We start from the raw sequence: 140,701 nt of genomic DNA on the forward strand, positions 1-140,701 counted from the left end.
GCAGGGGGCACCGGGTGAAACCTGAGAATTAAACTAGGAGGGGAATCGAGCAGGTATGCGATGAAACAGGACCCCCAAGATTTTATAAGGGTCAGATATGATAGATATCTAAAGAGGGAAACACTAGGAGATGTTTGCTCGGTCATAGATCTGCGGCCAGCTTCATGAAACATGCACACAAAGCTATTTTATTCTTTTTTAAGCATCGTGCATTATATTACAATATTCACTTTCCTGAATAGGATCACATTTAGCAGCCACTGAAATGCAATGAAAACTTTAGTTACATCGAAGATAAAATATTCTCTATATTATGAGTCGAATCGAAATATCAATTTTATATGTTATGTTGCAAGAAAATCCGAAATACAATTTCGACATGCTGAAGAAATATTAAGGTACAAATCATTGTAATAATTTTGTGTAAAAAAAAAAAAAAAAACAGTAGTTTTCAGATACTGCATCCACATTTTCCTCGACATTAATATAAATGCATTCATTTAAACGTTCGTTCTGCCTTTTCTGTGTTCACGATCGACAAATATAACGCGATCTTTACATTTATTCTGCTAAAACAGTATTAGATGTGCGATATTGTGCAAAACCTGTACTGTTCTAATAAAAGAATGGATAAAACGCAGTGGTTGTGTATTTGCAGCTGGTAAGAAGTGGTCGGGATGGGATGGATAGTTCCAGCCCCGAGGCGACCTCGTTCCATTTGGCGCCGGGGAGCCGAGGCGCTTCTGCGGGACCGCGGCGGCCGGGAATCTCGCCACCAGGTAAAGCGAAAACGTGCCGGAGCGCGGCGGTCCGGCGCCCGGGTACCGTCGCGCCGGAGGCTCGCTCGCCGGACGCGGCGTGAGAGCGCGGCGGTGGAATGACCCTTCTCCCCCCCGCGCCCCTGCGCTCCGTCATGGAGCTAGCCGACATGGAGGCGGGGATCCCGCAATAGCCGAGCGGCTCGCCCCGAGACGCCCGCGTTCGGGTCGCCGGTCCGGAGTGGTGGTACAGCGGGGACGAGAAGCGCGGCGGGCCGGATAATAACCGCGCGTCGCCGTGAAAAAGCAGCGCCGCGCCGCGTAATATCGCCGCGCTGGTCATCCGGGGCGCTGGCTAGCGCGCTAGCCGTCGGGATTTAGCCCGCAAATGATCGACGTTAGCCGGCTAGTTCACTCGGACGAGCGCAGCCGCCGGGAACCAGCGTTTATCGGGCAGGCTGCAGGCTGCAGGCTGCTCTTTAGAAGCGAAAAGCCGTCGTTTTCGGCGCCTTGGGAGCGTTCGTCGCTGCTGGGACCGGATTCGCGGGCGGCGCGGTTGTGTTTGTGCTAACTAGCCTCCGGCCCCGTCATTGTAGCGCCGATACGTGCAGCTCCGAGTCGCGGACGAGTCCGCCGCTCCGTGTTCCCGACAGGGGCGTTTTAAACGGGAACGTTCGTGTAGAATCTGACGATAAACCTCGGGCACCCGACCTCTCGGTAGCGACGGGGGTGAAGCCGGGGGACGTCGCGCCTCGGGGTGAAATGTACTGTCTAGTCTGGTGTCGATTCATTCACGAACCGCGGGATGGGTTCACTTTTTAAATCGCTTCGTTGGTGCGCGATCGACGACATTTAGCTTTTACTACAGCGTCTTACAGCCAGTAGTGACGGGGACAGTCCCCCTGGAGACGCTCGGGGTTAGGTGTCCTGCTCAGGGACACAATGGGGGTTTGAACCTGTGTCTTCTGGTCCGTAGGCGAGTGTCTCACCCGCTAGGCCACCGTCTGCATTAAGACATCGGGCCATCATTGTCCGTAATCGAACACGAGAACAAATCCACTGGATGCTGGTGTGCACGTTGCATTTTTATTTACTTTTTAATTTTTTGGGAGGATAATTTTACATTTATCCTCATCTGTTGCGTCTGTGATTGGCAGGTAGGTCTTCCATGGACCTTGTTGTGGTGGTCTTCTGGCCGCGTTTAACGTACCGACACACTCTTACTGTACATGATGAGAGACGCATGCATAAAATATAAAGACATTTGGAACATCACATTATTCATCATTCGTGCTGCGTTACGTTGTTTGTTTCTATTAATCTTATTAAAGGGAAAATTAATACTGTTCAAATCGATTATGTGACCGTGTCTGTTTTGAAGCGAGGAATGACACTGGGTTCGTATTTCTTTACAGGATTGTGTCTAATGCCTCGGCATGGGGGACATGAAAACCCCCGATTTTGATGACTTGCTGGCTGCATTTGACATTCCTGACATCGATGCCAAAGAGGCAATTCAGTCTGCCCGTGATGACGTGGAGGGACATCATGGGGCAGGCAGTGGGACCCTGGGGAAACCAGGGGAGAGTGAGACTGATGGTGGTGCTAATATGAGACCCCCAAGTCCAGTCACGGATCCTCATGTTGATCCTTCAATTGTCAGCGTAATTGTGAAAAACCGGGTTCGCCTTGAAGGAGGCGATGGGCCGGCTTCAGAACGAGAGACTCCAGATGGGGCCAGCGTTGGAATTGGGTCCCGGCTTAGCTCAAGGAGCCCGGGTCTGGCCCCAGGTGAACCCCTTAATCACAATGGATTTGGCTCCACGAGCGGACCGCCATCTCTGAATCAAGGCCAGTCCAACGGGGAACCGTGGGCACTGTGCGCTCCCAAGGCAGTCCCTGACGCCGGGGGGTTCGTCCCCGGCTCAGCCGGCCCTTCCAAACACACCACTGTTCTGTTCAACAAGCTGAAACCACTGATGTCTCAGGGAGCTGGAGATCCTGTGGGAAGAGCTCGGAAGATGCAGCTGTTGCAGCAGCAACACATGCAACAAGAAGCAGGAGCGGAGGAACCGGAGAAGCAGAAAGGACCCACCATTCCTGGAAGGTCAAGCGGGATGGTGTCTCCTTTTTTACCCCCTCCAAAGGCTTTGTTTCCCGCTCCAAGCTCGTCTTCCACTTTATCCCACAACCCCCATCATTCAGTGGGGTCTGTGTCGCCTCAGTCGTTTAACGGTAGTTTAAGGCTGGGGGCTTCCGGGTACAGACGTTTGGATTCAGAAGAGGAGGACTCGGATGCAGAACTCGGAGGTCCGTTAGTGATCCAAGAAAGCCCGGACTCTCCAACTTGCATGCCACCCAAACTCGCCCATCGCGTGAGATCTCCGGCGGGGGGGTTCGAATCCACTTCCCTCCCAGCGTCCGCCTCTGCCTCATCCTACCCAAAACCAGGCGACGTACCCCTGACTTCGCCCGCTTCCCCACAGGCTCAGCAGAATTGGCCTCAACTACCTGCTCAGATGGGAACAAGCAAAGGATCTCCAGAAGAGGACCTCAAACAGGAGCACGTCATTGACGAGAGGGATTCCCCTGAAAGCCCTGAGCCAGAGATCCCCAAATCCAGCGCAACATCATCAGCTACCAAGAGGAGCTCCAGTCCCGTAGTGGCCTCGACCTTACCAAGCTTATGTCTCAGGGAACCTAAGGAAGAGGAGGAGGAGATGGAAGTGGACAAGTCTGATAGCAAGGCACAGGAAAACAGAGGGACCGACAATAAGAAGGGAGACGTCCCGGAGGACCGTGAGAAAGACGCCGTGGATGGTGGTGGTGCGACATCTGTAACAGGTGACGGCACTGCTCCTGTCGGTCCTGCATCATCAAGACCCCTCAAAGTTCGGATAAAGACCATCAAAACTCCCACCGGAAGCATTACCAGAACCGTGGTGGCATCGAAAGGAGCTGGATTGGCTGCGGGCAAAAATCTAGACCCGTCCAAGTCCCAGCCGGGTGCCAGAACGGTTGCCGTCAACAGAGTCCGAAAGACCAACGCCGCCGGAAGGAAGAGCTCCGTACCGCTGCCCGTGTCAACGTTGGAAGCGAGCAGTGCCATGATTGCTGCCGCAACCAAGGTGCAGAGCAAGATGGCGGTTTCGTCCAAGACCAAGGTTTCCACGACAGCGGTCAGCATTACCAAGACCGCAACCTTGCCCGTAACCTCAGTCGTCAGCGGGATCAGCGTACGCCCGGTGGCCTCGAAAACCGCCAACGGGGGGGCGGCGGTCGTCCAGCAGCCATGCAAGCCGGCTTCGATCGTCAACAGCACGGGCGCGGTGATCTCCCGCAGCCAGTCCAGCCTCGTCGAGGCCTTCAACAAGATCCTCAACAGCAAGAACCTGCTGCCCAGCTACCGGCCCGACCTCTCCACGCCGCCGCCCCCGGAGTGGGGTCTTCCCATGCCGGCCTCGGGATACCGCTGCCTGGAGTGCGGGGACACGTTCGCTCTGGAGCGCAGCCTGGTGCGCCACTACGACCGCCGGTCGCTCCGCATCGAGGTGACGTGCAACCACTGCGCCAAGCGGCTGGCCTTCTTCAACAAGTGCAGCCTGCTGCTGCACGCCCGGGAGCACAAGGAGCGAGGCCTGGTCATGCAGTGCTCCCACCTCGTCATGAGGCCGGTGACCGTGGAGCAGATGATCGGCCAGCTGGACGCCACTCCCATCGGTAACCCCGGCAGCGTTTACCTGTTCTTAAAACATTTACTTTTATGGCATTTACCAGACGCCCTTATCCAGAGCGACTTACAATCAGTAGTTACAGGGACAGTCCCCCCTGGAGCAACTTAGGGACACAATGGTAGTAGGTGGGATTCGAACCTGGGTCTTCTGGTTCGTAGTCGAGTGTGTTACCCACTAGGCTACTACCAGCAGACAGCGCTGACGTACTAGAAGGTACTAGAACGCTCTCCTCGCTTTCTGTTTCAGGCGTCGTCTCCCCGTCCCTGTCGGCCTCTACCGCGCCCTCGCAGCCCCCGCAGCCATCTGCCTCGTCCTCCTCCAGTCCCCTGAAAGGGTCCCCGTCCCCGGTCACGAGCCCGTCGCAGCCCGGCTCGACCCGGCGAGGGCCCAACAGCCCTCAGCCGGTGTTGCCGCTGGCCTGCAAGAAGGGCGAGGCATTGCAGTACAACAACTTCAAGTGCCCCGAGTGCCAGGCGCAATTTGCCAGCAAGGCTGAGCTCGTGGGCCATTTCCAGCAGCTCCGAGCCACGCCCAATTCAGTGAGTGTAAAGACCATGAAGCTCGGCCAGGCTGTCTCTAGCCAGGAACCTGACGGTTTTTTTTTTGTTCTCTTCCTGTTCCTCAGACCTGTATGCTGTGCACTCCTCCCATGATGCTGCCTAACTGGTGTAGCGTGTCTGCCCACCAACGCGTACACAAGCACCGCGCGCCCCACGTGTGCCCGGAGTGTGGGGGCACGGCCAAGCAGACCAGTTTTCAGACGCATCTGGAGGAGTCTTGTCTTCACTTCGCCCGACGCATCGGCTACAGGTGGGAATACACAACCTCTGCTCTGCCCTGGCCCGTTCCCCCCGTAAATCTCAAGCTTTCCAAGCCGTGGTCACTTATATATATTGCTTTGCCTTGCATGTTTGCAAGTTGTGTCCGTTTGTTAGTTTTCATAAAAATGCTTTTTGTTGTTGTTATTATTACATTTCTTGGGCGGTACTTGTATTCCTATCAGTGCTTGTCCAATGACAACTTATTAGCACTGCAGGAGGAGGAGAGCCATTTTTCACCCTTCTGTAATACTCACGACCCCCGTAGGTGCTCCAGCTGCCAGGTGGTCTTCGGAGGCCTGAACTCGATCAAGTCACACATCCAGACGGCCCACTGTGAGGTGTTCCACAAGTGCCCCAACTGCCCCATGGCCTTTAAATCTGCCCCAAGTGTGCAGGCCCACATCAGTACCCAACACCCCACCCTTACCGGAGCGCAGGCCAAGTATGTTCAAGTGTGAATTTAGGCCATTTTACATCAACATCAGAGCTGCCTGTATACAAATATGAATGGTCCAATGTCTAATCTCATCTATTCTAGTATTATAATTCTATCTCTATTATAATTTTTATGATTACTTTTATTAAATAACCATATTACCTTTTAACCTTATTTCAGGATGATCTACAAATGCGTCATGTGTGACACGGTGTTTACCCAGAAAGCCCTGCTGTACATGCATTTTGATACTCACCTGGCCAAGCAGAAGGTGCATGTGTTCAAGTGTCCTGACTGCACCAAACTCTACGTGCAGAAAGGTTCTATGATGGAACACATCAAGGTTGGTCTCTTTAACGGCACGACCCTAGCGATACGTGCACTGCGCGCAGAACTATATCTTGCCTTTACGTGTTGCCCGTTCATCGCTCTTCCCCTGGATGAATGCGGTGTCAGATAAGGCATACAGTAAATGTCTGGGCTGGCCTTCACGAGGTGTCTCTGGTGTCATCTGGTACCAAGCTCCGCCCTAGCACATTGTAACCAGCATGTTCTGATGCTCATCCAGCTCACCATTTTAACCGTCTTACGTTCGCGGTCCTTCACCAAGTCTGATGCCTCTTTATCCCCCTCGACTCACAGACTGTGCACAGGAGCCTGTCCGTCAAGCAAGAAGCATCTGTTCCTGGCTCCGCCTCCAGCCCCACCCCTACCTCTACCTCCACCTCCAGTCACCCTCCGCCCAAAACCAAGGCACCCGGGAAAACAGACCCTCCGGAAGGAGAGGAGTGGAGCGAGGGGCAGGAGGAGGAAGAGCAGCAAGAGGAAGAAGGGGAGGAGAAGGAGGAAGAGGAGGAGAACGAAGGAGACGACCCGCCGAGCTCACCGGAGCCGGGGGTGATGGAGTGGAGGTGCCGGGAGTGTCGCACACATTACAGCGAGCGAGAGGACTACATATCTCACATGAGGAAAGAGCATGGCAAGGTGGGTAGCTGTTTTGTGGATTTTTATGATTCATTCATCAATAATAATACATTTTTTTCAAAGTTCAACCCCGTCCTCCGTTGTCTGGTGTTCTTGTAGCCCATGAAGAAGTTCCCGTGCCGGATGTGCGAGCGTTCCTTCAGCTCAGCCAACAGCCTTCGCCGCCATGTTCGCGTCATCCACGAGGGCAATAAGAGAGTCTTCCACTGCCAGTGAGCTCCGCACAGCCACTCGTGTCACTTCTGTCCCTCGTGTTTACAGGTCCCCTGGTAGGGGTGCACGGCCTCATGTGACACACACATTCATAGAAATGTCACATGAGGGGACCCTGGAGGAAATGTTTGGGAATCACTATGCTAGATAGGAAACATTTATCAGACGCCCTTATCCAGAGCGCCTTACATTCAGTAGTTACAGGGACAGTCCCCCCCAGAGACACTCAGGGTTAAGTGTCCTGCTCAGGGACAAAATGGTAATAAGTGGGGTTGTCCCCAATAAGTGGACCGTTGAAGGCTGTCTGTCTCTCTGCGTGCAGGTACTGCTCTGAGGGCAAGCGCACCTTCAGCAGCCGGCTCATCCTGGAGAAACACATCCGGGTCAGACACGGGATCCGGGGAAGACAGCCGGCCGATCGGCAGGTCCGATTCACACGTGTTCCTTTTTTTTGTTCTTTCTCGTCTTTTTGAAACCAAGCCGATCATTTCTGACCCCCTCCCCACACCCACAGGGTCCTCCTAACACCAGGAAGCGTTCCGCTGCGGCTGAAGGCGTGGGCAGCTCTTCTGAGCAGGACATGGAGGCACCGGGTGAAGAGAGCCCGGCGAAGAGGACGCGCGCAGCCGCGGCGGCGGCCGCCGGGGACCCCCAGCACGGCCCCGAACCCCAGAGCAGCGGCGCGTCCCACCAGCAGGACGAGGACGAGGGCGCGTTCCGCTGCGCGCCGTGCGGCTTCACCACCGAGGACTGGGAGGAGTTCCAGCGCCACATCCCCCAGCACCTGGCCTCGCTGCCCCCCGGCTCGCTGACCTCCCTGCAGTGCCAGCAGTGCGGCGCGTGCTTCGCCTCCGCCGGCTCGCTGGCGCGCCACCGCTTCATCACGCACCGCGTGCGGGACGAGCGCCGCCCCTCCGGCGGAGCCTCGGCGGCCGCGTCCCCTCCGGGCTCCGCGCCGCAGGCTTCCTCGCCCCGGAGCTCGCCCTCATCGCCGCGGCCGGGGGACGACGGCGGGGTGAGCTGCCGCGTGTGCGGCCTGAGCTTTGACAAGCTATCGAACCTCAACACGCACTTCCGCACCCACGGCATGGCCTTCATCGCGGCACACAAGACCGACAAACCTGCGTAAGAGTGAAAATGAACCGAAAAAGGAGAGGTCATGCATTTTACTGTCGAAGAATTATTATTCTTTTCCTCGAAATATCGTCCCGGTGTGTCTCGGTTGCCCTAATCAAATATAGTCCATGGTCAGACAAACTGAACACCGCACCGGATAATGTACCCCCCCTCCCCTAAAGATGGTCACATCCGTCCTGTTCTGAAGCACTGTGTGAATATTTAGTGGGGAGCTGTTCCTTTTAGTCCCTTGCCTAGATCTAGAGGAAAAGCACTTTTTCCTGCAGTCGGTTTTTATGTCTCTACTACAGGAGCCTCCATCTGTAATTACAAGTCTAAACGCTTAAAAAAAAAAAAAAAAAAAAAGCCAAGATATCTGTAGGAGGCTGTAAATGGTTAGGCCAGGATACTGGTTGCAGTTTTAATAGCGATGGAGGCAAAAAGGGTGCTAAGTGAAGGGTTTTTAAATTAATTATTTAAAAGAATGTTTCTAAGTAATAGTGAAACTGTATCATCATTGTATTTGTATTTATTTATATTGCTCACCTGTATTTGTGTTTTTTTTTTTTATATATATATTTAGGCAAATGGGAGAGTTGATCATATGAGTATGTCTACTGTACGAACTCTTAATATGTTGCATGACAAACTCTGTGATCCTTGAGTGTTCCATACGTCAACTTTAATGTGAATGAGAGGGGAAAAGGGACATGCGCTTCCTGCAGGAGCGCGTTTCCGTGTCTGACAACCTGAATATTGCAGTAATTTAACAATGGGAAGGTTACGGTTTGTTCCTTTTTGAATGTTGAATTTGGTCATGGATTTCAGGGTTTTTTCTTCCAGTTTTGGGGTTTTAAACAATAACTAGAAAAGATGGAGAAAAGAACATAGGTGTGATGTGTTTTTCATAATTGTGCTTTTATCAAACCACCCTTTCCTCTTTAATATATTTTCTATCCTTGAAGGATCACAGCCTGTTTAAAAAAAAAAAAAAAAAAAGTCTAATAACATTTGTGATCCCATCCAGAAACTCTCATGTACGTCTCATCATTTCCTGTGATTTCTGCTTGCATCACTGCCACACTTTTATCATGTACTCAGATAATAAATGTAAGTATCGTACAGTACTGCGAGTAAATTTGACTTCAATGGCAGTTCTAGCAACTTTTGGCTATAACCAAACACTAAAAAATTAAAAACATTAGCCAAAATAATAAGTTCTGAACTGAAATCAGAAAATATTAATTTAGGGACCTTTTTTAGAAAAGCTTTTCCGTTCAATTTCCACTGGGGGGCAGTGGTGACCTAGCAGGTAAAGAAACGGACCCAAAACCAGAAGGTTATTGGTTCAATTCCGGAGATGATTAAAAGCAGAGGACACATTTTTTTTGTCACCATGTGCTGTACTGCAGTGTTTCACGATCACTTCACTTTCACTTGAAATGGTTTACTAATTTTTTTAATTATAGATTTAAAGGGTGAAATACCTGTTATAACCTCACTTTCAGACAGCAGGAGGCATCTTGTGTGAAAGGAGGAAAGAAAACCCTTATATTATATAAATCAATAATACGAAACATTTTTTAAGGTTTATTCACACAAATCATAGCCCAGCTTAATTTACAAAAATATATGTTGCATATTGAATCTACACGTTAACGCAAAACCTTTCCTGTTGGTGCCCTTCATGCCAAATTTATTTCTAATATATTTCCATAATATATATATATACACATCCTTTCAAATACACATTGTCTGTGTAGAAGTTAATAAAATATTAAATAATTATGTTAACACTCAAACTGGCAACAGCATTCCTCTTAACTACCACTAACGTTAGTCAGTGTCAACCTCAGCCTCTGAAGCCTCCAAAAAAACGGTGGAACAAGGAGAAACCGTCCTGTAGGTCTGTCCTGGGCCCAGATGCGTCTAGAGCAGAGAAAAGGCAAATTGCAGTTATAACAAAAAGATTTAGAGCATCTCTGTATTGTGGACAGATTCACACTAACCAGGTATAAAAGGCCCAGTGGAGTCCTGTGGGCCAGACCGGGTCACGGTGCTCTCCTCTTTCCCTTGCCCGTCCCTTACTGTACGCCGCTCCTCTATAGTCTGCGAGAGCAGACATTTATTGAAGAATTGTTTCATTTCTTAAGCCAAATAAAAAAGTAGTTTTATCCCCAGACCCATCCCGAGCCCCCCTGAAACGGTCACTAACGAGAAAGATTGAAATATTTCATAATTTTGCTACCTTTAGCAAGTTAGCGTGACTTTTCCCTGAACATGTCCGGCCGGTTATTTAAAAAAACAAAAACAGTAAAAAACCATAAACAGCGTAGAAAACGCATTTCTGTCAGCGTTCACCCCCTCGACACAAACACTCCACACACATGCAATTTTCCAAATAAACAAAAAAAAAACACGCACTAGCCTAGGTTTTTTTTTTTTTTTAATCCAACATATGCAGGGTCCTCTTCATTTTACACGTAGAAAGAAATGTGCGGCTCCCGCTTGCTTTTCTCTTTTGGGAAGGCCGGCTAGAGCGGCGCCGAGTGTTAAAGGTTGCCGACTCCTGATCTAGAAACATCTACATTCTCCCGCCAACAACGCAATGGCACTCACCCCATCTGGCTTCACCACTTTAGTGACTGTGACAGACTGAAAGAACGAACGAGTCCGTGGCTGAGAGGAGGGTGGGGTAAAAATTTTGTCAAGTCCACCAGAGGAGACCTGTGAATCCAGATCTGGATGAAAGATGAAAAATAATTAATATAAATCATAATAATCTCAATGTACATTGCTCAAAAAATTTCAGGGAACACTAACAACACAATGTAACTCCAATTCGGTTGCACTTTTGTGAAATCAAACTGTCCACTTAGGAAGCAACACTGATTAAAAATCTATTTCATATGCTGTTGTGCAAATGGAATAGACACCAGGTGGAAATTATATGCGATTAGCAGGATGTCCCCAATAAAGGCGTGGTCCTGCAGGTGGTGACCACAGTATAGAACGTTCTGCTGCCTGCAGCATCCTCCAGCATGAGCAGTGGATCAGTAATGGTGTGGGGGTGACATTTATTTGGGGGGCCACACAGCTCTCCATGTGCTCGCCAGAGGTAGCCTGCCTGTCCTTAGGAACTGAGATGAGATCCTCAGACCCCTTGTGAGACCATATGCTGGTGCGGTTGGCCCTGGTTCCTCCTAATGCAAGACGACGCTAGACCATGTGGCTGGAGTGTGTCGTCAGTTCCTGCAAGACAAAGGCCTTGATGCTATGGACTGGCCCACCCGCTCCTTCGACCTGAATCCAACTGAGCACATCTGGGACATCATGTCTCGCTCCATCCATGGATGCTTTAGTCTGTGTCTGGGACCTCACCAGGAGCACGCCCAGGCGTTGTAGGGAGGTCATACAGGCACATGGAGGCCACACACACTACTGAGCCTCATTTTGACTTGTTTTAAGGACATTACATCAAAGTTGGATCAGCCTGTAGTGTGTTTTTCCACTTTAATTTTGAGTGTGACTAAATCCAGACCTACATTTACATTTACATTTACGGCATTTGGCAGACGCCCTTATCCAGAGCGACTTACAACGTGCTTTCAAGTTACCATCGATGAAGAGATCAATTCCGGTTCACTAGGACCCCAACTATGAATACATCTATTTTATTCACTCTGTTGTAGATTCTGTACACAAAGTTCGACAACAAGAAAATTACAATTTAATCTAAATATTCTCTAAAGAGGAAGGTCTTGAGCTGTTGTTTGAAGGTGCTCAGTGACTGAGCTGTTCTGACCTCGAGGGGAAGTTCATTCCACCACCGAGGGGCCAAGACGGAGAAGAGTCTAGATGAATATCTTCCTTTTACCTTCAGAGATGGAGGGACCAGGCGAGCAGTACTGGAGGCTCGGAGTATACGAGGTGCAGTGTGAGGTGTAATAAGGGCTGTGAGGTAGGATGGTGCTACTCCATGTTTGGCTTTGTAGGCCAGCATCAGTATTTTGAACCTGATGCGTGCAGCTACTGGGAGCCAGTGGAGGGAGCGTAGCAGAGGGGCGGTGTGGAGAACTTGGGAAGGTTGAAGATCAGTTGTGCTGCTGCATTTTGTGTTAGTTGTAGAGGTCGGATGGTACATAGTGGTAGATCAACTATGGTCGATATATTTGATTTCCATTGATAACTTGTCAACTATATAAAGAACAAAGTATTTAATAACAATATTTCATTCATTCAGATCTAAGATATCTTATTTTTTGTTCCCTTTATTTTTTGAGCAGTGTATTTAAACAGACACTCAACCCCTCCTCCATGATGTGACCGCACACAGTGATGGGTTAAATGCAGAGAACACAAGAAAGGCTTTGAAATTACAGAATTTACAGAAATTATAGAACTAATGCCAAAATGAACAAGTCATGAAATGAGACATGAGTTATTAATACAAACCTCCATCTTCCCTGCACTGCTGCTGTTCCTTTAACCTTTCTTCTTTCCAAAGGTCATGAAACTTGTAAAAAACAAAAGAAACATGATAAGTAGATGAAATCAGCAGCATACAAATGGTCAGAGCTTCACCATGGTACCTTGGAAAATGGTCTCCAGTGATGGAAAGGGGAATTAGGGACATGAGGACCTGTGTCATCACCTCTGGGAACCCCTGAAGGTGCTGATGATGGAGGAGGTATGGAAGGCAAGCTATCTGGAGACTTGAGCATGAAGTCTCGTAGGGAATTTCCGCCCCACCCTCCTGCTCTAGACTCTGGACTCTCTGGGACGGTGGGTAGTCCAATGCTAGGGATTCCTGAAGTGAAAAGGAGGGGAGGGGGACAGGGTTCTCTACCTGAATCCTCAGAGAGAGAGAGAGACACTCATACAGCATACACGGATCAACAGGCTGTGTTGGTAGAGTAGAAATACCAAAACGTCCATGCTGTTCCTCCCAGTGGCCCAGCCCAGAGAAGATCTCCTCCATTTCCCTGAAAATCTCTCCAAACACGCGAGGCTCATGGAAGCGCGTTCCGCCGGGGCCAAAGCTGAAGCCAAACCTTAAACGATCATCGAAAGGGTCCTGTTCCCGGAATCCATCACTCATCCCAAACTGAAAACCCTCCACTTCGTCATCATCATCTTCCTCTTCATCATGAGTCAGGCCACTGAAGAGAGGGTCCCTGATTGGAACAGTTTGTTATTTACTCACTGACAGTGATGCTTCAGAATTTTGGGCCAAAAATATATTATACTTCATCTATTTTGCAAACGAAAGAGAGTTAAATTGAGTAAACGTCAAATAGTCACAATTTAGTACGTCTTCACACATTAGAACAAAGAACACTTCAGATAAGTGACCGAGATCACACCGAGAACCAGAAGACCACAAAGTCCCAGGTTCAAACCCCACTTAGTAGGGCAGTGGGTGCCTGGCGGATAGGGATGCGAACCCGTAATTGGAAGGTTGCTGGTTCGAATTCTGAGCCTCTGAGCAAAGTACCGTCCTCACACACTGCTCCCCGGACATGGTTAAAAGCAGAGGACACGTGTGTGTGTGTGTGTGTGTGCGTGCTGCTGCGTCACATGTGACAACTGATCACTTTCACTATTTCACTACTACCATCAATGTCCCTGAGCAAGACACTTAACCCCAGACGGTCCCTGTAAATATGGTTTCAATCAGTCTGATAAATGCCCACCTGGGAGGCCAAAAAAATAATTTAAATATGGAAACTATGATACTACCAACCACATTTAAAAGGAAGGTTTAGTTTTAAAACACTAGATATTTAGGAAAACGCATATAATTGAAATTGTTTTAATTTTGATGAACAGCAGCATTATTTAAGGAGCAACAGCAAATCAAAGTTATAACCCCCCCCCACACACACCAAATCTCCCATAATATTGATGTGTTTTAATGTTGGAATCTCAGTTCCACTGTTTACGCACATCACAAAAATAAATAAAAAGTGCGGTGACGTCACACAGACAGAGCAGATTAACTATAAACACCAGTTTTCTTTAAACGACATCTTTATTTCATTTCCACATGAACAGCAGCTCCATAGACGACATCATATGTTGTAAAAACTGGCTTTTACCGACTGGCTTTATACTTCATCTCAGTGTGGGTCCAGCAAGTAAAAACCTCGATCCGTCCCCACGACAAGGACCTCAGCTAAACTGCGTCACTCGCAGTCCTCGCTCATTTCCCTTTATGAAACGTAAGACTTTATATTTTTATCGAACCAACTCGCTATATGTGAAACACGACAGGACGGTTACAAAAAAAAATTAGCAGACTAGCTAAACCGTCCGGATACACACTGGACAGATTCATTTCGGCCGGCTGTAGTGACATACCTCGGACCATCTCCTCTGTAGTAGCCACCTGGGAGGCCAAAAAAGCCACGAAAAAGGTCAAATACGCTCATTTAACATTAATTGCTGCGCTAAAAACACTCAAGGCAGCCAACGAAGCCAGCAACCCACGACAGAACACCACTGCGCGTGCAGTCGTACATTTACGGTACATCATTATGGACGTATAAACGGCCTAAAAATTACCGTACAGCTAAAACAAAACGCGCATTTAGAATGTGTTCTTCGTGTATTACGTATGGAACCTGCACAGACGACCGTGTTCGTCTCCTCTTCAAAATAGACTGCGCCCACTAGGGACATTTTTAGACCTCTGAATTTGGTTAGTTTTCGGTTAATCCTACTCAATAAGAAAAACGAGGTAAGAGAATATATATATTTCAGTGATACACATTTTCTGTGCGTGTGCGCATGTCTTGATATAATATGGATGTTATTTACTTTAATACTTGTTAATGAAGCACCACCCTCAATTACTGTTACATCATATTATTTAAAGGCCGCTTTCGTTGACCGAGCATATAGGACAAATAGTTCTGTTTGAAATCACCTTTCGATGTCAACGAAACATCCACTTTTGCCAGACAGCGACCCCTAAAGGAAGCAGCTGCTACTGGATGCGGTACAATTTATCCACTTCTCCAAAAAATACATGGCCTGCATGTTATGACCCAGTGAGTAAGAAAAAAATCACACTGAAATGTAACATACCTTCCCAGGTTTCATCTTCTGAATTAAGGACTGTTCTAATGGGGGCATTTGAATAGTTTTAATAGAATTTATCAAAAGATGAAGTTTACAACGCACAAGGACTACATCAAACCTTTCAAAACTGCCGTGGAATGATTCAAGTTTGTGTCTTCACATCTTGCACACCAAAACAGCAAAATCACACATGATCGCAAAAAAGGCTCATATTTGTAATAAATGCACTGCATTTCAAAAGGAAAATGTTTGCTCCAATCATAAATTATATATGATTGGCTAGATATTGCAAAACAGGGAGTAATTAAGAAAGCAATTCTATTTGGCAGCAGAAAATAGTTTTCAAACCATATACAAGTCATAGAGGTTTACGCCCCAGCTTTGCTTGGTCCACTGTGCATTAAAACAAGATATATTACTTTGTAAAGTTAAGGGGAGCTAGCAGAGTACTTGATTTGATAACATACAGTTAAAAAAAAGAAATTGTATTCTGTGCCTCAGGTTGTTTAAAAAAAAAAAAAAAAAAAAAAAAAAAAAAACCCACAAAATTTAAGGCAGAAAACTGGAACAGTTGAAAACGCGAGCTTTATTGGATTCTTCTAATCCTTTAGCCAATCATTGATCAGTAGACGAACCCAAACCCATTTTATCAAACACCCCCCTCCCCCCACGTCAGCCTTCAAAACTTCAGTATGACTACCAGACATGAGTGACAGGTGGGCCATCCTAGTGGTGCCCCTGGCACAACACAGAATCAGTCCATATTCGGGCACTGCCATGGTAGTTACAACCCTGTTAAGGGCATTACAATAAAGGTATACTGGGAAACAGCTTTCTGCTATGATGCCGCATCATGGCACTCAAATCAATTAGGCACGAGACACCAGTCATAGTGCTCAAGTGCTGACACCCTGTGGAATTCTATTAATAGGACACTGAGCTGGAGAGGGGGAGGGGGAGGGGAAAAAAAAAAAAATCATGCGGGGCTGCAGCACCCAAGTCATGAATGGAGACAAAATGTAGGCTAACCTAGCAGTTCTTTAAAACATCTTCAATCAAATACTGTTCATCTCAAACATGGGGTTTTAAAAAAAAAAAAAAAAAAAAAAAAAAAAAAAAAAATCAAATTGGACAAACCATAAAACCTCAAATAAGAGAATAATTCAGAATTCACAAGCTATAAAAAAAAAAATAAGAGTTCTTTTTTTTTTTTAAATAATAATAATAATAAAAAAAAAAAAGATGAAAATGTCTTTCCAGTTTATTTACTTTTATATATGTTTGTGTGCACATATATATGCGCTTTACAAAAAATGAAACATAGGAAACAAACTGCTCACAAGAATTTTGAGCGGCAGAGGGGGGCATTGAGCGAACAGGGACTACAGTACTTGTGTTTATATACACGCACACAAAAAACTATCCAATTAGATTTTCTTAAACTTCAAAAGGGAAAAAAAAAAGTTATAAAAAAAAAAAAAAAAATTCTGTACACCATTTACAGCTGCACTGTTCCCAATAACAATAATAACAATGATTATTAATTATTATCAGGAGCAGCTGGTGATTGAAAAAAATTTAATGTTTTGGAGAACCGAAATTGATGTGGTGGTGAGAGGGGAGAGGGGGAAAAAAAAAAAAGGCCAGGGCCAACCTTCAATCTTTCCAGTTTATCAGTATGTCTAGGCATGAAGGGGGTAGGTAAGAAATTCATTTTGTATATATTTGAAAAAGGTGCTCTCCAGAACGGCCCTCTGTGTGGCTCACAAACTTTGTTTATTCCCTACCACAGGCAGTCCTCCACAAAGCAGACGCACTTGCGCACACACAAAGAAAAAAAAAAATTATTAAAAAAAAAAAAAAAAAAAAAAAAAAAAAATTACATACACTCAGCTCGCTTATATAACTTTTTATACATCTATATATTTATATTTGGTAAAAAATAAACTCCACAACTGCTTTGCCGATTTAGAGAGAAATCTTTCCCAAAATAAAATTTGGTAAAAATTCAACTGCAACAACAAAAAATAATAATAATAAACTAAGTACACAAAAGGTGAAAAACAGAGACAAAGAACATGTGTGGCTGGGAAAAGGAAGGTTTAAGAACAAAACAAGGTAGGAGGTAGAAAGGGACTGAAGAAATAAACCAGAAACAAAAACTCTACCTACCCCGCCCCACTGTCAGCACCCCCCCTCTTCATTCACCCCCACAGTTTATATATTAAAAAAAAAAAAAAAAAAAAAAAAAAAAGGAAGAAACATACAGGAGAAAGAGGGTTTGTTTTCTGTTTTGATACATGAGACAACTCCAAAACACTCAATATTCAACTTAAGTGGCCATGTCTACTAAGCCAAAAAACCCTCCAGACCCCTACCCATTTAAGACCACCCCTATTTCCAGCCCCCCCATTGTCTTACAGTGCTAGCTCTCCCGATACAGCTCCCCTGGTAGAGGTGGTGGGTACTTCAGGAGTGCTGTACAGAGAGATGGGAGGGGGGGCTCTGCGGGACATGGGACCTTGGGTGGGTGGTGGGTATGGGTCACCATTCGTCAGCCTGTGGGACACAGGGGAAGGTTTGTGGCCCTGATGTGGTTCAGTTGCCTCCCCAGTTGTAGCTGTTGTAAGCAGACTTGTTGATCTGAGACTTCTGTTGGATGGAGGCACTCTGACTGCGCTGCCCAGAGCCACTCTGCAGGAGAGGGTGGAGATGCAAACGGTCAATCCAAAGCTACTTGGTCCATGCACCCAATACAATCAAAACTGAAAAGATGCCACTCCCTTCTGACACACCCACCTGCCCGTCCTGCTGCATGTGGTGGTGCAGGATCTGAGAATGAGGCTGCTGGTGTGGAGTCAGGATGTGCATGAACTGAGCGGGAGCGTAACCAGCAGCGGCAGGGGGGTTGATGGGACCTGCACTTCCCAGAGCTGAAGGCAGGCTGAAGGGGGCTGCTGGCGTGCCCGCATGGAAAGCTTGCTTCTCAAATGACTACACAAACAAAAAGAAAAGAAAAAGTTCACCTCATTCATTTTTTATATTGAACATCTTGACAGACAAATTCTCACCTGTGTCTTTGTGTAAACAGAGCCAGAGATGTCAGGAACCCCGGTGTTACTGGATGTCACTGAAACTCCTGACAAAGAAGATGGTCATAAGTCAGAACGCCCTGTGCACACAACACATGGGCAAGGGGCAAACATGACCGCAAACAAAGAACTTCAAAGAAAAACCTTCGGCTACGTTCATAATGGTGTTGATGCACGAAAACATCACTGCAACACAGCCAGGAGGACTGGGATGGAGGCGGAAACCCGGAAAATAAAGCTGGGCAACGTACATGTATGTTGTTTCTGCTGTTCGGCAGAACCAACATGTGCTGTATTTAACAGGATTTACTCAATGACTAGTATTAAAAAGCCATGAAACTCAAAATGGACAACTGGTCAGCAAAACCTTCTCCCTCCTACAAAACACAACAGCTTATTTTCCTGACGTGACCAAAATATCTTCTGCCTGTAATGAGCCTCAGAATGTGTGTGATACAAGAGTTGCACTGAATGAGTAATTATCTCTTTGAATAAATTAAAATATATACCAGTAGTACTCAAAAAGAACCAACACAGTGAGACCACAGTTAATTAAGATAATGTCCTACAATCTTCATCAGGTTGGATGCTTCAGACCGCTTGTGCAAAATTGACATGCAGATGGAAAAGGGGAAGGGGGGGTGTCAATAATAAAAACAAAAAACAAAAAAAACAAATACCCTACAACACAAGAAAATGCAGTGAAACATGTTCCAGCCCATGACTAAGGTTAAACAAGTTTAACCTTATTATTCCATTCAGCACAGTCAACTGCTGTCTGCAACAAAAAACACGGTGGCCTTGTCCTTTATAAAATACATATATTTTAGAGCCCAGATGTGGGTTGAAGCGCAGGTAAGTTGGACTAATCGTGGATGGTACAGTGAGCCTGATCATATTTATTAAACTGCTCAATAAGCTAACAAATGTATAATAAAATGGACAAAACAAATTTGCAGGGGTGCAAATTGGTCTATCATATTTCATCATTCATATTTATAAAAAAATAAAAAAAACTGAAAATTTGTGTAAGTCTTCTGGTAAATTAAGAGTGCCTGATTAAAATCAGGCTTTTTTTTTTTTTTTTTTTAAATCCATTGACTCAGGACTTCCATTATTAGTCTCATGATTCATAATGCACGGTTGAGCGTGTAAGCCGTATTTTTTTTTTTTTTTTTCCCCCTCCCAGAAACTAAGGGCACGAATGCACCACCAGAACCGAGAGAAAGTGAGAGACACACTCCACAAGCAGAAGAGACAGTATCAGGAGGAAAGAGGGGAGATGTACTGATGAGCTGGTGGCAGCATAGTGCCAAGTGTTCAGGCCCCTGGTGAAGGTCAAGCAGAGCAGTGATGAAAGAGGGAATGGCAAAGAAGAAATACAAAAGAAGAAAAGTGGGGCGTGTGGCGGCACTCACCGACTCCCGGCCCGGTGACTGAGCTGGCCGGCTTGTTTTGCACGCCAGAAGCAGCGGCGGCGGCTGCAGCCACAGCGGTGCCATAACCGCCCTTACAGAAATCCCCGCTGCCCGCAGAAGCCTGGCCCATATCCTCATAGCCTGCAACGGTCACACACAACACAGCCGCAGCCCGACAGCGTTAGACACACAGAGGGGAGGAGGCAGGCAGAGGTGGAGGGGATGGGAAAAGGTGGAGGCTGGAAAAGCAGCAGGGCCAAGCTTGGTGAAAGTGGTGAGACAATAAAAGAGTGAAGTACAAAAGGCATCTGAGAAGTGGAAAATCAAAACGAGGGGAGGAAAATTAAAAATAAAAGATTTCAAAAAGTATTCCCACCCAAAAAAAAAAAAAAAAAAAAAAAAAAAGGTGAATAAAGAACATGTACAGACAACTGGGGTTTGCGGATGTGTCAGAAAAGTTGGATGGAAAGGAAATGAAGTCAGGACAGGAATGGGAGGGCGGGAACAAGGACAACACATGAAATGACAACACTTGACGTGCCTGGATGGGCCAAAGCAAGCGGCGCATGGAGCAGCGAGTGAAGAACCCCTCCCCGCCCAAAAATAAATAAATCAATAAAAAATACCCCACTCCGATCCATACATGCACCGATGCAGCCTATGTGGAGAGCACCATTGGGCACGTGAATATGAAGAGCCACGTCACCGTGCTGTTCACTGGGTCTGAAAAACTGACCGCCTGACTTGGCGAAGAAACTACAAACTACAGAGTCAAGCTGCCATAACAACTCAAAGTACTCTAATATGAAATGAAGTGGAATTTGGCATTTCCAAAATGAGCCAAAAAGGAATTTGCCAAGAAAATGAGTGATTAATGAAGGGTCTGAAGTAGGTTTTTCTTGATATAACTTAACACTTGAGGCTTTGCCTAACAATACGAAGCATAAAAAGGTCCCTCATCCTGCTCAGGCTGTACTAGATACAGATACTAGATATAAGGTTAAAATAAATAAAAGAAAAAAAAAAAGACTTTCACGAAATTCAAGGGATTTGGACTCTCTTACCCGTGCCATATCCGTGGGAACCATAGCTACTAGCCTGCTGGAACGGCGTGGCTGAAGCGTTGACACCAACGTTTACGCCATGCTGTTTCGATGAGGTAGGAGCCACCTAACAAGCACACAAAAACTATTTGTTTAGTCTGGAAGCCTAAGCAGAGTTTACTTAAAAACACGTTCCTCCAGGAATTTGCTGACCTAAAATGCCTGGTTTGGTGATTTTTAAAAAGATTAGATATAGAATTGAAATAGATGCTATGATATTTTATAGATAGTATTAGGAAATGTTGAGTTAAACTCCTGAGACAGCACTTATTGCACAACTTTTTGGTGACCTCAAAATTGCAAGTATTCACAAGTTTATCCAATTTGACTGGATTTTCATTGCAACATCACAAAATCCTGAAGGGACTGATCTCCAGCTTTTCTCAGAAATACAGTATAAAGTAGTGCTGCACGATTAATCTAATCGCAATTGTAATCGTGATTTACATTTACATTTACAGCATTTATCAGACGCCCTTATCCAGAGCGACTTACAATCAGTAGTTACAGGGACAGTCCCCCTGGAGCAACTTAGGGTTAAGTGTCTTGCTCAGGGACACAATGGTAGTAAGTGGGGTTTGAACCCGGGTCTTCTGGTTCATAGGCGAGTGTGTTACCCACTAGGCTACTACCACCCACCCACGTGATGTCAGTCTGTGCGATTACATGATCACTTCATTCGGATGTGATGTTTGGCCACATGACTTTTGATTCGGTTCAATGGAGACCTCAGATTCGTGACTGGGTCGCATGACGAGCTGCATCGTACGTCAATGTCGCCGCCATATTGCGATAGACTCTGCTGTGGCGTGAAGCATATACATGTCTATGGAGAGAAGTGCATAAAAATGCCTCACTCTTGTGCTGTACAAACCGCTGTACGCTCCAAACCAGATCCTGGGGGATTCCATTTCATAGGTAAGGCTGGACAATTGTTTTGAATATATTTGGCCATTATAAAATCCTGTTTTATAAGTCTTAACCTTAGCTAAGCTAGGCTAAGCTAACAAAGCTATGCATTCCTGTGTTCAAGTCAGCCTCCAAACAACGTTTTGGTTAAATGTAAGAACTATAATACGGGATTTTATAATGGCCAAATATAATCAAAGCAGTTGTTTAGCCTTACCAGGGTTTGTCGTTCGACAGTAAAGAGTTTTTTGTGATTATTTTTGTAGAATATTCTATTTTGAAAGCACTGGGCATTTCAGGTTGTTATAAGTAGTTTGTATGTTTCACATTGAAATGAAACATTTCACTATTAGTAATTTGTATGCGACTTTTCATTGATATACAAGCAAGTGTCCTTTATCATATCGCAATCGCAATATTGATCCCAATAATTGCAATATGTTTTTCCCCAAATCGTGCAGCCCTAGTATAAAGGCTGGATTATATCCACTCATGCAAATTAAGAGTTTATTGGTACAAACTATGTGAGATTAGCAATGTTACAAATCAGAAGCGAAGCTCACCGGGAACATCGCAGGGCCATACTGGAACGTGTTGGCCAGGCCGGGTACGCCTGGGTAGTACGGTAAGCTTGTGTAACTGTAGCCAGGCGGCAGGGCCGGATTGAGGAAAGGCTGCTGGGTCGTGTGGTGCGTCTGCGTCTGACTCTGCTGTGGCTGTGCCATTGTAGTCGCCGGGGCGGGAGACGAGGCGTCGCCGCGGCCAAACTTGGACAGTTCACTGGCTGGAAAGAACAATAAAAAAATAATAATAATAAAAACAATGACTCGACTGGAAACAGAATAATCACAGCCAGCCAGAACACACTAATCCCCACTGATCCACAGCATTGCAGGACCGGGCCGACGCATTCAAGCGCACCGGCCTTATCCCTTGAGCTGCGTTATCGGTGTTATTGGAGAGGTGCTTACCAGAGTACGGGTTGCTGGTGAGGCTGCCTTCCCTGCCAGTCAGTGCTGTGGTTGGTGTTGCAAATGGGATGCTGTAGTAGTCCTAACACAAGAGAGATAGGTCAGTAACTGATTTGATGAACAGTTTACATTTTAGTGAAAATCCATATGAAGGGGTCCGAGGCTCACCAGTGGTATCCTGGTTTGGAGCATCTGCAGGTCATCATAGCCATACACCTGAGGCTGGAACGCAGCAAGATCACACAGAATCAGACAGTTTTGAAAGCAAAAGTGTGGCCAACACAGCCTCACACAACCTGTATGGCTTTCAGCCACCCCACAGAAGATTCTGCAGCATTAGAACTCGTACTCCGTGCCTCTCGTACTACTAGCTTCTTCCCCCAAGCAATCACACTACACCTAAAAGCATACACTCATAAAATCGCCTGCCCATTCATTGTACAACGGAAAAAACTACACAATTATTATTATTATTATTATTAACAATAATAATAAAAGGAAAAATATATAACAGCACTACCAAACAGAATTGCACTTTACAAACCGTGGCCAAAAATCTTTAGTAATGCCTCAAGGCAACTTACAGGGTAAGCATGGAGTAGTCCAGGGGCCATGATGTAAGGGTTGGGAAGCAAAGGAGGCACTCCAGGTGGCAGATTAGGAGGTGCTTTACCTGTAGAACAGAAAAACAGCTATTTTAACCTGGGGGAAGATATTTTTGATCTTAGGACAAGAGATTGAAGGGTAGCAGATAACTACGGCTGGTTACCTGGTGGCTCATTAGGTATGATTTATTTAGGTGAGTTTTTAGGTATATACTGATTTTTTTATTTTTTTTCCCCCCAGGAAAATTTCTTTATATATTGAACCTTAATATTATACAGTTGGCATATTGTCTATCGTATTTTTGCTGCTCTTTTAATTGTAGAAAACTGAATGTCTGGTCAAAAAACATGGAACAATTCAGGGCATCTGTGTCTGGATTGGATATATAAATATCCATTATTATAATAATAATAAATAATAATAAGAGAACCTTGTTTTAATTATGAAATGGGTTTGACCAAAAGAAAATGCAGTTTGTCTGTTCTAATAGGTACAAATAATTGCAATAATTTTTTTTTTTTTTAAAAAGTAACCTGCAGCTACCAAATCACCGCGTACCTGGGGCAGCCGTTGTGCGCGAGGATGAGGGGTTCGCGGCCACAGAAGAGGAAGTTGCTATTGCAGCTGGGGGGATTATGGAAGTAGCGGTGGTGGCGCCAGCACTGTTGAGCCCCATCGACAGGCTGCTGACCGGACCCATGGGTGTCTGTGCCGCCACTGAGCCCACTGAAGATGAGGGAGGGACTGCTGGGCTCAGGGACACCGCAGCAGCAGGCACAGCAGAGGAAGAGGTCGAAGATGAAGGAGGAACCGAGGAAGGAGCCACTGCTGTAACGGACGTGAAGGAGGAGTGCAAGGTGGAGTCACCGTCCACACTCGGGTGCTAGAGAACAGTAAACAGCAAAAAAAAAAAAAAAAAAAAAAAAAAAAAAATTTTAAAACATTATTGTGACTCAAATAAATAAATAAATTTACACACAGCGATGCTCTTAACACTCACCATTAGACTTGTATTAGAGTTACGGACTGTGGAAGAGGGGGTCATACTGTTTTGCTGAGGAGGAAGTGAACTGAAGAAAAGGGAGAAAAAGAATAATTTTTAAAACATGCCTTAAAATATCACAGCCACAACCCCAAAAGAAACTTTTCAATAACACAGCCATTACTTATGTTGGTGAGGCGCCATCGAATTTGGGGATGGATCTTCACTGTGGCCCAAGGAACTGAGAGACGTCTGATTGGTTGTGGAGAGCAAAGAGGCGTGGCCTGTTGCAGCATCAGTCAACGAAGCCATGCTGGACACGGAGGGCGGGGCAGTTGATTCTGAGGGAGGTTTCGCTGGGGCTGCAGAGCCTGCTGCGGCTGCAAAGAGGAGACATGCATTTACTTAAAAACACCAGTATGGGTCAAAGTAATTTTTACAGAAAATATGTGTTTGCACTTTATGTCTCAGCCCACACACACAACTTACCTTCCAGAGATTGTGTGGTTTGTATAGAAGTGAATCCATTCTACGTAAACAAAGGCAAAATGAAGAGAAGTGAATAACGGCGACTGCTAAATGGCATCAAATGAAAATGCAATGTAAAAGGGCAAATTACGTCAAGATTGTAGGAGCACCAGCTGCTCGAGGAAGACAAAATGGAGGGCTAACCTTAGGCTGGACATCCTTCTGGGGAGAGGAGGAGACGGAGGGAGGGTAACGTCGTGTTTGAACAGCTCTCTGTTGCTCATATAGCTCCATCTGGCTGGGGTTCGACAGGACTGAAGTTGACTCACTAGAGAGAGAGTGGAAAGCACATCAAAAAAAATTATTCTGTAATGTTCCTAAATCATTATTTATTTATTTTATGTTCTGTGCTTACAGAATAAACAGGTTGAGGCAAATCAGAGCAAGAAATATTTTGATCATTGAAATTAAATTGTGAAGAAAAATCTATACGTTTCAGCTGCGGCCAGTGAAAGTCTTTACCTGCTGGCACTTGTGTAGAGGCTGTTCTGCGATTGGCTGCCAGGGGTGGTTGTAGCGGCCGACGGCATGGAGTCATACTCCGGCAGCACAGGTTCTGAGCCAAACTGAAGTGCTCCAAACTGAAGGTTGAGTCCAGAAATGTCTGCTGAACCAGGCATTTCCACTGCTAGAGATGGAATCTGTTGAAATCGGATTGCTTAAACTTAATGTAGGGATAGAAACAACAGTGCTTTACAGCCACGCTAGTTTAAAGCTTAAAACAAGGTCCCAATCTAATACTTGCTCAACGATGAAGGTCAAGAAGGCATAGGCCAACACTGGGATGATAATTTCCGGGTTGACATGACATTGAAAATTAGACAATACCAAGCCAAAGACGCAAAAGTAAATTATTAGCAGGACTGAGAATCAACATTATTGCTCAATAATGCAATGGACAATTTCCCACAAAATCATTGAGGGGCAGGGGGACTCAGTTTACCAACTTACATGGACAAATGAATTGATGTTGGTAGTGTAGTTAATCCTTTAAGGCCTTTGGAAAGTTCTAGTGTCTGGAGAATATACCTTGGTGGTGATGGAGGCCCTCTTTTTCTGCTGCTTTAGCTTGTGCTGCTGCAGTGGCAGTGGACTGGATCCTTGGGCCTCCATGGGGCCAGGGGACATCTGCTGACCTGGAGCCACACCTACATCTTTCTGGAGGGGAGATGATGAAGAAGGGGCCAGGGGATGGGTAGAGGACAATGCAGTCGATGCTGGAGGAGCAACCCCCTGCGAAGGGAGAGAGGTGGACGAAGGAGGTTGAGAGCCGGCAGGTTTGTCCTGCATGAAGACCTCAATCATGGAAGTGGTGCTAGAAGGGGGCTGGTAAGGTTGTCGTTTGGTAAAAGCAGAGTGGACAGACTGCTCTGCACCTGACTTCATGTCTACAAGACAAAAGCAAAAAAAAAACAGATGTTTAGGAGAATGTGTTCCATTTACCTTACAGGACACGCATATATGTATGTAGATGGATGGATGATTTTCCCACCATACTGGCCCAGTGCGCTGGGGTTCGTGTTCCAAGAGGGCCCAGTGTTGGGAGGACCCGTCTGAGAACGTTGAGCCAGCTGGGCTAGAGCCTGCGCAGTCTTAAACTGCTCCAAGAACTGAGAGCCGCTTGTGGGTCCACCACCACTGGCCTTCGTGTCCCCTGCTTCACCAAAGCCCTTTGTCAACATGCTAACCTGGATGGGGGGCACCAACCAAGAGATGAGAAGCCAAACATATATAGAAAGACTGTCCAAAGGTTCTGTGTCCTATTAAAGAGCCACGTTAACATCTCAAAAGTAACAAAACAAAAAAAAAAAAAAAATTTTTATGGCAGTGGACCTGTGATGAGTAGGCTTCTCTCAACCACCTTAAGTTAAAAAAAAAACAGGAGCTCTTTCAGGACTATCCCCATGTTAAATAAATAAATAAAATCACTCAATGATCTCACAAAGTAGATGTTTGAAGAACATGTGCAAAGCAGTCATGAAGGTAAAGAGGTGACAATCACATTTGTGAAACATCCTTCTTAAAGAAAACCTTCAAAGAGTAGATATATAGGGGACACTCCCATGTGTGTAAAAACAGGACCCTCACCATGTTGTGTTGGCTGTACTGGGTGGTAGGTGGTGGTTGTGAGACAGACCCAGCTTGCTTGGAGTTGCTGAAGACCAGGGACTGGGAGAGAGAGGGTGGCTGCTGCACCTCCAGTGTCGTGGGCTCAGTTTCAGAGGATGACGAGGGAGGTGTCTTACCCAACAGCACTGCCAAGTCAATCCTGAGACAGTGAAAGAGAGGGGGGGTTGCTACGTGTGATCAGGGGGAAGAAATAAAAACGTGTTCTACCGACAAACTCAAAACGCTGAACACACACAGTACAGGCTGATGGCCGCTTCTATACTCAACCATCAGAAGAATTCCTTGTGTGTATTTTAAGCATTTCTTCCTTGATGCATGCATTCGCATAGTAACTCAAGTGTCATGGCCTTACCTCTGTCCAGCAGTGATGAGCATGTTCTCTTGAGGCACTGGCACTGAAGCCACACTAGAGGCAGTGAATATCTTGGTCTCTGAAAGCTGCAGAGAGAACAAATGGAGACCTTGAGTTAGAGCTGTGTGATATGGCATAAACTTCATATTGCAATATAAAAATTGGATCATAGACTGTATACATTGCAGTATAAAATTTGATCTGTAAATTTAAAATGTAACAGACCATAGCAAAGGCACTGCACCAAAGTTGCATAATAAACTTTTTACACATTTCAAAGTAGCTGTGAACATAGAATATTTATTGTGCAAATCTGCGATTATAGAAAAAATACAAAAATATTTGAACATCTCATATAAAGGTCTTGACCTGAATAAATTTAGCAGTTGGTACTGTTCAACTTGGATGGATTTTCTCTTACTCATTGAACAATCTCCATTAAGAAAGTCATGCATGTCTGAACTTACACACGCATAGGTTTTTCAATTGCTTCAGCAGGTAAATTGTGAAAATGCTAAAAATACAGCCACTCATCCTATTGCTACGCTTTAGACCGTATGCAACGTTTAAAAATAAAACCCCATACCCTAACACAATTACCCACATTAATTTACATGGATTGGGTCATTTGACTTCAAGCTGAAAGTCACTATATTTATGTATATTAAATCATTCCTTCTTTCCATTTGAAATTTACAGTCACATACAAAAGCACAGTGAGTGCCTTAAATCATAATAGTGACTGTAAAAAATATTTTGAAAAATGGGATGACTATAGCAACTAAGAAGAGTAACAACCCTTTTTCACTGCTCTGGTTGCAGCCACATGCTGCGCTCCCACTGAAAAAAATAAACTTTGTGCTGATGCCCAAAAAACGAGCCCCTAAACTTTGCGGGTCTCGTAGTGAGAACCTGTGACATTGAGTGGTGGGCAGAGTGATCAGTAGCTTTAGGAGGGAAAAAAACGAAAGTCCGGTAATGTGGAGTGCTGAAAAAAAACTAAAGCTCTTCAAGTTATATCCATGTCCATAAAAAAAAAAAAAAAAAAAAAAAACAACAACAACAAAAATGTAAAAGTGCACTAGAGGAATGTGTATAAAGAAATAAGGGATGAACTTAAAGTAACAGGTTTGATGGGACCAAATTGCCAATTGGGCCGTTGTAAAAGTGGTGCCGATCCAAAATTCAATTACAACCTAAGGTATTCAGTGCTGGGATTTCTGTTTAGTGGGCGTGACCGGTGATATTATCATGCAGCTCCTGTCTAGTGTAAATGCAGACCGGTTCTCGGTTAGTTCCCAGTTCAGCACTGGCCGAACACCACCAGTGTAGTGGAAATGATGTATGAGTGAATACAAGAGAACAACTTACATCTTCGTTCCAGTCTTCTGTACCCCACTCCTCTGTAGCAGTTCTCCAAGCCCCTACGAGGAGGGGCAAACAAAGGTTATTCATGCTGCCAAACATTCATTTAAATCTGCTACAAACAAAACGGCTCAACCTCACCTGCCGCAGAATCAAACTTTCGGGGATAACTGTTGCCTTCGCCGCCACTGAACTCCACTCCTGCAGGAATTTTAAAAGTTGGCTCAAGGGATAAATGGCAACATGGCTCGCTGATAGTGGATGAATGGAACTCACGGGCTGGGTCCTCTGGCTCCAGGCTGCCCGTATTGCACCAGGTGTTCCCACCAGAGTAGTTCTCCTCCGTCTGGGCTGGCTCAGTGTAATCAGCTGGGTTAAATGTGCTACAAGAGAAATAAGTTGCACCATACCCATTCCATTATTAATAACTGATTATTACTACCATTATTTACTACCTTGCCTATATTGCACAGATATTTCTAAGTTTTGTATAGTTTCTGAACTCGTACGCTCACAAAATTATCTCACAACCACTAATGAGTCGACGATAGGAACCAGTGACTGGGAAAGGTAGAGATGCAGAGTCTGAATGTTCCAAAGCATTACGAACAAAATGGGGAGAAATCTGCTACACAAGACTGTCAAAAGAAAACAAATGAACTGCAATTACATGAGAAAGAGCAACTGAGCTTGAAGTCTCCGAGGAAGGAGTCTTAGGCCCGTTGTGATGGGGTGTCAAACTCACTGCCCGGGCCACATCCCGCAAGATCACTTTATATAAATCTATTAATACGGCCCGGCGATATGACAACACATGCACTGATAAGACACAAACTACAGATCCCATAATGCTTCAGTTGCATTGCCAAACACAATCTTTACACTGCAGTTGAGCAGTTTCCAATTTGTGCTTCAAAGTCACCAAAGAGCTGTGCAATGGGCGCTAAGATTGTCAGCAATCTATATAAAGTGATCTAGGGGAAGGCCAATGGGTAGTCAGTACAGGGAAACTGTACACCAGCAAAAACAAAAAGCTTTAAAAGCATTGACTACATTTGGCAAGCAAAAATAAAACAAAAGCACTAGTCTGTCGGGAAACATGCTCAAAAACTTACCCCATGCCCTGAGCCGAAAATCTGCCTCCTCGTCTTCCAGCTCCTGTAAACAATGAAAAAAAATAAAATTACCTCAAAAGATAAACAATAAATACAAAAAAAAAAAAAAAAAATATAGAGCAAAGAACAAACCTCGTCCTCTGCCTCGACCTCGGCGGCCTCTCTCTGTCCCCCGGCCTGCAACACCACTGATCTTAGTCCCATCCAGTCCGTTCTCCTGTCCCCGGACTAACACAGGAACACAGAGGCTTAGTGTAAATTCCAGAACCAAACCATAAGCTTTTAACTACAATATATTACGGTCATAATCTTGTTCATAAGATCACTGGGACGAGACACACACACTCACACTCTCGCCCGCGGCTGGCCCCTCTTCCCCGGCGTGGCACCCCTCCTCGGCGACGTGCCACATCCCGCTCTCCCCCCTTCTCTCGGTTCTCCTTGCCCTCCTCTCCGGTCTCATTCTGTATGCTCTCCTTCTGACCTGAAACACTCTTCTTCTTGCCCACCATCTCCCATGAGTCCTGCAGGGGGCCAAGATCAGAAAAAAAGGTCCATAACCCCCTCGCTCAGCAAACAGGTCTGGATTCAAAGATGCGGTAAAAAATTTTATCCTGAGAGAGCAGATCAAATTTCATAATGAAATTTGTTCGTACTATAGTTACATAGATTTGCAATTTTTTTTATACATATGAGAGTGTAAAGAATTTGAGTTCAAATCCCTTTTTCAAACTCACAGTGTCAGGGCTGCCCTCCAGGAGGACATTGATTGCTCTGTTCACGTCGCCGTTGCAGTCATGCAGGGCAATCATGGACTCATCCTGGTCCTTGCCTGTGATGTCAATGAGCTAGAGAAAGGCGGTGAAGGGAAATGGCTGTCAGTTCCAGCTGGGATGCAGAACACTAATACTGTGATACTGTGCTGGAGCTGCTTCAATTAAGAGGAGAAAACTTGTACTAGAACCAGACTAATAAAAAAATATATATATATTTTTTTCTTTTTGGTAAAGATCACTGGATGTTCATACTGGCATTTACTCTGACTTAATTGAGTGACATTGTACATGCTGAGTTTTCATAACGTACCTGCTTGACCTTCTCCTCAAAATCAGCATCGTTGTGGTCCGAGATCATCTGTGCGAGTCGGATCTGCTCAGCAGTGGCCTGCATTGGGAACAAAGAGTCCAGTCAGCGTCCGTTTACAAAAAGAACAGGCCGCAACTGATAAGGCCGCTGGCGGGAGTCCACAGGCAAACGGCGGACTTACCTCAGAGCCTTAAAGAGCACACTGACCACAGGACAAATGCTAAAGCAGTATAGCAATAAGTGAAAAAGAAAACACTAATGTTACCCTACTGCCCTCCTACAAAATAAAAAATATGTACACGTTCTGTAAACTTTTTTTTTTTTAATATGGCTATAAATTCAATAAAATCGGGGTCAACAAGCAACAACATTTTTACAAGTGACTTACAGCACATCCGATTAAGGGACATTAAAGGGAAGACAGGGTTTTACCTGGGGTCTCTGCTTGTGCTGTGCATGGCTCTGTGTCTGGCCCTGTGTCTGCTCCCAGCTGCCCCGGGCTCGGCTGCCGCCCACCGACGTCATCATTTACAGTATATACAAATAACAGTATTTACAAAGGAAAAAAATCACACCTGCGCAGAGAGGAGAAGCGAGTTTTAGACGTACAATATGATATACACACATATAACACCACCAAGAAATTAAGTGGACAACGTCGCCACATCGATGGCCGTGGCGCCATACTAGAGAAATAAGGTCACCGGGAAGCACGACGCCCCACGTGTTTTATTACGCTCGGCATTCGTAACACAATGTGCACGTTAAACGAACACGCCTTTTTTTTACCCCCTTTTCGCGGGTGAAACCGCGGGAAGGACCGGTCCGAAAATGGATGCTGCGGTGACCAGGTGCAGCCTGGATACAGGGGACAACGACACTTTTACCATGAACGATGACCGTACTAGCCGAGAGCACTTTCTCTTCCGAGTGGTTACTCACAAACGCTCAGCGACGCGGTTTATATATACACACACACATACATATATATGAGATTTTGTAACCTAATAGAACCGGAACCATGAAACGCGCTTCGGAGAACGTAAAATCGGTAAATAGTTCCGACACAGACACGACAATCTCTCCCCGCATTCTCCCGATCGCGTTTTACTCTTCCAAACACCGCGGTGTGTGTGTGTGTGTTTCCACGCTTTTCTTCAGCTCGACAGTTTCTCTCGACGGTGTTAAATTGCACATTCTTTAGGCGCCGGGGCGCCGCGGAAATCGCAGTCGCGTCTTGACGACGCCGAAACAGGCCAGAGACGCCGTAGCCTAGCATGCTAACGCGTCAAAAAGAATGGGAATAAGAAGAAAAACACACACCAGCAGCACCACACTCTTTGCCCGGGAGGCTCGGACCTTTGGGGGATGTGGAAGGGGCAAGAGAGGAGGTTTTATTACGGACAAAAAGATCAACATTCCGCCTGTAAACAGCAGCGACCAATAATGGCTAAAAGAAAGAAAAAAAGTAGTTAGCGAGCCCGACCGAAAACCCACAGGTCGCATAACAACTATAACTAATTCCCTGTTAAACATGCCAGGACCGGCGACGTTTTAATACATTTTATTTGTATATATAAATATAAACACGCTGCTTTTTCTGGGACCCGAACGAAACGCGGTTCTCGTCCCGCGGACATCGTCGCACCGGCGACGCGTAAATTCGCCGGCAGCCTTCGGGCTGGGATTAAACACGACGCGTAATGGCCACCGGCGTTTAAAAGCGAAACTTCGCAGTACAAAAATCACGTCTCCGCAGACGCCCGGCGGCAGGCGGGCTGCAATGTACATTAATAAAGCGCACGGTCGGTGCGGGAGCCTCGTTATATAGAATACTAAAAAAGAACGAGGCAGAAACGTGTTGTGTTGTGAATGCCCCGAAATATACAGTAAATGCGCGGCGAGCTACGTTTCAAATGCAGCCGTCAAGCGCCCACGTTGTTTAAAATAAATAAAAAAAAACAAAAAAAAAAGAGGAGCGTTCGTACGAATAAAGTACACCGTTCCACAAGAAACCCGAGTGAAGTGTTCGTTCCGGTCCCCAGGCAGCCTCGCCGTGGCGTTAGCCGCCAGGCTACTGCCGGAACGTCTTCCGTTCCCTCGTCACGTCAACCTCATGGCCGAAACGCGAACGCTGGCGCTCCCACGCCGGACGCAACTCGATCATGCAACAGCCCACCGTGGGTACACACGAAAACGAGCCGTCCCGGAGACGCGGGCCGACGGTTCTCCGTGCCGCAGCGCACACCCTCCCTCACGCCGAGGCGACGGGCGCCGTGCCCCGTGTGCTCGCCAACTCGACGCCGAGGCCTACCCACAAGGCCCCGCGCCACGAAAATAAATAACGAGCGATACACTGACCAGAAACTCGGCTGGATGGAAGCAACTCTGCCGCTACACCGAGCGGGCGGGCGAAAGGTCGGGCCTCCCAGCAGGATGCGACCGAACGGGAAACTTTCGACACAAAACGCACACAGACGAGGCCGAGCCGACCCGCGCAGACAATAAGCGCGACGCTCGGAATTTACCTGTTTCTCTTCCACACTGACACCCCGAGTCGCCGCGTCACGTGGTCAACGCAGCGCAGCGCAGCGCCGCTTCAAGGAAGGGAAGCCGGACCACGTGGTCCCCCCCTCCGTCCCACCGATTTCTGTCTGGGTGCGTGATCGGCCTGGCCTACAAACTTCGCCGTGTGCTGCATTTTAGGAGTGATCGAACACTTTCCCACCATTTATTTAATTCCCTCCAATTAAAATAACTAATGAAAGAGTTTTAAATAAAAAATGAAACATCGAACATCTCCTTAATCACTTAAAATATCATAATTAATGCATTCATATTAAAATAATACACACTGTCTTCTGTTGCCAGAAGGAAGGAAACAATCTTGTGTTGGCTGAATACCGAATACGTTGGGGCAGATGTATTCAGGAATGTATTCTGTTACAGTAGATAACAAGTAATGTTTTTAGAATAGAAATGAATATTTATTCATTTACTGCATTTATCAGACGCCCTTATCAAGAGCAACTTACAATCAGTAGTTACAGGGACAGTCCTCCCCTGGAGACACTTAGGGTTAAGTGTCTTGCTCAGGGACACAATGGTAGTAAGTGGGATTTGAACCAGGGTCTTCTGGTTCATACTACCACCCTACTATTGCCCTTATTCATTTTAATTTTGCTAGGTGGTGAATTTTTTGCATATAAGTATCAACATGAACAGCATATTAACTGTACTGCATACTGGCCAATAAGAAAATGGAAGACCAAACCTGGTTTATATTAAATTTCAATGACCCAGTGTCTAAAATTGGCACAAAGGCTCTAAAAGTGAATTAATTGTAGTTTTAAATTCACAAACAAATTATCTGCCTTTCAGATACCAGAGTGTGCTGAAAAATGGAAACTGACAGGCAACCTGGTTCCTTTCAGTCTGCAATAGAATGTTGATTATTAAGCAATATGTGTTACTGACTAGCCAAATAAAGAAACCTAGTTCTGTAAATTCCAAGGATGCAATTGAAAGGTGAAGGTATAGTTAAATAGCAAACTATCTAATGTAATATAAATTTATACTTACAATATAAATCCACAATTCAGTACCAGAGTATTTCACACACATTATTACACATTTTCTGTACTAGGTGTTTAGAAACAAATATCTAAATCTCCTTTAGAGACTTTTTCTGATACGTTTATATATTTGAAAACCACTAGAGGGAGCCCCATGCTTCCATTTACAAATACTTCTAATGGATGGAATAGTGGACACTCCCCTGTAAAAATGCCAGGTTTTTGTAAGCTAAAAATTAGACCACAATAAGTGTTTTCAAAAATCTTGCCACCTTTAATGTGAGTCATAAACAGTACAATTTATTTGAAAAACAAATCTATTACACACACACACAAAAAACATTGCATAAGCATGCACTTTCTTTAACTAATGGTTTGTTGGCTTAATTTCAGGATTCAGCATTTCGCAGCAGATGCATACGAATGAAAAAATGTTTTTTAAATATCCATATTCTTAATACTCCCTTATAAAATGTAACTAAAATGTAAGAGACACTATATTTCTGTATTGTGAATACTCTTATTTGTATTCTGTATTTCAAAAAGGATGCCAGTGTGAATGGATAATTAAAAATCATTTTTATATATAAAAATGTTCAGTCATCATTATTCTTTTGAAGTGATTGTTATTGGCTGGACATTGACAGCTCAGAAGGTCAACCTAAACAATCAGCACCACAAAACAATGGCAAAGCGCTGGATGATTCCTGTATTTTTTTAGAGGCTGCAGTAACTTATTTTTTTATGCATGTTATTTTTTTTAATTTTTTTTAAATAGAAATCTTCCAATCACAAATACTATACAATGTTATTTTTCCATCCTGGTGAAGCAAATTTAAGCTTTCAATAATATATATTTTAAAGCACTTATATATCACTCTGGATACGAGCATCTGCTAAATGTATAAATGTAAATGTGTGTAATATGCAGTAAAATCCAAATTCATTTGAATGATTTACTTCCAGAAACATTACTAAAACAAATAAATAAATATGAATAGTATTTTTATATGACCTAATACTACCAAAATATTACCAAAACAATGCTGCCTGCATATCACTATATCCCCATTGGGGGGCAGTGTGGTCCTGGGTGAAAACAGCTGTACAACAATACACATTACACAAGTCACTGCAGCTAGTCACAAATTCTGGTTCTGTGACTGCGCTGAAACCTCTTTTTAGAAGACAGGCTCGAAACCCCTCTCCAAAAACGGCCACCGACCCACCACTCAAACGTAGGAAATGATGTCACCGTCATGCTACACTTTTCCAAGTAATCCACGTTGTTGTGTGTATGTAGTTTAATAGAAAAAGCAATACACTGAATATACTGAGGTTTGCACACCATGTTTTTGGTGTGGTCCGTCTCAGAACCCTCCTTTCTGTCTGTGGGAGGATGCAAAACTACCAGCCCAATTTTCATGCATATTTCCATACGGATTACCCCGGGTCACGCAATACTTCAGTAAGTTACTGGGTGGATACCACTTCTCCTGGAAAAACTCCGTTGTCCTTTTTTGTCCTGCTTCTGTAGATAGTGGTTTAATATTAAATGTGAATATCCGTTGGTACCTTAAATCAAACGTGTTTTATCCAGACATATGTAGTGTTTTTTTTTCATAAATGTGCATATCATACATTTGTCGACTGTTAGCCTCAGGTCCCAAAACTTTATTCATATTTTTTGTCAAAAGACAAAACTTTCACATAACATAGTATTAAATAATCCTGCAGTTGGATGTAACAATGAGAAATAAATAGTCTTCACAGCATGGGACAATTTTTTTTTTATATATATATAAGAATGTACTTCAAATTTCCTGAACATCTACCCCCTACCCACACCTTCACAACGTCTGATTTACAAACTATGCCATGTTGCATTGATTCGATTATACTTTTGTCTTTGATCAGACCTGTCTTGGGATTCTCTAAACTTGGACCTGTGTGTGGTGTGTGACACATTAAATAAAGGTTGCACTATGACCGTTATATATGTTTTATGACGTGTTTTATGATCCTGTCTGACTCATAGCCTTGAGATTTTCAGGCTTAGAGGTTCTGCTACGCGTGTTCATACATCTACACAACATCAGCAACAAAGCACCACACTCCTCTCCTGAAGGCTGAATCGGCAAGATCCCTGCAGATCTTGGCACAGTACTTCATCGAAAGTCGAGTTTATTCATCACCAGCCGCGATGATATGCGATATCGTTTCAGACATGGGTGCCGCTCAGGTCTTGGTCTCGATGATCTTGATGAAGGGTAGGTTCTTGTTCCCATTGGTGGGAGTGAGGGGCTTGCTGCAAGAATTGGAGAGAAAACCGACATGTCCGTGGGAAGGGCTCGGCGGGAGACGTTGCAAAGCGCAGAGATGGAGGCTCACCTGTAGACGACCTTGTCATTGTGCTCCAAGCCTTGCTGGGAGGTGGGCGTCTGGCCACCCAGGAAGTGTTGCATCTGATCACGCATCTCCCGGTTCTGTCAGGGGACACACGTTATTCATCACGATAAACTTTTTTTTTTTTTTCCCTCTGGATGGAACTGTTTGGCAATATATTGCATGGCACTAGAAGAATCCAGCTACACTGAAAAAAAAAAAAACAACTTAACTTAAACTTAAAAATTAGTTAAATTAATGTTATTGAGTAAAACATTTGGTAAATCAATGACGAAAATTTTGTTTGTTCAACAAGCAATCATACTTTTTTTTACTAAATACTTCTGTGCAAATCTACAGGGAGCCATTTTGTCTATATGATTTGTTGTCCATATGCTGTGTTTATTGTGTTTGGTCAACTTATTGCAAACTCAACAATCCAACAGTTCAGAAATTAGTATGCATAATGTTGACGTAATTGCAGATTTTTCACAGTGAAGACTCCAACTACCTCTGCCTCCAGGAAAGCCACCTTCTCCTCCATGTCCTGGATCAGGCGATCCCTTGCCTGGATCTCGGTCCTGGAATTCTGCAGCTGGACCCAGAGGGAGGGACAGGATATGAATGCGGCCATGTTTTTATACTTACAGACAAAATGATATTTAGCTGACACTCTCATTCAGATTATTTTATAATCATTATATTACATCTTCATGGTGGACTATGAATGGTTTGTTACACACTAGGCTTACACCACCCTAGACTAAATACTAAAACAAGAGGGGGCGGTATGGCTGTGTGAGAGGATGTTTTTACGTTCTGCTGGGGCGTTCTCAACCTATACAATCGATATTAATCAATCTACTGCAATCTACTGTTACATCCTGGCATATTTGTGTATTTGTGTTGTGCTGCAGGATCCTCCTGATCTCTAATTAAGGGCATGCCAGTGGTAAAGGGGGCTCTGTTCCCTTTTTCAGGGATTATGCTTTGCCATCCAACCCGCCATACTCCCCCATCCCATCCGCTTTCCCTTCATATCACCTACTGCTGTTAATTTTTTTGGGGGTGAGAGGCCAACTTGCTGCTAGACTTTGTTTTATGTTTTGTTTCCATTTATTTGAAGTGAAAAGTGAAGTGATTGTCATTGTAAAGCACTGCAGCACAGCACACTGCTTTTAACCATCACCCTTGGTGAGCAGTGGGCAGCCATGACAGGCGCCCGGGGAACAGTGTGTGGGGACGGTGCTTTGCTCAGTGGCACATTTACATTTACATTTACGGCATTTGGCAGACGCCCTTATCCAGAGCGACTTACAACGTGCTTTCAAGTTACCATCGATGAAGAGATCAATTCCGGTTCACTAGGACCCCAACTATGAATACATCTATTTAATTCACTCTGTTGTAGATTCTGTACACAAAGTTCGACAACAAGAAAATTACAATTTAATCTAAATATTCTTTAAAGAGGAAGGTCTTGAGCTGTCGTTTGAAGGTGCTCAGTGACTGAGCTGTTCTGACCTCGAGGGGAAGTTCATTCCACCACCGAGGGGCCAAGACGGAGAAGAGTCTAGATGAGCGTCTTCCTTTTACCTTCAGAGATGGAGGGACCAGGCGAGCAGTACTGGAGGTTCGGAGTATACGAGGTGCAGTGCGAGGTGTAATAAGGGCTGTGAGGTAGGATGGTGCTGCTCCATGTTTGGCTTTGTAGGCCAGCATCAGTATTTTGAACCTGATGCAGGGGGGGCAGCTACTGGGAGCCAGTGGAGGGAACGTAGCAGAGGGGTGGTATGGGAGAATTTGGGAAGGTTGAAGATCAGTCGTGCTGCTGCATTTTGTATGAGTTGAAGAGGTCAGATGGTACATAGTGGTAGACCAGCTAGAAGGGAGTTGCAGTAGTCCAGTCGTGAGATTACTAAGGACTGAACCAGTAGTTGGGTGGCCTGGGTTGACAGATAAGGGCGGATTCGTCTGATATTGTAGAGAAGGAATCTACATGAGCGGGAAAGTTTGCTGATGTGAGTTGAGAAGGAGAGTTGGTTGTCTATTGTTACGCCAAGGTTGCGGGCTGTTGCAGAAGGAGAGAGCTGCGAGTTGTCTAGGTAAATAGCAAGATCCTGATGTGGTGAAGAATCTGCTGGAATGAATATTAGTTCAGTTTTGGTTGGAGGTGATGGGCTGCCATCCAAGACGAGATGTCTGTTAGACATGCAGAGATTTTGGAAGCAGCATGAAGATCAGAGGGGGGAAAGGAGAAGAGGAGTTGTGTGTCGTCAGCATAGCAGTGGTAGGATAATCCTTGTGAGGAAATGACCTCACCAAGTGATCTCGTGTAGAGGGAGAAAAGGAGAGGACCTAGCACCGAGCCTTGAGGGACACCAGTGGAGAGTCTACGTGAGGTAGAGGTGGATCCTTTCCAAGTCACTTGGTAAGATCGCTCATCAAGGTAGGAAGCAAACCACTGCCATGCTGAGCCCCGAATTCCAAGCCTCTTCAGGATTGACAAGAGAGTCTTGTGGTTAACGGTGTCAAATGCAGCAGATAGGTCGAGGAGAATAAGAACTGATGACAGTTTTGCCAATCTGGCTGCATGTAGCTGCTCGGTAACCGCCAAAAGGGCAGTCTCGGTGGAATGAGCTGTTCTGAAGCCAGACTGGTTAGGATTCGGGATTCGAACCGGCAACCTGCTTATTACGGGGCCTCTTCCTTAATCGCTAGGCCACCACTGCCCCATTATTGTCGTTATTCATTTTGTGTGTTTTTTAATATAGCGATTTTTCTTTTTTTTTACTTTTTTCGTTAACAAAATGTTTTAAATCGCTTCACTTAAATTGTGTTAGCGAGTTCTTTCCCTTCTTTGCTGACAGTGCGGTACATGCCTGCGACTCCTTACCTGCTCAATCATGTGTCGGACTTTTCTATGCTGGCTGTTCAGCATGTCGTTCAGATGATGGAACTTCTCCCTGAGCACGCCCACTTCCTGCTCCAGCTCTTCTGACCTGTGATGTGCACGTTGCACGGGTTACCATGGCAACACCACATTCAATCCCATTGTCACTGCAGCCATCCCATTAGCCTTGATTTAATACTCTGTTTTCAGGAAAGCCGCGGTCAGTTTTAATTACTGTAAATGGACTTTGCTGCGCTGAGACAGCTGTACTTTGGTGAAACAGAGTGCTGACCTCTGCGCCTGTTCCTGCTTTTCTTCCTTCAGAGCCCTGAGTTGCCGCAGCTCGTCCTCATTATCGGCCATCCCATTTCGCAGGGCGCGGTTCTCCTCCTCCATGCATCCCATCAGCTTTCGGAGCTCCTGCACTTTGCAGGCTTGAGCCTCGGCCTCACGCTCCGCCTTACGCGAGCGCTCTGCCTGCCTGTCCAGGCACAGCAGCAGGTCTTCTCTCTGGTCCTGAGGATTCATCAGAGGGTTATACATGGTTCATATGTTCATGTAGAGCACTCGCCTTCTGTGTATTTAATAATTGGACTGCGTCAACACAACTATTATTACATAGATATACCATGATGGACCCATCATCCGCTTCAGATACAAATACTATACAAATACTTTTCATGCAGAGAATAATCAATAATTAAATACATATTTAGCCTTTTATCTCAATCTTTGTAATTTAATTATTTTAAATAGTATTTTTTGCAACTCTGTAAGTCATACAAAAAATGTATTATTGTAACATAAAGCATGGGGATGGTAGTAGCCTAACCAGTAGCCAAACCAGAAGACCCCAAATTCACAGGTTCAATTCCCACTTAATACCATTGTGTCCCTGAGCAAGACACTTAAGCCTAAAATGCTCCAGGGGGACTGTCCCTGTAACTACTGAGTGTAAGGTGCTCTAGATAAGGGCATCTGATAAATGCTATAGATGTAAATAAAGCATGAACATGAAGAAGGTGGTTAATGGATGTTAATGTAGAAACAAAAGCATTTAAATAGTAGTACAATAAAAACTTGATATTGTTTTGTGGACAAAATATAGATATTATATTTTGTACTTGTAATAAACAACATATAATGTCATTTATAAAGCAAAGGACACCCATTTTATGCCCCACTGAAACCTTTAATGGCAGAAAACCCTTTGTAAATCATTATGAACATATATTTAATGAATATGTGTATATAGAAAAAAATCTGAAATTGGTGACTCTTTGATGATGGAGCTGACATATCACCCACTGTGGTAAACTGGAACCAACAAACATGACTGCCAGAAAAATATGTGAAGTAATTAATATTTAACACCATTATCCCCTAAAAGATGTTAATGTGAACTAAATCCATCAGCGTGTTTAAAAAAAATTAAGGACTTGACAAGACCCTTAGACACAACATTACAAAATATATAATTATAATTTTTTACACCTTTACCATCAGAAGGAATTAGTTTCTTTTAGATTTTGTTGGCTTTTAATATACTTCTTAAATGTTTCACACAAGAATTATAAATGGCACCTCCTGTATTCCTACATTTGCATTCATTTTCATATGAGGATATCATAAAAGGCATTATAGTGACTGATGGGGAAAGAAACTGTCTGGTGTCCAGGATGGAAGTATTTATGTCTGAGGATGTTTACCAGACAGAGGGGTGGGACAGATGATTCATTTTGTACTCAGATCAAACATTATTGTACAGTGAAGGGGCACCGACCTCCAGTAGATGTTTGTCCTCCTGGTGCCTGCTCTCCATTTCCTGCAGGTGGGACGTCTCACCAACCCCTGTCAGCCCAGCACGCTTCTCTCCATTCTCCACCTTGTCTTCCTACACAAGAAAGAGGTTTTGCATTAAATTATATTCATGGCATTTATCAGATGCCCTTATGCAGAAAAACAATCAGTAGTTCAAGGGTCATGAGCCTCTGGAGTGTCTTGCTCTTAACCTGTGACTTTGTGGTCTTCTGGGTCACAGGCTACATAGGTGTACACATTTATAACAACAGACAGAATACTATCCTGGTATCAGGATCCAAAGAAAGCAAGAGAATCAAGTTCACATTTTATATGGACCAGTGAGTGAGTGTGTGTGTGTGTGTGTGATGTATCTTTGTTTCTGAGTGCACTTAGGGGATCAGAAGAGCATGCTGGTGATCATGTATCTGTTGGCCTTCCACGCCACTGGCATTTGAAATGGAGGTTTCTGAACACTGCAGTTAATGGCTGCACTGTCTCCTGTTACCATACTGCTATTCACTGCACTCAACTGACCATTACACAGGGAGTGTGGGGAAAAACGTATAAAAATAGAGAATACATGGAGGAGGTATGAAAATTGTATATTGCAACACTGAAGACCATGTGGATTTTAAACTTTTAAAAAATTTTAAATCTAGAATAGTGTTCACTTGAAAGCCAGTTATCTGTTCATCAGCGGAGTGGACCCGTATTCCATGCTGACATCCATGTTGCAAGAACAAATGAATCTGCACTGCATTCCTTAAATATATGCAGAAATGTCATCTTCCTCTCTTTTCAGCAGATCAATATGGAATTAGACTCAGCAGGAACATGTCCTGAGATCAGGAATACCTTGTTATTGTTGTTGTTATTGTTGTGTCTTGCAGCCATCTGCTCCTGAAGCGTCCTCAGACAATATCTCACCTGAGGAAAGGTGTTCCAAACTCAAATAAATAAAGTTTTTTACACCTAGACTAAGACATATGCATCATATGTATTATAATGAAGCTTAGCTGCCACTATGTGATATGTTCCTCTACCAAAAGCAAACTCTAATTATAATCTCATTATGAAAAGGAAATATTTTTACATGTTCTGTTATGCTATACAAAAGGTACAAGATATCAGCAAATTCAGTTTTCTACACAGAGCAGACATAAAATTACAAAAATGGGGGTTTTCTGTATGTGTTGATAGAAACTTTACTGGGTGAAATATAAAGTTCTTACTTCTTGCACCTGAAGGGGCTCATCTGTCCACATTTTGCGTCGTTTGTTGAGTCTCCAGGTAATGTCAGTAATACTCTATAAACAAGTGAACACGATATGTATCACGATGCAGATACAATGCAGATTACAATACAATACACTACACATTACCTTCTGCAAACCACCAATGTACGCATGTATTTCAGAATCAACAGTATTGTGACGTCATCACTATCATGAGCAAAGTAAAACTGAATCTAGAAATATAAACAATTTGAGATGAATAATAACATGTGCTGAAATAGCTGTGCATGAGCACGAATTTATGAGAAAAAGTAAGGGTACATTTTAATGGTGTCATGTCAGTGTTGGGGTTAAGATTTCAAAAATGCCAAGACTGCTGGGATTTTGAAGTATGCATGTGCAATGATGCGCCACCCTAAAGAGAGGTCAGCAATTGAGAGTCACACTAAAGAGGTGAAAGGAGGTTGCTGGACAGGTTTGTGGTTTGTCACCTGAGAGTCCAGCACAAAAAATCTCCACGGTTTATACATTAAACATGTTCGGTCACATGGGGTGGTAGTAGCCTAGTGGGTAACACACTCACCTATGAACCAGAAGACCCAAGTTAAAATCCCACTTACTACCATTGTGTCTCCGAGCAAGACACTTAAGCCTAAATTGCTCCAGGGGGGACTGTCCCCTGTAACTACTGGTTGTAAGTTGCTCTGGATAAGGGTGTCTGATAAATGCTATAAATGTAAATGTAAATGTCTTCTGAAAGAACTTAGAGTGTAAATTTAAGAAAATGTTGTGGCCTGACATTGTGGGGTGCTCCGGTTCTGTGTTCCGCTCTGGAGGTTTGTGTGTGTGTGTTCCTGATGCCCTGACGTTGTGCCCCTGATGTTAAGTAGATAAATGTAGCCTCGTTGTGTCTAGTTCTTGTCAGGTCATTATGTTTTGTCTTATCCTGTCTGTATGTGCATTGTTTTAATCCTGCCCTGTCCGGCTGTTGTGACATAAAACAAGAACAACAACTAAAGGACACAATTTATGTGTTTTACAACCTTGGTTTACAAGTTATAGTGGTCTAAAGAGAGTTCCTTGAGTAAAGGCAACGGAAGGAAATAGTTGATGGGCAAGTGATGTTTCCTGTATAAAAGAGATCCTGATAGGTGGACTATGATCTAGTTCATTTAAGCAATGGATGTGCAGATCAGTCAGACATGTTTAAATGTCCCCGGGTATGCCTGATACCTTTACTAATGCACCATTACAAGGCTCTTTTTTTAACCTGCCCAGGCCCTGTAAACTGAACTCAGCTAGATAATTAAACATAGTATACATTAATATTAACATGTTTATAGGATTACCAGACGTTTGGCCACCCCAACAGAGAATTTAGTTGAGCCTCCTTTTAAATAGAACAGCCTGTAGACACCTCCATGTGCCTGGACTCAGTTCTGTTAAATCTGATGGCTAATGAGCATGTGATGGCCATTCCAGAACATTGTACTTCTCCCTCTGCAATGTCTTTGTAGAACTGGGTTTTGGGTCATTGCATTCAACTTTGTGACTGATTCTTGGACAATGTACTGGAAGGATTTATTGATATTGGGCTGAAATAACAAGGTCCCCAAACCAGCAACACCCCCCAGGAGGATGGAAGTGCCACCAAATGTGACAGCTGGTAGCAGGTTTTTCTTGTTGGAATGCAACAAGAAAATCAGTATTGAGCACTTATATGTATTCAAATCAGTAAAATTACCAAATTGGCAGTTTTTTTACACATTTGATTTAATTTCATACAAATAAATAGTGCTTTACTAAAATTCTTTGTTTGATGTAGTTGCTGCAATAATGAATAATGCTGCAATTTTTTTTAGATGTACTAGTTTTCTAATAATCACTGAAGCATTTAAAGAGACTCTACATTAATGCAGATAGTCCATTCATTAATGGACCAGAGTCATTTACAAAATGAACAATGTTCTTGATCCAAAACTTTCTAAATGGCTGTAAACTTTTGAACTGTGGCACAATTGAGGGCTTTTCACCAAACATCCTGCAATAATCTTTGCACTGGTTCTTGTAAAGACTCGGATCTTCCACTCCTTCAACGTCCCAGAATTAATCGTTAGGTATACAACAAGTGAATGAGTGAATGATCCTGGAGAACAAGAGATTAACTTTCAAGAGAGGCACATGGAGGTGGTTGTGTAACTCATACTTTATATGCAAGTCACCAACATGGTTCTGTGTACTTGTACGAGCCTGCCGTCAGCTTTTAAAATGGTTACATTTCCATTTCATTCATTGTCATGCGCTTTTATGCAAACAGACATATTGGCTCTCAATAAGCATAAGAAATACTGAACAGTCATGTTGTAATATAATCTATTTATTGTATGTGATTTGTTTGTAAAATCAGTATCATTATATCTTTATTTAATGACTGACGAGACATGTTGTTTGGTTTCACTCTCCCATCTGTAGAATTCAAAATTAAATGCCAATTTTTAATTCAACAGAAACACATCAAAAAGCAAGTGAAGGCATATCAGAATGATGAGTGACGTTCTTAGACTACGGCCATGCCAACAGTCATAAGGTTTTATATGCTTCCATTGGCGGGATCATACTGTCCCACCAAAGCCTGGATTTTGTTCAACATTCTCACCAATCTTACAACTTCCACAGAAAAACCCTCACACATCTTGCTCAGTTTTGTGGACCTACACTAAACTATTACTCTATTCACCAGGTATAATCTATCAAGTAAGAACATTCATCCATCACCCTGTTGCTGGCTAACACAGATTCAGATTATGATTTGTGGTGAAATTTCTTACTAGACGGTAGGCAAAGGACTCCAAGATGATTTTATTTGTAGAAGGATAAAAGCAATATCATATCACCCAAGCCCAAGCCCCAATCCGTTCTCTGTTCCATTTGCTACTGGGGCAGTGGTGGCATAGCGGCTAAGGAAGTTGACCCGCAATCGCAAGGTTGCCGGTTTGATTCCTTATCCACCAAGATGCCACTGAGCAGAGCACCGTCCCCACACACTGCTCCCCGGGCACCTGTCATGGCTGCCCACTGCTCACCAAGGGTGATGTTTAAATACAGAGGACACATTTTGTTTCATCAAATGAACTTTATAGTAATTTCAGCTGCATACATGTTAGACAGTACATAGTGAAATGAAACCAAATGAAACCACAAAGTTACGTTCTGACATAAAGTGCACACGTGCGACAAACCGGCTACATAAAATGCAAAAACATGGGACACAGGCAGTGCAAGAACAACATTTGAGACAAGAAGAAGACAACACAGACAGACAGACAGACAGACACACAGCGCTAAACTAGAGAAATGAAAGTGTGTTCAGGTTCAGTGGAAAGTCCCTGAGTGTTCAAGCATCCGATGGCCTGCGGAGAGAAGCTGTCACGCAGCCTGGCACTGAGGGCCCGAATGTTTTTGGTCCCTTTATTTCCCGGACTGTGAGGAGAGAGTTCCTGCATGGAACGTTCAAGACTGCCGAGTCTGAGTTTTACACAGGCATTTCCCAGTAGACAGACTGTAGTGGCGGATCTTCTCCCACACCACCTCCAGTCCAGCCCCGAGAACTCCCAGACGGAATTCTCAGGTTTCTCCCTGCTCCTCATCTCTTTGTTTACTTGGTCACGTCTCTTTTGTTCTGTCGATGCCCATTAGTGGGATTCGGGTTTTCTCAGGGTGAGCTGAAAATATGTTCTCACACAAGTCGTTGTAAGAGGAATTCGTTCTTTGTTCCTGGTGTTGTGGGTAAATATTCGTGTATTTATTTTAGAAGAGTTGGACTCTTCCTCCTCTCCAGAATACAGAATGGAACTCCTTTTCTTGCTTCTGTCTATTTACTTCTTTGCTCATAACAGCCTTTACGTTCTTTCCAGGCCATCGAGCAATGTAAATATCAGCACTTTTAAATGGTATTAATGACACCAGTAACTATTACGGCTAAATGCTCCAGTTATGTAATGAAGTGAGTGCAGAATATAATAGAATAAACAGAAATAAAAATGGACAGAAGTTTTTGGAGGTAGAACGTTCAACATAGGATTAACATAGGATCATGCACTTAAGCCTTATGGGATTGGGCATGCATTTAGAGGGCACACCCCTTTCCAACATCACTTTATCCCCATTTTCTCTCCTCCTTATCTGTCTGGTTTCATTGTTTTCTATTAACCTCTGTCAATCCTCTTTTATCACGCGGTTTACATCATTTCTGCATTACGATGCGACCTGTTGCGACATCATTTCTGCATTACGAGCGACTGCATCATTTCAGTGTATGTAGCTCATTAGCATATTTTGGTAAGAAATAACACAAAATGATGTGAAACTAGACCATTTGTCCGAATGACTAAAATGCCTAAAATAGTTTGACCTAAATTAGTGGAACTTCTTTTATTTATCTAGTCACGTTTGCACACTTTGCACTAGCAAGCATTATGACTGTTGTCTCAACACTATCACAATCTCAGTTTGCACACTGCTGCTGATACCAGGGTTTTTTCAAGTCCTCCCTGCGGCAGGTTAGCAACCTCCCCCACCCTCCTTCCACGCCATGACCCTGAACTGGGTGAAGCGAGTATGAACAACGCCTGGATAGCAGTTTTAAACATGTCTTTTGGGATGTTAAGGTTAAGGTTAATGCTAGGTGTGTGTGTGTGTGTGTGTGTGTGTGTGTGTGTGAGAGAGATAGTGAGGACATTAAGATGCCCAAGGAAGGAGCTGTGATGTCCTCTTGACAAGGGGAGTGGCAGAAAAAAAAAGCATTAGCCTGAAGCAAAGCTGTCTCCTTCAGACACACACACACACAAACCCATTTACATTTTTTACATTTACGGCATTTCGCAGACGCCCTTATCCAGAGCGATGTTACAATCAGTAGTGACAGGAACAGTCCCCCCTGGAGACAATCAGGGTTAAGTGTCCTGCTCAGGGACACAATGGTAGTAAGTGGGGTTTGAACCTGGGACTTTGTGGTCTTACTCCTGTGGGCTACTACCTCCCCTATCCAGACACCACACAGATTCAGATTCACACACGTGCCTGAATAAATACACACACACACACACACACACACACACACACACACACACACACACACACACACACACACACACACACACACACACACAATGAAAGAAATGAGGCATGAAATCTGAAAAGCGGGTCAGTGTGTCTCGCTCTTCGTGTTCTGTCCTTTTCATTAATCAAACACAATTCCTCAAATATCTGGCCGTACTTTATTCTGGTGTTGCCACCTCAATTATTTGTTTCTAACCTCAGCCAAGGAAGAATTTTAATCTCTCTGCAGTAACACATTTATTTTGCTGTGATTTTAATCCTGTTTGAATGCGTTTAGATGACCGCCAATATAATCAGGATTACGCTTGATGAAAACATCCAAAGTTTCTTTTTTTTTGCAACAGGTTCAAGGCAAAGACTGGGAGATTGTGATCATGCAACAAATCTACTCCGCAGAATGCAGACGGAGTTTGTCGAGTGAAAATTGAGAGAAAATGGACCTTCAGGCTGCATTCTTCAGCGTGTTCACACAACCGCCTCACCATAAACACAGTGAACAGAGTCTCTGTTCAGGGATCCTAATAATTAACACTACAGTAAAGCATTTAAACTAATCATTAAAAATGATTAAAATGAGAATTCTAGAAAATTTAATGGATGATAGTCCTGCCAATGCTAACACACTCAGGGAGGGAATCATTATGAATCATAAGTCAAAGTGAAGTGATTGTCATTGTGATACACAACACAGCACACGGTGACACAACGAAATGTGACCACGACAGGCGTCCGGGGAGCAGTGTGTGGGGACGGTGCTTTGCTCAGTGGCACCTTGGCAGATCAGGATTCGAACGGGGCCGCTTGTTTAACCGCTAGGCCACCACTGCCCCAAATCGTCTAGTACAAAAAAAAAACATCCTACATCAAGAACGGTAATCCTTGTACAAGCAGCAGTGTGTCACGACACGCACTTTAAAATAAAAAAACATCATGTTGGGGACTAATGTGCTCCATGGGATGAGACGTTCGTTTGATGTTCTCGCAAACGTTTTTGCGCACACACACACACAGACATAAATGCACATTTTAGAATGACACCCATTAGAGTGATGGATTACTCGGCTATTATCACTGTTTATAATGTGCTACTGAACGAGAGTGAACAGGCTGATTGAATTACACAAAAAAAAGGACTTTAGAAACCATGGACAGCATTGAGTATCCACACACACACCCACACACACACACACACACACAGTTACAAATTCAGCAGCTCTACAAAAGTGTTCCCAGTCTCAAAGGAAGTATCAAATCCCCTCTCTGGTCCATTCCTTTTGCTACTGTATTGTCCTCTGCTACACAAAAGTCCTTTATATTCGTCCGTTCATCTCTTACATTCATTCATTAAAAGTCGCCTCCCATGTGGGCAACGTAGGGTTAAGTGTGTTGCTCCTGGGGGACACTGGCCGTGGGTGGAGGTGAACCTGTGACCGAGTGGGCCAGCAAGTCCACAGCAAGCTTCTTCCAGACGTAGGGCTGGTGTGTCTAGATGCTCTTCGGCAGGTGTGTGGGACCAGGACCAGTCGGGTCATGCCTGCCAGTCGCTCTAACCACAGGCCACCGTGCCTCGGTGGCTGCAGGCCGCCTGTGACTCAGCAACGTGTCATTTACGGCGGAACTTGGCCGGCGCTTCGTTTCGTGAGAATGTGTCCCCTGGAAAGTCAGATTTCCCACGCAACTCTGTTCTGTCCCTATAATATCAGATTACGGTGCTGTGCTGCTGTTTTTCAAAAACACAATAAAAAAAAAAAAAGTCCAGTCCAAACCAAACCCGATTAAACAACACTACCAACATATAGAAGAATAATTCAAACTATAAAATGATAACTCAGAGCTACTGTGCAGAGGTTTTAAAATCTGATCCTTACCTTCAGCTCCAGCTCGGCTCAGCAGCCTGCTCGGCCGGGAGTGTTGCGGTTCTGCCTCTGACTGATCATCCAGCCCAGGCGTCCTGTCATCGTCCCGCCCTCCCACCGCACGGCCCTCCACGGCTCCCTCTGCAGGTACCAACATGTGGCCATCCATCACTCGGACAGAGACAGACAGACAGACAGACAGAGACAGAGAGAGAGAGTGAGAGAGAGAGATATTTCAGAATGAGAGGCTTATTTATTTAATCTAACAGGTTTCATGATACACAGATCAATAATAATAAAAAAAAAAAAACACTGTTATAATAACCATTTATGATTGTGACAATAATAATAATAAAGAAACTGTACATGAACGTCGAGTCCTTCCAGGTGGCGGGAGACATTTTCTGTTCTGACTTCATTGTTCGCCTGTCGTGCTTTTTATTTTTTTAAGAATATATATTTGCATACAGTTCAGAGCAACACCGACAGGTTTCCACGGAATTGCTTAAGAACTGACCGCACCTTTCTGGCAACAACAGCCTGTTTAAATAAAATCAATTGAAAATGAATTTCTCTCAGAACAGGCAGCGTGTTTTTTTTCTGAAACCCCCTGGATGCTATACAAAACGATCAATTCCGACCTTTAACACAACCAACTGCATGGAAAAAAAATGCCAGAACAACATTCACACTGCTCAGAAATTATATTAAAATACAGACCATACATAAATTATTAGATGCAGTTATATAGAATAGAAAAAACAACAACATAACATTTACATGCCCGTGTTTAACATTCCGTGTATTTATTCCATGTAGTTGATTGTGGGATCAGATCCATGTTTAAACAGTTTGCAAACATTTGCATCTTGTAGGAAGAGCCTGGAGGAATGGAGTTAATTGTTTTTTTTTTATATTTATCTGCTCACTGAAGACGTATCAGCTAAAGTTGACTGGAGTGTCTAGATGCGTTGACTGGAGTGTCTAGATGTGTGGGACCAGTTGGGTCATGCCTGCCAGTCGCTCTAACCACAGGCCAGCGTGCCTTGGGGCAGTGGTGGCCTTGCGGTTAAGGAAACCCGTAATCAGAAGGTTGTCGGTTCGAATCCCGATCTGGCAAGGTGCCACTGAGGTACCGTCCCCACACACTGCGCCTGTCATGGTTGCTCACTAAGGGTGATGGTTAAAAACAGAGGACACATTTCGTTGTGTCACAGTGTGCTGTGCTGCAGTGTTTCACAATGACAATCACTTCCATTTTCACTTAACAGGCATTGAAATCATGTGTGGCACCCATGAATTACAGAGTCACAGGTTTAACACATTGGAACGTAAATGGAATCCAAAAAATTAACAATGATACATTTAAAAAGATCTTTGTAAATGGTAATCATACCTTGTTATAAGTATATGCACCATGTTCCTTAACTAAGTACCTCAAAACTCAATGTACTCACACCGTGTTTTTAACCAATAAAAAACTAAACATGTAGAATTTCAATGTATATATCGACACAACAATATATTGTGATATTTTATGTGGTGATATTGTATCAATACAGGGAAATAATAACATTTTTCAGCTATAAACATATTTATTTAATCTTTCATTATTCAATAATAATATGAATACTAATAGTTGTGGTTTTCATTAAAAGTTAACCATCAAGTTGATGTTAAAATCATCAGTAAACGGCTTTTTAAATAGATAATGCCATTCATTTTGCATCATTAACAGTATTAATGTACATTCTCTGTGCCCTGTTCTATAAAGCCTGACAGTAATTACATTTGCATATATATATATATATAAAATGTAATTACTGTCGGTGACCCCTCACCTTCAGAAGACAGAGGGCAGCCATGGACCTGTTTGGGTTGGCACGCCGCTGTTTGAACAAACTGTTTGCTGAAGCTCATAGAGCCCCGTCAGCTAAAACCCAAGCCACCCCGCGGCGTTGTTCCCTGGCACCGCTCTCCGAAGCACCTGATTAAAAGGGTAGCTCAGGGTGGCCTGAGGCCAGATGCCGTGAGGTCACGTGGCGGACAGGCACCCACGGGCAAACTGGTAGTACAGCTTGACTCATTCCGAAGAGGATCTCTGTGGTTTTCTCCCCTCACACCTAGCGTCTGTGACAACGTGTGTTTCAGGTCAGCTGGTTCGCCGAATGACAGATGACTCCAACAAACAAAATTTTTTTAAAACCACTTGAACAGGTTTGAATGAAAACATTTAATTGGTAATTTAATCCTGGCATCCGTGACAGATGAATGGATTCCTACGTCATAGTGCTATTAGAGAAATGGAAAAATAATCCCTTGGTGTTTCATTTATCAGCATGTTGCGATCTCACGGAGTACCACGACCATAAAAAACATCCATAAAGTTATATAAAGAGGTGATAGCCGCAAAATACACAAAACATTTTTTTTATAAATGCCAGAATGTTATACAATATGCTTGCTCTGATTTTATTTTAGTAGAAAATAGCCTGATGTTGCATCTAATAGGTCAGAACAGGAGATATGCAGATATATTCACAAAAGAATTATCAATACATAACGTCAAAAAAAAAGAGAAAAATGCAACTGCAGACAGATAAATAACACATCTGAATATAATGTGAACATAAATGTCTTTACTTTGAAAAGAAATGATCAGATTTGCTGTGGATTAGTCTTCACCTTATTATCAACTGGTAATTGGATTCCAGCAAAAACTGAAACACAATTAGAAAAATCTTACCAAACCACACTGATCAGATTTTTTTTCCTCTCATGTCATCACTTTTATATATTAGTCTATGTACATCCAGAACAACAATATGCAGAACAACTATTGTTTTGCATATTGTGGGAATGAGTACTACCTTTTATATATAAACTTTTACCCGAAAAAAGTGTTCACTTATATCCAGTATCCAGAACTAGTATCCAGACAGATCCGGTATTTGACTGACAGGTTAATCGGCTTCTGGTTGCATAGACCACAGTTGTCTGAGTGGGAAAAGTCTGAACGTGGGCTGATATTCACCTTGTTATTAATTTACTGAATTTATGGACAAATTGTCCCTTGTTCAGCTCAACATTCAATACTTCATCATTGATCACATTCTTTCTTTTCTATAAGCTTTTCCTTGCTTCTAATCTGTGTTTTTGCAGCATCCATATTTGTCCTCTGCTTTAAAAAAAAAATCACAGTCCCTCTGTAAAGGAGCTGCCATTGTCGTAGAAACCATCTTCCTCTTCAGAGCTGAGGCTTGAAGGGCCTAGAGTGGGCCGACGAGCCTCACGCATCTTCCTCCTATAAGGTAGTGAGATCAGCAGTGAGATCAGCAGCACACAGGCGCCACTGTCTGGCCAGAGAATGTTTAACATTTATTGTCACTGCAAATTGACCCTAAATGTTCCAGTTAGAAGTCTATAATGGTTTTCAGCAATGGCAAAAACAATGACACTCATAGGCATCCATAAACTTACACTATATATATGCGGATGGTACAATTGGGTTTACAGAATATTTTACACCTGCCCTAACTTTCAATGATGCCCACTGTATATTCATTAGAGATGTCAAGCTATTGTTAACTAATGACGGTTAGAGATGTAACGATGCACTGCACTGGCTAAGAATCTATAAATGTGTTCTATTTAAACAGGTCAATTGTGATCAAATATTGTTACAGGTTTGACTTCCCCACCTAGTGCTTCTGTGGAGTTAGGCCTTCTTTCTCTGATGCCCCATTAATTGTATAATGTGTATACTGGTAACAGTCAGGAGAATTTTAGGAGAATAATTAATGAATGAATCAATCCAATAGCCTTATTATTATACATTCATATTTCACAATGTAATACATTATGCTTCAGTATATAAAAAATATTGAAACATAACAGTATGGCAATATTATATACTGGCAATATACACACTAAAACCAGAAAACCACAAAGTCACAGGTTCAAACCCCACTCGGTACATTTTTTCTCTGAGCAAGACACTGTCCCTGTAACTACTGATTGCAAGTTGCTCTTGATAAGGACGTCTGATGAATTCTGTAAACGTTCATATAAAGAATGTTGGTTCAATGTACATTTGAAGAATATATGAAAGCATACTACCGCACAGCATGTTAATTAATATGCGATTATGTCCTGTACACAAAATGTTGTGGTTCTCTCCCACACTGCTCCTGTATTGTGAGGTCTACGGCTTACTTTATTTCACCCTCCAGTGCTGTGACCTTGGCCTGCAGGACCTCCTGCCGCTCCTGCTGCTCCTCTACCTCTCTGAGGTTCTTCCTGCGGACCCCCTCCAACCGCTCCACCTCGCCCTCACTCTCGTCCAGCTGCCTCTTTAGCGCCTTCACCCGCAATGACAGCTGTGCACAATGAACACACAAGCATGAAACCGTCTCACTGTAAAATGATAAAACAACTGGTCATTTGATTTAAAATATTTTTAATAATCATTTTGCATTGTTAGCAATAATATTCATTGCTTATGGATGCAAACCTGGTCCCTCTGTTCTGCATACTGGTGTCTTTCCTCGTCCAGTGTGGCGTTCAAGTCCTTCAGTTTCCTCTCCATTCTCCTCAGTGAAGCCTGGATGCCAGATTTCTCCCTGAACACAACATTATACAGGTTGTTCCGGTCCTGTCTGTCTGTTTATGAATTTGTATGCATGTCCGTATTCATTTTATGTTTGCTGGTGTCCAAACCTCTCTTCACTGCGCAGTCGCTCCTCCAGCTCCTGTACTTTGTTTTCCAGCAATGTGACCCCAGTAGAGGGCCGACTCTGACCCTCCATGTCTGCCACTCGAGACCTCAGATCCTTCACCTGCGAGAGCGGGAAAGAAAGAAATAATCATTTTATAGTACATAGTGAAAATGTCATTTGTTAATGTAAGTGAATACAAGCAGATGAAATAAAAATACTCTTCACAAGTTGGACATTTCTTGTAAATCATACATGACAATTCATCATACATGACATTCTAGTAGTTTGAAATATTATTATATATCCGATATTATAATATTCTAATATGCTGAGATACACTAGTAATACTTATGCAACATAAATCTATTCATCCATCAATCATATTACACTGAGAATAAATAAAATATCCCTGACATTTCTTGTGTCATGTGATACCTGTCGTTCCAGAGCACTCTTATCCATCTCAAGATCGTGTCTGGCTGAGCGCTCCTGCATTAGATCAGAGCGCAGCTGGTCACTCTGAAGTGGGTGGGTGGTGGGTGGGTGGGGGAGAAATAATTAATTAACAGTATTCCTATAGAATAGGTTATGCTTTTCAGTACTTGAATGATATATAATATAAATATATATTAATATATATTTATAATATATATTAAATATTAAGATTAAGTTTATGGAACGTATTATGCAAGTAAAATATTAAAGTTAAACTTTTCCTACATGGGGTTAAAAAATATTTTAAATTCTATAGTAGGACTATATGTACAATTGATTATTGTACTATAAAATTTTATGGCGATTCCACATTCTATTATCTCTGCTTGAAGAAACTAAATAGCAAAAACTAGCAGATGCTGGTAGCAGAAACTAATTCGTATGTACGCAATCTCACACAAAAAACTTGTCTTGTTCTGTTTGTCCTACATTTCCTATATAGAGCTCCTAGTCATAATGAATGGACTATATTTTTAATACCTGTTATTGTGATATTATTGATTTGCATACATATAAAAATGTTTGGTGAGAGTGCAGTACCCACCTGTTCTCTACTCCGAGTGATGCGGTCATTCAGAAGCTCTGTCCCACTCTTCTCCTCATCCAGCTCAATTTCTAAACTCTTAATCTTATCCTAAGAGACACACAGACATGCAGTTAAAGGTTGTGTGTGGGTTTTTTTCCCCAGCTCGAACAGGTTCTGTGGGGAGCAAGGGGCTACAGTGGTATTCAGAGAGTATTCCCTGTCCTCTCATCTCTATTTTTGAACTCTGACCCTCTGTCTGTCGCACCTCCAAGTTGCGGATCTCTCGACTGCGGTCAGTCTGGGAGCTCCTCTCTGTGTCCAGTTCGCTCTCCAGGTGTTTGAGTCGACTGTTCAGCAGATCCCTGTCCAACTGCGCGCTGTCACGGTCCTCAGTACTGGTCAGGAGTTCTCGCTTCAGTCTCGACACCTGAGAGCAAGGAGGAGGGAGGTAACAGATTTGACCAAACAAACAAATAAATAATCCATTAGAAGCCATGCATGGTGCAGAGCTGAAAGCTCTCCGCACTGCAGTATTTCTGTAATCTGATTAAGCCTAGCGGGTCAGGATGTGAACTTCTAAACAAAAGGTTCAAGTCCCTAACTGACAAGGTGCCACTGAGGTCCCCTTGATTAAAGCAGCGTCCCCACACACTGCTCCCCGGGCGCCTGTCATGACTGCCCACTGCTCACAATGGGAGATTGAGGACAAATTTCATTGTGTCACTGTGTGCTGTGCTTACTATGCATCACAATGACAAAAACAATTACTTTCATATTTACAAATTCAGTACACAAATCTTTGCCTCCCATTAGCAAATGTCAGGGTGAACAAATATAGATGTTTGGGTTCTGTATAAACATTTTAATTTAAAATTAAATTTAGATTTATTAAAACAGCTTTACTTTATAGCTTTTTAAAGGCATGTATGTGAGGAATGAGCTTATGATTAGTAGCTACTGTTTTACCTAGGTTTTACTACCACAGCAGCTTTTGCACATTGTTACTCTGCACCTTCATGACTTGTTTCACTGGTTTTTAGCACTGTCTGTACTGTTATTCTTGCACTGCCTGTGTCATGTATGTTGGCACTTTATGCATCCGGTTTGTCGATGCCGCACACATGCACTTTATATCAGTATGTAACTTTGGAGAAACTTTGTTTTGTTTCACTATGTACAGTCTAACATGTATGTGTCTGTGTTTGAAAATGTTCACCTGCAGCTTTACCTGTTTGGTTTTGCGGTCAAGACCATTATCATACAAATTAAACCCACATGAGCCCTCAGCCAAAACTTTTCAACTCTATATGAACCACATGCTCATTGATCCATTCTTCCATCCATCCCCACTGTCCCAGCACCACAGCCTCTCCCCCCGTTCATCACCTCCTCCTGTAGAGCTTTGATGGAGGCCTGTGCTCTCTGCAGTTCGGTCAGACGCTCTTTGCTCTGCCGCTGGGACTCCTGCAGCTCCCGTCTGGAGCGATCCCTGTACTCATCCAGCTGTGCTTGTAGAATCTGTACTGACTGACGGGAGTCACCCATCAGCAATTCCATCTGACAGGGCATGGGAGATGTAAATAAATAAACAAATAAATAAACAAATAAATAAATAAATAAAAGTGTGTTTGTATGTATGTATGTGTATACACACACACACACACACACACACACACACACACACAAAGTACAGGCCAAACGTTTGGACACACTTTCTCATTCAATGCGTTTTCTTTATTTTCATTTCATTTACATTGGTAGATTCTCACTGAAGGCATCAAAACTATGAATGATCTTAATTGGATAAATAACTGAAAACATGTTTTATATTCTAGTTTCTTTGCTGATTACTGCTTTGCACACTCTTGCCATTCTCTCGATGAGCTTCAAGAGGTCGTCACCTGACATGGTTCTCTGACAACAGTCTTGAAGGAGTTCCCAGAGGTGTTTTTGGCCCCTTTGCCTTCACTCTGCGGTCCAGCTCACACCAAACCATCTGGATTGGGTTCAGGTCCGGTGACTGTGGAGGTCAGGTCTCCACTTTTTGTTAAGTACATCACTCCACATGTGTTCATTCATAGTTTTGATGCCTTCAGTGAGAATCTACCAATGTAAATGGTCATGATGATTGAAAACCCATTGAATGAGAAGGTGTGTATGAACTTTTGGCCTGTACTGTATATATCCTAATCACAAAAAAAGAAAATCTTAAATTTGGTCCTCACTAATAATTGGAGATTTTATTTGAGCATGCGCACACATACACACCTCTTTGTTGATCTTCTCTAGGGCTCGGTCCAGGAGCCTCTTCTGTTCTTCCAGCTCACTCTTGCCCCGCCGAAGTGCTTCCCTCTCACGCTCGCGCTCTTCCAGCTGTCGATTCAGTTCATCCCTCTCCTGGCACAGGCGTGATGCTCCTCTGCGGGCCTCCTCTAGCTGCATCTTCAGCGCACGGTTCTCCTCCTCCAGAGCCTCCTCTGCCTCTGAGCTCAGGGGGACACTGGGCTGCATCCGAGTCTTGGGGAAAGAACAGCAGATCCAGTGAAGGACATTCTTACCTTAATTTCATTTTGCCAGAAGTAACCAAATCTCAAGTCTAATGGAGCCAGGTGGGATGTAACAACTCAAAAAAGTTCAGGGGCAATGGTCCTGCAATCACGCCTCTAAAAGGGAGCCTTGCTTTTTCAGAGCATGTAAACAGGACCATACAAAGTCAGGCATGCCGCTTGATTTGTTTAAAAAAAAAAAAGTTCCAGTGAGAGTTCTGCTCTTTAGTGGCGCAGATGCTCAATGGCCATTTCTATCCTGCTGCCTGTTCTCACTGCACCACAGAGCTGAAAATACAAACAACGTTTGTGTGCAAACATGCGACACAAATGTTCAATGAATGCCATACCCTGCGATTTAGCCTCTCTCTCAGACGTGCATTTACTTCCTGAAGCTCCAGGTTTGCTTCTTTATTGCTTTCCTGATTCTGTAACCTCTGCTCTGAGCCCATCAATGACTGATAAGAATGGCAAGAGAAAAAAAAAATGGCCATAAGAAAAGAATAAATAATTGATACGAACAATTGATCATATGACATGATGGAGCTTTCACCTGCTTGGCCGTTTCAAGAGCCCTTTCTAGTTTGTGTTTTTCCTGCTGCGATTGGTCCTTCCAGCTGTCAAACTCTGCCTTCAACTCCACCTCCCGTTTGTCAGTGGCTGCCTTCAGAGCGTTAAGCCCCTCCTCCTTCTTCTGCAGCTCCGCCCTCTGCTGCACAAACTTCTCTTCAAGCTCCCTCAGTTCATTATGGCAGGTTCGCAGCTCCTTGAAACAAGAAAGCACTTATGAGAAATGCCAGGAGCTGATTTGTACATTTACATTTTATATTTTACAGTATTTACCAGACGCCCTTATCCAGAGCGACATACAGTCAGTAGTTACAGGGACAGTCCCCCCCTGGAGACACTCAGGGTTAGGTGTCTTGCTCAGGGACACAATGGTAGTAAGTGGGATTTGAACCTGGGTCTTCTGGTTCATAGGCGAGTGTGTTACCCACTAGGCTACTACAACCCTGTACAATAGGTTCTTAATAGTTAAAGGTCCTCCCTCCTTTCTCTGCTGCCGTATGCAGAAAGATTGCTGTTGGAGGAAGGGAGTACAGTTCTCGTGCAGCTTATCCACCATGCAGAAATTGTTTACACAGGCGTGAAGTTAAAAAATTATTTATGCACTGTGCACTGGGTGTGTGGGTGTGTGTTGCATACCTGTTTCAATGTCTCCTCGTCTTCTTTCCTCTCAGACTGAACCTGCAGCAGCCTGCTCAAAAACAGAGAAAAACTAATCTCAGAGAATCATAATCAGAGAGTCTGTGAACAAGAGGCACCGGTCAAGATGAGACTGGTGTCTGAGGTCATCAGTCAGAGTGATTGACATAATCATGGAAGAAAAGGCCCAATCTGAACACAGACACAGAGAGAGAGAAAGAGAGAGAGAGAGAGAGAGGGAGGGAGGGAGAAGTACTGGTTGATTCGGATCCTCTGTCGTTTGGTTTGTTAAAAGTATTTGAACATGAACACTGAGAGATGATGATTGCACCTCTGCAGGTAAACACTAGCATCTAACAGTCATCCAAGGTCACATGAGCGACACAGAAGATGGCCATAACGGTTGTTACTAAGGCCATGTTCCCTGCCCATGGTTACCATGTCCTTCATTGGTAGTTGCCATGCGAGTCACTAAGTATTTGCATAAACTAGACCTCTAATCTATTTAATCTAGCTTCGTTGGCTATGTAAATTAGTGTCTCTCATGGCCCTGCTCCTGTGTCGCTTGTGTGACCCATAGGGTAACGTGAATTTCACTGTGGATATTAGTATGCTGCTCACTTCTGAGGTGCTCTGTGCTGTCCCCGCCTGACAAAATAAATAAATAAACAAACAGATAGATAAATAAATAATAATTAAAAAAGAGACAGCGAAAGGGATGAATTGCTGGCACAAAAAAAGTGTGGAATCCTTCATCAAAAAACTTCAAAACACTAACAATACTGCAGTACTCGCTGGTGACTCAACATACATCACTGGCAGTAAAATAAATTGACAATTATTAAATATGAGAAATGAGACAATTTTATGTTAGTATGGTTGGGGATGTACGATCCCTAAGTTTTTGTTTGTGGGTAAACTTTAGAAGTGTTATACTCAGAGCTATACTCATATATATATATATATATATATACACACACACACACACACACACACACACACACACACGTGCAAATAGCAGGAGGTAAGGCCACACTTCCTGTAGTACTCGCTGGGTTTCTGTTTGCTCTTCAGGTCAGATAAGAGCCTGAAGTTTCAGTAAGACAACGCCCAGCAGGGTATAACTAATGGCTTGTACACGTAACGCAGAGCTAGCGGCCAGGGAGAATGTCTCTGAATACCACTTCACTCAGAATAAATACATAAACACACATACATGTGCACAGACCAGGGTTGTCAATCATTTACGTTTTTAAAAATTAATTACAGTGTGTGGGAAAGAAGCTCGGGCCGTAACTGTATACTAGTTTGTGCCCGCTGAATGTGGTTCAATGTGGTGACATCATGAACTGACCTGTGGGTAACAAAAGCAACAACAATTTGTACTTTTCAAGCATGGAGCAAGCATTCATTTTTACAGCCCCATCATAGACTTATTAGACTATACATTTTGAAGAGCTGACAAAAAAATACAGAGCAGCTGAAAACCAAAAAACGAACATAAACTCAATAACTTCAAAATTACATTTTGAGTAAACTCTAATCATTTATTCAAAGGGAAAAGGGAGAGAGGAGTGCTCTATTTCCAGCTACAACATTTTAAACATGGTTTATTAAGAACAATGGTTCGGTTATGGTCGATGATTGTGTTTCTTAAAAATTAATAATCGCAACATAAACCACAGGATTTTTCAGCATTCGTTCGTTCCATTACCATGCCCGCAGGAATCCCACAGGTACTGCTGAGATCATTTTCATTTTGTTACCGTTCCTGCAAAATTACCACTGTGCACATTCCTGTGAGAGTGGAGAGACTGAAGACTGACAGAAAAGTTGTCATTGTGGCACTCTTTGGTTTGGAATATCTCAGGGAAGAATGAATTGGTATAAACGGTTCTTCTTCTTTGGCTTTTTAGTAGGCTAGACACTCATTAAAACATGAGGCCTGTGCCTTAGTTAGCACATTCTTGTTGGCTTTTCTTATAAGACACTGAATTCTGAATACCTTCAACATATTAACTACTTATTAGTCCCTTTGAAGGGGAAAAAATCTGATTATGAATTAATGAAATATATGTCCTTCCATCCACTTTCTTTTTAAAGGAGCCAGGTTTGGAGGGAGTCTCATATGCAAGCATGTTACGCATGCTAGGTGTATGCAGACACACACAGACCAGAACTGCAGAGATGTACTCACTCCTGAGAAATGGACTGAAGTTGCTTCTTCCAGGACAAGCCCTGCTCTTTGGAGTCTTTCAGATCCTGCTGCAGGGTCATTATGGAGGTGTTGACCTTCTGACGCTCCTCCTCCATCTCCAGCTGGGTCTAGAAGAGTCCAGAGAGAGTTTGTGCATCAAAAGGGGGTACCATTACATTAAAATCCATTCAATTTAGTGGACTACTACAAACATTTGGGTCCAAAACATCTTGCCAATAAATGAATGTCTGCTTGGGTAATCTAAAGGAGCAGCTGAGAGTAGATTTTATATTTTACTTATTTATTTATTTATTTATTGTTTTCAATTGCATCTGTGTGTGTGTGTGTGTGTGTGTGTGTGTGTGTGTATAAGCATGTACCTGTGACACATTCTCCATGCTTTGCCTTAAGGTCTCCATATCTTGGCTAAACTGTTCCTTCAGAGCCTCAATCTCATGGTCGTGGGTGGCCACCTCCTCCTTCAGCACCCCCTTCAGGGCGGTCAGCTCCCTCTCCCTTTGCCTCAGGGTCTCCTCCTGATTCTGTCGCAGCATAGTGGCCTCCGCCAACTCCGCCCGCACAGACATCAGCTCCTGTATGCAGTTATGTTATAAAGATCATTCAAGGCTATTTTAGATGACGTTACTGAAGTTTACATATAAATCAGCAACCATATTTGCATCCTGCCTGCCCCATTCTCTATGGCAGTGGTTCTCAATCATATTCGATCATTCCCCACTTGTCAGGAATAGTTTCACCTTACTGTGGTCAATAATACGTTTTACTGTTACTGAGATAATCTGGCCCACCTAAAGAGCCAGGCCCTCCTAAGACAATATTGAAACTAATGCTGCTAGAGTTGAGAGGCCGTGGAAGGCAGCTCAGATCAAATTATGAATACAAAATATTTAATAGAATCTTTCTGTGCGTAAGGTTAATGTAAACCAGAAATACAGTACAGGCCAAAAGCTTGGACACACCTTCTCATTCAATGTGTTTTCGTTATTTTTATGACCATTTACATTGGTAGATTCTCACTGAAGGCATCAAAACTATAAATGAACACATGTGGAGTTATGTACTTAACAAAAAGTGGAGACCTGGCCTCCAGTCACCGGACCTGAACCCAATCCAGATGGATTGTGGTGAGCTGGACCGCAGAGTGAAGGCAAAGGGGCCAACAAGTTCTAAACACCTCTGGGAACTCCTTCAAGACTGTTGGAGAACCATTTCAGGTGACGACCTCTTGAAGCTCATTGAGAGAATGCCAAGAGTGTGCAAAGCAGTAATCAGAGCAAAGAAACTAGAATATAAAACATGTTTTTTGTTAAGTACATAACTCCATGTGATGCCTTCAGTGGCCTGTACTGAACACTGAATTTATTTTCTTAAAAAGAATGGTGGCCAGTGCTGGCAAGTAAACGATAAAACATGTTTCCAGATAAACCAGGGCATTAGACACGTTTTTATACAGGAGGCTGAGGGACATATGTTTACTCATGCTATCCCGCTCTAGCCAATGATTAAGACAAACAGGCCGTCCCCTGTCCCCACATGAAATGGTAAGAACCATGTGTTTGTTGTGTGACAAGGTTAGGGGGTGGAGCCTCCCACTTTGCTCCAGTTACCTTACAGCAACTGAAAATCGACCTGGCACAGGCCACAGAACAGCGACCTTCCCACGGTGAAAGCAGAGGGACTTAAAAAGTTTTCAGGCATAGCACAACTGGATATGTATTTGGTTTTCATGACAAATGTTGTATGATGATGATGAATAAACAAACAAAACAATATCATGCAAAAAAAAGCTATAAATCATAAAAAAAAAAAAAAAAAAAACAGCAGAAAAATGATGAAAACTGCTATATTTGGTAGAATGGTAATACGAGATGTACTGCAGTCTTGATCAAAGAAGTTGAACAAAGGTATTCTGTAGACTCTCTGGAATTTTGCCCAAGTCTGTGGAATTTCAGCAAAACAGTCATTTCGTTTGACCCATTCCTCTAAAAATCCGCCATATGACCCATACTTCCAATAATTACCCTCATTTCATCAAGGAAGATCATTTTAAACAATTACAGTAAACCATATGAAATTTCTGAACTCCCTTCACTGTGTCAGGGTTTAAAATGCTGCACATTGCAGCAGGTAAACAGGTTTTCACATAAACTGCACATCTGTGGATTGTGGGAAGAAACGGAGTTACTGGAAAATGCGCTCGGGTCTGCCATTCTTTAATAAAAACTATAAAAACATTTTGTATAAACCTATATGCACAGAGGTTAATTTTAACACAAACAAATTTGATCAAGGTGATCAAGCATTTTCTGAGATAGCCACAAAAAGTTCTCTTTTTGGTTCTGGCAATTGCAAGGTTATCACTTTCCAGATTTCAAAGCCTTTTTCAGGCATTATCTTGCCATTTGAGATTGCCGTTGCCATGGGAACGTGGCATCCGCATAGTGTCCTTGATTTAAAATGAAAGCTTTTTAAAATATTTTACCTCCGGCAAATGAGTCTGTTCAATTTCACAGATCTGAGGTTTTCTTTTATTTCCCAGAATGCAGCTGTTTACAAATGAACACATTTGCAAGAACATTGACATAAATGAGCTTCCCGTCCTTGTAAATCCCGGTTTTCTACTGTCAGGCTGCTGTTAAAAAAAAAATGCTTGAGAAAAGGAGGCAAATATCTCTGAGCTGACATGGGGATCCAAAAGGAAGAACTGCTAGTGCCGTGACTCCGGAACTACGGAAAAACTGGAGAAAATCGACTGGCTGAATCTGTTTAGCAACAACTCAATTATGCTGACGACATTTCAATTGGACCCAGGGGAGTACGTCCAAACAGCAAAGGAAAGAAAATGAAATACAACATTGTGTCTAATTTAATCTAAAGTAAATCTTTGTATAATGGAGGTTGCTAAGTAACACACATCTCCTCACACAAATACTGCATTGTGATGCTCAATTACATGTAAAGGTTACTGCGAGTGTATTGATACCGTCTGCACTGATTCCATTTGGGGGCTGTTTTCCGAGACCCTCCTGAGATCCTCCTGAAGCTCGGCCAGTTGGTCTTCCTGCTGATGCAAGCGAGACTCCGCCCTGTCCTTTTCCATCCTTAGCTGGACCAATCTAATGAAAGGAAAAGCTGTGTCCGACTCATCCACCCACCAATCAAATATAGGTGCGTCTCACACACCCCCAGACACAAAGACATGAGCCCTTACTCTTCTTTAGCTTCTTTCAGCTCTCTCTGGCTCTGCTCCAGTTGCTCTTCAAGCGAAAGATTCTCCTTCAAACTTGACTCCATGCCACTCAGGGAGACCTGAAACATACATTTTTTTTCTATATATTTCTATTACATTACAAATGCCCTTTATGTAGCCTGACAGTAAAAGAGCACAGCTAGCTAACTTTGAATATCACATTCAACACAGTGCACAAACTCAGAGAAAACAGAAAGACTTAAAATGCATTATTGGGAGAAAGACGGGGCCAAAGACCCAATTAATGAACAGGGCAAGCAGGAAAAACACAGACAAGGTAGAACACAACTCAAACAAGGAAACAAGACGACGACTTGACAAGCAAGACTTATGCAAACAGGTGCGGAGTTACGAAAAAAAAGGTTTGTAAACACAGGAGAGATGGTGCGTGAATATATTTTTATACTTTTCATGCAATGCAATTCTAAATGGTGTGTGTGTGTGTATGTTGTAATGCTCCCATTTTGGCTATTTAAAATAAGAAGCAAATTCGAAATTCACACCGCATAATATATAAAAGTACAGAACATTGTCGCGTGCGACACAGACTGCATTCCTTAACACAGGACAGGCACAGAGCAGCATGTAAGAATTCCTCTGGACACTAACTACTGTAGTTTGTCCTGGCAGAGCTGCTCAGAGCGTGCGGGTTCAGCCCGTTTCTGTTTTTCGTGTCTGTCAAGTGAGAAAACGCGGTCTAGCACAGATATTCGGAACAGAAAGGCAAGATAGCTGTGGCTCTCCCTCACAGCATGAGAGAACTTGGACAGAGACGGCCGGCCACATCTCAACCCAGCATCGCATGAGAGCTTCAAAAGTTTGTCCTGGACCACAGCTGGCAGATCATCTCTGGGTTGGCGAGTGGGTCTCGTACCCTTTGAAGGGAAGTACGAACACCTAAAAGGTGTTGTTGTGGGCACCTCCTCTAGATCCACATAGCCTCATAAACTGGAAGATCGCACAGATTCACACAGATTTTGAATAAATGGCCGTTGTGTTTTTTTCCTGTAAAGTGGGGATGATTTGATGTATCCTTCCAAAAGAAAGAATCCTGACTCGCTTGCCATGGCTTATCGACTGCTCTCGTAACCTGTCTGTGTGAAAGGTTTGGAGTGGGTGGCGGGACCGGCAGGAACCCTGTCACAGACCGGCACTGGTTTTGCAACCATGTATCTGTGGACAAGTGTCTTTGATGAAGGCCTACATGGCAGCATCATATACAGCATCATCTCACGGCACTGGATCTTCCACTCTGCCATTACCTATTAGTCAGATGGACTCTTGGTCTAATCAGACTTTACTGTCTGGTTATGAACCAATGCAGAATTTGAAAGCAGGAAAAAGCAGTGTGTGACATTATTACAAAATGGTAGACCTCAAAACTGTCATATCTACCTCCTGTTGCGACCAAATGTCCCTTTAGGAGTATAGTAAAGCTGTAACAAGGAAAGCTTTGTTACCAAGAGCAGTAACACATTTATCATACATGTCACCTATATTTTACCCTATTTCCTCACAGAGTTAAAACTAATGTGTGTGTGGACATACACACTTAAAAGAGCTACAACAGCCACCTGTCTCACCCTGCTTAGGTAACCGAGAGCGCTCGCATTTCACTTTAAACTTATAGGGGAGGGCAACGCGACACTGCTGCACCCATCTCACTGCTGTTAGCAGGCCTGGTATGCCTGACCGGGGCGAAAACAGCCAGGGGGTACTTAGCATATGACAGTATCCTCCCACAGACCCACTTAGCAATGCCACTTGAACCTGCCTGGCATAATCAGTGCCGCATAAGAAGAAGCGGCATAGCCTAGCAGACCGGTCCAGGATACTTAACGCTAATGAATGTATCTAGTATTTACTAGAGTTGTGATGCGCGTGCAACACATTTTGTATGACATGTAGGGCTCATTTTTGAAAGAAGAGGGTAACACCCATATCCAGTGCTAGAACGCACCCACCATTTGGAAGAAAACCGTTGACAAATGATAACCTAGAAAACTCTTGCAGTATACAGAGTATATTGAGAGTATGCCGATGTCTAGATGTAGTTTGATGCAAGAATGTTTCTCGAGTGTACTTTATCAGTTCGTCATGTTGCTACCCGGTAAATAAAGCTGAATTACTACTGAGTACAATTTTAGTGGGGATTTTAAAACTAGAAGTGCACTCTACCAAAACAAGCTAGTCCTTTAAGTACAGGTCTATGATGCTAATGATATCAGTGTTCTGATACCTTTCTTTCTGGACAAGCATTCGTATTAATATTGTTGTTTTTTTTTGCATCGGTGAGCCAATGGGAACACAATCTTCTTGTGGTCCATTGTTGTAGAGCTAAGGTCATAACTAACATGAACGGCCTAGACTTTTTGCTACATTGCTACATTTTCCTGGTTTAACTTCCAACACAGTGGGGAAGGGATATATAGACACACACACACACACACATACACACACACACACATACACACACACACACAAGAAAACCCCTTCCAGTGTCTTTGGTTTCCTGCCAAATTGAATTATTAATGAATTACAATGACATGTCCTAATAAGCTCTCAAACACGCCGTTGCCAAGGCACCACTAGGGTCACAACAGAGGAGATGCAAAGCAGAACAGAAAGGGGAGAAAACACTCCTATGCAACAACAAACACCCACAATCAATAGCAGCAACATTTACCTTGGTGTCACCGAAATTCTCAAGACTCGAGTTGGGTTTGCGTTTCAGCAGCGAGTCATTCACGTTTGGTCTGTGGGAAAAGAATAAAAAATAAATAAATAAAATGTTAAATGAGTGAACAACAACATGTTAACCCAAAATTCCATCTTTGGTAGAAGTTCATAGAGTGGAATATAATATTTGTAGATGGAAGTGAAAGAAAAATGATCCACACACACCTGTATTTTGTTGTGTTGTAGAGGTCACCATTAGTGAGTGACAAGCTGTGACCGCTGCTCTTCCCAATTTCAGGACTCATCTGAAAGATTGGAATGCCTTTCAAACACATACTGTACATCATACTTAATAAGTTATGCAAAAACAGAAATATAATTTGTCAAACCCTAATCCCCGTATCCCAATTTTAAACACTTATACAAAACAGGGAAATCAATAACCAAATTTCTAACATGGAATAAGCCAGTGTCATAACCACTCACAGGCTTTTTAGGTAGAGCTGGAGGCGTATCCTTGGGAACAAAGTTCCTGGGTGCCTGACTGAAGATGGCTGGCGCAGACTCTGTGACTGTGGTTGCCTTGGCGACTGAAGGGGACTTGTGTCCCAGGCTGTTGTAAGCAGGGATCGAGGAAAGGGAGGAAGATGACGAGGACTGAGAGCGGTTGGCAGTAGGTGTCGGTGGGGCATAGGGGTTGAAGGTAGGAGACGGTGAAGATGAAGGCGATACTGGGGGCGTCCTGTTGGGCAGCTGGTCCTCACAGGCCTCTAAGCTGTGTGAGCGGTGTCTCTCGTCAAAGTGTAAGCGAGCCCGCGCCCTTGAGCGATCTCTGGGCTGGGTCTGGCCACCAGTGGACACCGGGGACTCCACGCTGGGGCTGCCACTGTTGAACTTGCTGATAAGTTTGTTGATCGGGGCTAAAGATTTGGTGTCAATGGCCGGGACAGGTTCCTCATTGAAACTAATGGGAGGGGGGGGTTCAGGGAAGGTCTCAATTGGAAACTGGCTCTTCCCACTGAAGTTGGCTTCTTTAGGTCCCACCCCCTTAGGCTTTGGCCCCACCTTTCGTAAGCCTGCCTCATTCAAGCCTCCAGTCTCTTGCTTTTCTATCACATTAGTAGACACTGATGGTTTTGCGTTGGGCACCATTTCTGCCACCTGGCCCTCCCCCTCAACCTGACTACCTGCCTGCCCATCTCCAGGGGGTCTCTTAGACGGGCTGCCGAACGCCTCCACCGGCTCCTCATCTGTGGAACCGGGGGTATCAACAGCAGGCCGAGGTTCCTGATACGGCTTGGAATCCCTCTGGGCCAAGGGCAGGCTGGTGAAGGGCGAGCTGCGACCTGATGTGGTGCCGTGAGCCTGGGACTGGGCCTTCAGCTGGACTCCATACGAGTCTCCTTTTTCGCCGTCCTTCAGCACTACGTAGGGCTGGCCAGAGATGCCCTGGACACGCACCGCCACACCATACCGGCTGGGAGGAGGCGTCCGGCCACCCCCGGTAACTCCTCCACCACCGACTCGACTTCGATCTGGGAATCCTCCGCCTGTGTCATCCAGGTCTTTGATGAAGCGAATCTGGACGCCGTAATCTAACGGTGGCTTCCTGTCTGCTGTGAGGGAGCTCATGCCCACCTGCTGAATGGTGAAAATGGAGAGAAAGACGTTCAATCAACATAGAGAATTATTCCAGTAATTCCAGAGCGAATAATTAAACTTTATTGCTAATTAATGATCCTTGTTTACAAGTAGTAGTAATGACAATCCATGTGCTGTAGTATAGAGAGAACATTTATATGGCTAATCATTATAATTTCAGCAAGTCATTTTGGACTATTATAAACTTCCACACAGATAGCCAATTGCAACGATCAAGTTAAATTATCCACATGCGAACGATGTGCAAATCCCAGTAGTTAACAGCTACATCTAGTAAATGTGGACTTGTTCTCTTCATATTGTACCATGAGTTTCGATACGGTTACATACCTAATTTCTATTGTTACTAGTTCAGATTGTTTGAAATACGATTTTTTACACTGAAAAAACAAACACGTGCTATAATTCCACAGTAGGAATGGTGCTAGTGGACAGAATGGGACGTTGTTGATTTCTCACTCATGTGGACGAGAAAGTGTGAGAAAAGGCATAATGTCAAGTGTGACGTTGTGGAGGTGGCATCCCGTATCAAGTGTTTTGCCCACATGTTAAACTTTGCCACTCAAGCAACTTTGAGGTCCCTACTTGACATCAGGTGAATTGTGGTCTTCTTCCATCAAAGACCCATGTACACCACTATATTGGAATCCAGCTGTACATATAAGACTTGTATTTAATCTAATTATTTAAAAATCATTTGACTTATAAAATGCTTGATAAGTTACAGATTTGATGAAAGAGAAACAAATGACAAATTGCATAATTTATATAAACAAACATTTTCAGTCATAATTAGCCTTCCATTTATTTGTTTAAAAAAATATACAAATGAACTTAATATTGTGACTCCTACCGAAAATCTCTTAAATACAATTGGTTTAATCTTACCAGACATTACAGGCTTGATAAACCTAAATAAATTATTACATTTTATTATGAGTAAAGTCAATTTGAAATTGGTCTAGTTGCAGACCTGTATTTTGTAAAGGTTTGGGCCCTGTGTTAACGGCAGACAAAAGAATCTCATCCTATTGTCTGAGTGCCCCGGTGCAGAAAACATCTGCAGCTATGCATGGACTGCGCCATCATCTTCTCCCCCTATTCCCTCTTTCCGGCCCCTCGACTGCTCTGTGCTTTTGTGTGTGTGCACCTGAACTTGAACGCCACTCATCTTTCTCTGCCTCTAAATTCTTGCTTGGAACCAAACAGGACACCAACGTCAACCGTGACCTCAGACAAGCACCTGCCAAAAATACTCCAGTTACTCAATCCCCCTGACTAGAGCTAGTTTAGTTTTATGTAATAATATCATAATCTGTGTGTGTGTGCATGCATGTATGAGTGAGTGTGTGAGAGTGTGTGTGCGAGTGAGATTAACCAGGGTACTGGTTACACTGTAACAGCTTCAGCCCAGGTGAGGTTTTAGGCTGGCCATTCACGGTTCTTCCCTCCGTTCCACAAATTCCACAGATTCCTTTACATATGATGGGCTTCACAAGAGCAGTGATTGTTTGAGGAAAGGATTAATGAAAGTGGACGTGTCCAACACAGGGACTGCATGCATCAGATTGAAAGGGCTGAATTAGCATGGCTAAAAACGCAAGTGTCCAGAAACCAGCAATGGTGACTCCAAAATTTTGCCACAATTACTGAGTGTGATGCAGATAAAAAAACATGTTACTATACAACATGTACTATTACTATGGGTGTTAAATATTGATACAGCAACACATACTTATTTATTTATGTGGAAAGATCGCTATCATTGTTACCAAATTTAGTGAGGTCAGCAGCATGCGACTACAGCCTCCACTCCTGTAGATGGCGCTGTACCGCTGGACATTTCAGGTAGAGTAAAATCTCAAAACACAACAGAGCGATCACAGCATCTTCTATTTCAGCGGCGGTTTTACACTTTCAGTGGACTGTAGAATATGGCAATATGTACAATATCGCGATACAAATCTTATGATGAGATCCTTGCCAGTACACACCCCTAACTATTACCTAATACTGCCTATCCTAAAAGATCTCACCAAATTATGCAGATGGTCAGTATATTAATTTGCAAGACGTATGCCAGCGCATATTATCATAAAGTTTATCATGCAAAGTACGATTCCCCTAAAAGTTACGCTCGTAAAGGGTTTCTTCGTTAGTCTGAACGAGCCCACAATACGCTTTGTTTACAGAGCACAATTGCTACTGCAGGCATCATTCTTTGTTCTCCTCTGACACAGTTCCTTGTCACAGGAAACAGCCATGTCAGCTCCGTCAGGAATGCAGCCATACAGGAGTGTCAGCTTTCTTTCTCGCTCTCTGCCTCTTCCTCAAGTTATCCTTTTTAGGCCCACCACTCCATCGTGTACACACAGCGCACAGATCCCGATATAGACTGTATTCTGGATGTACTCATATTTTCAACCAGAATTGTTGATCACGATGCGTTCCCTTCCTCAGACAGGAATCATTTCGGTACAGGACGCTGCTGAAACAGACAAGCCAACAAGACACAGGGCCCAAGAATATCCCCAGTTCCAGTCGCAGTGGGGAGGATGTGGGCTGGAAGACAACTGACTGCTGTGTTCTTTGCTGTCGCAACGCAAATGTGTTCAGCGCGCAGAGAACGTAAACACGGGGGAAATGAATCAGGCCCAGAAGTGTTGAACGCTCGCGCTGCCAAGCTTCGTTCTCCACCGAACAACACAGGAAGAAGTCGGTGGTCCTCAGCACGTTCCCAAATTCACAATGGTGGGAAATAAAGCAAAACAGTCACGTACGAGACGAGACACGTACCATCACGTTTCACCTTGTCAGTGATGCAGCAACCAGGCCCTTCACCGTACCAAACCCAAGTCAAATTCATTTACATTCACCAGACGCCCTTATCCAGAGTACCTTACAATCAGCAGTTTAACAATTAGATTAATTTGTAACCTCCTTATTGTCGGACTTCTGTATAGAAACTACAACACTGATCACTTCATCGATGGTAACATGGAAGCACGTTGTAAATCGCTCTGGATAAGGGCGTCTGCCAAATGCCTTATATGTAAATGTACAGGGACAGTCCTCCTGGAGATACTCGGGGTTAAGTGTCACAATGGTAGTAGGTGGGGTTCGAACCTGGGACTTTGCGGTCTTCTGGTTACCACACACACATACGAGTTCGAGTCTGTCTTCGCATGTCCGTATAAACGAACGTTTACGGATTTACACAACAGCAGAACTTGATCGCCACGTCTTGTCAGTAAGGTGAGCATTTCGCCCTGAAAGCGGACACGGGACGAGCAGGCAGGCGGCCCAGGCGAAGAGAGCCGTGCCCTGAACACGCGTTTACCCTCTCTGATCAGGTGACCTTCCGTACACTCCCAGGCCGCAAGACACACACCGGACGGCCCGAGCCGAACTAGGTCACGCACCATTAATACAACAGACAGAACATTAAAACTTCGGAGTAAAAGCTTACAAGCTGACTAATTAACTGCAACTTCACCGACAACAATATTGACGAACATTAAAGCCCAATATGAGCCTCATTCAGAAGTACAAATGTTAATGTTGCGTCCCTCTTCGAAATATTCATAAGAAGTTTACATTTTTGTAATCGACCAAGTTTGAAACAAGGATGCAGTTGAACCCACATCTGCTGGTGCACCAGATACTCCGCGAGTTGGAACTTGGCCCGTTTTATTGCTTCTTTAAACCAGCGCATCACTGTTAAGGTTTTTTTTCCCGCTGGAAGCTTACTGTTGATCCTCTCCAGCCGGACGCAGAAATTCCACCATTAACAGCGCGAACGATGCTTTCGTGCCCCCTTAACGAATCGATCAACTGATTCATTTCGATCCGTCGGAGAATCAGAATCGTTTTCTCCAGTGCGGCGCTGGGCTCGTTGCGTCACACCCACCGGGCCGGTCCGCCGGTATCGGTGCGAAGCGAAACTCCTGCGCGATTTGAACCGATACGCGGGTGGGAGGGGGGACGGAGGCAAATTCGGGCTTAAGATGGAACCTGGAACGAGAGGGAGAAGCGCGTTGACCTGCAGCCGCGTTGATGCTGCGTGTATTCGTCCGGCGACGAGGACGCGTTTGGGGCTTTTAAGACACGAGTAGACGGTAAAAAGTGGCGGCGGCGGGGAATAAAAAAACTACAAAAGCAACAGGTGCGCTAAGTTGGAGGCGGGAAAAGGCGCATAAATATATTCGCTTTTCGTTGAAATCACACTATACATACATATATATATAATATATATATTGACGTTATACCAGACAGACTGTGATGCAAACAAGTTGAGTAAACATTAGAGCTCGAACGTGGCGCATACCTGAGAAACACGTTGCCGTCCCCCTCCGCCGTGACCCTGTGGCGGGTTTTTTTGTGTGTTTTGTTTAGTTTTTTTACTCAGTTTTTACCGAAACGCGGTGTAAGTGATGAGCGCGTCGCGGTCCATTGACAAGCGCAGGAATATTTTCTACAGCCAACCTGTTGCCCCTGCGCCGCATAACCGTGGCCCCGCCCATCGGGCGCTGTCATTGGTCAGCGTGAATCCGTGGGCGGGGCGCGCGGGGGGGGGGGTCCAGTGATTGGGGGTTCACAACAGAAAATGGCCGTTTCATGTGAAATTAAGATACATTTAATAGATTTAGAATCAATTTACTGTAGACTAACGTGTGGTGAATTGCAATGACAGGTTTTCACACACACTGGTGGGTTCTAACCAGGTTTTAAGTAAAGGGTTTTTAGTTTCCCAAATATTAGAGAATAGTAAGGGAAAGCTTAAACTCTTGATCGGGTGATGCAGTTTTCAATAAATTGCCTTGTTTTTTTTCTTCTTCTAAAGTGATTGTCCCATGTGATACACAGCAGCACAGCACACGGTGCACACAGTGAAATTTGTCCTCTGCATTTAACCCATCACCCTGAGTGAGCAGTGGGCAGCCATGACCGGCGCCCGGGGAGCAGTGTGTGGGGACGGTGCTTTGCTCAGTGGCACCTCAGTGGTACCTTGGCGGATCGGGATTCGAACCGGCAACCTTCTGATTACGGGGCCGCTTCCTTAACCGCTAGGCCACCACTGCCCCTCTTTTAGCACTTTGAATCTCGACGTACAATCTGCTTATGATCCAGAGGCATGATTTCCCCAGTCTTAAGATTTTGTTCAGGAGCGTTTTGACGTTAACAATAGCTGTTCAGAAAAAAATAAGATTCAATTCAATCTCCATAAAAGGACAGCCACAAGCAACTGAAAGGGAACAATGAACCCAATTTGGATCCAAATGACATGATCTGGTATCCCCTCTGAGTCCACCTGCTGGTAGACTTGTTCCTGGCCTCACCACTGAATGTGCTCCATATTTTCAGAACTGTACGGACAGATCCGGTTCTGGGCCTCCGTCCAAAGGTGAACGTGAGTAAATAAGTGTGCATGTCTCCGCCCTGAGACCAATGTCCCACGATGGGCTCCTGTGGATGAGACCCTGCTTAAGAGTAAGTGGATATGGAAGTGAGTGAGATTAATAGATTCTAAACATAAAAGATTATAATGTTTGGCTTTGAAAAAATTAAAAACTGTAATGGTGAATAGTATCATCTTAACTTCAATTTGGAATGTTGTGGACAATGTGAAAACAATTATAAACCTCTCTGAAGCATGCATTTAGATAATATATTTATTAACTTCCACATAGAACATGGTCAAATCTATTGTCCTTAACATTGGTAAATGTAGCAGGGTGAACAGTTTTGTGTGGCAAGGTAGACGGACCTTGTGGTCGAACGTGAACACGAATGATAAGGTTCTGATCACTTTGATTTCTCGTGTCTTGTTTAATTTAACAAAATGGTACATATAATAAACCTAGCCAACTCAAAAAAAAAACAAAAAAAACCCAAGGTTCTTTACTTTTCCAAAACATTGCAGTACCTTTCATCAGCCGCACCAACCACACCGCTAGAGGGCAGCGTGGCAGAGGGTAGCGCAGGGTAGCATAGATACAAGTAACTAAACAAAAGACAACAGTTAAGAAAGACAACTTGGAAAGTAGGGGATGTTCTAAAAAAAACAAAAAAAAAAAAAAAAAAAAAAAACAAAAAACCAATCACACAACACATAATAAATCATGACAATAATGTGATCATAAGCAACTCTTGTTCTATTATTTGGTCTACTTCAGGGTCCCAAATGAAGAGCGAGTGTCATTAAAACAAAAAAATTACGGCAGTTTTTCCTTTTTTTTTTTTTTTTTACATGCAAGCCAAAGAAGACTATACACATATGATAGGGTACATCTCACTACTTCTACAGCGATTGCCATACACAGAGCACAGATCTCAGTCTTGGGGTCTGCAGAAATACAAAACGAAGAGATGTTTTATAGACAGAGTGCCATCAGCTGAACGAAGCAAGTCAGAAAGAGACCTCTTCTCAGTTCCTTACAGGTCGGATGCAAGTCCGGAAATCAGTCACTGGGTAGCAATGTACAAATGCGGCATTTCCATCCTTGGATGTGCTAGACCTTCAGGTCAATTTTGGAGGGAATTTTGCCATTCTGCTTGGTCACATACTGGCTCATAGGAGGGCAGTCGGTGGTCAGTCTCTAAAGTGTGAGGTAGTGAGTTGGTGTCAGTGCTTCAGTGACTGACATGATGTTCAGGTCTGACTCTTTTTCTTCGATGGGGTAGTGGGGGGGGCGACGCCAAAACGGAGTTTCATTATTTGCTACTTCAGGAGTGCAGAAAGGAATTCGGGAGTGTAGAGGTCAAAGACGTCTTTAAGCCTTATGCAAAAATCATGTAACCTTATAACAATTCAGTTATAAAAAAAAATAAATAAAAAAAAGTAGCCAGAACAGTAAAACATGTATACCAGGAACCTCACATAAGTAAATAATAATAAACAAACTAACTGTGTACCATTATTTAAACTAGGGTAGAGGCCATTCCCCAAAAGGACCGACTTATGCCCTCTTTTCTAACCAATCAGATTACCTCCAGTCACTTCTCAAGCCAGTATAGACAATCGGTTTCAACCCTCCAGTGCTCCCTCCCTCCCTCCTTTGACAAGTCATCCTTCATTGGCAGCCACTAACTGGCCCAAACCCTGCCGCACGTACACAGCCTGGATCTCCTTGGTCTTCAGGCAGAAGTCGCAGGCCCAAATAGCCGCATCTTCGCGGTTTAGAAGCCCGTACGCTGGTTCCGTCAGGCCTGTACAGTCACGGTGGAACCAGCGCTTGCACGACGCCTCACATAAAATGGCTTCCTGGTCGTCATGCACCTCGGACAGGCAGAAACCACAGGGACACACCATGCCACTGCCCATCTTCTGGGGGCCTGCGCCCGGGCCGGTGGAGGGCGGAGCAGGACCAGGAGGCAGTGGGGACTGGGTGTTGGGTGTTGGAGTGGAATTGGTGGGTGGATTAGGATTGCTGCCAGGTGCGTTGGCGACGTTGTTGTTGGGCATGCTGTTGGGGGCAGAGTTGGGTGGCTGGTTGGGCATGGGTCCAGAGCCAGCAGCATTGTTCTGTTGGCTGTATGGGGTGCTGCCAGGGGTGGAGTTGGGTGGCGTGGTCTGCTGCTGCTGGGACGGGTTGTTGGAGGAAGGACCACTGGTGGAATTGGGCGGCTGGTGCTGGTTGGATTGTGGCTGTTGGGGTTGCGGGCCATTGAGAGGTCCGGTTGGGGAAGAATTTGGGTTTGGAGGGGGTGGGACAGAGGATGGTTGGCCAGGGGTATTTGGGTTTGGCTGTTGTATGTCAGGGTGACCTGGGAAGCCTCCTCCAGGTTGGGGGGGCCCAGATGCTGGGGACGGTCCTGAATTGGTGTTATTGGAAGGAGCAACGGCAGGATTTAGGTTCGGCGGTGGTGGTTGCTGCTGCTGGGGAGGGACTGACTGTGGGCCACCTGGGCCGCCACCAAAGTTCTTCCCCTCATCGTTTCCTGGGGGGCTTGGGCCAGGATACGGGCCCTCTTGGGATTGAGGAAACTGTCCTTGAGGTGGTAAACCAGAGTGTCCACCAACCATGTTACCCCCTCCAGGGCCTCCCATACCTCCCATCATATTCATCCCAGCTGGTATCCCACCCATAGGGTTCATAGAGCCATGTGGGGGTCCTCTGGGACCTGGACCTCCCGGTAAAGGAGGACTGTTAAAAGGGTGGACGCCTTGGCCATGTGGCTGCTGTGGTGGCATGCCAAAGCGTGGGTGAGGTGGTCCTCCTCCACCAGGACCTCCCATGCCACCAGGGGATAGCATGGGGTTGAATCCCGGTCCTGGGTGCATGGGTGGACTAAAATTGGGCGGCATATTGAATTGTGATGGGCCCCCAGGAGGGAACCCACCTCCACCACAACCTCCTCCGCCCCCTCCACCAAACCCTGGCATCCCACCATACAGTGGTCCAGCGTTGGGGGGTGGTGGTCCAAAGGGCGGTCTGCGCACAGGCTGTCCAGGCCCTGGGCCTCCGGGTCCTGCCATAAAGCCCATGCCTCCCCCCATGCGGCCAGCTCCTCCATAGCCCCCTGCTCCTCCGCTGGCTCCTGGGCTAGACAAAAAAGGTGCTCCCCCTGGGCCTCCTGCCCCTCCAGAACGAGTGGAACCAAAGTCGTCATCAAAGGGATTGGATGCGACAAGGTGGTCCACCATAGGAGTGGGGGGAGGCGCAAACTCAGAAAGGTGAGAGAACGGTGTCCCCTGGAAGAATAGAAAGGAGGACAGAGATCAAATTAGAATGTGTCTATTCTAACACACATCTATTCTGATCTGGTATAGAATTTTAACTCATTCATTACCTGTGTGTTGGATTTTCTTTTCTTTTTCTCCGGGCTCTTCATTTGGGCACCTGAACCAATGTAAAGGGAGACAGATGGGGAAGGAAGGCAGGGAAGAAGAAAAAGAAGCAAAACAAATGTATGTAAGAAATAATCCAAGCACATGTAGTCAGTTACACATTGAAAGGACACACACAATGGCCTAACACAGAAAAATATCACCAGGCCTCAGAGGATCGAGACCTGTGACATGCTGTCATGCTTTCAGACACACTAGTGAATGGCATATTCTGCATTAAACCTGTACGAAAAGACAATCTGTCATCATTACATACGACGCATCAGAACATCCTGCACAATCGTGTTAATGCCACACTCCAGTGCAGAAAGAATGTGCAGTCAGATGCATCGTGTGATTCTGTGTAACTTTCTCATAGAAAATTTCATCCCTAAACACAATTCTGAATTGTAATTAATAATTTGACTCAATAAAAAGTTTACCAAAGTACATATTACAACACATCATGATATTTTGAATCATAACCCCTCTATAGGTTCAAATTTTGTGCAGTGGTACCATTACAACAGATACATAAATATACATGAATTGAGGACCACTGACTCAGAGTAAGAAGACCACCTCTGTCTTCATTACTTTTGGGAAGCTAGTTGCCGGACAGTTTTCTATTCAGAGTGTGTCATTTATGGTGACAGATGCCATTAAAACAAACCCACACCATATTGGTAAAGTTTGTCTTCATAGCGAGGTGGGCTGACAGAGACACAAATTCAGTAATGAATATAACTGAATGCAGAAAATCAGACAAGGACATATATTACCCCCGTAGTTACACCACTGGACAGGAAGCTGATTCGCATGAATGTACAAAATGTAAAACAGATTAAGAGACGGGGAAAGGCGCCTTCCAGACATGGATCACAAAGACACCACTGATCAAGAATAAAAGATTTGAAAAAAAAAAAAAAAAAAAAGCACACATTCTAAACGAGACTTATTTCAGGTCGCTACCGCGAGCGGATCCGAACGAAGCAGGCCGAGGAGGGGACACCTGGATAGGCGGGTGACGAGCAGGCACAGGGCGTAGGAGACTTAGGAGAAGTGGACACACCACAAGCAGGTAGACCACGCAGTCAGACAGATAACGCGAGCTTGACATAAACCCAGACAGATCCCTTGAAAACAGACAACCGGAGAGTCAGGAGGGAGGGGGGAGTGGACAGGAAAATGATTTTGGGGGAAGGGGGGTTTCTAGAATGGAGAGTTCGCAGGGACACGGAGACGGACGGAGGGGACACCATGCCTACCTTTGCCTCGTTTTCCTTGAGTTTGTCCCGCCAGTAGTCTCCCTGATTCGGCAGCCATTTAATATGACTATTGCTGCTGTGCCATGCCAACACTTGTACAGAAAGAAAGTTGACCCCCTGCTATCGCTCCCCCCAAATTAACAGGGAGCTGGAGCACGGTGCATCCAGTCAGACCCTTAGTCCAGGGTTCTTCAAATCCCGGGCCTCCAGGGCCGAGTCCTGGTCCTCTTCCAACAGTCTTTTACCTACGGGTCACGTGAAGACGCAGAAACCAATCAGAAGCGAGAACTAGTCAATCAAGTACCTGGCTCGGCATAAAACCAGGACTGGATTCGAGTACGTGGGGGCCAGATTTGAAGAACCCTGCGCCGCTCACCATTCCTAACACAACTACCGTCAGGAAATGAACCTAGGACGAGGTGGTCAACTCCCGCAGGACAGACGCAGTGGGACAAACAGAAATGAATTAAAAACTGAGCGGGGAATGATCAGGCTACAGTGCGCCGAACACTCCCCCTCCTCAAAAAAAAAAAAAAAACGCCGTGTGGCTTACATTCGAGCTAACTACGCTCCAAACATTACTGACGTCGTGCAATAATTTTTGAGGGGGGAAATGGTGATTTTGCAGACAAAAATGCAAATATGCTGTAAACAAATTATGCGACAGCGGAATAGTAGGAGGCTAATATTCAATGATGCTAGCTAGCTAGCATGATCGTTTTCAGTCGCGCCCACTCGGATATCTATTAAAACGAGCCTTCGCGCTGCATCATTCTAAATGCGTTAATATGGCGACGGCAAGGCATTAATGTCAGATAAAACTTACAATTAAATCTTACTCCCAAACGCCAAAAGTGGCCATGTTAATTATGGCCTAGCGAAGCCGCCGGACAAAGAGGGCCAGGCAGGGAAGAAACGCACCCGGGACTATTACACTGTGATTGTGACGCGGGGAGGAGGGTTTGAAAATGTTTTCAATTTGCTAATTAAATAAAACCTGTAACTGTCTTTCGGTGCAGATCGGCGTACGTACTACAATTCTTTAATGTTCCATTTCAAGCAATGTGTAACCTACCATTTTTTGCTTGTGTCTAATCTTAAATGTATTTTAAAGCTCCCCCCTCTGAAGTGTCATGCGTGGAAAAGCCCAGGTCAAACCAACTTTAAAGATATAAATAGGGGTGCAGACAGCGCAGCATACTGTCAATCAAAAAATGAACTTACTAACGTCATTTTAAAGAGCAATTAGTAGAAATGGCACTTTCATGTGACAGATTAAGCACACCCATACGTTTGGTGTGATAAATCACAATCGGGGAAGCTGTTCATTTCAATACACGTTCCTTTGATGTTTTTATTTAGTATTTTTTAATTCTTTTAATACTTATTTTGGTATTTCCTTAATTATTTGTGGCAATAAATATGTTTAGAAAAGGTATAAATACAGTAAGGAGTGTCTTGATAAAAACACACTTCTTTTATGAGAACAAATTCAGGATGTTATGTTTGATTTCAAATTTGTATGTAAATGGAACACATTGTACAATTTTCTGTAGCATGTACACATGTGGTGTCAGTAGGCTGTATCCTTATTTCTTAAAATATGATCATTTCTGTCATTTCTGACAAACCATCCTATAGGCAAAGTCCTTTGTTGTTATTTGCATTTCCCCCTTGGCTGTGGAACTCCACTAAAAGTAAGTGTGGAGAGAGGTTGCAGAATAAGCAATAATCTGTGAACAACAAAGCACAAATTATCTCAAACTATACTACTGTACTGTATGGTACCTGAGTGGGTAGCCTAGTGGGTAACACACTTGCCTATGAACCAGAAGACCCGGGTTCGAATCCCACTCACTACCATTGTGTCCCTGAGCAAGACACTTAACCCTAAATTGCTCCAGGGAGACTGTCCCTGTCACTACTGAATGTAAGTCGCTCTGGATAAGGGCGTCTGATAAATGCTGTAAATGTAAATTCACATCTTGAACAGAATAGAATGGAATAGGTAGGGGAAAAGACCAGTAATAGGACAACAATGAGTAGAAATTATGTCACTAGATTATTGCACCAACCCACAGTCATAACATAATGACATACATGACAGTGTAATGAAAGAGCAGGTGGTGGGCAAATGGTTTTCTGAAAACTGAAATACCACTTACTTCCACTAGATGACCCTCGAGTATTATGACCCATGGCCCATCCAACGCTGGAGGCAGGTGACCTCCAAAATTTGAATGCACCGTTGGACAGACAGCATTGGTCACAAATCATTGAAGATCATCAGGAAAGAGAAAAGGAATAAACATCCAAACATTGCTTTTTTTTCTTAACTTGCTATAATTGCTGACAATGTGGACGATATTCTGGAGTAAGTGTTACTCCAAACAACTATCAATTTCTGTGCTTATAGAAAATAATACAATTAACACTATTCTACTCATTCTACTCACTATTTTATTATTTGTTTTGTGACAATATCAGTTTCAACTTAGTTTTCTTTTAACAAACTGTTTAGGTTCAGCATATTACATGGTAATAAATATTGTGTTAGGATGTTATTGTGTGACTCCTTTCAGCTTCTGAAAGGCACCAAGAAATGCACTGTCCCATGCGTCCCCAGTGGCTTGGCTTGTGTTACGATGTTATATGGTGAGTTATTCTAGCTGATATTTCCAATCATAGAAAAGGTAAAAGAATAATAACTGGGAATAAAAACATTTGCCCGTAGTGCCGAACCATGACAGTCCTTTGCGTGGTTCTAAAATCTGTGTGTGCTCTGATCTTCATAAGTGTAACAAGATTCAAGATTCCATTGTGTGTTTGCTTTGACCATATTTCCAGTTTCTCAAACCATCATGCGTTCTCCTTGCATTATGCCGCTGCCACATTGTAACCCTGTTATAAGCCAAAAACATACAACATCTCTGTGCTTGGTTCGACATTTGCTATAATTTTAATCACACGAAACATTAGATTTATGATAAAGAGAGCGATTGTAGGGAAATACACTCTTCATTGCCTGGAAGAAATTTTCTGGGTGATTGTACAATCCTAGAGATTGTATCCCAGTTCCAGTGTGAGTTCTAACAGCTCATTTAAAATCCGAGGGTTAAGTGTTCCCTGGTACTTTCGACAGCTATTCAACAGTCATTTAGGCATGATTTGCAAAATACATCCAACAAAGACAAATCCTTTTGAAAAGCACTTGGCACGCTGATGCTCCAGGCAACAATGCCAATAATGGCTGCCCACTGCGCACCAAGGGTGATGGTTAAATGCGGAGGACACATTTCACTGTGTGTGCTGTGCTGCGGCGTATCACAATGACAATCACGAAATGTGTTCTCTGCTTTTAACCATCACCCTTGGTGAGCAGTGGCACCTCAGTGGCACCTTCATAGATCGGGATCCGAACCGGCAACCTTCTGATTAAAGGGGAGGCTTCCTTAACCGCTAGGCCACCACTGCCCCAAAAGAGCTGACATCAATGTGCGTCGCACCTCCAGGCCGAGGGCCGGCAAGCCCCGCCTAATTCAAGTTCATGTACACTTGTTTTGCCATGGCTTTATGATATTAATAGTGAAAGCAGTGGCGCTTGTTGATACGGGTGACATGGGCGGTTGCCCAGGGCGGCATCGTGGTTGGGGGGGGGGCATCGCAGGCATTGGCATCATGATTGCATGGCCACCGATCGATTTTCTATTTCCTGTTTTTTTGCGAGGTGCGTCTGCTGCCTCGGGGAGCGGCAGGAGATTCTCTGACAGGCTGGAGCGGCATCTAATATCCAGCTCACAAAATGAAGTTATCTCCTTATTCGAATCGTCAGTTCCACCTTTAATACCTCTGAGCAGGCTGCAGTGCCCGTATTGCGCCTGTAGGGGGAGTTCAGCCAAATCTGTTTCAGAAATGAAGAAAGGTATACGGTGATGATCTCTGTGCCAACTCAACATCCTGAATATTAGAAATGGTGTCAAGTATTACCTATCAGGCCCAACACGGTTTTCACTGAAAATGTCACCCTTATCCAGAGCGACTTTCAATCAGTATTTACAGGGACAGTCCCCCCCTGGAGACACTCAGGGTTAAGTGTCTTGCACAGGCACACAATGGTAGTAAGTGGGATTTGAACCTGGGTCTTCTGGTTCATAGGCGAGTGTGTTACCACTAGGCTACTACCACTACTAAAATGCACTTGTTAAGGGTAAAATAGGATGTATAGATATATCAACTAATACCGGTCTGGCCCAAAACATTTTTCACTGTAAAATTGACCTGGGAACCTTGCTCATGTGCACATAGATTTATGATGAGTGTGGAAAAAGTAAAATATGCAATACTAGCGTTGCAGCCTGCAGTATTTAAGGTGGAACAGACATTTCGAATAAGGAGATTGTGTACTCCAAATTCTATCACATGCGGGTCGTGAATATGAGGGCCTAAATGTGCCTGCTTACCGCTGCTGCTGGGCTGAAGTCTCACACCTGTCTAAAGGGGGGCTGGATGCTTCAGAATAAAACACCTTTCAATCATTTATTTTATTGTCAATCCAAGCTCCTTATGTCACAATAAAATTTCCCTGGGTTGTGCGAAATCTGGTTAAATTGAGGATGGTTTCGACAACAGGTTTTACAATAAAATATGTTAATACATAATTCTTAATATGTTTTATGTTGGGGGAGGGGTGCCAGAGGGGGTGTTCGCCAAGGCCACCAAATGGGCTAGGGCCGCCCCTGAGTGAAAGCGTCACAACAAACACAGCACACGGTGACACAACAAAACGTGTCCTCTGCTTTTAACCATCACCCTTGGTGAGCAGTGGGCAGCCATGACAGGCGCCTGGGGAGCAGTGTGTGGGGACGGTGCCTTGATCAAGGGGACCAAAACCCTTCGGTTTTGAGTCTTGAAAATCACCACCAGAGGTTTAAAGTCGGACCAACAGAAGTACCCGATCTTACACAGGGCTAAATGTGTCAGCAAAACAGTGTCACCCTCATATCAGTTCCCTGGCATTAGAGCCACTTAACGTGTAGGAAAAAGGGTGAACCGACACCAACATTCTCTCTTTTCTGTCTCACGTCTTCTCCGTTTCACCAGTTTATTTCTGTCTCTCATAGCGATACCCGAGTCTCTTGTGACTCCACATGAGTTTTAGTTGCAAATTAGTTTCAATGAAGCAATTCTGAGCAAATACCGCATTTATTGGAAATGGAGAAATGGAATGTAATAATAATTATGCAGGGATGTAATAATAATCCATAATAAATTTGTGGCAATCTAACCACCATTCAGCCATCTCAATTTAAAACCTGAATATGGAGGACATTTTATTCTGTGTCTGTGAATATTTTATGGAATCATCAATGTATTATTGTTTATGACTGCACCACTGAGCATAATGGGCTACATTACAAATGCTGATTGCAAGATAAACCTTCTGTAGCATTTTAAGGGTCACTTCTCCCAACAATAGGTACCCACTATGCCCTCTGCACCTCAGATTAGTTTACCGAACCCCCTCTGCTCAGAAAGCCCTGTAGTGGTTTTAAGTTTATCAGTTCGCGACCACTCTGTCAGTGGATATTTTGTCTGTGACATCTTGCCGGTGGTGTCCCCTCTCCTCATGCCATTGAAGCCATCTGATTAGCATGACAGAGGAACGCGCCTGACCATGCCTGATCACTATGGCACTCTGACATCTTGGTGTCGCTTGACCCGGCAGGCGGTAACTGAAGTGTCTGGCCTGACCAGCTCGAATGCTTGTCCCAGCCCACCTCAGCTTACGCTCCTTGGCTCAGGTGCGGACGGCGTCCTTGACATGACAGCAGGTGAATTCAGGGGCAGCCCAGACGATAGCTTTTGGGCGATCAGTGACTTTCTCACTTACACGCGTGTAGCTACAGTATAAGATGGTTTTACAGGTAATGGTCTGTGTGATCCACAGACTTACAAGTAATATGAACACACACATTCAAAAGACACACTGAACCAAGAATCATGTAAACATTTCAGCACAGACAAATGCCCCTGAATGCTTTATATCTTTTTTTATAAAATCTCAGTCTTGCTGATTGTAAAATATTAAATGTTCATTTGATGAATAATTGTTATGATAGTTAACTTTAGGTGTACAATTCTCTTTTATTACATCTGTTCTGAGCTTAATAGCATTCAAATGTTTATGGCATTAAGACTGTATTGTCCATTAACATCACATCAGTAATATTGATTAGATATTGTAAATGAATATGGTTGCTGAAAATGACAGTTAATGAATGGAAAATATCGGCCTGAATGTAGTGAGGCCCTTCATCAGCAACAATTAATCCAGGGTTCCAGTGGAATGCAGTCTTCACTAATGCAAATCTGTCTCCATAAAAGGATAACTGATTATTAGAAAACTCTTTTCTTATATTATCTTGGTAGAGCTGAAAACTCGTTACAAAGGCAGTAAAACTGCCCGTCAGACTAGTTTAGTATCTGGTGCATCAGCAAATGTGGGTTTGACAGCACTGTTAATTCTAACTTTGACAATAACTATTTATTTATCATATTTATTATTTATACTTTTTTGATTCAAACAATTATATCACTTGGTACCGAGTTGCAAATGCTTCTGGTAAAAAGTGTACTTTATGCCGTCATTGCTGTATTGTGAAATCTCCCCTCCCCCCTCATTTGCATAGCAGTAGGTGTATCTCATGTCGGTGTGAGTGGCAGCGGCGCACGCCTGCTGGAACTGGACCAACCCTCCATTGACAATCTGCCGATCCCTGCTCGCAGCTAATTCATTTCAACCAAATGACACGTGTTTGTGGGAACCAAGGATTATTATGTGGGATGTTGTGCGTGTTGTATGTCAGATTTTAAAAAAAAAAGAACATTTTGGTGAAAGAATTGTTGGTTAAACATGTTAAGTTTTAATGAGGAAGTTATGTGGGCTATTAACAAAATTAGGTTACAAAACAGGTGCAAAGAAACCAGCAAACATATTCATATACGCAACACTGATAATAATGATAATATTGCATAGTACCGACATTCTTTCATCAACATCATTGCTATGTAGAGGTGTCTTTCATTTCTAATGTTCTTCAACACCGGCTCTGAGGGAAATGAAATCAGTTCAGTCGCGCTGAACAATTGCTCGATTGAATTCAGCCCCTGAAACTCAACTGACGTCCCCGTGTGTTTACGTTGTCGAGCAGCCGGCCTAAAACCGGTTTTTGGTGTGTGAACGTTCGCGCTGGCGTTAATGCCACTGCCAACGTCAACGGCAGACTGCCTGAGAAGCGTGTTCATTGTGTCCACTGTTCTGTTTGGAAGCAGTGAGAGTGAAACGGTGGAATTTGACTTCTCTGAATGTTGGGCATGATGCTTGACAGCAGAAAATGTGTCTCTGAACCGGTGGATGTTTTTGAAAGACTCCCCTACCGCTCTCCTCAGACCCACCCCTTCCACCCTTTTCATTCTCATTCGTTACTCATTCATTTACAGTGCTGGTGCGTTGGTCTGCCTCCCCATTCGTTCACTCCTTCTTCTCGTCCGACGAGCCCTCAGGCTTGCCTGACTTATCGTCGTTGAAGAAGTCGTTGCAGGCCACGGTCAGGGCGCCCATCAGGATGATGAACTCAGTGAAGTCCACCTCGCCATCGTTATTGGAATCCAAGTCGTTCATCACTTTCTCTACTGCGTCTTTATCTTGGGCGTTCTGTGGCGTGAAGGAAGGCAAGAGAAATGGGTGCATATGAAGTACTTTCAGGCTAAAAAAGGACTGAATGTTTGCAAACTTCCCTGCGCCAACAGGATCTACGTAAAGGGGGCTTGGCCTCTGCATGTCAAGTTACAGTTAGCAAAAAAAGAGGCGTGAACATTGTGAAAAATGCATGAGAAAGGGTACGTGTGAGAAAGCTGGTGTGTGTGGGGGAGATTTTTGGTGGATTCATGCTACCTGTCCCAGCATGCCAGCACGCTGGGGCATTGCACACAATGCGGGATTGTTGCAGAAGGCACCAGGGAAGAATGTGCTGCACATGTGAACTTTTTTTTTTCCTCCTCCACCACTTTGTCAGCTATGAAATGAATGTAAAATCTGTCCCGTAGCTCCTCGTTTTCAGGTAGCAACAACTCTTAGGGGTGTATGTATGTTTTTTTTTTTTCATATCGCCATTGCAGTTCCTTACCCCTAGATAGTTCCCTAGTTCCTCAGTGAGAAGCTCCCTCAGCTCTCCCCTGCTGAGTGTGTACTTGTCCCCCTCCTTCCCTGAATACTTATGGAACGTCTTAATGAGCATCTGCATCGCGCTCTCTAGGTTGGTGCTGGGCTCTTTTGACATTCTGAGAGGAATCAATGAGAGGGAGAGAGAGAGAGAGAGAGAGAGAGAGAAAAGTCAGCTGAATGACTCCAAGTTCCAGATGTGGGTGTGGTTATATACTCAGAGGTGGGTGGAGATCTGAAAATATTAAATATGCATATGATTGACCACTGAATGATATAAATGAATTAACTTCACCTTCGTGTTTCAAATGAAATGTAAAATTGCATTTATGGTCACAGTAGACTTTTACAAAAAGGATATTCTGTAATACTTTCTAGAATAAAAAAGGGATATTTGTATGGTTCACATGAAGGGTAGCTGAACAAGGTCATTTATTGAGATGAACACCTCAGCTTTGTACCTGTACATGCATAATTTCATCTTATTTTTTATTTAGACACACAAATCTTCTTTCATTACGAAGGACGTCACCCAGGTAACAAAAGTCAGAGGGCCATGGACAAGCATATCTGCTACCCGTTGATCATGTAACATTAACAAACTACAACGTCCAAATGAAACTGAAAACTGTTGAAATGCAGATAACCAGAACTGGGGCCAAGTAATTCGAAACATGCATGCAAACGTACACACTTCCTTTTTGTCTCTCTCTCTCTCAGGACACAAGTGAAGCTACAGTCCAGACACAACAGGTGCCATTTTGAAGATAAAATAACTGAACGGATTACATTGGTAGTTCTAGGCCACATCATTAAAAAAAAACAAAACAAAAAAAACACCTCTGTTATTTTATAAAAAAAATTTTTGAGAGAGAAATTACTTGCCATCAGCATGCAAGTGCACAAAATTGTTTAATTTAGATTCATACTGTAGTGTTTTTTATAAGGTTTCTCGAGGCTTTTTCGTGAATAGGCAATACATCCTCCACATAGCCATCCGCTCTTTTTAAACCCGGCAACACAGTCAGACGATGTAAAAAGATAGACATCAAATCATGGAGAGAAACCTTCTTCATTGTGTCTTTGTTACATGTTACATAGTTTTCAACGTAAGAAGGTACGTTCTCTGTGAGAAAATGAACTTATTTATGGATTTAGGGAGTTCCACGTTTTACCCATTGCCATAAAACCTAAAGGGTTCCTTTAATCTAATCCACACAAATCCAAATGATTGGTTATCACTTACAAGCAAAGAGGCAAGCTGTCCATCTTACCTGAATGCAGGTGGAGAGTTCCCTTTGTCTTCGGTAGGAGTGAGCGATGGGGACAGATAGTGAGAAGAGAGGAGAACAGATGAGGAGAGAGTACGCCAGGGGTTTAAATATCACCCCACCTCTCTCCAAACTCTTCCCCCAAGCAAGCTTGAATTTCGCTCCATCCATACATCTCCTCCCTCGCTCACGTCTTCCTCCTCCTCCTCCTCCAGGTCTTACAGTTAACGCGTAAACACAAGAGCCATTTGACCTGGTCATGCAACCCCAAAACACAAAAAACCACAAAGCAGACATGGTGACTTCAGTTTCAGTCGTTGCTTGATACCTGTAGTTGCTATGAGAGGAGATACGAAAATGCTGTGACATTGAGCTAATGGACGAGGTCAGGAAGATTCATCCAAATTCTTATTTAGACTAAACCCCTACAAAAGCAGATTTAATGTTCCTTCCCAACCTAACCTTCTAGTCAAAGTCAAGTCAAAGTCAGCTTTATTGTCAATTCAGCCACATGTACAGGACATGCAGAGAATTGAAATTACGTTACTCTCAGACCCATACAAGTAACATTAAATACAAAACAGTAACATTGAATACAAAGGTATAAATACAATTTTAAAAAACACAATATACAATTTTAAAAACACCATACAAATAAGGGCACATGGTGGAGAGTGCAAACCCATGTAGTGCAACAGAGGTAAGTTTCAAGTGACAAAGTGACAAGTGAGGTAGTTGGCAGACCAAAGCTGCACAGAGTGACTGGTGCATGGTCAGTTTGTGTGTGTTAGGGTTCAGAAAGTTTGTGGAGCAGAAGAGGGGAGTGAGGGGAGTGGGGGCAGAGCCGGGTCGGAGTTGAGTTTCCTGACAGCCTGATGGGTGAAGCTGTCCTTCAGTCTGCTGGTCCTGGCCTGGAGACTCCGCACTCTCCTCCCTGATGGCAGCAGGCTGAAGAAGGTTTGCATTGGGTGGGTGGGATCAGCTTCTTTGCCGAGGGCTTTCTTGGTGAGGCGTGTGCTGTAGATGTTCTAGCTGATGGCTTGAGGTTACGCCAAAGGATTCTGATGCGATGATCCAGCTGGTACGGTATTATTTTCACCTCCATACCTTTCATCGGTGTGACCAAACACTCAGTCTAGGCCTCATCTCACACCAGAACACTTCCTTCAGAACGCCTTTCATTTTAACCCAGGAACTAAAGCGTCTTTCTTGGATGGGGGCTTCCCAATCCATGACGTTGTAAAACTTGCTTGACTGTGGACGGTGACAGTGATGTTCCTTTAGGTGATCACCAGATGTGACTCCAGGAGATTCTCCTGACTAGAGTAAATTCTATTTCTCCAATTTACTCTGAGCTCTGTGGACCTTTCCATTGTTTTATTATTTTTTTTGGTTGATCGAATAGATGCTGATATCTTTTATTATTAGTTTTATACAGCTAACATATATAGTCCATAAACAGTATTGTATCCCATACAGACAAGACATGCAAATATCTGGTAAACTCTTAAAACTCATATATGTATATATATGTATATGAGGTTTACCAGTTGATGTTCATGTGTGATTTGGCTCACCCATCATAGGAGGACATCCTTTAATCTTGAGAGGTCCTTGACATTTGAGATGTATGAACTCTGCTTGGGTTCTGCCACAGCCTTGTGTGGCGGAAAACGCACAGTAATACACTCTTGCCTCAGTTTATTACAGTTTATTGCCTCAGTCAAATTATTAATAGAAAATTGTTTAAAATGCCCTTTCATTGTTACTAACTGAAGCATTAACGTTGGGACACAGCAGGCAAGCTGAAGAACGGCACTAACTTTTCAGCAAATATCCTAATCCAGCCAAGGTCTATTTACAAAGGGCGTTTCCACCCCCCACCCCACCCCCTACCATTCTTACCTCACCTTTCTTTAGGTCCTAACATGGTTATGCCAGAGGCTTTGTGTAGAAGTCATGTGGATGTAAAACAAAGAAAGGGTGGATATCTCAGCTATAGGAAATATAACTCATTCCATTTGATATCATTGTTAATTACACTTTTGTTATGCGCTTTATTACATCTGTTACATCGTTTGATGCATGACAAGTCTTCAGAAATACAAACGGTTAAACCAAAATTGCAACTACTGTAAATTACTTATTACATCGTATTTACAGTATGGATTACACGGGATTCGTTTAGTCTTCAACAAAATTGAATACAAGGTATAAATGGATTTTTACCCTACCCTAGGGGATACTCTGAAAATTGTACCAAAGTATAAAATGTATAGCAAAACGTAGATGATTCGTATATAGCAATGTATCAATTATAGCAAGATATCAATGGGTAAATGTTGTTTTTTTCCCCCACGTAGCCTTACATACACATTTTGGTGTAAATACTAACCACCAGTCATGTTAATTTGGCCTGTACAAGAGTATATAAATTCTTATATTGAAGGGACCTTTAGCACACAAAAAAAAACAACATATAGACATTCATAGCCAATGAAACGACCCTATTCCCCTGCCTTCACCCACAGACACCCACAAGTTTCAAACCCGACTCCATGTATGTCTGTGCACATGCTACACATGGTGGTGTGCTCTTGGCTCATTTTGTTCGAAACGGGTCCCGTGACGGGTCAGATAGGCATCTAGGGGGTGTGAGAACCTCTGTGATGCCAACCCATCCAGCCGAAAGACAAAAACGAAGCGAGAAACAAACACAGCAGCAGAAAAAAAAAAGAAAAGCAGTCTTGAGAAAAACCGCAACCGGTCACGTTTCAATTAAAGCACCTCCGATTACAGCGTGCTCCTCCAAGACCGGGTGTGCGTGTGCCCATCTTTATATTTGTTTTTCTTTCGCCTTTTTCCGGTTCTGCCTTTTGTGGATCAGGTTGCCGAGAGGACTGTTGCATCTCCACGGGCCTCCCTGGATCACTGGCCCAGTACTATGGGCTATTTTTGGTTCCAGTGAGGCCAAAAGGGTCCCCTGGTGTAGTTTCCATCCCCAGGTACCTTAATTATTTACCTAATGGGACATTATTTGGACACCAAGCACCTGCTAACTAAGAGAGAAGGGTGTCCGGCCCTTACCACCAAAATGGGCACGGAGGAGGAAAAGTGAGAAGTGGATGGACATGACAGGTGGACAAAGAGGCAAAAGAGAGTCGGGGAGAACGGGCTCGGTGGGAGCCTGGAGATAATCTGTTTTATTTGACATGCAAACAATGAAACGCACCACTGGAACGTGCAATTTTGTAGATCAACGGCTTGGTCGGATGAGTGAGGGAATCAGACATGCACGCATGCACGGTGCTACAACCCAGTGGTCAAATGTTGGGTGGTAGACACACAATAAATGCACTGAATGCAGCGTTGCTTTGGGAAAAAATAAAGAGGGGAGAGGGCTGGTTAAAGTCTACGCTCGAATGCCGTGTAAGACACAGGGTGGTTATACGAATCAGTGGTTAAAAAAAAAAAAAAAAGAGAATTGCAGACTTCCCATTATTCTGTTCAACGCATTACATTCATGATGTGACTACACATCCATCTTCACTGGAAAAAAAGCGGTTCTGTGAAACATTTCACACCAGTTAACAGGTCTAGACATACTATACCACACTCAAAGGCACAATGACGTCATGTTCTAGGGCCGAGGACTCTTACGTGTGGAGGTGCAGATGTCAACTTCAACCCCGTAACTACCGGCCCTCCTGTGACCACAAATAATGTAAACGCAAGCTGGTTAAAATAATATTGCATCATTTCTTAAACTGATTAACAGTCACATTGTTATCCGAAAGCTGATTTAAATTTAAAAGCCATATTATGCAACGTAGTGTAACGTAATGAGATGAATACAAAACTGAAACAGGATGGATCATGTAATGTCAGGTTTTCACGCTATGTCACAGGAAGTAATTTTCTGTAGTGTAGGCTAGGTTACTTTGGGACACCGCTGTGGTAATGCATACAAAAGGTATTGGTCTAATAAAAAATATACGATAAGGACATATTAAAGAATATCAAGGCTTGTGCAATGGCTCTATGATTCTTCCTCCTCGTCCTCCTCTTCTTTATCCGCCACTTCTGCTTTGACCGCTGGAATCGCCTCCGCCTTAGCTGGCCCTTCCCCGGCCGTGGGCTTGGCCTCCTTGGCGGCGGGGGCCTCCGACTTCGTCGCCGCCGCGTTCTCGCCCGCTGCGGCGTTCTCGCTGCTGCGCTGTTGGCTGAGCGCGTTGGCGAGGTAGCCAATGAGTTTCATGTACTCCTGGAAGCTGACTTTGCCGTCCTGGTTGTCGTCGAGGCCCTGCCTCATCTCCTTCACGGCTTTCGAGCTGTCGGTGTCCTGCGGCCCAAACAGACAAGGCGTCCATTAACTTGTGGCCGTGCTCACGCAAGGCCATTCATACCAAAGCGTCACCTCACTTTGCCTTCACGACCGTCCACAACTCGCTGCCACCAAATTTTGTTCAATCCCACAGAAGAGTTGCAGAAGAACGATCATATTCAGGCTGGATAACACACGGCAGCGGGACACAATTTCGAAAGAGTATCTTCCGCTGGGATCCTGCATTTACACGGATGTCACGTAGCACCCATCTAAATATTGTTGCAGACCATGACCTACAAATTCCCCAGATCTCGATCTGACCGAGCATCTGTGGAATGTAGAGGAAAAACGAGTCCGATCTATGGAGGCCCTAGACCCAACGTACAGGATTTAACATCCTGGAAGCAGATACCACAGGACCTTTCTAAATTCCCACTCAATTACAAAATGTGAAAGGACAGATCATTAGAAAGCATTCTTTCCCTTTTTTTTCATTTCCTAGAATGAAGCCAAAGGAATAAATGGTTTCCAGAGCGAGAGCCCAATGACCAATGGGACAAAGCGGCAGTTTTCGCCATTTGACTGAAAGTGCTGTGTTCAGCGAGCGAGAAGAAAGACCCACCGTCATGATGTTGCTAAGCTGGCCCTTCACCAGAGTCTGGAAGTCCTTTTCTCCCAAGCTTTCCTTGCCTTTCGCCGATTTGAGGTAGACCCCCACAACCGTCTTAATGGCAGATTCCATTCTGGCTCTGTCAAGAGAGGACATCAGATCATGTAAAATGGACCACCATATTATTCTTATAAACAACTTGAACTTTGACACGCAAGATGATCTTGTATTTTGGATCATTTTAATAATGTGTATGGCCCAGTTATGGATCAGTTAGCTGGTATACTTAACATATGCGGTGCACCTGAAAGGACAAACCACAAATCCAAACCATGCTTGAATGACATGATTAAAAAGAGATGATGGGTGTGCTTCTGCCGAGAGGTGTGGATGGTGGAAAGGTTGGGCTCGGAATAGACTCGGGGAGATATGAGATAAGCGGCGAAGGGGTGAGAGCGAGACCAGCTGAGAGACAGGCTGCTGGACACAATGGCCGCCCCGATCTTTGATAGGTCATCCGATCTGCTGAAGTCACTGCAGGATGGCCCACCTCAGATTACCAGCGGGATTGCCTGCCACCCGTTCTCGTCCTCTCGCTCTCCTTCGGCCTCCCCGCAACGCGCAGAAACAGTGGGACTTTTAGCCGGCCTTTGGCCCCCCGTGAGGGGACAATTTGCTGCCCGAGCAATGTCAGGCATGTGTGGCCTGCGCACCAACTATCGGAAAGCGCGAGCCTCTGCCTGCGTACGAGTGCGCGGATGTGGGCCTGTTCCCTGATAACACACCTCGGTGTGTGGGAGTATGTGCTAGAGAGGAGAAGCGAGGAATACTATTCATCAGAAGCATGAAAGGCAGGCGGCGGCGTGCATCAGACTGCCATTGACAAAATTTTTTTTTTTTTTTTTAAATACGCACCGCACGGCAAGTGATGCGACAGACAAGGAAATTCCAGTCATTGTTGCCGGCGTAAGTCACTCGAGCCCGATCGGAATGTGCGTGCCGCGGCCTAGTTTTAGTAAAAACCTTGCTTGTACTCGAAAAAAAGGGCCCTTGTGTAATCCATAATGTTGCCAATAATGCCACGGTCACGGGATAAGACTTGGGCCATTACGCATGCTCAAAGTATGCGTAAACGCACATCCTTAGTCACCGAGCAATTAGGAAACATGGCTATTAGGCTAATTAGTGTAATTAGCAGGAGAGAGAGAGAGAGAGAGAGAGAGAGAGAGCAGGATGACACAGTGCCTTTATTAAAGTCTTCGGTTGCATGGACTGTTTGGCCAACCATGGTGTAGACCACAGTAAATGTCAAAGAGGACGGGAAATGATCTCCAGGGTATGTATTGTACCTCAAAAATGACAACATTGGATCAATTTCACAAAATCTGTTTCAAATTTTCACACTTACAGTTTAAAAAATTGCCCGAAGCAAAGTGTTCAAGTCGTTTACTGAAACAAAACAACATACCAAAAATTCTGAATGAGATTCAAACCCTTAAACCTTTCAGCCCCAAACAAAAGTTGACTGTGTGAGTAACCATACTTTCCAGAAGCAGAGCTGAACGTAGAACTGTGATCCTCGTGAAACAAGTAACTGTTCACTTTTCTGTGTAACGAATGAAACACGTGTGAAGCTGCAAGTTTTTTCCACGATATTAACAATGTTTTACTTCCCAATTCCAAAGTAACTAAAAGGCAGCTCTGGTTTAGGTAGTGTTGTGGAACAGTGAAGAAAAAAAGTTCTTAGACTACTTTTAAAAGTACTTAAAGTACCACAAGTACTTATTTAGGATTCTGCAATTCTGCATACTTTTTGGGTTTTCTGCGCCTGCGTTAGAACTCAGAAGAGCACATCTGGAACATCTGGAACATCTGGCCGCCACTCGCGCACTCGCCGCCTCCTGATCCCGTCCTGCATTATTCACACGGCCGCGTCGGCGTGTCGCGGGTCTGACCCAAAAGCTCCGGCCAGGAGCGGGGACCGAGCGAGGCGATGACGTCGCTGCTCGGGCAGCCAGGGCTCACCCCCTATTATTAGTCGCCAGCGCGTCGGGGGATTAAAAGAACCGGGGGAACGGGAACGTGCGCGGCCCGCCTAATGAAATAAATAACGCGCCGGTGTCTCCCGTTTCCTCCAACTGGATCAGCGAGATTGATGGGGGGGGGCAACGCGATACGGGTAACGTCTATACCCGCGTGTTCCCGCGCCATGAAAAATTCACAGAGGAACAAGTTAAGCGGTGAATATAAACCGCGCCGGGTTGCCAAATGCGACGCTCGGCCACGTTATTACACCGCGCGGATTAATAAGGATTAAAACCACTGATACATATTTAAAGACGCTTGCACAAGCGTGACATTAAACAATAACGCAACATAATCCTGCATGCGAATACAAAAAAATAATAAAAAAAAGGTCGCTCGGGTTCTCTGATTCTACTTCGAAGCGGCAGAAATGAAGAAATAACAACACAGTAAGTGTTTAAGTTTATGAAGTGCAGAAAGGGACGCGCTAAACACGTAAAGATGCGTGCCGTTTTGACGGAGCGGGCCTCGCACCTGGCAACCCCGCCTGTCACTCAGCGAACAGCGACTCGCCTGTTCAAGCTCACGAATGCCACACATATTTGAGTGTTAATTAAAAGTTCCCATGGTTTCTGGCAGCTTCTGTGCATTTTTCAAAACCCTGGACCAAAGCGGCAAGAAAACAGCCACGCGTGTTATGTGACCGGTTGCGAAATAAACAGTGGCCCGCACGACTATCCCAGAACGTCCGCGTCAGTAAAGCTGAAGTAAAAACCGCAAGAACCCCCGCTGACCACTCGGTTCGTAATGTCGCGCAGTCGCGAAGGAACAGCTAATGGACGGCGGGTTCTGCGCGAAACTCGGGCGTCGTGGGCGCGTTCAGTCGGGACGCTCCCTGCGCACCTAAAACGTGGCGTTTCACGTATCGCGTTGTGGAGGGAGGGAGGGAGAGGAGGAAAAGTCCAGATTGTCTCTGTCGCGCGTTTACGGCAATAAAAAAAAAAAGAAGAAGAAAAGTCTCGCATATTTAAAGACGAAAAGGAAGAAAGAAAAGATCGTGGAACTTTACCGTAAAAGTTGGGTCCGGGTGCGCGAGCGCCTGAACGAGCTGGGAACTTTTTTTAATTTTTTCCCTCCCGCGCCGCCTTCTTTACGCCCTTCTGAAAGTTGCCAAACTTGTAGAGCTGCACAATCTCTTCCGTGATTTAGTTTTTTTTTTTTCTTTCTCTCTCTCTCTCTCGTAAAGCTTTTTTCCCTTCTCTGACAAGTCAAAGGGCGTGTACCTGGAAAAGGGAAAGAGGAGGACGGGAAAAAGGGAGTGTTTTTTTTTTTTTTTGGGTGGGGTGGGGGTGGATACTGACTTGTGAGAAAACTCGTTTTTCTTTATATTCATAAAGATTTTTTTTTTAAATGTCGTGGATGCGCCTTTCTCGGGCTGAGCCGAGGGACTGTAGGCCGAACTGGGCCGGACGTGGGGAGACTTGGATGAAGAAGTACCTGAGTCAGCTGACGTGTAATTAAACTACGCACAATGGACAAACTCAACTTTGTGTCCTTCTGGTTCATTCAAGTGTGTTACCCGCTAGGCATCTACCACCCATTTGCCTTTTTTTTTGGACTGGGCGTATGCACCCCAAAACTTCCAAAAGTGGGGACCCAGCCAATGGCATCCTTTTCAAGGATATGATCTGTGCCAAACATACAAGAAAAAAATCCTGCCGTGCCGTTAAAAACGTACTTAAAAACTTAAGTAAAATACCAAAGCATGTGCTATAGTGTTAAACCGGTGGTTTATACGGCTTTTACTAACAACAAAATGGATTTCTTTGAAGTCGTTTCAACAAAGTCTGTGTGTTATCGGACTGTGTGTGTGTGTGGGGGTGTGTGTTTAGAGGGCAACACCCTGGGACTGTGACAGCCCAGTGCCAGCATGTGTCATACCGGCCGTACCCCCGTCTGCCAGTGTTTAATTAAGATACAAGGTCCGCGCTATCATGCGCCGCGGCGGGAGGCCGGCCCCGGATTACTACCGGGCACAAAGCCCAGGCCAACGGATTGTGGTTTTCGGAAGGAAGGGAGTGACCGCTGTGACTCTTCAGCAAACACACAGGCGGTGATAAAAAGCCCCGGATGCCGTCTTGGAAGAGGGCGCACGAAATTCTAACACAAACGTGTCCTGGTTTGGTTCCCCAGATACTGGTCTTGCTCCGAGGTAATGAGGATGAATGAATCATCCTGATGCACATGATGCTTCTTCACATTATCGGTATATTACAGGATCCACAGTACAAACGTCCAACTGAAGGTTTACCCTACAAAATACCGAATAGTCAACATGTACATTTACATATACGGCATTTGGCAGACGCCCTTATCCAGAGGGACTTACAACGTGCTTTCAAGATACCATCGATGAAGTTCACTAGGACCCCCAACTATGAATACAATCTTTTTATTCACTCTGTTGTAGATTCTGTACACAAGTTCGACAATAAGAAAGTTACAAGTTCATCTAAATATTCTCTAAAGAGGAAGGTTTTGAGCTGCTGTGTGAAAATACTCAGTGACTGAGCTGTTCTGACCTCGAGGGGAAGTTCATTCCACCACCGAGTGCAGCTACTGGGAGCCAGTGGAGAGAACGTAGCAGAGGGGTGGTGTGGGAGAATTTGGGAAGGTTGAAGATCAGTCGTGCTGCTGCATATTGTAGTAGTTGTAGAGGTCGGATGGTACATAGTGGTAGACCAGCTAGAAGGGAGTTACAGTAGTCCAGTCGTGAGATTACTAAGGACTAAACCAGTAGTTGGGTGGCCTGTGTTGACAGGGCGGATTCGTCTGATATTGTAGAGAAGGAATCTACATGAGCGGGAAAGATTGCTGATGTACATGGCAACATGGCAACCCGAATGTCAGCACAAGCACTTTCAAGGATGAGGAGTTGAGTAGAACTTTTGATCTGGATGAAGGACTGTGTTGGCTTTACGTGACGTAAAAACAGGTATTGCACTTGTGGATTAGGCTCAGTCTCCATGTTGCGGGTGTGTGTAAGTCGATAGGGTAATTATGGCATTACATTAAAGCTGTAATAGCTTGTGTAACGAGAGCGAGAAAGACTATGCTAAGGTACAGTTGAGGCGGTAATAAAGGACAAGCAAGAGGCAAATTGAGGTGTGAAACAGTAGTTCCTTTTATTTGAGGTCACCTGCTCTGGAAAATGTTTAACCTCAGCACGACCCAGATGAGAGCGTTGGGTCATTAAAAATTTTATGTACAACAAACACATTTCATTTTTGAAAGCTGCACTCTCGCAGAACCCTACTGGCTGAAACCACCGTGCCTGCTGGCCAGGTTGCCAATCAGCTGCCAGAACTCCAAGAAAGTCAGCTCCCCGTCATTGTTCTCGTCCAACGAGCCCATGAGCTGGTCAATCACACTGGGATCGGTGGCGTTCTGCAGGTAATCAGCAGGACAGAGGGTCATTCAAAAAAACCAGACACCAGGGGGAAGCCGCGTAATGGCAGCACTGCCACCTACTGATCTTTTTTGCAAACCGGCACGACCTTGGTGGTCCTTTCTGCATATCACGCATACGCTCACAATGAACAACAAGACTGAAAGGTGTCTCTAATCCCAGCTTTGGTAGACGCACATCCGCACAATGTTACATTTTTCCAATACGGTTCAGTCCAATAGGGATCCTTTTAGCCCAGTGACTCTGGTGTAGTGATGGTGTTCTACGTTTTGAGTCAGTAAGTTCAGGAAGCAGCAGTTTTGTCCCAGAAACAGAGCAGTGAAGAGCTACACGACTAATTAATGAGACTATTTAAAGAAACTATACTATTGAAAAACCTTGGTGTATAGTGAAGCACATCACTCACCTTGACTAGGTTAGAAAGCTGAGACACTATGAGGCTCTGAAACTCGTCTTTGCTCAACGTTTGTGAAGAACCGTCCTTCCCAGCAAAGATCTTAAACTGTGAGACCAACTCGTTAATAGCAGACTCCATTTTGGTCACTGTGATCAGCTGGTAACAAAAGGCAAAGATGTTAAATAAATAAATAAATAAATAATAATGTTTGCATAAAATAGAATATATAGAAAAAGTTCATGATTGGCGTACCTGGTCAACTCAAACAATGGAGTGCTGGACTGGCGAAGGATGAAGGAGGCTTTGAAGAATCTCCTTCTTCTCCCATCTTTTATTCTCCACCACCATGCAGACATCAGCGGAAAATTGTCCCCCATACACCTCAAATCCCAGGGACCTTTTTATCTGGCTGTAGATCTTTCAATGCCAGCGCAAAACAGAACCGCAAGCAATGCAGCCCATGCATGTTGTGGCGCCAACGATCAAGAACGTCGAGAAAGTGACAAAGTCATGTGATCGACACCAGCTCTCCAGTCCCAGCATCATCAGTCAGAATATCTTTAAAACCCTCCTCCCAACACCTGCACTCTTAAACGCTGTGAAATACAGCTGTTAATAAAAATGCATTATTATTTGGTGCCTCACAAGGAACGCACAATTCAAGGCATTTGTTGAAAACCAACGTTAAACCAAAGTTACTGTGCTTGAGAAGAAACGCTCATCTCTCAACACTTTCCATGCTGTCTGGACGTCGCTTGTTAAGTTGCGACGTTTAAGAAACCCAGTGTGAAGTGTTCCCTTCACAGACGTCTGACCCCATGGACATGGTTCCATGAGGCAATGCTGCTGTAAACGAGTTTTGAATGTGAAGATACGCCAATTGGTCAGTAATCACCCCCCCCCCCCATGCCTAAAAGGTCAACAACGGTCACATGGCACCATTTGGCAGTGGGACAAGGTCAACTGGGGTTATATTTCTCAGGTAGCTGAATTGAGTTGCGCTATGGCTGACCAATAGGGAAGCTCCTGAACCAAATTCTTATCAGCCAGCCACGACAGCAGGAAGTACATGCCTATCCTGTCCCCCAGATCTAAATTCTATTGAATATTGATAGAAGAGGCTTCACCTCCAAATTGTGCCAAGGGTCAAGTGCTTAATGCCGTGCACAAAATGCATTCTATACCACCAAATAAGGATAATGGCAAAACAAAGTTCTCCTCGCCGCATTTTGTCCAACAGCAAAAAGCAATTTTGTGTGCACAATGAATTTTGCCTAATTAAATCAAATCATGTTTATGACTAGATGCATTTTGTGGATAAAAACTACATGTCTTTGGAATATACATACATGTGGGAGTCAAACTTTATTTTGTCCACAAAATGGCAAGTGCCAATGTCACTTTAATGCACAAAATGAATCAGAGCTTTTGATTTGTGTGAAATAAATAGACAACTTCTTCTTGTGTAGAAAATGTCATGGTAGTTTGTCTTTCCATGGACAAAATGCAGCAAGGTGTAAATTGATTTAATTATTACACCATTCATTTGGTGGCCCAGAATGACACTCAATGTGACACTCACATTCTCCATTTTCTTTAAGCTTTCCAGGCCCTCATTACTGATGACTGTGCAGTTCTGTAAAGGTTGTGTCATGCTGTTGTGGACGCATACATTCACCGTCAGGGAATTTCAATCAGATAATTAGATGAAAACAAACTCAGCACAACTGCAAATGGTCCTTGACCTAACTGAATGTGCGATGCCATGATGGCAGTGTTTGGATGTACATTTCAGCACAGCGAGTGTCCAGGCCAAGACCTCAGGCCTGTAATACTGGTCAGTATAGAGAAGCAGAAACTTCACGCTCTGTTGATCCCAATCAGTAAGTAAAATTATATAAATTCTAAATGTACTTAACTAAAAAGGTAGGAAAAAGTCTTTCTGGCTTCCTGTTATTTCTGTCCACAGTATTGCATATTATTTAATGCTCCAGGGCACAAATTATGGTAATGCCTAGTTTATGGGGAAAAAAAGAAAAAAAGACTGTGCAATAGGAATTCTTCTTACCTGTGAATATCCGTGATGAAAGTATAACCCTAACCCTAATGAATAAACAAAATCCCACATGGCAACCATCTTTTTTATTTAACTCTTATTCATAAATTAAACTTTGGTGCTACCTGCACTGTGCTTATAATAATAAAAAAAAAAAACACATTTCCAAAAAAAAACAAAAAAAAAAAACAGTTGTACTCACCTCATAGACCAAAATTAAATAAGCACATTCATTATATACTTCCACTTCATTAATTCTTTCACAGAATGGCTATAGACACTTCACCCAACACCAGGGGAAAAGAAGAAATACACATAGCATAACTTTCATTAATGTTCAGTTACATTGACAAACCTATGCACTTTAGCATTGGCTGTTCAATTGCTATAGGAAATCCGTACCATTATCCAGTTTTCATGTTTGAAAAAATAGGTTTGACCTTTTTCGGTAATATGGCTACATGACCCACATGAAATTTCAATGAGTGACAATCTCAAATAGGCAACAGATACTCTGATGAGAGCAACACTGGATACACTCATTGTCATTTAATGCTATAATTCTGCTCTAGTGTTGCGCTACCATGTTTGAATGGCATGAAGAAGCAGAGAGACTATATGCTGCAGCGTACCCATTCTTAAAAGAAATTAAAATTAACAGCCGTTTAAGATAATAAAATGAACATAAACAGTTAAAAGAAACACGCATTTGATGAAATAAATTAAATACAGATAAGCTCTGGAAACTGAAAATCATTTATCTGGGGCTGAAATGAACAGCAAAATGTAAATTAGCTCTTCGAAATTTGCTTTAGCTCTAGGTGGGAGCGCACAGTAGTTTGCAGATGTCTAGCCTTTACCGGGATTTCCGTATTGGTCTGACGGACATGGCCATCCCATATTGAAAGTAACGTACCGCTGAAAGTTGGTGCGCTCCTACAGCCGGCCAGCCTAGCAAGAACAACCAAATGATGTCTACATTCAACACAACAAGGCAGTTAGTATGAACTCAACACAACTGTTGACACAAGTTGACTTTGCACTGAAGAGCACAACATCCTGAGGGTAAGTTACTAGTCCCCTCCCGAAAAAAAAAGAAAAATGTGAACACTTGGTTATCTTCAGACTTCAGAGATACACTCGATGAACAATAGGCACGTTTCTACAACAGTTCTTAAAAGCCTTTTGAAAGATTAACCACACAGCCCATGGTTACAAACCATCAGCTCACTGTCACATGACTCATTTCATTCATTCTTCCACCCGTATGGTGGAGAAAACTCGGTGCTGATCTATGTGGCAGCGGCAAACTTCCACAGAGCTTCCCTCTCAAATTCCTCCATTTCCTCCTCCAGAGCCTCCTCGTCACCATCTCCATCCTCCAGCATGTCCGCCACATCCTCAAGGATGTCAGCCACATCCTCAGCAAACTCACCAAAGAGCATGTGGTCGTGGATGAACACATCATTGTGGAAGAACTTGGTAACCAAGAGTCGAAGCTCGTCTTTGCTCTCAGTGGTGGCCTTTTCCAGCTTGCTCAGGTAGCCCTCTAGCAGTTCCTGGAACTCGGACAGCTCCACGGGGACCAGGCCTTCTTTCTTGGCACACTGAGCTACACCTTTACAGCTTTTGGCAGGACCCGGGTTCCGTCTGAGCTTCTCCTCCTGATGCTTCCAGAAATCCGCCTTGTCAAGCTGATGGTGCTGCTGCTTCTGATGATTGTGAGGATGATTATGATGATCGGAGGTCTTCTTGAATGAATTGCCTTTCCAAGGCTGCTCTTTTTTCCTCATCTCACGTTCCAACCTCCGCTCCTCCTTCTTGCCATCCCAGTCCTTGTGGTACTTCTTCCAGGCTTCTTTGCGAGCTTGTTCATCTTGAGACTCCTGTCCACCCCTGTGCCTCCCCTCTTTCTTACGTTTCCAGTCCTCATCTCCTTTAGGTTTGTCAACCTCCTCAGGTTTGCCCTTGCCGTTTCTGCCTTTCTTCTGACCATGCTTGTTCTTACCTTTGGATTCCCAGTTCTTCTTCTTCCACTCATGCCTCGTGTTCAGGCGGTTTACCTGCTCTGATAAACGCTGCTGCATTTCCACCAGGCTCTGTCGTACACCCTTCTTCTGCCCACCCTCCGTCTTCATCTCCTGCAGCCGGTTCCGACTCTCCTCCAGCAACTCCCTCTGCCTCCGCAGCTCGGCCTTTACATGGAGTCCATCCTTCTTCTCCTGGGCTCTGTCTGCTCCGGGTGAGATCTGATCGGCCACCTCCGGCTGGTCAATGACGGGAGCTGGAAATGCAGCTTCTTTATCTAGGCAAGACAGAATTGTGGAAGACAAACAAATAAGCTTTATTTAGTACACAAACAGTCTAATGATTATAAGGAAAATCTGACAATATTTCAGAAGCTAATGTATCTTTTTAAGATGCCTATGCAAGGCCGAGCATGTTTCGATGTGAGGACCCTTGAGTCACACTATTGATAATCTGTGGTATTACAAGCACAGAAAAACAAATGGGAAGCTGGAGGAATGGAGGAGTCAGGACACCGTGTGTTGCCAGATTGGGTGGGTTTAAATCTCATATTCTGGGTCAATTCTTACTCTTGCCAATATTTGTGTGCCATTTTTAGCACCACTGCTTGTATTGATGAGCAGGTTTATATAGTCCAGAATGATGAAGGAGGCTGCATGAGAGCTGTCAATCATGCCAATGTGCTTCTCACTTAATCCAGGGTGACAGGATTACACTCAGAAAGATCTGGCTGGGTAGTCATTTTCTCCTCTGCAAGACGGATAATTCACAAGTCCTTTGTATTGTTTGGTTAAATCCTGGAGCACACACTGCTCTTGCAATACACCCGCAAAATGCCACGAAAGTTAGGCGCCATATGTCATTTTAGATGGATGAGGCAATACCTGTGAGTTGCGACAGTTCAGTGACTCTTGATCTGAGTGTCTCCAGTTCATCTTTCAAACCCTGTAGGGTCAACAGCTCTTGTTTCAGTCTAGCATTTTCCATCTTCAAATCCCCCTGCTGATCTTCTCCTTTCTCGGTTACAGTAGCCAAGGCCTTATCCAGTGCTTCCTTTTGAGACTAGGTGCAAATATTAAGAAAGGTTACACGTAATGGGAAGACTCAAGGGCAAGACAGAAAAAGATTCTAACCTGCAGTTGAGCCTCCAAATAAGAAATTTGTTGCTTTTCTTGTGCAAGTTTAGCCAGTAGTTCCTGCATGTTCACAAATTAAAATGTTCAAACGTCAGTACTGGCAAATTGGTCTTAGCATTTAATTGGATCTTTAGCACAAATAGGATTTAAAGCCAAATGTATTCAAGTAAGAGAAAATGCTGACCTGCTCTGTAGGTTCTGAACCATCATAAGCTCCATCATCTGATGAGAGAAATCACAATATGAATATCTGACTGTTAATGATGTGTGGTCAACATCAAATCTTTATAAATTAAACAACAAACAGTTTAATGATCAAATATTTTAACTACACATTCTCTTACATCTAGACAAAGACAATGAGTTTTTAGTCTCAGGCTATGATTTTGCAAAGACAAATTGTTCCCAGAATGCTTTTCATCACAGTGAACAAAAGCAGATGCAGATAAGCAGATGCAGCTTTTGGCTACAGCTGCCCTTGGTTAGATCAGAAAATGCACAAGAAAATAAGACACCACAGAATGTGGGGTTAAATGAACGGAAGGGTTGTCATCACTGAAGTTCCCCTGCACACAGTCAAGCACTTCCTGGTGTTTTCTCTGTAGTGTTCATCCATTGGTTGATTAGAATGCATGTCACTTTTTGCATGAGCCAAGACTTGTAGAAATTTGTCTGTAAGTCTGAAATCGTTTGAAATTGTAAATCCGGCTTTCATGATTTCTGATGAAAACAACAAAGACTAATTCAGACATGCAGCCCTTTTACAGACTTGCCACGCCCACTCTAGTGGAACGTGTTGTAAACGGCACTATGACAAATTATGTTTCAAATTATGCGTAGATTAAATCTTACGTATTTTATCACTTCTTCCTGTTTGAGCTCTGAATACAGGATTTTGCTTTAAATAAAAAAAAGTTTGAGTGGAAGTGTGGAACCCCTGACTTTAACGGCTGTATTCCTGCAAATAAACTAACAAACACAATGAAGTCATTAATCCAAAGAGCGATTAACTTGGATAAAGTGCAATTAACAGAATCAGCAATTCATACACTTCAGTGAAGCGTGTGCAGAGTTTGGCACATGACCCCTGGATGCTGTGACTGCAACAGGGACCACCACAAACTCATAACAGCCTATTTACTCGATACTTTACCTATTAGAGGACAATTTCAAGGGTTAGCCGCGCATTTATACATTTGTGACTAAATGTAACTATATAGTGACATATTTATTTTTTAACTCTCAGTTTTTTCTTTTCTAGCACTATTTATTTGATCATTTGTACAGTGAACGTTTTATATTATACAATCGACATATTATCCGTGCTATTGTTCTTTTGCCACTCTTATCCTGTACTGTCCACTTTCTGCCATGACAATGTATATTTCCCACTTGTGGGACTATCTTATCTTATCATATGATCAATATCAAAAATTTGCTTTCGTCGAAAGAAATGGTTTTAATCTAAATAACCGGGGTCATTTGAGATTCTAGGGCAACATAGTACATGTGGTGTTACATGTTATTATATCTGGCTACTCTTACATTCTGCATTTTCAATTTTTTTATTATTACATATTATTTTAAAATTAGGGGGAAAATGTTAAATTTCAAGGGTGTTACTTAATGAGATTGTTAAATGCCATTACTAACCACAGAAAAACAGGGACCCCAGGAAGAGCAGTAACAGGGCACCCACAATCAGCTTGTTCAGAGAGAAGCCCTGCTTCTCTTCTTTCTTCTCAGGCAGCCTGAACTCTTCCTCCTCCTCCCCTTCATCTTCATCATCATCAGAAGCCCTCCTGAATTGTTCATGAGCACCAGCATGCCTGAGCCTGAGTCCAGATCCCTCACCTGGCAGTTCTGCAAGGTCACCTACAGCCACACACGTTTAGACAGAGAAAGAACATGTGAACTGGAGAGAAAGATGCATTTGTGGTCTGTATTAATCGAATGGGTAACAATCTAATGCCTGAGAATATTCAAATGCTATACCCATTCATACCATACTAAACACTCAAAATCCCATTGATAATGATCATTAAATGTGTTCAATGCAAATTATGAGACAACAATGCAGGAAACTGAAGCATTCCAAGAAAGCTAAACAGAACACTGAATTTGGTTGAAATTACTTCTGACCAATAATAATCCTGCTGGCTGTTCATCAACCGGCAGTTTTTTGGGGGTAACCTCATGTGTTCAATCTGCATTGCTTTACTGGAAACTACATTGAAGATCTATGTGTGTTACAGACTTTTGTGACTTTAAAATGAGTTTGATTTTCATACTTTCACCATTTTCAAATGGAGCCTCTTTTTCTGGTAGTTCAGTCTCGTCCTTCTCAACAGCAGGCTCCTCCTCCTCTTCCTCTACCGTCTCAGTGCCAATGGTGTCAGGTTCCACGTAAATGGGGCCGGGTCTTTCAGAAGCAGAGGCACTAACTGGAGGTGGGAGGGAAGGAGTCAGGACTTCGGAGGCATCATGAGCAGGGACGTAAGGGACATGGGTAATGTCAGGGCTTTTTTCAGATGGAAGGGAGGGGCTTGTTTCGGGAACTGCGCCTTCTTGACATGCAGCAGGGCCACTCTCGGTAAGGACATCTGATGGGGGAGGACTGCATGCAGGTCCATCAGGATGAAAGGGAACCGACTCTGTGGTGATGCCGAAAGGGGCGGAACCCAAGAGGTCACTGTCTGGTGGAGAGCTAGTGATGGTGTCATGAATGACAGGTGCCCGGATCTCTGGGTCAAAATCACTCGAATTGTGAGTGGAGAATGTGGGATCTAGTAGAGCAGCCCCTTCAAACGTCTCTGGATTGGTTTCCTGGCAAACCTGACAGGAGAAAAAAAAAAGTTATTAACTTTATTTAACTCACTTTGACTAATTTTATTACTCATAAAGATCATGTAAAAAAAAAAAAAAAAAAGGAGATGCTCCTCTATCCCAGAGTTTAAATGAATTATTATGGCTAAATAGGGCACTCACTGTATTCTCTGCTAGTGGTGAACTGACCTGCTGTCCCTCTTCTGACAGCAAAGACTCCACTTGGCCACGACCCTCTCTCAGCCCTGTTAATACAGGCTTTTGAAACATCATCGCACATAATTAAAGTGTTACGTACATATCATACATAATATACTGAAATACCAGTTGCTTCCTCTGGAAGGCCCGGAATGCCGCTCAGACTTTCTGTGCCATCATCCACAGGGCCAACACTTTCAACTGCAGCTTCCTGAAATTACATGAGTGCACAAAGGAACACAAAAAATATTAACAGAACGCATCTTTTTATATAGTGCATTCATTTGCTTTTCTTTTATTTATAAAATTCTCTCTTATATTTCAGCCAAATAACTTACATAATATGGACAAGTAAAGTAATTCAGCAATTAGAAATTATATTTGCTGCTAATTATAAAAAAGTGGGTGGAGGGACTATTTTAAAAGTGACATTGAATTGAACACTTCACATCTAGAAAGCAAGTTCTAACCTCTGGGGACAGGATGGTCCAGCTGTTGTTGGAGGAGCCACTGCTGCTGGAGCTGTTGTCGGACATCGCCCCCTGGTGGCTCGGGCCAGAACCTGCAAGTACAGCGATTTTAAGCGACTGTTTACTTGGTGACTCATTCCAGCCACAGGCGGAGCCAGTCAGTGTTTCATTATTTTGGACATTGCATGTGCACTTCAAAAGGAATAGTTCAGTTCATGTCAAATCAGTTGTAGCAAAACTAATCGATTTAGTACCCTAATACTAATACGGTCGTATTAGTGCCCTAATACGAAGGATCAATTTGTTCTATTAAAATTTTCTAAAAACCCACAGCCATGTTCACGTCAAGTTCATATAACCGATAACATGTTTGTTATATTAACTATAAAGTGCTGTGCAATAAGCACAGAAACAATTGTATTAAACAACGTATTTGTTTCAAACTGAGAGAGACCATTGTGCTTCTTTCCCCCAAAAAACTGCAGCCTTTGGTTTCTGAAGCCCGTCAGGTGATGGAGTCACGGCAGGACTCTTCCTGGACGATTATTCCAGCCAGGCTCCTCGTTAAATTCGGACATTGTGATTGGACCTACTAGGATGACAATGCTGCTGTGTAATATGAATGTGACACCTGCGAGGCGAACCAACCATTACATACCAGCGGAGAGCAACGCGGGCTTTGCGCCGTCTTAAACGCGCCCGTGTCTCGTTTTATCAACGCGAACAAAACCCGCGGGCAGAAATAGCATTAGCAGCCAGCCGCTTAGCATCGGGACGACGCGGGCCCGCCAAGCGTGGCCGTCCCTTCCCGGCAGCGCACGCCGCGGCCGCGTCCTCCCGCCACGGAGCGCTTTCGCGTTCACCGACAGGCCGACTTCTGACGGAGAGCCGGGGGGTCTGGCGTTAGCCGCTTAGCACGACGGTAGCAGAATAGCAAACAAAGCGTCGCGACCCCGGACAAGTTCCCGTATACGCGAGTAGGCGCGCCACTTCCCACCGAAGTGATGGAAGAAAATAATAACTTGAAAAAATCTCACCCGGTCTGAAAAAACCACCTTAGACCGATCGGGTCGGGTTTATTGTTGTTGTCGTTTTTTGTTAGTTTCTCTGCAGCGGTCCTTCCACCAACTTCGCAACTTTGGGAATTCCAGTCAGCGATGCAGTGACGTCACGCCGCCGTTTCCAATGGGATTTCAACGAGGGGCGCGCGTCACCGCCCACACGCCTCCGACGGCCAATGGGAACGCGCGGCGCAGGGGACGCAGACCACTCGGCCGAAAGAGTGACGGTCGCAGGTGACATCGCCGCGCGACGTTTCCCGTCGCTCGCTTCCCGGCCTCCAGACGCGCGGACGTTTATGGGGACACTTCCACCATCAGCGCACCGACACGTCTGCGCTCTAAGGACTATTTCTGTAGGGGCTTCCCAGTGGAATATCCCTCTTTCCCGCGGCCATTGCCGCTCTCTTGCATCACCCGTTTCGGCTGTAGTGTGTGGAAAAACTCATTTACATTTCGCAGTGGATATAGATTTACTGTAAAAATGTAAAAATATGTAAAGTATTAACTTCTTAAATGGACAGGGTAAAACTTGACAATAAAAGTCACACATTGTGATAATAATTGCCATTGCCAACAGAATGCTGGGGTCGCAACACAAGTTAGGAAAAGTAATCAAATGTCCTCAGCAATTCACCAACACCAAGTCTATTAACAGTCCATGAAAGCCTTGGTTCTCAAACTGGTGGCCGTTGGGCTCCCTTTACTGGTACACTGGGAGCCAAATGAGATTACTGTTTATTTTCGCAGCCACTGTCTGTTCATACTAATAATAATTATTATTATTCTCATTGTCATCACTTGCTTTGAGTTTGCGGCATTGACATGAGACAACTTTTGAAACTAGACTCATTTGGGTCTTGAAGGTTGTACTGAGTGAGGCAGTGAGAAGGCCGGGTTATAAATGGCTGCCCACTGCTCACCAAGGGTGATGTTGTGTCACTGTGGGCTGTGCAGCAGTGTTTTACAATGACAATCACTTCACTTTCACTTCAAACGGGCCTCCGGATATTGGAGTGAATTGAACATTATTTAATCAATCACTTTTTTTCAATTCACGAGAGGAGCGATGGACAAAGGATGTGGGAAACCAACATCCCTTACCTGTTATTCTGCATCAGTACAAGACCTTTACTCAGTTCCTATTCAAATTGTTTCATTATATGCATGCAGCTCTTGCAGTTTTCCATTTTTAGACAACCATCTGAGATTTAGAAGATTTATATCCTTAAAAGTATAAAATTCCATATAAAACACTATATTACACAATTCTATATTTAAACTGTATAATTGTCATATGTGATAGCATCATTTCAATTTACTAGTGTCTTTACATTCTGATTTACTTCCTCTAATGTGCTGCTACTTTAAACGGCTAGTGTTGGACTCTGTGGCAACACATTTTGATCCTCGTCCCACACCTTTCCTGTTTAGTTGTTCAGTGTGTAGAGAGTCAGTCATTAATCGTAGTGCTCACTTTATTTTATTTTAAGAAAGCCTTTAACCTGACTTCATTTTAGATTTGTGACACACAGTAAATACATATAGAATCTTATAGGTTCTGAGTACCTGCCTACAGGTCTTTTATAGAGTGGGGGCCACGGTATGATGGTCTAAACAGTTCCGAGGTTGGCTGAATGAATGAGTTTTAATAATTAAAAAGATTGAGGACAACACTAAAGATCAAATCAAATACCTTTCACTAAATAACCTAACAAAGAGGGTAATAAAATATAAGAGACTATTTCTCATCCTCAATAATAAGGATATGCAGGTTTCTGACGGAAATCAATAAAGTTCATCAACTTTTAGTTAACTCATAGTTTCATAGTTCATAGTTTTGATGCCTTCAGTGAGAATTTACCAATGTAAATGATCACAAAAATAATGAAATTACATTGAATGAGAAGGTGTGTCCAAACTTTTGGCCTGTACTGTATGTATATTTTTAAAACAACACCCAAAGCAGATGAAGTCCAAAGCACTGAAGTCCAAATATGGGAATATATTTAGCAGAGAGGGCAAGTGTGGAATTAACCTCCTTGCTGAGTGTCCATCATCAGCCAAATCAATATGCACAATTATGATGATGCAATGTCCAGTGGAGTACTTTTAATTAAGAACAGGCATGTACACAGATGGTAAGCAGGTTGTGATCTTGTGACCCTTTGGTCCTTGACTCATCAGTATCAGTTTTGTAAATCTCAGGTCTAACAACTATACATTTTACATTTGTCCCATGGCACCAACCCCCAAGTTAAAGCATATACAGTATTATGCCTGACAATTGTACAGTGTACATGCTTTGAATTTTCTTTGTCATCGCAGCAGTTATTGCGGTTTATGATTGCAATTTGAGCCACCCATAGAGCAGCATCACCTCTCTGATCTGATTTTATTGGTGAAACCAAAGCCTTGTTCATGTTTGTGACAGTTATGGAATAAAAATGCTATTAAATGCTATGTCAGCAAGTTTCAAAATGTGCAAGTTCCCTACTTGACCACTAGTCAATGCAAAAATATTCAAATATCAGAAACAAATTGATGTGTCCTTTTATTGAGCTTGATCACCATGAACCAGATTGTCTGTGCCTGGCCTTGTTCATGAACGTGTTTAAGAACGTGACTCAAATGTCTGCAAGACCAGCATCATGAAGCCCCGTCCACACAAGGACACTTTTCTGGGTTTTCGTATTTTTAAAAACCCGGGTCCACACAGGAGCGTATTCTGAAATGCTGTTGTCCACGCGGCGATGCAGAGAGGGGTGCTGTAACTCCCCGCTCTCCTTGTTTGGCGTCGACTTCTCCTCCGTTAAAATGACGCTGTTCTCCAGCCTCGTCTTTTTATTAGAAAGGTGCACCGTAGTTGCTGCAGCACGTGCCCCCTGAAATGCCATCTTTGTGTGGACGCAAGGCCAGATCGGATACAACTTTTCTCTTGTTGTCGTGTGGGCTGGGCCTTAGTGCTTCTGTCTTTTGCTTTATGCAGAGAGACCCCTAGCAGTCATGATTACAGCTCCACAGGTATTGCCGACAGACAGAGACACAATCATTCTGCTCCTCTGCATGCTGGAGGTTCCTACACTCAATCTATATATAGACACGATCTATATACAGAAATTTGGATGCTGACACGTTATGTTAAATTACCTGAATAATGAAACATAGTCCAATCACAGTTATACAATGAATATGTACATATGTTTTTAAAGCCACAACTTTGTCAAAAAAGCTCCCCATCCAGGTGAAGCAGGCTTCAGGCTGCGAAAACAAAATCTGAGAAATGACAAAAATAGTAGGAGTGCCAAAATCTAGAGTGGCACGTTCTCAGAAGATTAAACTGGTGAGCTTGACGTTATGGATGTTTATGGATGTTTATGGACGACAGTGATGGGTGAAGGGGGGGATCATTTGCATAAGTTACCAGTGGCCTTCATTGCTTCATTGAAAAGAATCCCTGTATGGAGTAGAATGATGGTGGGGACTATTTTCAAAATGCCTTTTCATGCTAAGCGTGGGGCTTGTTTGCTATTGTCGGTCAAAGGCGTCCTCAAGCTTCACATAAATAGATAAGAACACAATCTCTGGCCTACCTTGGCCACACATTGGTGAACAAGCCCAATACTAAGCCCAAATGTAGGTAGTAAAATTTACATTGTTTGTATGGCAAAAGATTTAAGATGCACTTATGCTTACTAGCAGTATTAGATAGCATCAGATTGTATTTTCTCTCAGCTGCATCATTTTCCTGCTGTTTCTATGCTGTTTTTGTAACACAACTAAAAATTAGCTGATATTAGTCACCAACTACGTTGGTCTGAAAATGCTCTGTATATGTTGAGGCGGTAATGTGATTCTAGAGACCCCTGTCCCTTCGTGTGCTTGAGGGAGGTCCGTAGACTATGCGCTGTAGGCATCTGCACAAACCGTCACACTTTGCAGCGTATTTCTATAAAGATGAATCGTTCATAAAGGATCCGACTGCATCCGACTGAGGCAATCTCTGAAGTGTCTAAGGCACGTGAAACCTTTTATCACTGTAAAATCCCAGGGAAGGGAGAGTCTCCAAAGTGCTGGGTCTCAGTCACCAAATCCACCAAATATTTATTTTCTGTCTCATTTGAGGATTCGAGACTCCATGTCATTGTAAAGGGACATTATAATGGTCCTCTTGTGCAGTGCCAAAACATTTAAAGGTAACTGTTTGGCCCTGCCAAAACGCTTTCTCACAGGATATTTTACAGTAAGGATACCAGATACCACAGCTGCCAGTTTTATGACAGACTTTAAATACAGTGCACCATTAAGCAATTACATTTCAGAGCATACATTTTTCATTGAAATTCTGGCACCCACGGCATCAATAAAAAAATTACATTTTATCTTTTTTTTTTTTTTTTTTTACACTGTATTGATTATCTGTTCGACATCGAGATTGTAGATTGTAGCTGGACTGCCCAATGTAGTCTATGCTGAGATTGAGGTCAAACCAATACACACAAAGGAGTTCTGACCTTACGTACTTCCAAAACCTTATGTGATTTATGATTTATATTATTATAAACTGCTGTTCACTCTGCTGACACACGACTGTGCTGCACAGTACAGTTCCAACCACATCATCAAGTTCGCAGATCACACAACAGTAGTGGGGCTCATCACCAACAACGATGAGTGGAGATAAGGAGATACAGAGAGGAGATAAAACATCTGGTGGACTGGTGCCGGAGAAACAACCTGACTCTCGATGTCACCAAGACCAAAGAGATGGTTGTCAGCTTCAGGAAGAAACTGACTGTCCCCACCCCACTGCACATCGATGGATCTGCTGTTGAATGAAGTTACATCAATACATTTTAACATAATTAAAATTAAGATGAATAAAGATTCTGTACACTACTCTCGGTTTGAAGTGTTTCAGACTCCTGGAGAGCCACCATGCAGCCAAGCTTAGTTTCTTAACAGCACAGGTGTTTGTATGCAAAAATATTAAATGCTCTCCACTTAAACAAGCAGGTCTTAATATAAGACAATTGTCTAAAAATGTCAGAATATTTTCTAAAGCTTGATTTGTATGATATGTGTATGATACATGATATGTATGTAACTACTCTGGTCTGCTCAAAAGGACTTCACGCTTCGTACTGATATCCACTGACGTTTATTTATTTCCTACAGGTCATGAAACGCTGATGGAACACCGTGAAAACTAAAATGAACAAATTCAATATTTCAAATTCACATTCATCACAACAATAAACACAAATTGCACATTCCAGATGTAACAAGGCAATAATAGCTTCACAAAATAATATTTACTGTGTGCGCCTGTTTGACCAGTAGTAGAATGATTTGATTCTTTATCGTTGTTCTTTTGTATAGCTCTCAATGCACTGCCATCACCAGAACACTGATAAACTCAACAACAGTACACTTCTAGCCTCGTGCACCTGGTGTTTGCACATCTCTGCTCTTTTGGCACATTCCTGCACATTTTGCACATGTTTGTCTTGTCTTGTGTGTCCTGTTTGAAACATCCAGTTCTGCATATCAAAGTTCTGCATCATTTTTACCTATCTACCTTTCTAGAGCAACAAGGCAAGTGTGTTACCCACTAGGCTACTACCACCCATTTTTCATGCTCTTTTATTGGTAATGAATCTTCTTTTTGTTTCCCCATATTCTGGTTGTTATTAATCTAGTCTATTTTTTGTCAAAGAAATTGCCCTGTTTCTTGTGATCTTGGTGATCTAGCAATGGAGATTCAAGTAAAATTCCTGTTTAGAAAAATGTTCTGTCCAAATATCACATTTACGAAGGCAGAGGAACTGGTTCTGATCCCAACTTTTCCTTGTTTTATCATGAGGTGAACAAATAATAATAAAATAATAATAATACATCTATTATCACTTATCATTATTATTACATCTATAATACATCTATTATTATGCTCCTTTATGATTCCTATTTTATTTTCACATGTAGCATTTATTACTTCTTTGTCTTCTTTTATATTGTTTCCTGTTAATCCCGATGTTCTGTGTTATATTACAGCAGCAGTTTATATTCTTCTTTTTTAACATGTTTTCATAGTGAAAACAGAAACCGGACTTCCCATTACTAAAAAGAAAATAGCGTCCTCAAGAGGACCTTTGCGATATGAGCGATGTGTTCCATACCAGACTTGTATATTCTTTCTACATTCTTTTAAATAGAAAAAGGATTTATTTATCGCTCATATATTTTATGAGAGAAGTCGCTTGATGAAGTTGTGACTGTCATTTTGAAAAACGCCACCTTTCATTACATTTTTTTCTAAATACACAGAGACGACTCTCACCGTACACAGACTGTCTGGCAAATGGTGTGGCATCTTCCTCCAAGAGACTGTGCAACAGCTTCCTACCACAAGCCAGCTATATTACAATACCTCAATCTCACAGGTTCAAACTCCCTGTGCTCCTGCACTTTACTCCATTATTCAGTAATTCAAGTAAAATGTGGAATTCATCTCTATTCCACTCTACATCTGACATGTTCAATGGAACTATCAAGTGCAATATCACTCATTCTACACCTTCATAAGAGTTATTGCACTCGTTTTCCACCGAATGTTACTTTTGCATCGCACTTACTGTGCTTCTTGTGTGCACCTTTCGTCTGGTTGAATGTGATGTTCGGGCTTGTATGTTGCACCGGGGCCATGGGGAAACGTTGTCTCATCATGCTTTGTACATTGCTGAATGACAATAAAGTCACATTGACCCTTAGAGTTTAAGAAACTTTAATCCATGGAGGGAAGCTGCATTGTTAGAAAATAAAAACCTGATGGAGCGAATTACGTCATTAAATGTTTTGATAAAACTAAGTAAGACTGTTTGAGAAAACTTTCTTGCTGGTATGGTCGAAGTCCCACGGCTCGTATACAGTTCAGTGTCAGTATTGCATAAGTGGCCTTCACGGTCATGTGACAACAGTGTCATTATTTGTTGTTGACAGAGGAGGTCCTGATATCCGTATGTCCCTTGTCGTCGGCACTGTCGGTACCTGCGATGCTTGCATGTTACATCGGAACAGAAAAGGAGACAGCTGGTATCGCACATCATTAGTAAACACAGGTTTTCCACAGGACTCGGGCGTAAAGGGTGAATGTGAATCCCGGCCATTGCCTGGAATCCGACGTCCAATAGGCGCGCTCCGTGCTCATGACGTATGTTGCTCGTTGCCTGGCTGCGTCCAATCGGAAAGCGCGCACGCAGTTTGAACCGAACAGGAGGCTTCAGTCCCGGGCCGGCGACGCGAGGGAAAGTGTCTCAGAAACGCGAGAGGCCTTTTCCGCACTACAATTCTACAAGACTGTAATCTGCGACGAAATATTAGTTTGTGCACGTGTTAGAAAGGGTGAAGAACCTAAACTAATCTGGTGAGTCAAGCCTCTGTTTTGCTTTATTTCGGGTTTTCGCTGCTCTTGTCCTCTCTGTCGGTTAACCGAGGCGTTTAACTGGAAATGTCCATCTTGCGTAACGACGTTAACTTTTTTTAATCGTGTGTGTATTTGCAGGCACCATGTCGTATAAACAGATCTACTACTCGGATAAATACGAGGACGACAAATACGAATACAGGTAAAAACAGATTTGCTCCGATCCTCCTGTCGAGCCGACACGCAGCCAGGTATTCTGCTCTTCAACTCCCGTTTGCACTCTAGACACGTCATGCTGCCCAAAGACATCGCCAAACGGGTCCCCAAGACCCATTTAATGTCGGAGACGGAATGGAGGAACCTGGGCGTCCAGCAGAGTCACGGCTGGGTCCACTACATGGTCCACCAGCCAGGTCGGATTTACTTTTATTTGTATGACCATAAAGCAAAGGCACCTCCGCTCACTACTGGGTGAATCGGGTTGGAGCCGATTCGGTGTTCAAGGCAAATGACTCCTTGACTCATTTTCAACGATTTGGAAAATGATATGAACGCCAGTGTCTTGCTTAGGGATCATGTGTTGTCATCATTTTTGTTCCCTCCCATCACACTGCGAAGAGAAGCTTTGGAACCTGGCACAACAAAGCTGTTCACCCAGCCAAAAAAAGCACACGGTGTTCCTTTTGAATAATACAGTACAGATAATGCTGGTTCACAAGTGAAATGACATTCAAATAACACCCATTTCCCTCCATTCTCTGTCCAGAACCCCACATCCTCCTCTTCCGCCGTCCTCTGCCCACACCCACAACCAAAGCTACATGATTTGCAAAACTGCGATGGAGGGAAGAAGGACGAGGAAGAATAGACTCCTGTGTGGTGAACCTGTACAGATACATGATTGGTCTTGTAAATACTTAATGTGAATACTTAATGTGTCTGTCTGTCTGTCTGTCAGTCTGTCTGTCTCACTGGTTTTAAAGTTTAGTCAAGCAAAACTCAATTGCATATGTGTTATTGTTAGAGCCATGCATGGCATCAGTTTAAAATCCCCCCCCACCTGTTCAATGATATTGGGCTGGGAGTGTTTTACCTGTTCTCCAATATTTTGTTGTAGGCCACAATTAAAATGGCACATTTTTGTTCAGCTGCTTAATAATAATAATAATAATAATAATAAGTTTGTGTTAAAAAAAAAAAAAAATCTTTGTATCCAGACTGACACATGGTTTTTTTGTGCAGTTACGTGTTTTCCTTTGTGGGAAATAAATCTGATTCAGATGAACCTTTCAGTGCAGTTCAGGTTTTTCTTAAAAGAAGAAACACGCCATTAGTCTGCACATGGAGTCCGACTTCTGAAAAAGTTACTTGCGGGAAGTCTTGTCTTGATAGGAACCAGAGAGGATCTAAAAGTATGCTGTCACTCTTCTTTTTGAGTAAGGAGCGTTTCAGTATTTAAACGTGTGTCTGTCTCCCTCACTTTCCTGGTGAAGGAATGCTTTCCTGCGTTTTTCCATTCTTGCTGTCATAACGTGTGATGCGTGTTCGTTTAGGTTGGAATATGTTGGGAACATATTTATTCTTGTGCGCAAATGTGCTTCCATCTTCCAGCAGGGGGCAGTCTGTACCAATGTTTGCACATGCTATGAAAGATATTTAAATAAAAGAAAGAAGAATGGCTGACTAAATACGCATATATTTCTCTCATTACCCGTAACACCTAAGTAGGGATGTAACGTTTTTCGTAATCTAAGTAATTACACCCTCTTCTACGGGTTACTGCTTTACATCCGTGCATTTACGGCCATTATTTAAATATGGCCGAGGGCTCACCAAGAAGGACGTGGTGTATGGCTGGTTATGGTTTCTGCTTAGGCTACATTTTTTAGGTAAACCCAGTTTTTCAAACAAGTCACAGAGTCGTCCGCCTCTCCCAGAAGGTCGAGTTAAAATGCTCTCACCCTTTTCATTTCTTCCATCAGCGAACTGTCAGTGGTCCCGCCTGTAATGTGCGTTTTTTTAAAAACGTTTAAAATACCAAACATAATAGGTTGCCATTTCCAAGCGGCATCAGGGTGGCGAGGAAATGCTGAAGGTTCAGTAACCACACTCGTCCCCCCCACCGGCCCCCTGAAGTCGGGGCCGACGCGGTTAATGGTACATGGCGGAGAAGGCATTCGCAGGATGGGCGAAAGCGCGCCACTTTACAGATGATAGGAAATTGTGGCGCGGCCCTGCGAGGAAGATTTCTGCGAATGCCGGGGAAAACGTTGCGGGAACCTGTAATCACCCGTGAGGAACGATCAGCCGGTTCCAGGCCCCTGCTGGGCTTTGCGAGGGCCCCGTTGTAAAGTGGAGTGCGTGCTTATTCTCCACCTCTGACATGTCACTCCTCGCAGCAGACCACATTTCGGCAAGATGAGCTCGAAGGTGATGACATCTGTCTGTCAGTTGGACCCGTCAACAAAAATACAAACAAAAAGCATTCTGTTGACTGTAAAATGCGGCAGAAGCTGATCGGACAGGGCAGATCCATATAGACCCATCCGTCTGTGTGCCTGTTCGACAGTTCCAGCGTCGTCAGAGTGCGTCTGGGCCGGGGCTGTCAATCAATCATACCGTGTGCTATCCAATTGATGTTGTAAAACGACGTCTGGAAGTCAATATATTCCGATCAGATGATGGCAAATCCAGTGAATCTTAGTTAATAGGAAACTGGTAGAAATACATTCGAGGCCATACGTGGTAATTTGCCACAGGCCTACAAGTGCAGCACGCCAGTGTCAATATTTCATCTGTGCAAAATTCCCTCGTGCATATAATTGCTTGATTACCTTGTTAATTTCAAAACTCATTTACATATCAAAATAATTGAGCAAACGTAAGCCACAGACTGAATTGTTCATCATATTTTATTCCCAGGCCGGGACTCAAATTCACTTCCTTATCCCTCATCTTTACCCACCACCGGAATTCAACAGCCCTTTTAATGGCGATGGAAATCACCGCAAGGTGCTTTATTCTTTTCATCTTGCATTAATATTTTTACAATAAGCCTACATATGGCTACATTATGAATAACTGTAGCAATATGTTCATTTAGACGTAATGCAGGCAGGAACTGGTCATGTGATTGAACTGAAATGGAGTTCTCTGGAGCCAATGGTGGGCGAGACATAAAATGTGGTTGAAAAAGGAAAACTACGACAAAACTAGTGTGAGTAGAGCAACAACAGTGAAAGAATATTGAAGTGCTTTGTACACCATTGTTCAAAAGTTTAGTACTCAGATAATAGATAGTATATTGATTAACAGGCATTTCCAGCATTAACAGCGCATGGATCAACTTGTAATTGTCATGTCATGGCGGGTGGAGACAGGAGAGGTGCGAATGGGTGGAAGCTGAATAACCCGGGTCCGTCTGGACATCACAGTAATGGATTTCTATCAGATGACCCTAAATGGGCAGTAGTGTAGAAAAGGGGTAACCATATCAAACAAAAATGTACAGAACCAAAAACAGTAGAGAACCAGTCTTTGACTCTAAACTATAACATTTAAAGATGTTTTAAACCTCAACAATCCTGCTAGATCAGAACAAACTGTTCTAAATTCAGAATTAATGCCGCAATGAATGGTGGCTCATCTGAAGTGAAGTGATTGTCCTTGTGAAACACTGCAGCACAGCACACGGTGACACAATGAAATGTGTCCTCTGCTTTTAACCATCACACATTTACATTTACAGCACTTATTAGACGCCCTTATCCAGAGCGATTTACAATCAGTAGTTACAGGGACAGTCCCCCCCCAGAGACACTCAGGGTTAAGTGTCTTGCTCAGGGACACAATGGTAGTAAGTGGGATTTGAACCTGGGTCTTCTGGTTCATAGTTGAGAGTGTGTTACCCACTAGGCTACTACCACCCATGGCCCCAACTAATTGACATTAACGAACTAATTGTAGCTCATTAAAAAATGTATTCGTGACAGAGCAACAAAACATGGCTGTAAAGAATCTGCTAAAATAATAATAAGGTTGTGGAAGTCCCTCTTGAAATATGAATATGTGCAAATATGTAAGCATCTGACCCAGATTTTGGAAGTCGCAGCAGAATCTGTCTGGTGAAAGTGATTTGAGTGACATTAATAAATCCACTGATAGGACCGGCTCGTCATCATCTTTATTCCGTCCTTGGACGGTACAGCGGCCAGGGGTCCCACCTTCTGCCGCTTTGGTCTCTCTGGGATGTCTATCACGGCGCTTTTGATGATTTCTTCATGAGGGCATTGTGCCCAAGGCGTAAGGGAAGGTGTGGAGCTGAAACCGGGAGCTGAGATTGAGGAGTGGGTGTGGGGGTACGTGTACGAGGAAGGGGCGATTACTACGAAACAAACAAACTAGAGGAGGTGTTGGGGCCGTGAAGGGAAGGTGTGTGAGCACTGGAGGATGAAGTGAGGACGGAAATGCAAAGAGCGGGAGGGAGAGAGACAGACAGAGAAAGAAGGTCAGACGAGAAAGATGGAGGGAGGTGGAAGGGAGGGAGTTTTCTGTCTGGGTGTTGCCGGCACAGCAGGGGGGGCCGACTGAAAGGAAGTAACGGCGGGTACGGAGCAGGCAGAGCGAGAGCTGAAGGTTAAAACACCAGACTGGAGATGTCTCCATTACCGTGTAGACAAGGACTTCAGCAAAAGGTTACGTCAAAGAAATTCCTCGGCATGTATTTAATATATAAGTGAATTAATAACGAAATAATGAATATAAAAAAACCATAAAGGGGAATTACAGGCTACGATACGATATCGTTGCAATGAAACATTTTATTTAAAAGCCGCTCTACAAGCGCTGAGCTGCCCTTTATAATTTGCCTGATAAAAGAGAGCTGTGAATTTGGGCCATTGGCCCGTCTGTACAGAGCTGCTCCGTGCGTCCAGGCCCGGAGATCGACCCGCTGGCACGGGTGCCACCGCCCGTAGAGGGTGCGAGGATGGATGGCTCTTAAAAAGTATAAAGTATAGCGTGAAGGATGGCCCCTGTCCGCTGGGTGCTCTACTGGGCATTCGGCCCGGCAGCAGAGGACGGGAACGAACATGCGGTACCTTACCTTACTACACACGGAGAGGGTCAAAAATCCAATAATTCTCAGAGTCCTCACTCTAATTTTGTTAAAGCAAAAGGCAGTTTGAGAAGACTATATTTAGACTAAGAACATGGAACTTGGAAACAGATGAATTCTTAGCCATAGAACAGCTTTAAAACCATTATAGTTATTCGTTTTCAACATTGTAATTGTGCAGCATAGTGCACCATAGTGACTGTAATGCAGTCAATGCCAATGATTGGCTTGGAGGAATCCTGGGACTGACAAGCCTGCACGAGGGACAATGATCCTTTTCAAGGTCAAGGAAAAGGCCATTGGACACGCCGTTCGAGCAGTTTCCAATACCCCCGCACAGACAGTTCCTGCGGTTCATAGCGAACCCCGTACCTCACCAGATCCAACCACGACAAAACCCACAGTAAAAAAAGGAAAATGTAACCAAATAAAATCGTCTTGCTAAATGAAGAGATGGGAACAATGTTTAATGGTAGATGGGGACAATGTTTAATGGTGAAGCCATCTACCACGGACCATGGATCTCATGGTATAGCACGATCTCAAGTGCACTATTGCTATGCATAGAGTAAGGCAAACGTGTGTCAGAACCTAGTCCACAAAACAAGGTTCAAAGGTCAGGCTGCTTCACTACGTTGGCGTAAATGGTCACATGAATCCACAGCGGCTGATAAAAAGGTGCTTAAATTGAGCCTGTAGAGAATTGATTCAGAGCTCAAAGACTGCCTTGGCCTTGATATGACACTCGGCCAGACCTGGAGACCACTGTATCGATCAGCCAAAGTCTTTGAGGAGTGTCGCCCCTGAAATATCTTTTTTTTTTTTTTTCTCAGCAAGCAGGAGTAACCTCGGGTGGCGAAAGCTATTCCCAGAAGTGGTTTCGATAATAAATTGCGCCAGAAAGCGAGACCTCCCATGCACAGGCAGGGACTGTTGCAGATTCAGGTTCAGGATCAGCAACTGAACGTCTTCCAATTGCAGCAGCTGTGATCTTCACAAAAAAAAAAAAAAAAATGGTAAACCTCTCGCAGAAGAATAAAAAAGAAAGGAAGAAAAATAAAAGTGGTGGGCAGTTTAATTCCAAGAAATCGGGTTCGGTGAACCTGCTGAGCAAGCTTCCAGGAAGAGGGGGGGCTACTTACTTTCTAAAAGTACTTTAATCACCGTGATAACAAGGTCGCAAGATGAGGCTCTCCCGACTCAAACGCTGGCAGGATGCTGAGGCCTTTGTCTAAAATGCAGCGCACAACGGCGTAACGGGGCTCATTAGGAACGGAGGGCACGGTGCGAAAAAGGCGCGTTTTCATCACGGCGGCCTTTTCTTCCCGCAAGGTGCTCTTTGTCAGCGGAGATAAACGCGCTTGGCATGGCTCACGGTGCCCGGTCGATGCACGGCGCGTATTCTAAAACCCATACAGAAGCTCTCTCTTTGTTTAGGCCGTGAAGGTGTTTAACCTGTTGGACCTTCATGGTATAAAGAGGGTCGTCAATATATAAACACACAGCTACTGGGGGACTCTCTTCTCTCCTTTTGGATTCTTTGCTCCCCCACAATGTCACTTTAATGCTTTAATGCCCCTAAACATATGCTGGGAAAAATGTAAACAGTACGTTCCAATGGACTTTTCTCCCAAAACCTGGACCGTTTCCGAAAAATTCCACTAAAAACTCCCATGGAGAAATAAAATGGACAAAGTGAAGAGCCCCTTCCAGGGTAAAGTGAGCGTGCAGTAGCTGTCAGAGCAGAGTTGCATTAAATAATCCATTATGGTGCGCTGAAGAAAGAATTCGGACTGGGCCTTCTTGATGGCAGTTCATCATCATGATCCAGAGTAGCTTGGAGGTTATGCCTGATATGCATCAAGCGCATATCTACAATTTAACTCAGTAGATTGTGTCTTTAGCCTGGACGTAGGATACTGACAATGCATCTGAATATATTGTTTGCTCATTTAAATGAGGAATGTATGAATTAGTTAATTTTTATTTCATTGTTCTTTATATGTATAGCAAAGACCCTGAGCACAATAATTTGATTATGGGTAATAATGTTACATTCTGATCTGTATGTGACAATAAAAATGTGTTGCCATATATTCAACATTTATTTCATGCTACGGAAAGCCTATTTACTAATTGAATCAGATTTCAGAACAGTAACAACAATAAAATTGAGCCCAATTGAAAACACAGGCCTTGCTAGTGGCATATTTTTCCAGATTTTACCACTTTGTGTCCCCAAAAAGAATGTGTTACTGTAACAATTTTTTGATGTTGGTTTATCCCTGAGGGAACCAGGTGTCCTGAAATCATATTCTAAAGTACACACAAATGATAAAGGAGCACTGTTGTGTTAAACCTTCTTCATGCACGATTTCCTTAACGTCACAGAAAATGAGTTTTTTTTTCCAAAAGTGACTTTGTATTGTATGTGGTTGATTCTTCAGCTAAGGTAGATCATTTTTTTCATAAAAAAAATTAAAACAAGGAATACAAATTCTTCTCATTAAGAGAGGGTTAATAATATTGGTGTAACTGATCCTTAGGAACTAATGCCTTAAGCTCCCAGGACTTCTGTGATGGACCCTTATTTTGGCGTACTTTGCATAGACATGATCAATAAATCATGATGCAGACACACTGATTATTTCTCTATAATTTACTGCGCCACTCCCATATTTAAGCATTCACTGCACACGGTTACCTCATGCTTTGTGACTCATGGTGTATTACATGCATGAATTAATGCTTTCCCATGCATACATTTTCATGTCCCTCTACTGTAAAGAGTTACTGGGTGTCGAGTATTTTCGACTGCGCTATTTTTGTCGTTTTAATCTTCCTTAAAGGCTGGGAGTGTTTGTATTCTTATGATTTCATTATGATTACTTTTCCTGTCCAATGAGCTCAATATGGTTTGTTTGTTTAGCCAGAATGCTGGAATTCCATTCCGGAATATTTACTTGGTTGCGCATTGCATTTATTATTTATATGTTATACATTTACCATTTTGGAGTTTAACATTATGAACATTTATTGAAGTTAAATTATTCGAAAGTGAAGCAGCTGGCGCAGTCATGTGAGAGTTTCCATCTCTGTGCATGTCTGAGCCGCCCCAAACCAAACATCTAGGAACCTGATTGTGTGCCTCGGCGCGCGGAAATAATTTGGATAAACCCCTCATGATCACTGCAGACGCACCTGCTGTCAGTGGGGAACGTGTAGACCTCAGTAACACTGAGATCGCACCACAGCATTGACCTACAAGACATTAGGTCAATGCTAATCTTGCTAAACTGTCTGTTTTATTTAGTAAAAGCTAAAGTGTAATAAAGTGTACACATGTAATATTTATTGTATATGTTTTCTTTATTTTCATGACCATTAACATTGGTAGATTCTCACTGAAGGCATCAAAACTATGAATGAATACACATGTGGAGTTATGTACTTAACAAAAAAGTGGAGACCTGAACCCAATCGAGATGGTTTGAGGTGAGCTGGACCGCAGAGTGAAGGCAAAGGGGCCAACAAGTGCTAAACACCTCTGGGAACTCCTTCAAGACTGTTGGAGAAGCATTTCAGGTGACGACCTCTTGAAGCTCATCGAGAGAATGCCAAGAGTGGTCAAAGCAGTAATCAGAGCAAAGAAACTAGAATATAAAACATGTTTTCAGTTATTTCACCTTTTTTTGTTAAGTACAAAACTCCACATGTGTTTATAGTTTTGATTCAGTGAGAATCTACCAACGTAAATGGTCATGAAAATAAAGAAAATACATTGAATGAGAAAGTGTGTCCAAACTTTTGGCCTGTACTGTATCTATGTAGTATGGAAAAATAAAGCAGTCACCTGACCAAATTAAAAACGGTTCACGTTTAAATAGTGTGTCCAAGATACACACTATTTGTATTTCATCTCTTATGCCCACATTTTGCAGACATCTTGAACACTGTCATCCTCAATCGCTGCTCCTGTCAGGGCTCATCACAGCGGATCAACTGGCCTGGTCTGCACAACTGACTTGGCAAAAGTTTTTTTTACGCCGTATTTATGCCCTTCTTGGTGCTGTCCTGCCCATTAAACCCATATAAATGTAAGATTCTCTTTTTTGGTGCTGGATCAGTCAAAATTGCTCATTGAAGCATCAAGAATGATTGTGAGAGACATTCCTGTAACATCTTCTAATTCACCAGTGTTGGTATGTCAAGACCTGACATACCAACATAACCCACCCCTCCACCTTCATGTTTTTTATGCTTAGAATCATTTGTCTATTAGTAGAATCATGGAACATAGATCGTCTGAGATTTCTGAAGGTTCTGTAAAGTGTTTGAAGGAGGATGGTGCTGTATTTCACAAAGGTTCAAACTCTTTAAAATATATTCATTCTGTGGTTGTCAGGAATCTAGTTTGATCGGGGTTTTGATACAACCTCATTGCACTTTAACAGTTATCCACCGTGGCCTCTGACTGGTTGTTCAAAGGGCTGCACGAATGTTTCTGTCTGGCCTCTTCCTTCGCTCTTCACGCACCGTCTGAAGCTCCACAGCTGCTCCACGTCCAAAACACGGGTCCTGCTGGTGGGCTGCAGTCACTACTCACAACCATGGGTCTCTGCATGGGTTGAAGCACCAGGACAACGGATCACCTTACAATGATCACAGTTATGTGAAAATGGTTTTTCATGGACTTTGTTCAGAGGTTTGAATAGACGCTGGCATGATGACAAAGCCTGTCACTAGATTTTGGATTTCCTTTCTAACCATCCAGACCCCACTGTCAGCCCCACGTTATTAACTCTGCTGATACCACACTTTGTTGGCCCACACACTTCAAACCATCAGATGAAGTCTGCCCATGATTACCTCAGTGGTGGAACTCATCAGTGACAATGAGGCAGATGGTGGACAGAATGCTGCTGACAGGCAAAGGAGACGGCTGTCATCTTCAGGAGGAACTGCCCACACCCTCTCCACTCCACATCAACGACTCTGTTGTTGCATGAAGTTCCTGGGAGCATCCGGACGCCTCCACCACCACCACCACCAAAAAAGAAATCTCCGCAGTGCCCACAGGACAGAACTGTTGTGGGTTGCTCACAGAACCTGCCGCGGATCGACCAGCCCTCAGTCAGAAGCATCAGAACCAGGACTGCCAGACGCCGCAGCAGCTTTTTATCCAGTCGCACCCTTCATGGAATAATGCCACTCCAACTACAAACCGCTTTCTCATTGCCTCACCGGCTGGAAAAAGCACAAATTCGTCTTATCTTGTCTCCAATTACACTTTATTTTTTCAAATGTCTCTCAACAACCTTCTGTGTGCTTGTGCTTGAAAAAAATGTTTGGCTTGTTATTCATTCTTAGAATTGCAAGTGACAAGACAATGATTGAAACTTTGTATAAAACATTTTGAAGGACACTGGCCTCTTATAAAACCTCATTTAGAACTGCAATAAAGGTGTGAATTTTGTATGTATTGTGTTCGATGAAGAGCAGTTGTAACAAGAAAGATGAAAAAACTACAACATCTGTAAAATGTTTACAAAATGGCAGCAGCCAGCAACTTGTCATGTGACGTCACCATAAACACAAAATGTCATAAGGCAGAATAATACTTTTAGAGACGTCATCCCTCCTCTCAGCCAATCAAAATGGCAAAATCCAACTAACTATGGGAAAACGAGAAAATGATGTAGTAATTATGCCAACTGCTCATCACAACACGCCCACCTTCTGGCAGCACATTTCTGAAATCGTTGATTTGAAGCACATTTATACGACAGAGGAAGAAAGGTATTAGCAGTAGGTTTTTTCCGGCTGCTGTATTTATCCAGCTAACCATGGATTTTCATCCATATTAAAAAGCCTCGTCTTCCATTTCCCTCTTTCCTACCTCATTTCACTCTCGACTTCCGCCGAAGATGCTTTATGTCAGCGCTGTCCTTTCTCTGCCAGATCAAGAGACTCAAACGAGGGGGAATACCACAGAAAGTGTAGAGATCAAAGATGGCTGAGAAGAAATGGATGACAATGGGGACAGGCCAAAAGGAATCTGTCGAATGGTTTAGGTGGATAAATTTACTTAGTATGTGTAACCGGAGAAAAAAAAGAAAGAAGTGAAAAAGCACGACAGACGTGTAGGTGGGCGGGGGAGGAAAGCTGGTTGTCCATTACAAGGCGAGCCCAGCGGGAGCGAGGCGGGGAGAGGGGGGATCAATTAGAGGAGGAGTGGAAATGGCTGTAATGGCTCCTCGCAGCAGGGGAGGCGACTGAGAGCGCAGCCGCGGACGCGAGAAAAGACAACGCTGTTGGGGATGAAACGGCAGCGGCATTTAACATCTCGGAAAGCTGCTGTTAAAAATGGCTGAGACACAGCAGACAGACCTTGGGAATGCAAGGTCGGCATTTGCTGTATGCAAAATATGAATGGGAATTTGAATAATGAGAGTGCAATTTATGTCTCAGAGCACTGTTTAGTATTGTCTAGTACAGCATGGTATATTATACTATACAAGAAAAAGTATGTAAACCCTTATGAATTTCATAGTTTTCTGCATCATAAAATCTGATCTAATCTTCATTTAAGTCAAGGATATTGAAGAATAAATGGGCCTAAAATAATAAGACAAGAAACAACAACTGGTCTTTCACGTCTTTATTGAGAACTACTCATATTTCTAGTGGAAAAAGTCAGTGAACCCTTGAGTTAATAAGCTCAAACCGGCTAACTGGATTCAGGCGTTAGTATACCTGATGGCATTTGATGGCATCGTAGGGACCGTCCAACATCTGTGTTCTACTGTACGTAAAACATTCAACAAGCAGGGTGTCAACGGCAGGAAAGCGTGAAGAAAAGATGGAGACCTGAAGCTTGTGAAAGGCCACATTTACTCTCCACAGCGGTATTGGCAAAAGGTTTTGTGGTATTGTGAGACTAAGACTCAACTATGTGGGAAGAACATGCAGCAACACTTCTGGCACATCACCACAAAAGCATCACCCCAACAGTGAAGGGACTGTGGGGTGGAGGAACGTCATGATTTGGGCATCAGGGCCTGAGCAGCTTGCAGTCACTGAGGGGAAGATGAGTTCCCAAGTGTGTCAAAAATTCAGCAGGATAATGTGACAGTGTCTTTAGGTCAGCTGAAAGTCTGAGTGACGCGACAGGACAACAACCCCAAACATTGAAATTGGCCTTTTGGAGCTCAGCACAGGAGGCGTCTAGAGAATATGACAGCGGTAAAGCGGAAGGATGCCAGGAAGGATGGGTGAAGATACTACTTTTGTACTAGCAATATGAGTTGTTAATGGTTCTCAATAAACACAAGAAAGAGATGAATATTTTTTTCTGTTAAATTTTAGACATTTTAGACATTACATTTGTCAGTACCCTTGACTTAGATGAAAACCTGACCATATTATTTATCAAATTAATGCAGCAAGTCATGCATTTCAAAATGGTTCTCATACTTTTTCTTGCCACTGTAGCAGTGGTTCTCAAACATTCATGAATATTTGTCTCTCCACAAACCTCAATTTTTGGCCAGCATTAAAATACAGTAGCATAGGACTATTTAAATAGTTTATACATGAGGCAATTTTATTCCTAATACGAATATAACTTACTACTGACTGCCACCACTGTGAATATTGCAGTCTGTGAACATATGAATTGTGGTACATCGGGGGTATTAAGAATAAATGCGCTGTGAATTCGAAGTGATTGTCATTGTGAAACAGTGACACAACGAAATGTGTCCTCTGCATTTAACCATCACCCTTGGTGAGCAGTGGGCAGCCATGACAGGCGCCCGGGGAGCAGTGTGTGGGGACGGTACTTTACTCAGTGGCACGTTGGTGGTTTGGGATTCGAACAGGCAGCCTTCCGATTATGAGCCTGTTTCGTTACCCGCTAGGCCAATACAGCCACACATAGCAGCTGTCAATATGAATAATCTCCTTGTCACATATTCTGAATCAACTTAGTATAGAATAGTATGGTACAGTACAGTATGGTAATTATTGTATAGCATGGAAACACTCTCTAAAATTGTATTGAAAGGTAAAGCGCCCATTTTACGATTGGACAATAGACCATACATGCCTCCTCAGTTTACACAATAGCGTTGTATTCATAAGAATATAAATGTGAAAGTATAAAAATGGATAAATTTGAATCATTCTTACTTGTAATGTGTATGTTGGGCTCAGCTGAAATGGGGATACTGTGTGACTGACAGTGAAGTACCTTTCTCTGCCCGAAAATGACAGCCTAGCAGCTTTCTCCCGGCCGTAATGCTTTTTAAAAGCCTCATCTTGCCTTTCTCATTTAGTTATCAGGCCAAACCGCCGGCGCAGCTTCGCTTCCTCCGCAGCTCATGACTGTATTAGGCACCACCTTTAAAGATAATTGCTTAATTAGGGCCCTTTTTGTACGTTGTCAGCTGCAGAAGAGGCAGTGAATAGCTTAGATAAGGCCATAATTACAGGACTACTGTCGATATCCAAGTGTGCCGAGGAGCCGCAGTGCAGGCTGTGCTGACAACTGAAGTCCTCTCTCAGTCGGTCCCGGCTCGCTGCAGCCTGTCAGGCTAATGCTTCAGACACAAAAGAAAACATGTGTGGAAAGGGAACAGCCTCGGACCATTAACAGACATCACAAAAGGAACATGTGTGCAGGGGGAGTCTGGGAGATTCTCTGAAGTCACAAAAGGGCACATGGACATTCTGCAGGGAAAGATAGACGGGCTATTAGTTGAGATCACAAAGAAACATGTGCAAATGATGGAAAATGGACTGAAGATTATGATGGATCTCGGGGGAGGAGGATGAGATTCCTATTTTCCAACCAGATCTCTGTTCAGAGACTATCCGCACAGACTATTCACACCACATTTTATACCTATTTTACATCATAATTATGGCTGTAATTAATATCTCCAAAGACGGCATGCATACTTTATCCTTAATGGCTGGTAGGTGTGGATTAAAGACACGGTGTCCATACATTGCTGAGCTAATCTGAGTAACCACTCTAATCTGCACAAAATGATCTTGTAGTGAATGGAAACTGAAATTTTTTTTTAATAAATTGAATTTGTGCAGTGAAGAATCTTGAATCTTGAAAAATAACATGAAGAGATTTCAGTTATTCCTTCGTGCTGCAACAGACTTAACGGGAATACAGTTACACAAGCACGATGAGGCTCATAGGAGTGTGGAAAACACACTAAATGGCATTCCCATTACACTGTGTAGTGTAATTCAGCCATCTTATTTTTACCTTCTGTTCTAAACCACGTAAGTTCATCAGGAACTGTGAACTGTGCCGGGAATACATGAACCGATGGTTCATCACTGTGTTGATAAGCAAAATTGCCCAACAGGCATTGCACTTTGCTGGAGTGCCAAAACCGGCTATGAAAATGAGTGTGACATATGGCTGTAATTATTGTTGGTTGTTGTACAGGCCCAGGGCGGGTTCCGGGCGGGGTACGTACCGGGAGGGTTGGCGAGCTGATGAGCACAATAGGAAACAAGAGATATTGTTAGAGCCATTATAGAAATAACAGAGTAATTTATTATGTGTAATATATTCATTTTAATAAAAAAATTTGAAGGGAATGTAATATTTAGAAATGTTAATTTCAAGGTTTGATATTAATATCTGGATTACACCAGTCTGCAGAAGCTGTTAGTTGCATGAGTGACAGTCTCACATGTCTATGAAAGTATGTGTTTCAAGAGTAAACCATTGAACTTTCATAAAGAAGTCTCTTATGGTCATTAAAAACAGCAAACACATGGCAAATCTACAGTGCAGTGCCACTTTAGTTGCGCCTCCTGGTGGCTGTGGGACGACACAACCAGGACGTTACAAATTCAAGGAAAATGCAAGTATTTTTCAACAAAAACACTGGCCAACACATTTCCTCAGTATTAAAGTCATTGTTAAAATTATATATGCTACCAAATAACTGTCCTAGAACCTCAAAGGCCAAGGAACTCAAACATTCATACGAACATAGGTCACCCACAGTAATACGCTGTTTCTCACTTTGTGTCGTCGGTCGGCACTGCCTTAAGTATCATCTTGTCATTCTAAACATCTCAACCTGTCACTTCCAGACTCCAGCGAAGGGCCAAACGGTCAAGAGGGCAGCAGATTGGTCCGAATGAATCTGCATGTGGGATCCCGTCTCACCCGCCTAGACCATGTGGGTGGAAACTGGGTCTGCCAAGAAGGGAATAAGAGACAAAGGGAGCGGAGAACCGAAGAGAGCTAGAACTTGGTGGAGACACAAGCAGGCCAGTGGGAGTGCAAGGAAGTAAAGGGGGTTCCAGTGACAGCAGTGGATCGGGGTGGGGATTAGTTGTGCTCTGGTAACGACAGATTATATTAAAAAAAAAAAAAAAAAAAAACGCGCACACACTCACACAAGAGGGAGGAAAGGAGAGATGAAACAGAGAAAAGGAGAAGATTAGTGCCACTTGAGAGCAACATAGCTCTAGAGGAAGGGGCTGAGGGGCTGGGAGAGGAATCCTGCGAGTTTAGTCAGGATTAGTCTTGCTTGAGGAACAAGGGATTGGAAGATGGAGGCCGGCCCGGATTCCATGATCTGGGCTGCCTGACGGTGGTGAGAGAACGATGGAATTTGTGGCCTGTGTGGGTGGAGAAGCGGACGTGGGACCTCTATTTAAATAAGCGATGGCCAATGACCCTCGCTAGAGAAAAGCAGGCCATTTATTAGCATCTGCCAGGGTGAGACAAGCTAATTAAATTTCACACTAAGCTCACCTCTGAACCGCACCTTCGTCCTGAAGAGCAGGGAAGGGTGAAGAGTGTGAGATCAGCCGGTATTTTGTACCGTGTGTAAACTGGTATGTAAATCTGCAAATCCAATAACGGCCAGCTCTGTGTCTAATCCCGAAAAAGTGTCCGTCTGAGACTGTCTCCTCCCAACGTCTTTCATTCCGAGTCAATTTTAATCGCTGCTTAGCTATTAATATCCCTCCGTATTTAACGCAGTTACGTCCCACTGACTGTGGCACACTGAGGGAATATTTCCTGCTTTAAATACCGTGATTAGTGCAAATCATTTGTTTAGCATAGCTCTCTCTCTAAAACATTAATCATTCAAAAGAATTTCAGTTTCAGTAATCACCCCCCTAGCAAAAATCCTCAGAATTTTGGATCTGGCCACCATAGCCAAGTGTTTGGTACAATTTCCCCACTGCCACATTAAACAAATATTTGAAAAAATATGGCAAATATGCACATTCCGGCCATGAATAAGACCTCAAGAAACATAAATACAGCATAATTAAGGGGTTTAAGATATACCTTTCAATTTAAGCATAGTTTTCAATTGATTTTCAACATTTTTTTCCCAGCTGGAAGTGCGGTAGATAGCAGTTCAGATAGTTCAGATTTGATTAGATAAAAAAATGACAGTACATTATATGTAAATGTATATTATGTGAAATTATATTGGTAATGCATATTAAATGCAATAATACTACATTTGCTTCAATAAAAGTGACCACACCCACTGATTTACTGATTTAATTGATTCATTGAATATCTATAACTGACTCCTGCTACACTGTACAAAATTAAATACAAACTGACATAATGTCTAATGTAATTGGTCTAGCTTTGGTCATTCTTATAGTATAAGAAAGAAAATGTTGATTGCATGGAGCTGGGCAGTATGGGCCGGAAATGATCTGCACCTGCCTTATTACGATTCTTCATGATGCGTGCAGAATCTAGAGCACATGTGGCATTTCTGTGTATACGAGAAGGGGCAGACAGAGTATGATTGAGTATGAATAATGTATGCAAGATGGTAAGAGTATGAAATGTGACAAGAAGGTGGCTGCCAAAAATGGTGTGAAACAGATGCCACCGCTGTAATTAGTGGCACTCAGCCTGGGTACGGTGTACGCGAAACATACGTTAACAGGGGAATTTGAAAATATTTTAACACTTATTTTCAACAAGTTTGCGTGGAAAGAACATGTGATTAAGGCAATAAATTCGTCAGACGCAGTCGTGTGGGGCCGACCGTTTAGCAGAGCGCATAACTGACCCCAGCATGTTCCGTGGGATCTGCTTGGAGCCGCTGCAGGCTGCGTGCCAGTTATGGCATATGCTTAAACTCGTTGATGCCTCAGCCTCAGAAATTAAATGACATTCTGTTGCATAAGCAGATGAGCGGGGAGGAGCGCGGTTTGGGTTTTGGTGATAAGGTAATGTGCTACAAAGTGACAAATGTTTTAATGTGTCTTTGAATTGGACAAATTAGAAAACAACAACCAAATAATCATTGTTCAGTGAGATATTGCTTTAAATAATAATAATAACAGTAACAATAACAATATGTGTAGTATGATGATATTATTTATTTTTATCGAATGACGGCACCTAGTGCTTTATACGGTTAAAATATTGTTAATTATTATTATATGTATTCATCAGTTGAATGCATGAAAGAAAAAAGATATTTCTAGGTGTCCTCTTGTAGATTACACAAAACAAAAATCTGAGTTATCTAATCAGAGTTTACTTTGTCAGGCCATTTTTGCCCTCATTTGTGTCTTGTCCTAATTTGCCATATTGGTATATTTAGAATTGCAGATACATAATGGTAAAGGGCTGTTTGTTTCAAGTTCATTTTTGAACAGATGAGCGATCAGTTGTTATTCTTTGCCAAGAGCTTCCGAGCAATTACCTTATCACACTCGTTTTTTATAATCCTCTCTTTATCTTTCAGACGGCTGTCCCTGGTGGTTACTGTTCTCCCTCCAGTTAGAGGACAAACCTGGGAGGAGTGCAGCTCCATGGGTCAGGAGTTAGGCACTCTCAGCCGAACAACTTAATGGGAATTACGGGTGTAAATCACCATTAGTCACATAACAGTTCGTCTGCTTCGGGTGACCTTAAAATGGTGCACCTGAACCTGAAACAGCGCCGAAAAAGAAAAACCTGAGGGAAGATGTGCACTACCTTGCAAAAAAAATCACAAGCAAACTATACTTTCCTATCAGCTAAAGTGTTTGTTTTATGTCCATGATCCTGACCCCGACGCCCAGCTCTTAAAAGTTCTCACCACCAGTGGATCTTGGATTCAGGATCCACAAGATTCAGGATTGGTTTATTGTCAGTACAACAGTACACACAGTATACCGTGTATTGAAATAATGTTTCACACAGACCCCCCCCATAGTGGATTTTCGACTTACACTTACTCTTCTGGCCTATGCACACTCATTACAGAAATTTTTTTACACAACATTACACACTGTATTATCATATTTTTCCCCACAATGATACTCAAAGCACTCCACATTTAATGGTTTGTGACAACAATAGTGGAAATGAAACTATTCAGAAATAATGGCATTAAGGGAAACAGGGCTTTCTGTGAAGGCTCACTGACCTTTATTCAACCAAGGCCGAACAAGTCACCAAAGCCAAATCGGTACAACAACTGGCCTGTTCGTTTCCCTGAGAAGTGGGGAAAACCATTGTGTCTGGACAGGACAATCACTTGTCCTCCAGCCGCTGTATTGTTTGCTAGTTCATTGCTTTTCGAGAGCAACCTCGACTGTCACTCTCCGCACAAACAATAAACTTTGCATTTCACAAAGTGGATGCGCGGGTGGGCGGTGCATTTGAAATGTGATCACTGCTTTCTGCTGAACACCGCTGCCACCGTGACCCCGACCGGATGAATGGAGAGCTGGAGAGCTTACTATCAAGCTGTGGGCGGATCAGTCGCTCGTCTGCATTAAGAAGTAGAGCATCTTGGGATACAAAAACAATTAATAACAGATGTGTAAACCTTATGTTTATGGATCAGGATCCGGTCGGGAGCCCGGGGGAACTCCACAGCCTCACGGTGTGAAGGAAATTGTAAAAGAAAAAAAAAAAATATATATATATATATATATATTTATATATATCTGGTGAGATGAATTACTGGAAAGTTCACATCATATATTCATGAATAATATCCATGACCTTTTCAGACCCGCAAAAGAAAGGAGTTGTTGCTTAATATGGCAATAAAAATGGCAGATTTCTAGATGCTGACACCTGGATGAATTGGTGCTAGCTTGAAAGATTTTGGTACTAGTAAAAAATATAGGCTTTGAATGAAATGAAACATTAACTTATGAACAGGCTCAACCACAATTAACATGGATCAATTGTGCAGCAATTGCTACGTGCTATGTACGGTAAAAGGTAAGATGACCTCCAGAGTTATGTGAATAAATAGATAAAACATTTTTAAAATTATGTTTGCAGGGCTGCAAGCCGCTACAAACTGCTTGGAGTGAGATTTTGGGGCGTGAGTGTTGTGTTGGGACAGATACAGGTGTTGGGAGCGGTAATAATATAATCTGACATTTTGGTCCTTGACTATTTTACTGTGAATTTAATGGCATTGAAAAATATATCCTGGAATTATTTACAGAATTTTTTTTTTTTTAAATGTAGAAAAATTAATGCAAAAAAAAGGATTTGAAATTCAAAGGCTAATAAAATTTCAGATGGAACAGGTTTTCTTGAATGACAGAAGACACGACGTTATAAATATTCTTACAACACATTAGGTTAAGAAGCTCTATTTTGAGTTCGATAACATTATTTTACCACATAGTGCCTTTGCTACTTACAGACCTGTTTGGAACACTGTTTGGGGCAGTGGGGGCCTAGCGTTTAAGGAAGCGGCCCCGTAATCAGGAGGTTGCCGGTTCGAATCCTGAGGTGCCACTGAGCACTGCTCTCCTGGTGCCCTTTCATGGCTGTCCACTGCTCACTAAGGGTGATGGTTAAAAGCAGAGGACACATTTCGTTGTGTCACCGTGTGCTGTGCTGCAGTGTTTCACTTCACTTTTCACTTCCCCTCTTCGAAATTGGTGATTGATCCCGCTTCCAATCGCAGCTTCTTCAGCTGCCGACGAGCTGCAGCGTTATTAGCTGCACCCCCCCCTACCGTGGGGATTTATTCAGGGGTGTGTACAGGACGGAAGGCCCCTCTGCCTTTTACCCCGTGCGTAGGGCATAATTGATTGATTGCAAGTGATGTTCGGGCAGCCAGATCAGGTAGAAAAAACAGATGTTCAGCGTGAGAAATCGGAGGTATGGCGTGAGAGTGTGTGAAGACAGTCAGATGCGTGTGTTTCACGCTCATTGTGTGAGAGTAGGCAGCGCTGTGTTTGTGCATGTGGAATATTGAAAAGCACAGGTTTAAATGATCCAGAATGAGGAAGTAGAGTGCATGACAGCTGTCAGTTGTTGGGCTCCTGCCATTTTAAACTTCATGAAAATCCTGACGATACCTAGCGCATAGTGCTGCGCTTAGACCTTGGTGAAAAATAGTCACTGTAAGGAACAGTAGACACTGATCTACCTATCTATGTCATCAATTGGACCCATTTAGCATAAGAGAGATAAAAACATTTACATTTACGGCATTTGGCAGAAGCCCTTATCCAGAGCGACTTACAGCGTGCCTTCATGTTACCATTTAAGTAATCACTTCTGGTTCACTATTACGGGGTCGCTTCCTTAACCACTAGGCCACCACTGCCCCAATGGTGGCCGAGCGGTTAAGGAAGCGGCCCCGTAATCAGAAGGTTGCCAGTTCGAATCCCGATCCGCCAAGGTGCCACTGAGGTGTCCCCGCACACTGCTCCCCGGGCTCCTGTCATGGCTGCCCACTGCTCACCAAGGCTGATGGGATAAATGCAGAGGACACATTTCACTGTGTGCACCGTGTGCTGTGCTGCTGTGTGACATTCACTTCACTTTCAAACCATGAATACAATCATTTTTTTCACTCTGCAGTAGTTTTTCTTGCATAAGCCAGGGTATAAAAAAGTTACAAGTTAGAATAAGTATTCTCTAAAGAGGAAAGTCTTGAGCTGCCATTTCAAAACACTCAGCGACTGCGCTTGTTCTGAAGTTCATTCCACCACCGAGGGGTCAAGACAGAGAAGAGTCTAGATGAGCGTCTTCCTCGTACCTTCAGAGATGGAGGGACCAGGCGAGCAGTACTGGAGGCTCGGAGTATACGAGGTGCAGTGCGAGGTGTAATAAGGGCTGTGAGGTAGGATGGTGCTACTCCATGTTTGGCTTTGTAGGCCAGCATCAGTATTTTGAATCTTATGGGAGGGTTACTGGGAGCCAGTGGAGGGAACGTCGCAGTGGGAGGTGTGGGAGAATTTGGGAAGGTGCTGCTGCATTCTGTATGGCCATGGTGTGTTATGGCCAGATTTTAGACGATGCACTTATTAGAAGAAATGTGAGAAGAATGGAAAACTTTAGCCGAGCGTACGAAAGGAACTCTAAAGTAAGGTTAAAAAGTTTGATTCCAGGGAGCATAGTGTATGTTTTCAGTGCACAATATGACGTCCAGGCATTACTGCACAGTTTATTCAGAAGTGTGTTGTCGTGGAGGCCGGGGCAGCGCTGTTTATCACGTATAATGGTTTCGCTTTTCAGATGAGATACTTTGAACATGCTGGGCATGCTTCAACTCCAAGGTCTGGCCTTCATGGAGCACAATTGTCATTGGCTGCAGCTTTTGCAGTATTGTCAAATAAGTGAAAATGATTATTATTGTGATTCACAGCAGAGCACAACACAAAATTCGTTTTTCTTTTTTTTCCCGATCAAAAGTATGATTTTAAGTAAACTGGGAAGCGGAAATAAATGTACAAAATAAATGAATTAATGAAGGACTCCAAATGCTTTTTTAAAAAAAAACTTTTTACTGGCTTGTGTGGAGGTTTTGTACTGAAATTTGATCCCCTGTAAGGATATTTCTTCTTCTCCATTATGATTAGATCTTCATCACAGAAGTACGCGATCGACGTACTTTTTTGACATATCCGTGTGGGTGAAAAGACAGCTGTCTGCTGCGTCCCCTTCTGTAAAAGTCAGCAGTTCTGCCAAATTTGTGTTGTTCTTCATTATCCCTAAACAGACTTTCACCGTTCTAACGCAAATTATAAAATGGCGCCAATGTGAGCGCAAATGAGCACATTCTCTTTAAAATCAGAGCTAAGTGCGCTATTACTTCACAAAGCATGACAAAAACTATATATTCTGCAAATTGTATGACCTTATTGTTATTAATAAAACGATTTTCTTTAAATATCATTATTTTAATCCATCACATTCTTGTTACACTGCTGTTTTGTTGTATAGGAATGTATGTTATTTTTGAATGACAAATTTTCCATTATTACCATTTATTGTTATTAATGAATTAATTTTTTTTTGGACATTTAACTTTATATAGCTAGAAGATAACATCCGACCAATCTTGAATAAAACACTGTTGCTATATAGTTTTAATATTATTGTAACATTGTATTGTTTTTTTTGTTACACCTATGCTGACGACACACAACTCCTCTTCTCCTTTCCTCCCTCTGATCTTCATGCTGCTTCCAAAATCTCTGCATGTCTAACCGACATCTCGTCTTGGATGGCAGCCCATCACCTCCAACTCAATCCCACCAAAACTGAACTAATATTCATTCCAGCAGATTCTTCACCACATCAGGATCTTGCTATTTACCTAGACAACTCGCAGCTCTCTCCTTCTGCAACAGCCCGCAACCTTGGCGTAACAATAGACAACCAACTCTCCTTCTCAACTCACATCAGCAATCTTTCCCGCTCATGTAGATTCCTTCTCTACAATATCAGACGAATCCGCCCTTATCTGTCAACACAGGCCACCCAACTACTGGTTCAGTCCTTAGTAATCTCACGACTGGACTACTGCAACTCCCTTCTAGCTGGTCTACCACTATGTACCATCCGACCTCTACAACTAATACAGAATGCAGCAGCACGACTGATCTTCAACCTTCCCAAATTCTCCCACACCGTTCCCTCCACTGGCTCCCAGTAGCTGCCCCCCCTGCATCAGGTTCAAAATACTGATGCTGGCCTACAAAGCCAAACATGGAGTAGCACCATCCTACCTCACAGCCCTTATTACACCTCGCACTGCACCTCGTTTACTCCGAGCCTCCAGTACTGCTCGCCTGGTCCCTCCATCTCTGAAGATAAAAGGAAAACATTCATCTAGACTCTTCTCCGTCTTGGCCCCTCGGTGGTGGAATGAACTTCCCCTCGAGGTCAGAACAGCTCAGTCACTGAGCACCTTCAAACGACAGCTCAAGACCTTCCTCTTTAAAGAATATTTAGATTAAATTGTAATTTTCTTGTTGTCGAACTTTGTGTACAGAATCTACAACAGAGTGAATAAAATAGATGTATTCATAGTTGGGGTCCTAGTGAACCGGAATTGATCTCTTCATCGATGGTAACTTAAGCACGTTGTAAGTCGCTCTGGATAAGGGCGTCTGCCAAATGCCGTAAATGTAAATGTCCCGAAGGAACTTTATTTCATTTCATGTTCTTGGTTGACAGTTGAAATGTTAATAAAAATCCACTCAGTAGCTGTGTACTGGACATCATATTAATAATATGTAGTAAAATGCAGCATTACACACCCACCACTGGACAAGATTTAGGCCTGCGTTTCCTCGTGCGTCCTCCAGAAACCTTCCGAACAGATTTAACCAGTTCAGGTGAACCAGGTGGCCACTATTCCTGTTCTCTTTCTTTCCGGTCCCTGACTCCGGTGTAAAACAGTCCTGAGTGGGGACCCACAGAGAAATCATCAGCCATGTGTCGGACTAACAAAGACTTACCTTCGCGTTGGCCCAACAGGAGACTCCCCTCAAACCCAGCAGATCGCAACTCTGACAGAAAGCGAGAAAGATGAATAGATACAGGGAGACGGACAGAGAAAGGTCTCGACACGGCTCGCAGAAAAAAAGCAGCTGAGAGGGAGAAGGAGAGAAAGGAAGAAAGACGGCGAGGAGTAAAAAGGAGAGAGAGAGAGAGAGAGAGAGAGACAGAGGGGAAAAAAGAGGTTGTGTTTAATTAGCAGCCCT

General features: G+C 43.5%; 11 protein-coding genes and 1 non-coding gene across 22 annotated transcripts; 3 read left to right on the plus strand and 9 right to left on the minus strand.

Moving 5' to 3' along the window:
• Positions 1–643: 643 nt before the first annotated feature.
• znf687b (zinc finger protein 687b) lies at positions 644–8,428 on the plus strand. Of its 2 annotated transcripts, none has more exons than XM_028964405.1 (10): positions 644–779; positions 2,174–4,478; positions 4,739–5,031; positions 5,118–5,302; positions 5,579–5,755; positions 5,930–6,092; positions 6,392–6,733; positions 6,833–6,945; positions 7,269–7,371; positions 7,461–8,428. In XM_028964405.1, exons 2-10 carry the CDS (start codon positions 2,195–2,197, stop codon positions 8,073–8,075), a joined length of 4,275 nt encoding a protein of 1,424 aa, XP_028820238.1. In that variant the 5' UTR covers positions 644–779; positions 2,174–2,194; the 3' UTR covers positions 8,076–8,428. The 2 variants fall into 2 exon arrangements, with proteins under 2 accessions (XP_028820238.1, XP_028820239.1); XM_028964406.1 differs by lacking the exon at positions 644–779 and adding an exon at positions 885–1,915.
• LOC114770931 (small nucleolar RNA SNORA13) lies at positions 6,152–6,289 on the plus strand. The gene has a single exon (XR_003743515.1). It is a non-coding gene; the product is annotated as a small nucleolar RNA SNORA13 (small nucleolar RNA).
• A 1,211-nt stretch (positions 8,429–9,639) lies between the features above and the next one.
• hax1 (HCLS1 associated protein X-1) lies at positions 9,640–14,591 on the minus strand. Its single transcript, XM_028963871.1, has 7 exons — positions 14,426–14,591; positions 12,989–13,239; positions 12,655–12,872; positions 12,518–12,578; positions 10,682–10,803; positions 10,072–10,171; positions 9,640–9,991 (listed from the first exon to the last, which is right to left on the minus strand). Exons 1-7 carry the CDS (start codon positions 14,494–14,496, stop codon positions 9,915–9,917), a joined length of 900 nt encoding a protein of 299 aa, XP_028819704.1. The 5' UTR covers positions 14,497–14,591; the 3' UTR covers positions 9,640–9,914.
• A 2,830-nt stretch (positions 14,592–17,421) lies between these two features.
• Positions 17,422–33,400, minus strand: ubap2l (ubiquitin associated protein 2-like). 5 transcript variants are annotated; one of them, XM_028963865.1, is made up of 29 exons: positions 33,334–33,400; positions 31,238–31,380; positions 30,806–30,883; positions 30,457–30,567; positions 30,069–30,243; positions 29,852–29,947; positions 29,720–29,762; positions 28,881–28,987; positions 28,746–28,805; positions 28,611–28,663; positions 27,240–27,325; positions 26,846–27,026; positions 26,250–26,445; positions 25,787–26,145; positions 25,220–25,398; positions 24,902–25,025; positions 24,719–24,758; positions 24,414–24,609; positions 24,248–24,317; positions 23,806–24,130; positions 23,226–23,314; positions 22,810–22,863; positions 22,642–22,723; positions 22,234–22,454; positions 20,723–20,828; positions 19,659–19,799; positions 18,220–18,287; positions 17,948–18,142; positions 17,422–17,842 (listed from the first exon to the last, which is right to left on the minus strand). In XM_028963865.1, exons 2-29 carry the CDS (start codon positions 31,331–31,333, stop codon positions 17,747–17,749), a joined length of 3,627 nt encoding a protein of 1,208 aa, XP_028819698.1. In that variant the 5' UTR covers positions 31,334–31,380; positions 33,334–33,400; the 3' UTR covers positions 17,422–17,746. The 5 variants fall into 5 exon arrangements, with proteins under 5 accessions (XP_028819698.1, XP_028819699.1, XP_028819700.1 ...); XM_028963866.1 differs by lacking the exon at positions 33,334–33,400 and adding an exon at positions 33,167–33,308; XM_028963867.1 differs by lacking the exon at positions 33,334–33,400 and adding an exon at positions 32,129–32,539.
• A 2,626-nt stretch (positions 33,401–36,026) lies between these two features.
• tuft1b (tuftelin 1b) lies at positions 36,027–49,889 on the minus strand. Its single transcript, XM_028963216.1, has 9 exons — positions 49,683–49,889; positions 42,694–42,768; positions 42,317–42,388; positions 41,442–41,552; positions 39,951–40,174; positions 39,662–39,767; positions 37,277–37,360; positions 36,772–36,866; positions 36,027–36,688 (listed from the first exon to the last, which is right to left on the minus strand). Exons 2-9 carry the CDS (start codon positions 42,724–42,726, stop codon positions 36,619–36,621), a joined length of 795 nt encoding a protein of 264 aa, XP_028819049.1. The 5' UTR covers positions 42,727–42,768; positions 49,683–49,889; the 3' UTR covers positions 36,027–36,618.
• Positions 49,890–51,884: 1,995 nt separating this feature from the next.
• cgnb (cingulin b) lies at positions 51,885–73,466 on the minus strand. Of its 4 annotated transcripts, none has more exons than XM_028963211.1 (21): positions 73,298–73,466; positions 67,795–68,946; positions 67,534–67,613; positions 67,316–67,385; positions 64,591–64,688; positions 64,363–64,495; positions 61,739–61,951; positions 61,359–61,486; positions 59,783–59,809; positions 59,162–59,213; positions 58,509–58,721; positions 58,306–58,413; positions 57,678–57,926; positions 56,796–56,966; positions 55,675–55,836; positions 55,428–55,517; positions 54,824–54,907; positions 54,390–54,508; positions 54,184–54,292; positions 53,886–54,049; positions 51,885–52,974 (listed from the first exon to the last, which is right to left on the minus strand). In XM_028963211.1, exons 2-21 carry the CDS (start codon positions 68,938–68,940, stop codon positions 52,866–52,868), a joined length of 3,525 nt encoding a protein of 1,174 aa, XP_028819044.1. In that variant the 5' UTR covers positions 68,941–68,946; positions 73,298–73,466; the 3' UTR covers positions 51,885–52,865. The 4 variants fall into 4 exon arrangements, with proteins under 4 accessions (XP_028819044.1, XP_028819043.1, XP_028819045.1 ...); XM_028963210.1 differs by having other exon boundaries at positions 67,795–68,949; XM_028963212.1 differs by lacking the exon at positions 59,783–59,809 and having other exon boundaries at positions 67,795–68,949.
• Positions 73,467–75,170: 1,704 nt separating this feature from the next.
• On the minus strand, positions 75,171–79,989 carry pygo2 (pygopus homolog 2 (Drosophila)). Of its 2 annotated transcripts, XM_028963215.1 has the most exons (4): positions 79,895–79,989; positions 79,069–79,313; positions 77,764–77,813; positions 75,171–77,665 (listed from the first exon to the last, which is right to left on the minus strand). In XM_028963215.1, the coding sequence occupies exons 2-4, from the start codon at positions 79,124–79,126 to the stop codon at positions 76,037–76,039; spliced, it is 1,737 nt and encodes a 578-aa protein (XP_028819048.1). In that variant the 5' UTR covers positions 79,127–79,313; positions 79,895–79,989; the 3' UTR covers positions 75,171–76,036. The 2 variants fall into 2 exon arrangements, with proteins under 2 accessions (XP_028819048.1, XP_028819047.1); XM_028963214.1 differs by having other exon boundaries at positions 79,069–79,983.
• A 5,979-nt stretch (positions 79,990–85,968) lies between these two features.
• Positions 85,969–88,720, minus strand: s100s (S100 calcium binding protein S). Its single transcript, XM_028963656.1, has 3 exons — positions 88,564–88,720; positions 87,255–87,408; positions 85,969–86,782 (listed from the first exon to the last, which is right to left on the minus strand). The coding sequence occupies exons 2-3, from the start codon at positions 87,405–87,407 to the stop codon at positions 86,600–86,602; spliced, it is 336 nt and encodes a 111-aa protein (XP_028819489.1). The 5' UTR covers position 87,408; positions 88,564–88,720; the 3' UTR covers positions 85,969–86,599.
• Positions 88,721–90,593: 1,873 nt separating this feature from the next.
• Positions 90,594–96,777, minus strand: s100u (S100 calcium binding protein U). Its single transcript, XM_028964052.1, has 3 exons — positions 96,592–96,777; positions 93,510–93,636; positions 90,594–92,902 (listed from the first exon to the last, which is right to left on the minus strand). The coding sequence occupies exons 2-3, from the start codon at positions 93,627–93,629 to the stop codon at positions 92,600–92,602; spliced, it is 423 nt and encodes a 140-aa protein (XP_028819885.1). The 5' UTR covers positions 93,630–93,636; positions 96,592–96,777; the 3' UTR covers positions 90,594–92,599.
• Positions 96,778–98,682: 1,905 nt separating this feature from the next.
• On the minus strand, positions 98,683–99,726 carry s100a11 (S100 calcium binding protein A11). The gene is made up of 3 exons (XM_028964729.1): positions 99,641–99,726; positions 99,398–99,544; positions 98,683–98,969 (listed from the first exon to the last, which is right to left on the minus strand). The coding sequence occupies exons 2-3, from the start codon at positions 99,524–99,526 to the stop codon at positions 98,835–98,837; spliced, it is 264 nt and encodes an 87-aa protein (XP_028820562.1). The 5' UTR covers positions 99,527–99,544; positions 99,641–99,726; the 3' UTR covers positions 98,683–98,834.
• Positions 99,727–101,651: 1,925 nt separating this feature from the next.
• Positions 101,652–109,289, minus strand: pbxip1a (pre-B-cell leukemia homeobox interacting protein 1a). 2 transcript variants are annotated; one of them, XM_028964728.1, is made up of 10 exons: positions 109,140–109,289; positions 108,103–108,194; positions 107,759–107,843; positions 107,624–107,679; positions 106,900–107,443; positions 106,262–106,483; positions 104,793–104,830; positions 104,606–104,668; positions 104,357–104,534; positions 101,652–103,749 (listed from the first exon to the last, which is right to left on the minus strand). In XM_028964728.1, exons 2-10 carry the CDS (start codon positions 108,166–108,168, stop codon positions 102,737–102,739), a joined length of 2,265 nt encoding a protein of 754 aa, XP_028820561.1. In that variant the 5' UTR covers positions 108,169–108,194; positions 109,140–109,289; the 3' UTR covers positions 101,652–102,736. The 2 variants fall into 2 exon arrangements, with proteins under 2 accessions (XP_028820561.1, XP_028820560.1); XM_028964727.1 differs by having other exon boundaries at positions 107,597–107,679.
• Positions 109,290–116,290: 7,001 nt separating this feature from the next.
• Positions 116,291–118,251, plus strand: cks1b (CDC28 protein kinase regulatory subunit 1B). The gene is made up of 4 exons (XM_028964339.1): positions 116,291–116,583; positions 116,722–116,785; positions 116,869–116,996; positions 117,350–118,251. The coding sequence occupies exons 2-4, from the start codon at positions 116,727–116,729 to the stop codon at positions 117,406–117,408; spliced, it is 246 nt and encodes an 81-aa protein (XP_028820172.1). The 5' UTR covers positions 116,291–116,583; positions 116,722–116,726; the 3' UTR covers positions 117,409–118,251.
• Positions 118,252–140,701: the final 22,450 nt, after the last annotated feature.

Source organism: Denticeps clupeoides, chromosome 20 (assembly GCF_900700375.1).
Source record: "Denticeps clupeoides chromosome 20, fDenClu1.1, whole genome shotgun sequence".
NCBI classification, from domain to species: domain Eukaryota; kingdom Metazoa; phylum Chordata; class Actinopteri; order Clupeiformes; family Denticipitidae; genus Denticeps; species Denticeps clupeoides.

Bases quoted from the DNA above. Each gene is read 5' to 3' on its own strand.
- znf687b (XM_028964405.1), top strand. From the start codon at position 2,195: ATGGGGGACATGAAAACCCCCGATTTTGATGACTTGCTGGCTGCATTT. The intron at 5,032-5,117 runs GTGAGTGTAAAG...CCTGTTCCTCAG, and splicing joins TCCGAGCCACGCCCAATTCA to ACCTGTATGCTGTGCACTCC. The intron at 6,946-7,268 runs GTGAGCTCCGCA...CTCTGCGTGCAG, and splicing joins AAGAGAGTCTTCCACTGCCA to GTACTGCTCTGAGGGCAAGC.
- hax1 (XM_028963871.1), bottom strand. From the start codon at position 14,496: ATGAGCGTATTTGACCTTTTTCGTGGCTTTTTTGGCCTCCCAGGTGGC. The intron at 12,579-12,654 runs GTACCATGGTGA...GTTTTTTACAAG, and splicing joins ACTGGAGACCATTTTCCAAG to TTTCATGACCTTTGGAAAGA. The intron at 10,804-12,517 runs GTTTGTATTAAT...TCTTTCATCCAG, and splicing joins GCAGTGCAGGGAAGATGGAG to ATCTGGATTCACAGGTCTCC.
- ubap2l (XM_028963865.1), bottom strand. From the start codon at position 31,333: ATGATGACGTCGGTGGGCGGCAGCCGAGCCCGGGGCAGCTGGGAGCAG. The intron at 29,763-29,851 runs GTTTGTTCTTTG...CATTGTTTACAG, and splicing joins AGGTCGAGGCAGAGGACGAG to GAGCTGGAAGACGAGGAGGC. The intron at 18,288-19,658 runs GTGAGTGCCGCC...CTTCTTTGTCAG, and splicing joins AGTCACCGGGCCGGGAGTCG to GAGTTTCAGTGACATCCAGT.
- tuft1b (XM_028963216.1), bottom strand. From the start codon at position 42,726: ATGTGGACAGATGAGCCCCTTCAGGTGCAAGAA. The intron at 41,553-42,316 runs GTATTCCTGATC...TTTCTTGTGTAG, and splicing joins ATAACAACAACAATAACAAG to GAAGACAAGGTGGAGAATGG. The intron at 36,689-36,771 runs GTGAGCCTCCAT...CAATTCTTGCAG, and splicing joins AATGACAAGGTCGTCTACAG to CAAGCCCCTCACTCCCACCA.
- cgnb (XM_028963211.1), bottom strand. From the start codon at position 68,940: ATGAGCTCCCTCACAGCAGACAGGAAGCCACCGTTAGATTACGGCGTC. The intron at 55,837-56,795 runs GTGATGAACGGG...CCTTGCTCTCAG, and splicing joins TCAAAGCTCTACAGGAGGAG to GTGTCGAGACTGAAGCGAGA. The intron at 54,293-54,389 runs GTTTGGACACCA...TGTTGTGTTCAG, and splicing joins CGACTGCGCAGTGAAGAGAG to GGAGAAATCTGGCATCCAGG.
- pygo2 (XM_028963215.1), bottom strand. From the start codon at position 79,126: ATGGCTGCCGAATCAGGGAGACTACTGGCGGGACAAACTCAAGGAAAA. The intron at 77,814-79,068 runs GTAGGCATGGTG...ACATTGGTTCAG, and splicing joins TCAAGGAAAACGAGGCAAAG to GTGCCCAAATGAAGAGCCCG. The intron at 77,666-77,763 runs GTAATGAATGAG...CTATTCTTCCAG, and splicing joins AAAGAAAATCCAACACACAG to GGGACACCGTTCTCTCACCT.
- s100s (XM_028963656.1), bottom strand. From the start codon at position 87,407: ATGTCAAAAGAGCCCAGCACCAACCTAGAGAGCGCGATGCAGATGCTC. The intron at 86,783-87,254 runs GTAAGGAACTGC...TTCACGCCACAG, and splicing joins AACTAGGGAACTATCTAGGG to AACGCCCAAGATAAAGACGC.
- s100u (XM_028964052.1), bottom strand. From the start codon at position 93,629: ATGGAATCTGCCATTAAGACGGTTGTGGGGGTCTACCTCAAATCGGCG. The intron at 92,903-93,509 runs GTGGGTCTTTCT...TTTGGGCCGCAG, and splicing joins AGCTTAGCAACATCATGACG to GACACCGACAGCTCGAAAGC.
- s100a11 (XM_028964729.1), bottom strand. From the start codon at position 99,526: ATGGAGTCTGCTATTAACGAGTTGGTCTCACAGTTTAAGATCTTTGCT. The intron at 98,970-99,397 runs GTGAGTGATGTG...GATTACCTGCAG, and splicing joins AGCTTTCTAACCTAGTCAAG to AACGCCACCGATCCCAGTGT.
- pbxip1a (XM_028964727.1), bottom strand. From the start codon at position 108,168: ATGTCCGACAACAGCTCCAGCAGCAGTGGCTCCTCCAACAACAGCTGG. The intron at 104,831-106,261 runs GTTAGTAATGGC...TTCTCTCATCAG, and splicing joins GGGGTCCCTGTTTTTCTGTG to ATGATGGAGCTTATGATGGT. The intron at 103,750-104,356 runs GTATTGCCTCAT...TGTCTTGCCTAG, and splicing joins TGAACTGTCGCAACTCACAG to ATAAAGAAGCTGCATTTCCA.
- cks1b (XM_028964339.1), top strand. From the start codon at position 116,727: ATGTCGTATAAACAGATCTACTACTCGGATAAATACGAGGACGACAAA. The intron at 116,786-116,868 runs GTAAAAACAGAT...TTTGCACTCTAG, and splicing joins GACGACAAATACGAATACAG to ACACGTCATGCTGCCCAAAG. The intron at 116,997-117,349 runs GTCGGATTTACT...TTCTCTGTCCAG, and splicing joins CTACATGGTCCACCAGCCAG to AACCCCACATCCTCCTCTTC.